At 46.6% G+C, this 120,908-nt stretch overlaps 8 protein-coding genes, 2 long non-coding RNA genes and 3 pseudogenes across 24 annotated transcripts in view; 4 read left to right on the top strand and 9 right to left on the bottom strand.

The window, feature by feature from the left end:
* Positions 1–15,962: 15,962 nt before the first annotated feature.
* LOC120702976 lies at positions 15,963–21,461 on the top strand (annotated as a pseudogene).
* Positions 21,462–25,221: 3,760 nt separating this feature from the next.
* Positions 25,222–29,663, top strand: LOC120702973 (MACPF domain-containing protein At1g14780-like). The gene is made up of 8 exons (XM_039986968.1): positions 25,222–25,652; positions 26,158–26,399; positions 27,351–27,552; positions 27,660–27,743; positions 27,917–28,100; positions 28,345–28,514; positions 28,598–28,662; positions 28,763–29,663. Exons 1-8 carry the CDS (start codon positions 25,350–25,352, stop codon positions 29,394–29,396), a joined length of 1,884 nt encoding a protein of 627 aa, XP_039842902.1. The 5' UTR covers positions 25,222–25,349; the 3' UTR covers positions 29,397–29,663.
* A 648-nt stretch (positions 29,664–30,311) lies between these two features.
* On the bottom strand, positions 30,312–36,851 carry LOC120702974 (microtubule-associated protein 70-3). 2 transcript variants are annotated; one of them, XR_005686638.1, is made up of 12 exons: positions 36,448–36,851; positions 36,241–36,326; positions 33,794–33,859; positions 33,547–33,717; positions 33,190–33,360; positions 32,924–33,079; positions 32,685–32,831; positions 32,442–32,513; positions 31,700–32,254; positions 31,426–31,607; positions 30,595–30,947; positions 30,312–30,501 (listed from the first exon to the last, which is right to left on the bottom strand). XR_005686638.1 is itself a non-coding variant. In XM_039986969.1 (11 exons), the coding sequence occupies exons 1-11, from the start codon at positions 36,608–36,610 to the stop codon at positions 30,908–30,910; spliced, it is 1,809 nt and encodes a 602-aa protein (XP_039842903.1). In that variant the 5' UTR covers positions 36,611–36,851; the 3' UTR covers positions 30,503–30,907. The 2 variants fall into 2 exon arrangements, 1 of the variants encoding a protein (XP_039842903.1); XM_039986969.1 differs by lacking the exon at positions 30,312–30,501 and having other exon boundaries at positions 30,503–30,947.
* A 23,173-nt stretch (positions 36,852–60,024) lies between these two features.
* LOC120702972 lies at positions 60,025–63,928 on the bottom strand. 13 transcript variants are annotated; one of them, XR_005686627.1, is made up of 6 exons: positions 63,229–63,778; positions 61,881–62,245; positions 61,596–61,708; positions 61,119–61,253; positions 60,818–60,925; positions 60,025–60,680 (listed from the first exon to the last, which is right to left on the bottom strand). XR_005686627.1 is itself a non-coding variant. In XM_039986966.1 (2 exons), exons 1-2 carry the CDS (start codon positions 63,718–63,720, stop codon positions 60,878–60,880), a joined length of 540 nt encoding a protein of 179 aa, XP_039842900.1. In that variant the 5' UTR covers positions 63,721–63,928; the 3' UTR covers positions 60,687–60,877. The 13 variants fall into 13 exon arrangements, 1 of the variants encoding a protein (XP_039842900.1); XR_005686628.1 differs by having other exon boundaries at positions 60,025–60,386; XR_005686634.1 differs by lacking the exon at positions 60,025–60,680 and having other exon boundaries at positions 60,687–60,925; positions 61,881–61,984; positions 62,052–62,245; positions 63,229–63,782.
* A 10,087-nt stretch (positions 63,929–74,015) lies between these two features.
* On the bottom strand, positions 74,016–75,499 carry LOC120702971. The gene is made up of 2 exons (XR_005686625.1): positions 74,861–75,499; positions 74,016–74,416 (listed from the first exon to the last, which is right to left on the bottom strand). It is a non-coding gene; the product is annotated as an uncharacterized LOC120702971 (long non-coding RNA).
* A 1,538-nt stretch (positions 75,500–77,037) lies between these two features.
* Positions 77,038–81,233, bottom strand: LOC120702970 (NF-X1-type zinc finger protein NFXL1-like). Its single transcript, XM_039986965.1, has one exon. It carries the CDS (start codon positions 81,025–81,027, stop codon positions 77,611–77,613), a length of 3,417 nt encoding a protein of 1,138 aa, XP_039842899.1. The 5' UTR covers positions 81,028–81,233; the 3' UTR covers positions 77,038–77,610.
* Positions 81,234–99,903: 18,670 nt separating this feature from the next.
* Positions 99,904–102,726, top strand: LOC120701861. The gene is made up of 7 exons (XM_039985670.1): positions 99,904–100,248; positions 100,396–100,454; positions 100,634–100,700; positions 100,806–100,894; positions 101,653–101,741; positions 101,827–102,027; positions 102,123–102,726. Coding segments are annotated over exons 1-7 (852 nt in total). The 3' UTR covers positions 102,125–102,726.
* Positions 102,727–102,875: 149 nt separating this feature from the next.
* Positions 102,876–103,745, bottom strand: LOC120705032. Its single transcript, XR_005687756.1, has 2 exons — positions 103,586–103,745; positions 102,876–103,379 (listed from the first exon to the last, which is right to left on the bottom strand). It is a non-coding gene; the product is annotated as an uncharacterized LOC120705032 (long non-coding RNA).
* Positions 103,746–104,047: 302 nt separating this feature from the next.
* Positions 104,048–105,338, top strand: LOC120702969 (annotated as a pseudogene).
* Positions 105,339–107,432: 2,094 nt separating this feature from the next.
* Positions 107,433–108,565, bottom strand: LOC120701859 (annotated as a pseudogene).
* Positions 108,566–109,199: 634 nt separating this feature from the next.
* LOC120702967 (16.0 kDa heat shock protein, peroxisomal-like) lies at positions 109,200–110,146 on the bottom strand. The gene has a single exon (XM_039986964.1). The coding sequence runs from the start codon at positions 109,859–109,861 to the stop codon at positions 109,421–109,423; it is 441 nt and encodes a 146-aa protein (XP_039842898.1). The 5' UTR covers positions 109,862–110,146; the 3' UTR covers positions 109,200–109,420.
* A 131-nt stretch (positions 110,147–110,277) lies between these two features.
* LOC120702966 lies at positions 110,278–113,979 on the bottom strand. Of its 2 annotated transcripts, XR_005686624.1 has the most exons (7): positions 113,828–113,979; positions 113,411–113,749; positions 112,651–113,302; positions 112,337–112,536; positions 111,981–112,225; positions 110,536–111,391; positions 110,351–110,498 (listed from the first exon to the last, which is right to left on the bottom strand). XR_005686624.1 is itself a non-coding variant. In XM_039986963.1 (6 exons), the coding sequence occupies exons 2-6, from the start codon at positions 113,704–113,706 to the stop codon at positions 110,595–110,597; spliced, it is 2,190 nt and encodes a 729-aa protein (XP_039842897.1). In that variant the 5' UTR covers positions 113,707–113,749; positions 113,828–113,979; the 3' UTR covers positions 110,278–110,594. The 2 variants fall into 2 exon arrangements, 1 of the variants encoding a protein (XP_039842897.1); XM_039986963.1 differs by having other exon boundaries at positions 110,278–111,391.
* A 4,171-nt stretch (positions 113,980–118,150) lies between these two features.
* The window catches only part of LOC120702965 (plasmodesmata-located protein 6-like), a 4,169-nt gene continuing 1,411 nt past the window's right edge, over positions 118,151–120,908 (bottom strand). The window contains exons 2-3 of the mRNA XM_039986962.1: positions 118,827–118,928; positions 118,151–118,689 (exon numbers count right to left, since the gene is read on the bottom strand). Of these exons, the coding sequence (XP_039842896.1) occupies positions 118,679–118,689; positions 118,827–118,928 (113 nt within the window). The 3' untranslated portion in view covers positions 118,151–118,678. The remainder of the gene's footprint in view (positions 118,690–118,826; positions 118,929–120,908) is intronic.

Below are 120,908 nucleotides of genomic sequence, written 5' to 3'. Positions count from 1 at the left end.
GAGAATATCCGGATTAGTATTTATGTTCGAGTTAAAATATGATTAAAAAAGTGCTATCTGGATGCGAATTGTTAAACGGATGAACGTGCATGTAGCACACGCTATAGTTCGTTATGTTGGCGAGATGGATGGGTCTCAACGTTGATCGATGGGCTGACGAGCCTCAGAGCCAGAGACCAATCAGGCGGCTTGCGTGCGCAGGAGCTCCGAGCGAGCTTGGCGGTGGCGGCGGGGATCGGAGCACCCGAGCTGGCCAACTTGCGGCGGGTCGCACTCCATGGACGTGCAGCGAGCTGACCTCTCACCCGGGAGCGCGCCCCGCCGTTGGTGCGACACAAGTGGGGTGCAGAAAATTCCAGGCGGTGGAGTAAGCCGACGCGAGCTGCGCCCTTTCCATTCGCTCATGCAGGCGAGTTTTTTTTAATTTTAGGCGGCCGTTTGGAACGTCGTCTGAATTCTTTTTTTGCCAGCTACTATATATATTATAAGAAATTAGAGCTCCTTTACAATGATTGTAATAAAGTATCAAAGGGTACTTTTACGTACTTTACCTTGAATTTTTTTCTAGCCATTGATCTATGAAAAGTATTTATAAAAATTAAATTAAATTAGTATTTGATCCCACTTTTTGGTACTTGGTCTCGCATTTTGGAAGTACCAAATACTTTAATAACCTAGGTACTTCCTACCTTCATCACCGTAGGATTTTATCAGATAGACGGCTTCTAATTTTTTTCAATCATTGTAAAGTTTCTCAAGAAATTAACCTAGTTGTTTCATAAGATTGATTACTTATTGCAAGGAAAATGTATGCGTTTCAAACTTTAAATCCAAACGACTTATCCCTTTTTAAAAAAGTAACCATGAGAACGGTGCAGTTGGATAGGACAGAAGTTACACTAGCTATGTCGTCATACCAAAAGAATGGTCAATTATTATCACTTACACACAAAAGGAATGTTGTGTTAATATACGTATAAGCATCAACGTACACATGCTGCTTTAGCTTTTTTTTAAAAAAATTGAGATGCTACCTTTGTGTCTGTATATGCTTTGCTTAAAAAAAATTGAGATGATAACCATGAATGAACTGCTTATGTATATGCTTTGCTTATACTAGATAGAGCCAGGTTTCAGGCTCTGTTGTCCACGTAACTAGCATCCTTATCGTCACGATAATCACGACGACGAAGGCGTGTTCAGACCAAGTAATGGAATTCTAATAGTCTCGTCCAACTAACTGCCCATCGAGTGCACAGGAATTATTTGTAGGCAAGGTTTGTGGCGGAAGCTATGAACTGGTGATTTTTCCGCGCGTTGCTACGGGATTAAAAGAGTAGTTTCTAATAAATTCTCAATCTTTTAGAATATTTTGTAAAAACCAAATGGAACACATAGAAAAATGGAACTCGATTAGATAACCTAGCAAACAAAGTAGAGAAGAATAATGCAGTTGCCGAGCCTCAAAGATGATGGGTCTTGAATCTTTGCGCTGCGCTAATCGATTCCTCTTCATCTTCTAAATATCATTTGCTGCATTTTTCCTTAATTGTTATCATGAGTGGGTGCATCAATGTCAGAAGGTAGAAAGACCATATAGATATAAAGTCTAATTCAATGGATATATGAGCTCACTGGAAACAATCAAATGGTCAAAATAATATTGATGATGTGGCTCGCTGAGGTTTGCGAGAAATAGATATTAAATGATTTGTAGTGGGGACCAATTATATAGGTTTTATAGGTTGGTCAGGCTAGTTTAGCTTATTCACCGTCTGATGTGTCCAGGAGCAGAAGCAGGCAAAAGATTTGGGGTCTGGGTATTCAAATTTGAAAAAAAAGAACAGAATAAAGTAGCATTATGAGAGGCAATATGAGACTGTGAAGACTATTTTGTGATGTTATTTTCTATTTTTGGTACATATACATATTATATACGAGGGGGACGTAATTTAACACCTAGGGTGCTTGATAATATCCAGCACCCGCTCTTAGGCTGAAACAGGAAAAATGGTCCTGAAACTGGTAAATAATTTTTGTAACCGGAAAATTACACTCAACTAGCTCGAAACAGGAAAAAGAATGATACTGAAACTGGAAAATAATTCTTGTAATCAGAAAATTACACCCAACCAGCCTAAAATAGGAAAACAACGATACTGAAACTGAAAAATAATTCTTGTAACTGAAAAATTACACCACGAATCTCCTTTCCTAATAAAGAATTTTTCGGTTAAAACAAATATTTTCCTATTGCAATAGGAAAATAAAATAAGGTGGAACCGAATGATTATTTGTCAAGGTTCCTATCGGTGATCTTCAATATGCCTCCATTGATTTCTCCAGGTTGCCGGAGGACTGGGTGATTGGCGCGGAAAAGCACACGATGGATGGAGGATGGGGAGTTGTCGATGGCTCTGGGGAAAGGGATGCATACTGCACTTGTTAATGGGATGGCGGCCACTTCGAAGAAGGGGATGCTGCAGAGTAGGGGATCCTGTGGAGGAATTGCCAATGTCGAAATTCTTCATCAACAAACGGAGCGGATGGACGCCGAGTTGCCGCCGCATCAGCCGCCCATCACATAGGAGGAAGAGGAAAAGGTGGACTTTGTGGCTGAGAATGTGGGGAGCGAGAACGGCTTCACAGACGGCCCACAAAAGCCTTCGATCTAGCGTGATTTCTAAAATTACAATATCCAAAACCGAACGTGCAAAAAAGACTAACTTAATTCCGATCTCATGTTGGAAATTTATGCCTTTACGGCAAACCAAAGACTAACATAACTCCGGTCTAACATTTTTTTGTCACAAGGTATAAATTCCAGTTTTGAGCTATTTTTTCTGTCTAATACAAATTTTTCGGTCACGTTGGCTGATTTTCGGTTAAGATCTTCATTTTTTCGATCATGAGGACAAATTTTCTGGTTGCGGATATTCGAGTGACTAGGTGGGTGGTTTCTCCGGTCAAGAGGATAAATTTTCCAGTTGCAGGGGTGTTTTTTTCCGGTCAAAAGGATAATTTTTCCGATTGCAGATGTTTAGGTGGGTGGGTTCCCGAGCCTTTGCGTTGAATACTTATTTAATACGCATAGTGTTAAATAGAAAATATATATTATATACTATATATCTATGTATATAAATTTTGTTGCCAAAATTTTTAGGTATTTAGCTGAATACCATGCATCAATACTGGATCCGCCCTGTCCAGATGGCACTCGATCGGGAGTTAATTTGTCGTTATGCCCTCATCATACTCTTCTATGGGTTTCGGTGACAAGCAAGTACACGCTAACACACAACAGGCGAGGTCGAGACTGGTGAAGGCTCGCTGCTGATTGCATCTGAATAATGATCGAGGAGCAGCTGCTGCTCCTTCTCCAGTTGTCATGCGGCGTCGGTGATCCAACAAGACGTGTTCCATCTCTGTGTTACGTGTCATGTTAGTTCCAACTAATACACTCATTGCTAGTGCAATGTGTCATGCAGCCTCAGGGCTGGGACTGATGATGTTCTGAGATACAGATACTTCGGTTCCATCCAATTCAACTAATATCAATATAACATGTAAATTTGTGAATCCTGTGTAGAGAAAAATAAACGACAATTGAAGCCAATGATTGTTCAAGTAAATATACATATTCCTACATAAAAATAAATTTAGTTCAAACGAATTTATTGTGGCCAATGTATTTTTTTGCAAGATTACTTCATCTTTTAAATATTGAGAAACTTTACAATGATTGAAAAAAATAGGAGCCATCCATCTGATAAAATCCTATATTAGTGAAGGTAGGAAGTACCCAAAAGTACCTAGGTGGTACTTCCAAAATGCGGGACCAAATACCAAAAATAGTAGGATCAAGTACTAATTTAATTTAATTTTCATAGATCAACGGCCAAGAAAAATTCAAGGGAATAAGTGCAAAGTCATTGTAAAAGAGCTCCTTAAATATTTATATGTTAACTTTAAAAATCATGACTTTTTGTTTATTGGGGGCAAACTAGCGATATGCAAGTCAAAGGTCGTTTGACATTTATAGATTCATAGTTTTTGCTATGTATTTAGATATAATGTATATATCTAGATGAATAGCAAAAAACCATATACCTAGAAAAACAAAACAGCCTATAATTTGGGATAGAGTGAGTAGTAGTGATATTGACAATATATAATGAATTTTTTATACGAGCAATATGACAAATCACTATGCCACCCTCGAATATACTAGCCAATTAAACCCATTGATACGTCAACCACGTTTTTGAGGAAACGGGAGGGGATTACCCTACAGGTTAATTTATACAGTATTAAAACAAAATGAAAAGGAGTACAACCAGTCCATGGCACGTTCACGAGACAAAGAAAAAAAAATCAGGCAAGTCACAAATGGTTGTTTATCCATTTTTTTTAGATTAATGGTTGTTTATCCATTGTTGCATCATTTTTTACACTGAATCGAGAAAATTCTCTCATTCGACTGGATCTTAGATTTCGTTTTCACAGCTACCAATTCTATTTCCCTTGGAGCTTGATCAGTGGCAACTGATGTCTCAAAGTGACATACAGCACAGCCAATCGACCAATAGGTGAGATGATGTGGTGGCTAAAATGGACAGAACAAGGTTGAGTTAGTGCACACCGGACTGCATACATGCCTTTTTGGACTATAGCCACCCCCATTTTCTTCTTTACTTTTGGATCAGGTTTATGTATATTTATTAATCCTTTAGGCATTGTATATCCATGAAAAAGGGAATCTTTTCACCATGTGCACAGCAGGTCACTAATCTTGATAGCATCAATAATTTGCCTGAAATTTAAAGATTGAAATGGAAAACTCCTTTTGCCCCCCTTTTGTTTTGCTCTAAATATTCTAGGACAAATGCTGCTGGTTGCAGTGCTGCTTCATCTGTGGCCGTAGTTTTTGTCAGGAATTGTTGCTGCTTTGCGTCAGTTTTTTGGGTAGTAGCGTACGTATATGATCGCATAAAAAGCTCGATCTCTTCTGTGCACTGTCACCCACTTTTCCGTGTTTATTATACAATATACATGATCTGCTATGGGGCAATTTCGCAGCGTCGGCCAATATTTGGCTCGTTATTTTCATTAAAAGAATTATATACTAATTTGTGAACTGCATGAATTCGTCTTGAAATTAAAGGTCATCAAATTGCGCAAGTAAAGTTGATGGGCATAGATAGATGGTGGGTCAATTTGAAGTGGAGCAAGGCCAGTTTTATGCCAACTTTGCTCAGGAACCTCAGGCTGAAATGCTTGCATGCTTTCTGAGAAGGTTCAGAAATCAGAACTAAACTAGGCCTTCCCTTTCCGCTGGCCACTTGCATTGCAAGCAATGAAGCAATTGACCACTGCAAGTAACTGATCTTTGTTCAAAGAACTTTGACTTGTATATAACTGAGTCGGCTAAAACAACACCAATTGACACAAGTGCATGCATAGCTAGCTTCACGGATGCTGAAAACAAGTGGATGACCATTCCACCTAGGATTGTGTCTTTCCATCAGAATACCTGGAAGGATCGGAGCTATCTAATTTTGTATTTTAAAAAATAGCTACCCGAATTTTAAGTGAAAAGAATTCGGACATGGGCTTGAAGGTACGGTGTGCGCCACAGCCCACATGCACCTCACACTACAAATTAAAAAAGCTTTCTTGATAGCAAATATAGGGGGAAAAAAGGGACGAAGCATGCCTTACAAATAAAATTGAAGCAGTAGTACATCCTGAGAGCTGGAATTCCATTAGCTGCCCAGTGCTGCACATCGGCATCTATCTTGTCTCTTGTCTCGTCCTGATGTTCTTACCTCCGATGCAGGATACGGCAGTAGCTTTAGCTGAGATGGCATGCGAGCGATCGTGTTATATTCATGCTTGGAGTAGGAGGCGGTGGAGTTTTTAAAGGACGGTTAAGGCACTATTCAGGCTCGTGTCCATCAGCATTGCCCAATTGTCTTGTGTGAGATGAGGCATATATTCAGAGACTGATGTTTGGTTGATCTTTTAGGTTCTGGTTTTTTGGAGATGTGTGGTCTATGACGTACCTAATAAACAAACAGATTGGTGTGGCATAGTAGGTAATTAGGCCAGCCTAACAACTTCAACTTCGAGCGGTAGTGGCGTCGCGTAGGCAAAAGTGTACTGGCTAATAGCCCCATTAACATGCATCACACTGATGGTCAGTGACACTCATGTTTGGGTTATTCATGTGACCCATCTGTACCACATGTTGATGTCGATTAATGGAAGTAGTATGCATCACGCTGGAATTTGGTGCATTAAACGTTGCAGCGTGGTTAGCACTCTAGTCCGAATCATTGAATAGCCAGTATGTTGATATTCCATCCGGTAACAAAAAAAATGGCGTTTTGAACATTGACATGCCACTTTAGTTTTATATTTAAACTAGAAGGATACCCGCGCATTTTGCGCGGCTAGATTATCCTTTTCTTTAATTGTTAAGAGTTATTTCATATTGACACAATTATCTCACTCTAGTGTTTTAGGTTTCCGACTTATATATAACTTAGGCATATATGAACTTGACACGATGTGTGCCCGCACTGATAGCGCGACTAGTTGTATTTTATTAGCTATCATAGCGTTACAGAATATTTTTTGTTTATATATTTTAATGTTTTTACAAAGTCCATGTGTAATCATATGTAATAATAATTTCATGAATAAATATAAAACATATGTAACCGTGATAGTGCGTCTAGTTGTATTTTATTATCTATCATAGCGTTCCGATTTTTTATTTTTCTAACTTATTTTATTTTTTATATTTTTTTGGTAACTAAAAATAAATTGATGGTATTGTATTACTCCATTATGTTTATTTTTATTTTTAGGCACTCCATAAATTTCTTTTTTCTGTGGAATATTTTATTTTTGGATATGAATTAAAATTTTTATAATTTGTAACCATGACAAAATATTATTATCACTCAACAATAATTTTGTATTAATTGTAACTGAGAATTTTTTTTATTGATATAGCAATATAAAATATAAATGGAATTTTAGAGGAATGGTCAAATATATCTTTGTCTATGTATCTAATTTTTCAGAATTGATATTTTTTGTAATGAGATTCATAACAAATGAGTACGATTTATATATTAAAAATGTTGGCCGTACGTTAGTTTATCTTAAGTAATCTTAATTTTTTCCCGGCCTTATCCTTACACCTTATCCATTTAGCTGTGCTGCTCCCTCCGCACTACCATGCTTCCGTGTTGCTCCTTTTCGAAGGCCCCGGCAGAGAAGAGAAAATGTTGTGTACCCCTTCAATTTTATTTTTTGAATGTACCAACTCAAGCTTATCGTTTGCCTCAAATGTTCTCTTAACTAAATAATATTATTTTCCTTCAGTCAGGTTTTGGTCATTGAGTTTGAATCAAAAGATAAGTGCCTTTCCATATAGTTGTTCTATAATTTTAGGAACTTCTTCAGATTCTCCATTGAGTGATTCAAGCAGGATTGTAATAGTTTTCTTGAGAATTCTTTTTTTGCATCATCATCAAATATACTGCATGTAGTAGTTGTCGTATGATCACTAATTCGGAGACAAATCCAATACATATATTATCATGGTTTGAATGAATAACATGGTGTTTGGAAATCAATGTTCGGGAAAGTATGAGTACCTAGGTGTTATTGCTTCTGGACATGTATTGCATTTACGGCAGTGATACTTGTTGGCTATCTTAGTGCGCATTTTGTTGCAACTATTGCATGACATCTACCACCAGAAAGTATTTTCGAAGCGATCAATTGTGGCTCTTGATGTAAAAACAAAACCCTGTAATGTATAATATCATAAAATTGTTAGGATAACAGAGGTTTGGTTATTATGAGATGAAAATACTCATAAAAATATTAAAATTACCTGATCTGTTGGGTTATCGTGTCTCATTTGAATAATCTCTTGTAAAGTTCTCCCTGTTATAGAACATTTGCTCCTCTAGTGTGCCTTGTGTACTTTTATGATATTTTTAATATGGGCTCTTTATTTAGGTATTTGGGTCCTAGTTTGTATCCGACTCAAAATTTTCTTTTTTCTTGATTTATAATTCCGAATTTACTATTTATTAACCTTATCGGGATTGAATTCCGTGGATTATTCTTGACCATTAGATCTTCATAAAATCCAACGGTCTGTATCCTTTTCTTTTTTCCGATTAACGTGGGAATTTCTTGGCCCTCTCGGCGAACGTGGTGGCTTCTTTTAACCTTTAAATATAAAGATAATAGATTATAGTAGTTTGAAAAATATTTAAATATAACAGAGTAATAATCTTTTAATGCTACGTTTCAAAGATAGTGCAGCTGTACTATTATTAAATTCTGTCAAAATACTGAAATGATTAAATATTGAATGTGTTGGATGTGAGCAATATTAAACAGTACCTTCTATGATCCGAAACATAAGTCCATGCATTTAGGTTTATCCTAAACCAAACTTGTTTTACTTATGACTACAAAAAAGGCTTTGTATAGATTAAAAACACAAGGTTGATATTAATAGATCCCTTATGAAATATATATTATAATACCGAACCCTTCCATTTAAGACAATATTTTTTCGTAGATATTGCGAATAATCAAGGCGTCACATTGGAGGCGAGGTTGATGTCTCAATGAATTTATTTCCATTCGGTGGAACTATTTATTTTCTTGGTTGTCCTTAAATGACACTGTTGATTATTTTTCTCAAACTTTGACCAAAAATATTTATTTAATGAGTTAACTAAATAAACTAAAATGAGTACCAATATGGTAGTATTCTAGATTTAATTTGTAGATTTATATATTTGCATAAATATTTGTAGAAAAGATGAATAGTCAAAGAAAATAAAAAAAGTTAATTGTGTTATATACTTAAGAACAGAGGTAATATCAGTTTTGCGGAAAATATCATACACGACAGCACACAGCATTAAAACCCATCAACTAGTAGGCAAGTAAACTAAAAAAGGCACCCCCACTTGTTCATATAGAGGTTCTTTTAGTTTTTTTTTTCCAGCTCCCTCTGTAGTAGTGTGATCTGATGCACAGAACGCCTCAGAAATCTCCAGCGAATAGCTTAAGAGAGACAATGTGATGCGACTTTTGATTTCTGCGCGTGTGCAATCGCCAGTTGCATTGTAAGTTATTTATTTTTCTTGTTTGTATGTTTATATCTAGGACAGTCCCAATGCTCCACCGCACCTAGTGTCTATGGCATTTTAAATAAATAGTGGAGCCACATAGAATTTGAGATGACACATCATTGGAGTTAATAAGGGGAGAGAAGAAAAATGAAGGAAACCATGTCTAATGCAAGACCACTTGTCCAGCATCAAAGCCAAAATATTGATATGAATGTAGTTATCTTTTTGTAACACCCAGGTATTAATCCTCGGTAATTAAGTCAATTAAAGTGATTAGTTTTAAACTCACACGGTAAAACACAAACCAAAACATTTTCTGTCAGCCTGGCCCGGACCGGTCTGACCGGTAAGGGCGACCGGTCTGACCGGTCTAACCCGTGTTGGCGGTTTTTGGGCCCCACAGCATTTAAACCACTCTCTTCTCTCTCCCCAACCACTCCCTCCCCCTCACCGAGCTCAGCTCGAGCTCAGGTTCTCCCCCTCTCATTTCTCACCCAAACCCTAAAAACCCAAATCCCTCCCTTTCCAAGTGATCCAATGTCAAGGGAAGCTCCAAATCGGCGTGGAGGATCATCTCTGCCATGTGCTCATTCCCGGGGTGAAGTGGAATCGAAGTTTCGTGGGGAAGAGACTCATTCAAGGTATTCTAGCTAGGGATGGATTGATCTTCTTTTCTAGATGGCTTTAGGTGGATTTCCCCTGGTCAAACAACCCTAGGTGAACCCATGAACTAGTTCCTAGTCAGGTTTTAGAGTTGGTGGGCGATTTTCGCCGCGCCAAGGTTTCTGGTTCCTGGCTGGGTAGGACCGGTCTGACCGGTCGGAGGGACCGGTCTGACCGGTAGCTTACTGCGAGAGTAGGACCGGTCTGACCGGTGTTAGAGACCGGTCTGACCGGTATAGTTGGGCTGAGCAGGAGTAAATAGGTGGTTGTTGATACAAATAGTTGGAAATTTAATTGGGTATCGATTACTTGTAATTTTTATAAATCATGCATGCACTCTCATGTCATATGCATATGCACACGTGTAGCAGCCGCGGCGGAGGAGGTCGTATACGAGGTGGTTGCGGAGCCACCGGAGCCGCAGGGGCAAGCCCCGCAGGAGGAGGTTCGCGGGGAGTCGGCCCAAGGCCCGGCTAACCCCAGTGTGGTGCAGCAGACGCAAGGCAAGCCCCGGTGCATGTCCTATTATTTTAAATTATGATTCACTATGCATATGTTTTATCTATTACTTGCGCATTACGTATTAGGAGTTGATTGGAACCCTAGCTGCATGATCCCTAGGTTTCCTTGAGTTTTTACTAGTATGTATAGGTCGATAGCGGTGCTAGGCTAAATAAGTCCGGTAGAAGTCGGGTGACTTCGTGTCACTCGCGAGACACAGGAAACTTTAGAAGCCGAGTAATTTCCGGTTACTCGCGAGATACATTATTATCTTTATATACTTTAGTATTTGAGGAATGGTTTGAAATGGATATGGAGATATGAGACCGGGCGGGGATGATGATATTAGGTTTGGCAGCAGGACAGGGTTCCTGGGTGCCTTAGCCCCGCCCGTGTCGATTAAGGACCGGTTGTTGTGGCAGTGCTGATCGGAGATTGAATTTGTACTAACCGCATGCCGGGAGTAGGAGGTAGTCGAAACCGGTAAGTCTAGTACTGTTTTGCTTCGAAAGTACAGGACTTCAACTCACCTCCTGGGGTAGTCGAGTAGTCGCGGAGAAATGGGAATGCATGTTTACTTTTGGTGATCTCACGTTGAGCTCGGCTGACCATATGATGGTGGGGCGGTCCTGTAGTTCGAGGCGGGGAGGGGAAGGGTTGGTGCGTGTGGTCCGACGGGGCTTATGCGTGCCGTGTTGGTTAGGTCTACCTTGCAAGGTTAAATCGAATCGATTCGCCGTGTCTCGCGGATATGAGGGCCTTGATCTCTTTGTCACACCGTAGCGAATGAGTTAGGGTATTAGAGATATCAAAATGGATATAAATTCTGAATCTTAATTGGATGCTCCACATGTGTGTAGACAGACAAACTTTAGTGAGAATCTAGCTATATAAAATATGCGGCTAAAACGTTGAAAGTAAGGATACACCTCTAGTTGCTATTTCTGCAAAAACAAACCACCAGCCAAAAGCTTTGCATGTCTAGATATGTGGGCTAAGTTATACCCACTGGTCGGGTAAGCCTTGCTGAGTATTAGAATACTCAGGGTTTGTTGCCACCTTTATTATTACAGGACACCCGGACGTCGATTTCTGCCCCTGCTGCGTTAAATTCATCCGCAGAGATGCAGAGGGGTGGGAAGTGGTGGAGAGAGACCCTTCCGGTTAGAGCGTTGTCGGGTTGTCCACTCGAGGGCTGAGTGTTCAGCCTCTCTGTTTTGCGCAGACCGGTCTGACCGGTCCGTGGGACCGGTCTGACCAGTGGAGTCGGCAGGCAGTGCCGACCGGTTGGTAGAACCGGTCTGACCGGTCTTGAAGGAGCAGAACTGATGGAAGCTAAAGTAGTGGTAGGATCTTTTATATTCGAACTTCAGGCACCTCTATTGTAAAGTTTTGTAAATTATCTATGTATTTGAACTCAGCTTGTAAAACTTAATGCTCGTGTCGTGCTTGCTCTTGTATTTTTAAGTAATGTGTTGTGCTTGTACCATATGCGCCCGCCTTCGCGTGGGACTGCCGGTGTTATTTCGATCGGGCCGTGGGTTGAGAAAGGATCGCCAAATTAAGCCGTTAAGCTAATGTGCCCGATGTGTTCAAATAACGGTCATTACGCTTAATTAGAGTTTTAATTTGGCGGTTCCGTCACACTTTTTTTTAGTACCCTTAGCTTCATTACATTCCAAACAGTAATAAATGTAGTGATGAAGCACTCAACCTTGCCTTTTTCATGTATATATGTCGTGCCACAAAGTCACCATTTTGAGGTCTTGAGGGCGTCTGCAATCTGTGATCGAACTAACCGGTGAAGGTTCTAAATGGAATGAGGGAAGCAAATATTTCTTCACAATCCACTTGCATAGTTTCATGCTTATGAAAATGCCTTGTTCGTTCTTAATTGAAGGTGAAGGGGCTGATGAAGTCCACTGAAACCAAATATTAGGTTGACCAAAAAAGTTGCCATCAGAATTTGCATCATGGTAATTCTTTTATTAACGGGATAGGACTGCCCACAACTGCAAAATAATGTGTGCCAGACAAAATTGCTTAGGTTTGTTTGGTATTTGGTCAAGGCATCAAGTAGTGGATAGTTGATTGCATCTTTGACCACTCCGTAGTCAATGGAGTATCTGGTTATGATTTTCCCAGTATCTTGGAAATAAAATGAGCATGCACTCCAAGATTCTGCATTAATTTTACAGTGGGATCCTTTATAAAGAGACAACTATGATGTTTGCTTGTCATTATTTTGGTCTGCATCAAGTTTTCAGTTTTTACTCTAGTACCCTATATATTATGTGTTGAACCTCCACAACATCAACCATTTGAAAATGTAAATGTAAGGTAATATACATTGGAAGCTTTCCTATATTTTGGACGGCCTCATCACCTACCCATGCAAAAAATCGGAAAATGGTGGGAATGTTTATTTTTATATGATTTTATCAAACCCATTGAAAGATCACGTCTATTTTTTGTCACTCCTCACATTCAAAGGATGATTCTTAGTTCAGCGCTAAATTGTTTGGATGCAGAAATCACATTATTTTTCCCTTTAAATTCCTTTAATCGAACAAACCCTAAGTGACCACATGGCGCTGTGACCGGGATGCGCGCACACCAACACACCCACACACACAAAATATCACCATACAAGTAGTAAATGAAAATTTGAAAGTGGCGCCTTCAATTCAGTTGTTACTACTATGACTATAAAATATTGGATTCAGTCGTGTCATTTAGCCCTGAACACTTTTTCTCTCTCTGCCCGTGGGCTTAGTCAAACTTTCTCTTGAAAGACTATAAAATGTTGCCATCCCAAAGAAAGAACAATCTAGGTTTCTCCATGCGTTGAGATTGACACTTACTTCACGAGATTATTGTAGTGTACTCCGTCCCTTTCTCGCCTATGTACATATAACGACATCGAGCATTACCAACTGTTTATCATGATCATACTGTTACTGTCATTAACTCTCTATTCACCCCGGCCTCAATCTTTTTTTTCTCTGAGTCGCAAATCATCATCAAGTTCAAAACCATTCACTTTTCTTGGACTCACATAACCACTGCAGAATTAAACACCGAGGCTGTCCTGTCACACACGAATTGAAGAAGTATGTGAACAATAATGGATTAATGGATCAGGACTGCATAGGCACTTTTGCCGATCAGCATGGTTCATATGCACGGCAAGGGATGGAACACCGGAAGTGGCCAGGCAAAGCAGAGGATAGAAACTGGTCACGGAAAAGCCTGAGCTACGTAGGGCAGTCCGTGATCTATAGGCGTGTGCAATTGGGCTGGGTAAGGCCCCGTTTGGGAGGGCTTCTGGAGCGGCTTCACGAGCGGCTCCAGGTGAAGCCCTCCCAAACGTTTGTTTTGTAACCGGCTTCACGTGTGAAGCCGGTCCTGAAGCCATCGGCGACTTACACAGGCAAGGTGAAGCCATGAAATCGTGGCTTCACGCGGCTTACACATCAATCTAACAAGTGAAGCTGTTTTGCCAAATATTTTCTAAAACGGCTCCAACTCCACCAGAGAAACCGCTCCATCTGAGAAGCCGGAGCTGTTTTTGGAAGAGCCGGAGCCCTGCCAAACAAGCCCTAAATAAAGCTGCTGTGTGCACACATGCATGGCTCTGCAAATGGCGCATGACGTGACAGACAACCACGGAAGCCCTGTCACGTTAAGGCGTGCTTTTGTGCGTGCATGCTGTGGCCATTAGAATGCCAATAAAGGGATCATTCTTGTTTAGTCGTCGGCCTATTAAGGCAGGGTTCACGTTGGCCAGGACTGCCGAATCTGGTTACTTTGCTAGTTTCCTTCCCCAGGCGTGTACTCTCCCCAACTGAAATATACTGCTGCATGGTGCAGCCAAACTTTTCTCTTTTCTGCACAATTCTCTGTATGGCATTCAGGGAATTTACTCATAGATATGACTCTCTCTGACCCTGTAGAATTATATATACAGAAATAAAATATCTACTTTTTTTAGATTCTTCTACTATGATTGGAGCTTAGATCATCCACATAAAAGCATAGTCAAAGTAGTGACATGCATGCAAACATTGTAATTAGTTATCTCTTTCTACAGGAAGCTTAAATTTTGTTTACTAGTTTATTTAATTACATACTGGGATCCCACTGTAAAAAGTAATTGAATATTTGAAGTGCACGCCCATTGGATACCTGGATACTGGAGAAATCACGAACACTCCATTGACTACGGAGAGGCCACTGGCCAGAGATATATACAATCATATCCATTTCGTGCGTTTACCAAATACCAAACACGCATAAGCAGTTTGTCTGCCACATTATTCTGCGCTTGTGGGCATTGTCATCCGATTAGTAAAAAAATTAGCGCGATGCAATCTTTCTGATGGCTGCTTTAGACGTCTAGGACCCCACATTTGGTTTCAGTGGATGGACTGGATCGGATCAGCCCTGATGTGTTTTGTGGTCACCGTAAATTCAGAATAATCTTTTTGGCATTTTCAAGAAGGTTGGAGGAGTTAAAAGGTTTAATTTGCAGGTGCGCCCTGGGGAAAGATTTACCCATGGCAGTCCAGTAGAACGTTAAGTTGTCCAATTCTTGTCACTTGTAGTGGATGGCGTAAGTCGCCAAAAAGGTGCCATCTTGGCTCTGTATGCACCGGGAACAAAAAGAAAAGAAAAAAACAGAGCCATGCGTGACTACTAAATGTTGTTGCCATTTCTACAGCTTCACCCATAACTAAAAGTAATCTAGTTTACATTTGTACTAATAACATGTTGCTGCTAGCTGCTACATATCTACCCCCCCCCCCCCCCCCACCACCACCACACACACACACACAACCTCGCCATTCAAAAGGATGGTTCTGTGGTTCACTGAAACCAAATATTTGTCCAGCTAAAAGGTTGACATCAGAATTTGCATTATGCTAATTATTTAACATGTGTGGGTAAATAAAGGAAAACATATGGGTGAAGTGCCCGTGATGGTGTCAATCATAGGGGTTCTGATGGAGATCCTTTGTCTTTAAATTTTTAAGAGGAGAGATGAGAGAATCATTTGTTAGATCAAGATTAAATATATTAAGTTGCATGCACCAACCAATTCAATAAAAAAAAACTTAAATTGATGGGATATCAGGATTAAGTATATTGAGTTGCATGCACCAGAATTCAACGAAAAAAACTTAAGTTGATGGAGATTCACTTATACTAAAACTCTCCCACACGTGCATGCTCACTTATGCCTAAAATGTGGAATTTAGGAGTCAGCTGCGGGTATTTTATTTAATTGCACGCGCTAGGATTTGAACTCAAAACTTCTAGTCCTGATATCATATTGAGTTGCACTTGCACTCATCAACCAATTCAGCCTAAAAACTTAAACTGGTGGAAGGAGATGAGCAGTTCACTTCTACTTCAACAAAACACCTTAAATATTTAGCCCCACACACCCATAAGTCGAGAGCGACAGGCTCAAATTGACTTACTGGAAGAGGCGGCCCAATAACTTCAGATTTAATCCAAAAGCAAGCCCACCGCTCACCCTAGGCCCGTCGTTTCTACAACAGATCGTAGTGGGCCGCGCCGACAGTCTCCCTCAAAGGCCGCCGAAGCTCACAAGTTCCTTCGAGGTAACCGGCGAAGGAATGGCTCCTCGCCGCCAGCGCCGGGGCCGCCGTCGGCGCGCTTTCTGCAGCCGCGGTCATGAATCTTCGCTCGAGGTAACCGGCCTAACTTCCCCCTTCCCGACGCCAAGCCGGACCTGAGTGACACGGAGCGTTCTGCTGACGCTCGCTTCGTTTCGACGGTTGCAGATCCAAGCGGAGAGAAGGGTACGTGCGGGAGTTGCTGGAATCGAATGGAGTCACGGCTGGTGCGGGTGCGATTACCTCCTGTTGGTAGTTTAGCAGTGGGAAAATGATAATAATTCAAGATTAGCTTGTGTATTTGTTGTTGACATTTGTTACTTGGTGGTGTTGAATGTGTTTTACCAAGTCCTGGTTCCTTAAATTGTTCTTTTTCAACCAGGCAACGCTCGGTCCAGCAGGCAGCTGGGTGCCATTGGTAGCTCCGATCTTCTCTCAGATGAAGTGGTCTCTGAGCAGCTTACAAGGTTTGCATTTGTTTTCTTCCCCTAGTAAAGTTATGGAGCGAGGCCTTAGCTACAGAGCATCTTTTGATATCTGCTTGATTGACAAAATTAATTGTATTTTGATAATTTACAACCAGTGAATTCCACATTTTGTTTCTATAGGTCTACCAATTCAGATATTCACATTGCTTTGTATGCTACTTCTTGATGCCATCGGCGTTTTATGCTTTTCGTCTTTAGAGATTGGTATTGTGCGGAAAGTGATATAGCATGTGCTCCCTCTTTCTGTGCATAGCTTACTACTGTCTTATTGACATTTCACTTGTTAAGTTCTGGATTTTCTGTTCAAACTACACAACTGCCACACATTTCAAATATCTGGAGAACTGTAACATGCTCAAGCTATTACTGTTTAATGTTTTGTGTTTGTGGTTACCAGTATATGTTAATTTTCTGTATTCTAGGAATATACAGTTTTTTGGCATGGACTCTCAGAAGAAAGTGACTGAATCCTATGTTGTAGTCATTGGTCTTGGAGGGGGTTGGCAGTCATGCAGCTTCAATGCTCCTGAGATCTGGTGTCGGAAGGTTGCTCCTTGTGGATTTTGATCAGGTATAGATTTGAGTGTTCCAGAGGTGGATGCATGACGTAGTTGTGAAATCTTGAGTGCACTTTGGTTATGTTTGATTATCTAGTTAAAAAACATATTTTATGGTTTAAAACCTAAAATCTTGTTTGATTAGGAAGGATTTAACCAGGACTGAAAAAACTTATTGACTAAGATTCATACCGTGAGCTTTATGTAAAACCAATCTTAAGTTATTTTGCCCAAAACAAGATATCATCTCCATGTTATGAACAGCTAAAGGGCTCATCTGACCATGGTCTATTCTAAACTTACCGGAACAAAATTGCAACTTCAAATTGGTTTCTTAAAACTAATAAAAGCAAATTTCTCTAAACTTGTTTGTTTCTGATTAACCCACATGGTCTGAATTACCACTTAAGTAGTTGCACACTAGCACTAAGGTTTCTTTTAGTGAATTCTCAAACATCTAGAGTTTATTTGACCACACTAGTGGAATGCATGTTCTCCATGCTGGCATGGTTTCCAAATTTTCTATCCAAATCAAATCTAGAATCGCCGAATTGTCTTTCATCTATTGGGTGCCCCTGCATTATCAATTAAAACTAGGATGCATATAACCATTGGAAACATTTGTACTGGGCAGCTTTTACGGAAGTATCAAATGGGTGGGTGCACATTACATTTTTATAAGTAACATCTTGCATTTATAATAGGTGGACATTAACAAGGCACTCATGATATGTTGAAAGGTCTAACTGTCATCACTAAATCGACATGCTGTGGCAACCAGAGATGATGTTGGGACTCCAAAAGCATTATGCCTCAAGAAGCATTTTTCGATGATATACCCAGAGTGCCAAATAGATGCAAGAGTGCAATTGTATGATCCATCATCTGAGGCAGAGATTCTTTCTGGACAGCCTGACTTTGTTCTCGATTGCATCGATAACATTGATACCAAGGTAATAAATACTAATATTGAAACTTCTCCTTTCACTCTTCCATAGGTGCTTCCATTGCATTTCACATGCTTAGATAGAATACTCAGGCCTTGTTTAGATGCGTAAACTTTTGGGTGTAAAGCACTGTAGCACTTTCGTTTGTATTTGGTAATTATTGTCCCACCATGGGTTAACTAGGCTCAAAAGATTCGTCTCGCAAATTATAGACAAACTGTGTAATTAGTTATTTTGTTTAACTACATTTAATACTTCATGCATGTGTTAAAACATTTGATGTGACGGGGAATCTTGTAAAGTTTTGGAATTTTGAAGGGAACTAAACAGGGCCTCAGGCATGGCAGTTCTTCAAATCCTTTATAGACATTCTGTTTTGTTTCAGCTGTTCTTAATACTCATGCAACACCATATGCTTTCAATTTGATGAAATAATATCTTGGCAGTACTAGACTACTAGTCCCTATGTAAACTTAAATTTCCCTTACCTCTGCGTTTTCTGATTATCAAGCAACACAAAGCTATATTACATAGATAGTTTTAACCTAATTTTTGTATTCCAAATTGCTTTTTCAAACATCACTGCAGGCTAGTCAACATTTTTCTTTGTTATTTGTAACCATAGTTCTTAAGGCGTCGCCTAGTCGTCCAGGCGAAAAAAAATGCTGGGCGTCCATGGACACCTTACCATAACAGCAGCAAAGTGAGAGAGGGAGGGAGGGAGAAGGGGGAGGAAGAGGAGAAAGAACTTCCTGCTAGCTCTGGCGTCGATCCGACGGACAGCAACCATCTGGAGAGCGTGAGGAAGGGAGGGAGAAGGGAGAGGAAGGGAAGGCTTCCCTGCTGGCTCTGGCGGCTGGCGCCGATCCAGCAGGTAGCGGCTCATCTGGAGAACTTGAGGGAGGAAGAAGGGAGAGGGAGAGGAGGGGGAAGCTTCCTGCTAGCTCCGGTGAGGGAGGGAGAAGGAGGGAGAGGGCGAGGGCGAGGAGGGAGAGGAGCGGAAGGCAGCCGCCGCCGCCGGCAGTGACTCGCGAGCGAAGGGTGGGCGCGTTTGAGAGTGTTCGGGAGAGGGGAGCTAGGTCAGGCCTGGTGGGGATGTGGGGTGGTGCTTGGGCTTTTAGTGGGCTGGACCAAGTTGTCTCCTTTCTCTTATTCTTTTTCCTTTTCTCCCTTCTCCTTCCTTCTCTTTTTTCTTTTTCTCCCTACATCCTGCTGCTATAAGGCGTCGCCTCGCCATGCCGACGGGGTCGCTCGCCGTGCCTCGCCTTAACGCCTTAAAAACATTGTTTGTAACCATTAGGTGGCACTCCTTGCGGCTTGCGTGCGCAGAGGTTTAAAGGTGCTTTCGGCAATGGGGGCTGGAGCTCGAGCTGACCCCACCAGAATTCGTGTTGCAGATTTGAGAGAATCAAGCAATGATCCCCTCTCTCGATCAGTTAGTTTGATACTTCTTCCAAATTTTTAAATAATTCTGTCCCTTTGTAAGCTGCCATTCCATCATTTACTGACATGTGAAGATGTGCTGCAATTGTTTTGTTGCAACTGCTATTTTTAGTTGAGGTACCGGCTTAAGAAGGAACACGGAATTGAAGGCGGGATACCCGTAGTTTTTTCATTGGAAAAGCCAAAGGCAAAGCTACTTCCCTTTCAAGCTTCAAAAGAAGAGGAAACTCCATCAGATTATCAGGTCAGCTCCCCTTGGGCTTGCATTCACACCCTCCTGGCTATTTGATCCATTTTTTATAAACCCTTTTCTTTGTGATTTTCTGAATAAAGAGTTTACATGACAAGGAGTCGACTAAATTCCTCTAAAGCACCTAGTTGCTTATCTACGTCTGAGGTTCATGACTACTGAATACTGACAACATGCTGTTCATTATTCCACAGATTGTGCCAGGGTTTAGGGTTCGCATTATCCCAGTGCTGAGAACCATCCCTGCAATATTTGGTCAAGTTATGGCCTCCTATGTGGCTACTCAGCTTGCTGGATTAGATTTTCAAACTGAGCCAGTCGTTAACCTGGATTTGGATCATTACCGTATACTCCATCAGCGTCTTATTGAGCATGAGGAGCTGATATATGGGACGGCCGAGCAAGTTCTGGTACTCTGTTTCTTGCTATCTGATGTCATAACCTGAAAATAAGATATTTTCTTCTAGCATTATCAAATGAGGTGTTATTTATTTATGCCAATTATGACCAAACTTGTATAAAGTAATTCGTCACCTTCAGTATTGTGGCATTTTTTTAATAAATTTGTAACATTATCTTTTAAAATTAAAGGTAGATGCTGAAGAGGTAATGTACATCGTCAAGGAATTGTGGTGTGGTCGAAGTGCTAGAGACCAAAATCAGAAGGATACTGGGCGGAAAATGTGGAGATCTGTCAATGAGCTAATGCTTGTTAGGTACGCTTCCTTGTCTATCTGATATTGTGGCTTGGGATGCCAGTTATGTTGCCTTTTGTGCCGCTGCTTAAGTTCTCTGGAGCAAAAATCAATTTCGTGTAGGGTAGCAGCTAAACCCCACTTGCTTATATCTGTGTGTGTGTGTGTTTTTTTTTTTTTGAAAAACTGCTTATATCTGTAGTGGAGGGTGACTGTTGAACCATTAGCTAAGAAGGCTATACCGAACATGTTGAATTATGAGACAATAAAACAGTTTGTCATCGTTAATGTGTTAAATTTCAGTGAATTTACACTTTTAAGAATCAGTCCTGTAATTATTGTTTGTGCTTTATTTTGTTAGATGGGACAAATCAAAGGGCGTGTTTGGGACAGCGTTTGCGGTGCTTTTCCGCAGAAAACGCAGAAAAATCCCGCCAAACGCTTCGCTTCCAACGCGCTTATTCCAGCCGCATGCGAAGGCGAAATGCGGGATTTGAACTGGGCGGCAAAAAATCGCAGAAGCGAGCTCGCGGCCGCGTTGCGCTTATTCCGCTCGCGCTTATCGCCCATGCAGTCCCAAACAGGGCCAAAGCCTGCTGGTGTGTCGAACTTAATACTCTAATCATACACCTTGTTTCCCAAGAGTACATATGTTAAGATTTCTCCTGTTCTCATGGTTCACCTTCTCGTTTCCCACAGGCTGACGCCCATGAATCCACCACACTTGATCAGATAAAAGAAAAGGAACCTGAGTTCTACTCTATGGTTTCGCGTGTGCTGAAACGAGCTGAATTGGAGTTTGCTTTATGAGTGGGCCGCTGATCTAATTGGGGTTTGCTGCTGCTGTCCGCTGATAACCTCGGATCAACCAGTAGTTCGAGCATTAATATTCAGTTTGGCGTGGCGGGTTCCGTATCTGGGAGTACCCTGATCAATATGCTAAGATGAAAATGATGTGCCAGTTTGGTTTTCTGCAGTTGCCATCACGTTGTGGTCGGCTATGTATCGATTTTCTGTGCGAATCTTATCCTGTACCCAGCCAAACCAAGATGTTTTGGTGTGATATGTTGCGCAGAGGCAGTTTTGATGCGACTGTGATGTGTTTGCCACCTACATCGCCGATAAACTCTGAACTTTCCTTGCATGATTTGCAAGGAAATTCCTGCAAAGTCCAGCAGAGACCTGAGGCAAGGGGTCTTGCAATGGAGACAAGAGACCGGATCCGCTGCCGGGTTCGCCAGGGAGACTGGAAGCGCGGCGTGCGTGCGGCTGCCGCTGCCGCGTCTTCCGGTGGGAATCTAGTGGTTCCTACCGAAATCTCATTCACTCCGCGGCGCCGTCCACGCCTTTTCCCCAAGACTAGGTCATGGCCTCATGGTGATTGGTTCGAAGCTATGTTGGGTCGTGTCTCTTCCTTACAAAGAAAAAAAATTGTTGTGTCGTGGTGCCTCACTGTGTGATTGGTTTGGTTTACGAGTGGAATGTTGGGACCATGGCAAGCTGACTGCGGACCTGGTCTGGTCCGGTTCTGGAGAATCTAGTAGTGCCGTCATGTGAAACCCAGCTTTGGTGCGGAAAAAAAAAACCGGTAGTGGCCTCAGCGTGAGCTTAGGCGTTATTGTTTACCAAATCCTTCACATTTAACGCTGCCATTTTTCACGAGTGAGACACGCGCACAGTAAAGTAGGAAACATTTGCTCTTTCCTTTATGTTTTTACTGGTCGCTATGCTTAGGGCAGTCCTAATGCAGACTCCACTCATGGAGTCTTAAGCCTCAAAAACTCCATCACAAGAAACTATACTTCCCAATGCAAAATGTGTAATAGTAGTTTCTATACATAAAATCATTTATTATTTTTCTTCCATCACAAGATCCATGGATTCCACGCGGTCCTTCACAATGGGAGTTTCCCTGGCTTCTTGGGCATCGAAGGGCGCGTAGACTTGAGGTCCTATTTAGAAATCAAGTCTTGTTTTTTCCTTCTCTCTTCAATAATTAGAGTGCCACATCAGTAAAAAATCTATAAATAGAGGACCATAAATATACTTAGACTCCATGGTAGAGTCTGGGTTGGGACTGCCCTTATCAATTAGGGGGCCAAACCTTGTGTTTGAAACTTGGTATGTCTCATTAACGTTCTTTCACGATGTGCTAGTCAACATGCATGATGACTTTCTCAATCATAGTATTTATTGGTCCAGTCTCCCTCCCATAGACATTCATAGAGTATGGTGCTCTTGCATGCGTCCTATGATGAGTGCATGTCGTGTTTCATAAAAAGAAATAGAATAATGTGCCTAAGATTCTATATTTAATTGTGAATTTGAAGCTTTTTGGGGCTCTTTTTTAAAAGTCCCTTGCAGGTGAGCCGGTGTGACCTGAAAATAAGTTACCGCCAACAATTGGTCGGTTAACTACAAGAAATCCTGGATTGTTTCTCAAATCTCAAAAGAAAAATCATATGCATAAGATGATAAAGACAACTAAAAAATTACACGAAGTGTAGGTTCTCTTTCTAACATATACTTTTGGTAAGAAGAGTGGGGAGACCGAACCATTGGAATAGGTGGGTATGAGTGGTGGGTGGGGGGGGGGGGGGTTGGTAAGAAGAGTGGGGAGACCGAACCATTGGAATAGGTGGGTATGAGTGGTGGGTGTGTTTGGGGGTGGGTGTGGGGGGGTGGGGTGGATAAATAGAGATGTGAAGGATATATGAGGAAATAAGTTAACATCTAAAGATGATGTACTGCATTAGGGTTCGTATAGTGAGAATTTAGAAAGCAATGGGATTAAAAGGCCAAAATGTCCTTGTCTAAGCTTTATTTAATTGCCAACATGTACATTATATATATATATAAAGCATCTCATTTGTGTCAGGAGCCATGTTTAAAGATCCATGCTCTGCCAGAAACACATGTACCATGAAGCTGACTTGATTACTAGAATAGTATTGGAAACATTCTAGATCGATGTAAACAAATTGAACTTATATATCAATGATGCGAACAAATTGAGGTTATTCGTCGGGCTTGACTAATCTCAAGCAAATTTTGAGAGAACTTGTCTCCACGTGCTGGTAACAGAAACAGGGGACATACGATGTATGTGGAAACTGAAACGCATATGCTAGAATTTTTCATTGAGTTTACCGAGTTTTCTCAGCGTTGATGTATACTAGTAGCTCAAAGAAAATTTCACATGAATTTCTGTCTGATCATCTTTTGTTTGTTGCAAAATTGAAATACAAGAGATATTTGAGAAATTTGATAGTATAAGTCTGCCCAAAATTAAAATTAAAATTAAGTAAGAGTAGTAGCATTACTCTGCACAGACCATTTTAGGGATGTATGGATCTTCAGCCAAGCTTTCGTGAACAGCGTCGTACGTGCATACATGCACGGTTGCGTGCCTTGACACCGAAGCTGTTTGAATTTTGGTTAGGTAATACGTAAGATGTTACTCAGGAAGCTTCAAGGACGGTGACTATGAATCATCGCTGGCGCCTGGCGGCTCGCCAGAATAATGATTCGTGGAAAAACTGTGAGTTGTGTCTCAGCGTGGTAGTAAGCTTGAGCAACAGAAAAAAAATTATTTAGGAGTGGAAGAAGATGTTGACCATTTATTGTTTGCCTGCTCCTTCGCCACAAGATGTTGGCAGAAGCTGCACATTCAGTGGGATTTATCTCTTGACATTCATTCCAGAATTATGCAAGCCAAGGATTCATCTCCACTTCTTTTCTTGATTGAAATTCTCCTGATTGCTGCTTGGGAAATTTGGAAGCTCCGAAACACAGTTATTTTTTAGGGTGTTTGACCAACCTTTCACCTTTGGACCGTGAGGTTCAGAGACCAAGTGCAGCTTCAACTTCTTCATTTTAATCATGATAGAGCAAATTTAGTTAGAGTTTGGTTATCTTCCTTCCTTTTAAGTAGACTTTGTATAGGCGCTTCTCCCTCCCCTTCCTCCTTCCTTTTGTATGTATTCTGAACTTTTGTACGAACCTCCCCTAACCCTCTTTTTTATTGAAATCTGAAGCACTGTGGAGGAGTTCCTTCAAAAAAAAAACAGAAAAAAATTGCTCTGCTTATAACCTACTAGAAAGGCTGGGCGGTGGCAGTGCAATCTATAGGATGCCAAAAGTTATCACCTCTAGTTGACATAGCCGTTAAGTCCAACTATCACTGATAATCAGAAAATTATTGGCCAACACATTTTTTTTGGATGATTTTTTATAAAAAAGTGAATTTGACCAAAATTTATTCAAGCTTATCCATTATATCGATATGGAAGTATAGTTCATACGTCATAGGTGACAGAATTAACACAATGACATGAAAGGTTCCCATAATATTGTTTTCTTTTTGTGCATCAATTTCCTTTTTGTTTTCTTTTGATCTACCCTGTTCAGATGGACGGCTTTAGCTGGGCTGATGACCGTTGCACAGAGCCAGCTTGTGACCGTTGTCACACAAGGTACTGTAGCTACAGTGCGAAACCAGCCACCAGCCCAGCCACTCCTCTCCAACGGAACAAACCGACAATAGTTGCTACTAATAATGTTGATTTTCTGATTGCATGAAGAGAACTTGAAATATGGAACATTTCATTACTACTGTACCAGTGGTCGTCTGGTAATCTCTGGTTGAAGCTCTATATACACCCATGTCCTCACGAATGAACTAGTGGTGGAAGCTCTCCATAAACAAGACATTCTGATGCCTTTGGCGGTGCCCATCAAGAAGGGGTAAAATTTGGTCCCCAAAAAACAATGAACAAAAGGGATTCCATTCAAGAATATAATGAGCCAAAGGACATAAAATATTTAGAAGTCAACCTAGGCTAACCCTTTTCCAGTTCCCATTGTCACCACCTCTCCCTTCACCTCTGCTTCCCTCTCTCTATATAAACCAAACCCCAAAAGTGCCATTTCATTCGCATTCGGCAGCTACCACAGGTTTGTCGACGCATCGGGAGAAGGCATGGCCAGGATCAGAGAGGTGGCCGCCAGGGGAGAGATGCCGGGAGGCGATGGCGCGGCGGCGGCGGCGGTGGAGAAGGCGGTGAGGTGCCTCGGCAGGGGGGTCGACATGGCGGGCGACCTGAGGCTGAAGCACTGCAAGGATGCTGGGGGCTGCCTGGTCCTGAGGAGCGGCGAGAAGAAGGCGGCGGCGGCGAAGGTCGTCGTGCCTGGCTTCGGGGTCGCCGCCGATGTGCCCGCCGACGTCAAGTGCGGCAAGGGCGATCGCATCAGGTTCAAGTCCGACGTGCTCGAGTTCAACAAGGTTTGTTGCTGCTTAGCACCTTCATTTGGTTTTTTTTTAAGAATACCTGAACCAAATCAGCATTTCCAGAACGTGGGAAATTTGGTTGCAAATGATTTCAATTTCAATTGAAGTTGAGTACGAACCAAGTTCTTTTGTAAAAAAGATACGTTTAAATGCTTGGAAAACACTTTGTCAATATTTCTTGTTCTCGCTGCAAGTTTGTTTCACAATGAAGTTTTTGTCAGCTAGAAATTAACCAACGCCTTGTACAATATCCTGAATTCCTCACAATTTCTTCCATCCTCCATGCAAGTCAAACTCAATTTCTCTTAAAAGGATGAAGAAGTCAAAACGTAATTTCTGATCAAAATAATAAAGGGGAGCATATATAATGAACAATACACTTTTTTGTCTTGACCAAGCCGATCATGCATTGAAGAAATTATTATCCTCTCTCGTCAAAGCAAGAACGAAGAAATTTCTAACAAAACTAATATTATCTGCGCAACCTTGACCTGTGCAGATGTCTGAGGTGTTCAACCACCGGAATTCGCTGACGGGGAAGATCCCGTCGGGGCTCTTCAACTCGTGCTTCGACCTGGAATATAGCTCATGGGCTGAGGACGCCTCCGCCACCAAGTGCTTGGCGTTCGACGGCTACTTCATCTCCCTCCTCGACCTCCGGCTCGACTGCCAGCCGCTCGCCCTCGCCGACCACATCGTCCGTGCCGTCCCGGCGGCATGGGACCCGTCAGCCATTGCAAGGTACGGACCGGTACGGTCACAGGCACCTCATCGGCGACTACTTGATCTTCTCTCAATTTTACGACACTGCTGGGTCTAATGGACGTTGCATTCAGACATTGACATCACATCATTCAATAGGTTTAAAATTATTTTTTTAAAAAGAGCATTAAGGTTAATAAAATTGTATTGCAGCGGTATGAAGTGAATCAATTAGCAACAAGACAAAGTTTTAAAACTGTAACTGCCTTTGACTCTTAATTTCTCGCAGACTACGATGTTTGTGGCATTAAAATTAAAAGCATAAGAATGAGAAAATTTTCAGTCTAATTATATTATTTTTGTAAAATAAATTTATATTAGTGAGGCTAATTATTGGTCAAATATTACACGATTTGATCTTGAGGTGCATGCACGCTTATAGTTTTGGATAGCGAGAGTAGTACTTGAGGGATTGGCTCAGCTCTTAACCTAATCCGGTGACCAAGCGCTTGGTTTTGTCACTTCCACGAGTGCAAAATCGTCCACACCGCACGTTAGCCATGCGGTGTGGAAAATCGTATGCATGGGTGGAAAGAACCAGAGCAGGCAAGAAACAGCAGCCTGCAAGTTGTAGAATGCCGAGAAAGCAACTTGCAGGACTTGGACTTGTTCTATCCTTCCATGTCTCATATCTGAACATAAGCATGCATTAATTCAGATGTGTCACATCAATGTGTGTGGTTCAAAGAAATGAAAAATAAAAAATAAAGTATGTTTCTATCAATGTTTTGTTAAAAGACTATTGTCATTCTTCTATACAGTGTTTGATAAACTTTCACCATTACTAGCTAGAAAGTACAAACTTAGCAGCAAGTTCTCTGAAAATGTCACAATTGAGGCACTGACTATACAAAAAAAAAAACAGAACCAGATGATTTACTCACAATCCGTCTCAACATCAATTTCACACGCTCTGAAAATGGTGTGCAGTTTCATCGAGAAGTACGGAACTCACATCGTTGTTGGACTAAGCTTGGGTGGCCAGGATGTGGTGTATGTGAAGCAGGACAACTCGTCTCCACTGTCCCCATCTGAGATCAAAGAGCACTTGGACACGCTAGGCGACCAGCTGTTCACCGGGGCATGCACTCTGCCCCATTCAAACCGCAAATCCAGGGACCACAAAATTAAGGTTAACAAATAATTTCCATTGATGTCCAAATCAAAGTTAAGTGTATTATATCAAAAAGATGAACTGAAATGTGCTCGAACTCTCTCTCATTGCTCTGATGGCAACAGGTTCCTGAGGCCTTCAATGTATTTGGTGCCCATGTGACACAGCAAAGGCTTGAAGGAATGATTGCTCCAGTGTCCTGCAAAGAGGTATTGTAAATTTTTTTTACTCAAGTTTCAAGAGGTATTGTAGTTAGGTACTTTGACAAGTTGCAAATAACAGTTAGGGAGCTGTAGAGGCCAGGACATAGGTTATTCCAGTGACTGGAGAATCTTCAGGTTTCATACAGTGCAACTTCTAATTGTTAACTGAACTGATCCAGGGTGTGACAGTCATACACTCCAAGAGGGGAGGGAACACAGCAGCGAGTGACCACTCAGAGTGGCTGCTCACTGTGGTGACAATGCCGGAAGCAATCAACTTCAAGCTTGTGCCCATCACATCCCTTCTCAAGGGAGTAACTGGTGTAGGCTTCCTGTCTCATGCCATAAACCTATATCTCAGATGTAAGATCTTCTTCTCACCCATTTAGCTAATCCATCTGCTAAGTGCATAGAAACTTAGAATGAACTTGAAGAATCGGTGCAATCGGTGAAATGAACCATAAGCTATACCTCAGCAGAAGTGAAAGCAATTCAGCAAGAATGATATTCCTTGATATAAGCTGTGCTTATTTTGTTTTGCCATCCATCCATGCATGCTATGTTGCAAATCCTGAAAGTTTACGATCATGCCACTGTTCCTTAACAGATAAACCTCGAATAGAAGAACTGAGCTACTTCCTGGACTTCCAGCACCACAGATTGTGGGCCCCAGTACTCAGTGACCTACCACTTGGTCCCTGCTCAAACCGACAAGGTGCTAGCCCGGCCCTGCACTTCAGCCTTGTCGGTTCAAAGCTGTACGTCAGCTCAAGCGAGGTAAAAATAGCATCGCCTCATTAACTCTGAACACGTCCAATAAAAATCACTCACATTAACCATTTGGCGAAACTGAAATACAGGTGATTGTTCCAAGATTACCGGTCACCGGCATGAGATTGCATCTGGAGGGCCAGAAAAACAATCGGTTAGCAAAATCCACTTCCAGTCTCTGTTCTTATATTTTCTCTGAAATGCCGGCTGAACATACTGCATAACTAACCCGAGAAACTTCACACCAACATCAGACTAGGCATCCACCTGCAGCATCTGTCGAACACCCCAACGTTCATCGACGCAAGATCAGCCAAGCAGCCGGTATGGCGCGGATCAGAGACGATCTCCGACGAGCGGTACTACGAGCCGGTCCAGTGGAGAATGTTCGCCCATGTCTGCACGGTGCCGGTGAAGTACGACCCTCGCTGGGACAGCGCCGCCGCCGGCGGCTCGCCGGCGGCGTACGTCGTCTCCGGCGCTCAGCTGCACGTCAAGGCTCACGACTCGACCAACATACTCCACCTCCGGCTCCTGTACGCCGAGCTGCCGGGGCACACGGTGGTGCGCTCCAGATGGGCGCACAACACGGTGAGGCTTTCGGGCAAGACGAGCTTCCTGTCCATGTCGTTCGCGGCGTCTTCGGGCGCCGCCGGCGAGGAGCAGCGGCAGCCGGCGAGGGTTCACATCGACTCCGGTGTGTTCGCCGGAGGGCCACCCGTGCCCGTCGGGGCCCAGAGGCTGCTCAAGTTTGTCGAGACGTCTCAGGTGACCATGGGGCCTCAGGACAGTCCTGGATACTGGCTGGTCACCGGCGCCAAGCTGGATGTTGAGAAGGGGAAGATCTCCCTCCACGTCAAGTTCTCCCTGCTTGCTCCAGTTTCTTGACGTGGTTCTAGAAGAACTTTTTTTTTTTGGAGCATCAGGTTCTGGAAGAACTGTACAGTACTCTGCTGCTAGGAGAAAAGTAGGGGATTCCTTGTCGCCATTCACCTTCTCATTTTTGTCACAGAACCATATCTGCAGAATGCCAAAAGTAGGGCATTCTTTGTGCAGTAATGGTAATAAACATGAGTGATAGAATTACCTACAAATCGTAGGAATACTATCATGGCCTAAGATATATGCAAGCATATAACCTGCTACTTACAGCAAGCCTGCCTTCTGCATTGTATTACACGGCCTGAAGAGTTCTATCAGTAGAGGAACCGAGGAAGGAAGAAACCACGAAGATATAGAAATTGGAATAGTGTATATATAGCAGAGGGCCCTTCCTCTCTGAGTAGCTATGGGAAGAAACCAGTTCGAGTTCTTGCTGAATATTTGTGGGGCCGGTGAGAGTCACTTTTTTTGGGAGGATAATTTAGCTAGCTACGGTTTGTTAGGGTAGGAAAAATGGATGGGAACATATCAAGTGCAAACTATCCTCTCCGTGCAAACTTCAATCTGAGCTACTGATCAACATCCAAGAGGTACGAAATGATTGAATAATTTTACAATTATAACTGCCTGCCCTTGGATTGGGTAATCACACTCTTGCACCCCCCCCCCCCCCCCAAAAAAAAACAAAGTTAGCACATAGAGATTAATTTGCACATGATATGTTCAAATTTAACTATTTGGTGGAGATGCAAATGGATATATACAGCTGTCTTGCTACTTCTCCCTGAATTTTCTAGTCCTCTTGGGCTAAAATTCAGGTGCCACATCTGGCAGCAGAACTTCGAAAAGAAAGGGCTTGGCAATCCCACATGCCCGTTAATACTTCTGTTTGTAATCCATGCACGCCTCTGCATGCCTCCATTTGCAGGCACTGATGTTTGATTCGACATATCATACCACGGGGGAAAGAGCATAGTTTTGAAGAGCCATCTCAATGACAACACGACCCAGAAGCATACCATGCAAGAGGATTGTTACATACACCAGCTGCCACTTGATGCGCAACATATGCAGATCGAGTGACCACGTTATCAAGTGAACTCCGACATGCCTGAAGCCATGGAAAAAAAATTCCAACCCGAACACAGGGCAATTAGAGCAGCGGCACCAAAAATGCGAGGATACAATATTGAATATTCACAACCTGGGCAACAGGGTCCCCGCAGATCCGCAAGATAAGACATGCCAAGATCGCCCAGCCTATACAAGCATCAGGTGCGCTGCCTGGACTAAACGAAACAAGCACGCGCCACAACCCGCAAGGTTAGAAACCTCAGGTCCACTCCTGCAATGGCTGCACCTGATCCGAGCCTACTCTTACCCTGATCTAGGTATTGTAGGGTCATCTCATCTGTGCTATGATTTTAGCCACAAAATTCATAGGATCGGAATGAAAGAAATACAGGGTGGAACAGAAAGGATCTATCCAAGAATGCTGCCTGGTGTTAGTGCTGCCGTCACTGGAAGTTGCGCATCGACCCACTTCGTGGTGCGTTTCTGCAGGCATCGAACAGAACAGAATGTAAGAAAAAAGAAAAATCTTGTACAATGACCTTTCCTTGGGGTAAAACAGTGTTGATGTTGAGCCAGCTTCCACCAGTTTATAAGTCAAGCATCTATGCTTTTACAAGAACACGCAAGAATTCTGCAGACTTAATATACAACTGTAACATTGTACTTCTATTTATCACAATTAATATGACATTACCTAGAGCATACATGGCATGATAAGCATGGAGAAATAGAAACTAAGAGAATATCTGAACATATAAGTGAAAGTTCGCAAGGAATAAAATAAATAACATACATGGGTAGTGGAGAAAACAATATATAGCATACTTGCTGGTCAACTTCTTCCAAGATATTAGGCTAACTATTAGCTACTTGTGATTAATCAAATATCCAAAGAATTGAGCATTTCAATAATAAGAAGATCATAGTTCCATAAAAACCATTAGCATTCCTAAAAATGTACCTTCCAGGAAGCAGCTGTGAACTTCCAGGGCTTTTTGTACCAAGCCGCTTGGCTCTAATTTCTTGTTCTTTATTGGCACGCATAGCTGCAACTTCTTTCTCCATGGCTGCAACCTCTCGTCTCACCTTTTTAGCCTCCACTTCCATTGCTTTGTTTAAGGTGTCTACTTTCCTTGATAAAAACTACAGGGCAACAATAGATAAGAAAACTTCATAATTAGTATATAGCTTACTATTCATTAAGTGCAAAAATAAGAGAAGAAATAGCTGCATACCTCAATAGCATCATCCTTATCTTTTAGACTCTGATCCTTTTCATGGCATGATTTTCTCAAAGAAATCACCTCTTTTTGCAGCATATCATACAGGAAACCAGAGACTGTCTCACTTGAGTTGTTATTTGTGGTTTCATTACTTTTCTCATCTGCATTGCTGTCTGTGCTCTCATCTGCATTCCCCTTCCAACTGTCGTCACTCTCCTTATCTCTAACAGCATCTGTAGATCTGTTGAGTAAATGAGCTCCATTTCCATGGACCTTTCCCCTATCTAGTGACCTAGATCCTCCATCAAATGACTTCGAAGTGCCTTTAGCATGTTTTAGGACAAGGCTGCTGCTTGATGAAAGAGATGACCTTGAATGAAAAGATGGCAACCTCCTAGACAACATGCCATTTGGTGACAATTTAGACATATTATCAGCTCCACCAAGTGATAACCGGCGGGAAGGGCCATTGCTAAAGCTCTTCCCTTCGGTAGGTGGACGAGTAGAGCCACTTGGAAGCCCCCTTAGTCCATCTTCTAATACTTTCAGACGTAACTGATATTTTTCCTGAGTTAATAAAGATGCAGAAGCTTAGTCATCCGAACTGATTCACTTACAAAGATTAGAGTACATTATAATACAAATGCTGTAACAGATTCGATTTATAAGTCAAGCTAGAAAGCTAGAAAGCTAGTAAGCAAGCAACAAGCAGGACACAACCAGTCTTCTCAACTGTAAAAAAAAAATTATGCACCTTTAGTTGAGCTTCAGATCGTGCTGTACGTTCTGCAACAGCAAGCTTATCACGAAGTTGTTGCATTTCCCCCTGTAGAAACAAGAAATTATCGAAGGATGGTACATATCACATGATACTCAAGAAAAGAACCTTGTCCAAGAGGTGGTACATTTAGTTTCACCAATGAACAAGCATTGAGTTGCATAGTTGCATGCCAACAAAGTACATTTGTAAAGAAAAGCCATAGTTTAACTATCACACCTGCAAGAACCTACGCTCTTCAAGCCACTGTTTGACTGGCATCACTTTGTCATTAGAATCTTTCCACTCATTGGCAACAACAGTGGCAACCCTATTTGCTGTAACTTTAGCACGTGCCAGTTCACGGTCAAGTGTTCTCTTTTCTTCCTAACAAAATCATAAACATAAATAAGCATGAATCAAGTATTCATAAGGATTTTATGGCAAAAGATGCAACCAGACTAAGGATAGATTATTACACTCATTTCTTGAAATCTGCGCTCGTAATCTCGAACGACATTAGCTTTTACACCACCTTGAAGTACAGCCTCTTCCAAATCTCTCACAGTCTGGCTAAGTTTTTCAACTTCTGCAATCTTTTGACGATGCAACTTGTCCAAGATTTTATTTTCTTCCTGCCATGCAAGGAAAATTAATCGATTAAGCAAAAAAGAAAAACAATTCGACTGGAATGACCGAGTTATTCTCTTTTCATGACAGGAATAAACCGCATGCACCAACTTACATGGCATATCTCGATTTGCTTGATCAACTCTTGGTTCTTATTTTGCAAATCATCAACCATAGCAGCTTTTGCCATAGCAATTTGCACAGTCCTCTCTGCTTCTAGCAGTGCTGCCTCCTTTTGTTTTGTTAGACGATCCAATGCTCTGTTGTCATCCTGGAGCTTTGAAATCTGAAAAACAAGGTAACTTGTCATGTACTTTGCCCACATCAAATACATGACAAATTGACAAGGGAAGTTCGATGGCCCAGGGTGACTGGACCAAAGTAGTAAAATAGTTGCCAATTATAATGGAAACCTAGAAAGACATCTGCACAACACAAATAAAACAAGTGGGTATAAAAGACTTGGTACTACCTCCTGCCGAGAAAGCTTTAGTTCAGCTTCAAGAGGTGCAAGAATGGCTTCAATTGGTGGCATGTCGTCATCCTTTTGGGCTGCATGTACTCTTCGCAAAGTTGCTTCTGCTGCAAACTGAGCAGCCAATGCTGCCTTTTTCTCATCATTTATCCTTTTAACTTCAAGATTCTGTAAGTGTTTTTTACTTCATTAAGCACAATCAAGAGAGGGAGCAAGCAAAAAGCACAGGCCGTTAAATAGATACTTTGCTTTCTAGGAGAGATTCTGTCAGCTTGAGTTTCTCGTCCATCTTCTGCAATTCATCTGTTAGCTGCCACCAAAATAGAATCATATTAGAAACAAAAGGGAATTATTTCCACCCAAGCTTTTGTGTGTTACCAACAAAAGAATACATATAACCAGTAATTCAGCAATGTATTTCTTTCATGAAACAGTGAAACAAAAGGGAGTTATTTCCACCAGGTTTTTGTTTGTTACCAACAACAGAATACATATAACCAGTAATTCAGCAATGTATTTCATTCATCAAACAGTGAAGGAATTTAGAGCGCACATTAGCTGGAACACTTCATCCACTATTCTTTGTCGAGTGTGCTATTCTTTATGCAACACTAAGTGCAGAGGCATGAAATCAGAACATTTCATGATGATAAGGAAGTGGACTTGACTATTGTTCTTGGCAATCAATGTATACTCTTAGCAACCAAAGTGTACTTGAGAGTCAAAATATCATAACATTAAACAAAATACAACCATAGCTCAGTGACTCCCACAAAAGCAACCTTGTGCGCTAAGATCACTAAACCAAACTATTAATAATTATGTACAGCACACCTGAAAAGCATACAATTAACTTTGTTTGGCATGAAAGCAGCAAATTGCATGCCAAGGAGAAATTACTTCTGATTGGAGTTACCAGCATTTTGAATATAAAGAGGCAACCAAATTCTGGTGTTAAAGATAACTTTAGTGATCCAGCTGAAGCTCAAGGACCAATTTATGAGAGCCATTTGGTTAATTAATTAGTAAGAGGGGGGCAACAGAATAAATTGCAAATACAGCCTACAAGCATCTGTGTTTTAAACCTTGTATTGGTATTACTGTGAAGGGTTACCTGAACAAATGCTAAATTATGTTGATTAGACACACTGGAATGGAATCATAAACCAAGTGAAACCAAGGTCCATGAAATATATTTGGGGATCTACGAATATCTTAGAAATATGATGATGCAGTAGAATATATACAAGCCCAGGTGTTCTCTTGACTCTTGATGGCAGGATGGTAAAAAAAATGTATGAGCTCAGAACAGGACTGGAAATCTGAAGCTAACCATAGCAGAATCTTAAAAAAAAATCTTAGAAGAAAGTGGTTATGAGTTGTAAGTTATTGTAACAATACAATCATACAAGCATTGGGTCTTTGTACCATAGGCCAACGAGAACAGGTTCTCCTGGATTCTCTGCCAGTGTTTTTTCTTAACAGAATTTGATAGTGTTAGCGCGCCCCACCTAGCCAACCCGACCATAAAACCCAGGTGTTATAGTGGGAGGGGTAGGGGCTTTTATCCATAGTCCATCATTCTCTCTACGGCGTGCGAGCCTGGCGTAGCCCGCAGCAGGTCTAGTGCCCGGCGTAGCCCGCAGCAGGTCTCAGCACACGAGAGGCGCAGGGGAAATCGCACAGCGGAAATGCGTGGCCAGGCGGGTTCGAACCCGGGACCTTTGGCTCTGATACCATGTTAGCGCGCCCCACCTAACCAACCCGACCATAAAACCCAGGTGTTATAGTGGGAGGGGTGGGGGCTTTTATCCATAGTCCATCAGATAGTTTTGGCCAGATTTGGCAAGCATTTGGTTTAACATCAAATTTCTGAAACATTCCCTTGCCAGGTGAAACTTTAATTATTTTCGTGGTAACAATTGGACAACCCATGGGTTTATTGGTGACAAACTACGGTACAGCTTGTTGGGCCAAATTTTGCTTCAAACCAAACAGCCTATGAGTTCCAAAAAGGTCACCAAGGCCACATGAATAGAAGACAATGCTGCACACAACAAATAAGTTCCAGACTGTGGGAAAAAGAAGAAAAAATATTTGACCTTGACACAACATTGTCTGGGAACAAATTCAATCCATGAATTTTTGTAGCAAGTTCACTTTTGGGCAGCCTTTAGATCTTGACGCAACAAGTTTTCAGAAGCTAATAGCAAAAGAAAAGAAAAAAAAAAGATGGAGGATCGATATAAACACATCAATGCCTTCAGAAGTTCAGATTGGACAGACACTTCTCTCCCGCAGTTAGTCACATAAGCTAGCTCAAGAGCCCAAGTTATCGAACTGAGCCAAACAATTCACTGTGCTAAATTCCTAGAGACGTCCAGTTCTTTGGACTAAAACTATAGTTGGCCACACCTAGCTTTGTTCTTATATCTGTTTTTGTTTTCTTATCCTGAGGACTGGTCAAACCTAGCTCATACGTCCACCAAAGTTGGCTATTTCCCGCAATCAACATCACTTGGCGATCCAATCCGGAGGCAATGGGCATCCCAAAAATAGAAACAGATGATTCCTCCTCTTATTTCTCACACCGAACTCCTTTTCTGTGGGCTTTTTTCTCTCACTCAAGGGATTGAAGACTATATAATCGGCATGGTAGCACGGTAGAATGTGGAAACAATTGGGGCTTACCTCCTCGACGGCCTTCTCCCGCGCCCTCTCCGACAGCCGCAGGGCGCGTATCTCCACCTGCGCCTCCCCGAGCTCCCTCTCCTTATCTGACAGCAGAAAACCGTACAAAAAAAAATCAAGGCTCCCTTCCAAAACAAAACCCGTAAAAGCCGCTGCAATAAGGGAAACAGCAAATCACGCAATGAGGAGATAGATCATCAAACCGACCCCTCAGCTCGTTCTCGAGGCGGGTGAGCTCCACCCTGACGGGATCCGAGCCGTGTATCAGCGCGATGAACTCGTCGGCGTCGAGGCTGGCCCGCACGGGGCCCCGCCGCCGGGACGGGGCCCTGTGCAGCGCCGCATTCCCGTCCTCGCCGCCGTCGGCCATCCCAGATCTGAGTCCCTCCCCCTCCTCCGCGCGCCGCGCCCCAGATCCCCTGACCCGCCTCGCGCCCGCCGGCCCCTCCCGGGGACACCGAGGCGCCCGCCTCCCGCGCCGCGGCCGAGCACGGGGGATTCCGCCCCCTGCTCCCCGGCCCCGCCGATTGGAGGGGAAACCCTAGCTCCAGCGCCGCTCCTCCGCGCCCTCGTCAGTCGTCACTGCGCGTGTTGCTCTACCAGTGGCAGCTGCTGCGGTTGCGGGTGTCTTGCTGGCTGTTAAGAGCCGGGTTTTTTTTAAAAAAAAAAAACACCCGGGGGAGGGACGGGACGGGAGGAGTTTTTTGGATTTATCTTAAGCACAGGGGTTGATTAGATCATTAGATCAGGGTTAATCGCGACGGGGCGGGGCTAGGCTAGTAGGCACATTTGACCACCCACTGTTTGGTGCTGGTCCGGTTTAAACTTGTCATTTACGGGCACGTAAAGATGGGTTCGAATCAAAAGCACGCTTTGATAGTTGCTTGCCATTGCTTTTTCAAATAAATTTGAATAAGATAGGGGATTGTATAGCTAAACACAATCGATCTTGTCCAGAGGAACATTAAGTTCAAATGCATTTCAATAAAGCTCAAAATTTCCAGATTGCTAAAGATGCTCTTTGTCATGGTTTAGAGTCCGTGGGAAGTTAGTTGTAGTAGAAAATACTAATTGAGCATTTTTTTTTCCCTATACTTGAGATTGGAAGCTCTACTTGTGGGCAGAAATGGTGAAGTATTTATGCAAATCATAATTGAACAACTAAACTCCAAGGCAAAAGAAAATGGAGGAGTGTGACATCTCAGCTTTGTTAAGTGGGACAGTAGGCCAAATTAAATAGTATTGGGCCGTAGTACTGTAGCAGGCGGGGAGTACTGTAGCTGCGAGTGCAGGGACGCCGAATTGGGCCGGGCCTAATGCCGGGTAGTGTAGCACAGGGTACTGTAGCTGCGCGGGACACTGTTCACCCGAGGCTTAGTCCCATATCGGTTACCGATGCTGAGGCAAACCAGCTTAAATAGCTGAGCCTGGTAAGGCTATTAACTCCAGTTGTAATTTTTTGCGCGAAGCGAGGACGAAAGCGTAAGAGAGTTAATTAGCAGGTGTGGTTCACTCAACGTGTAGAGTGGATCTTAGCCGTTATCCCGGGCCGGGATGTTACTCTGGTATCAGAGCCGACTCTCGCAGTTTCACGGGTAGGTGTGGGTCACGGACCCAGCATGTACACGGGCGTGTGCGAGTCAGTACGCGGGCATCGGGGATGCGCCGTTAGCACTGGACGCTCATACGTGTACATGTGTTGATTGGCACCACGACATACAGTCGTGAGCCAAGAGAGGAGATCCTAGTCCTTTGCCCCGTATGGGTAAGCTGGTTCGATGCCTCGACGAGGACGTCGAGTCTTAAGGGGGGTGTGTGTGACATCTCAGTCTTGTTAAGTGGGCCAGTAGGCCAAATTGAATAGTGTCGGGCCGCGGTACTGTAGCAGAGGGGGTTACTGTAGCTGCGAGTGCAGGGGCGCCGAATTGGGCCGATGTCGGTACTGTAGCTCGGGTATTGTAGCACATCGGGTTACTGTGGCTCCGCGGGACACTGTTCATCCGAGACTTAGTCCCATATCGGTTACCGATACTGAGGCAGACCAGCTTAAATAGCTGAGTCTGGGAAGGCTATTAACTATGGTTGTAACTTTTTGCGCGAAGCGAGGACGAAAGCGCAAGAGAGTTAATTAGCAGGTGTGGTTCACTCAATGTGTAGAGTGAATCTTAGCCGTTATCCCGGGCCGGGACGTTACAAGGAGCATGGTCAATTCCTAAAATGATGCTTCTTGGTAACGAGTTGATGTATTTATGTCTGGCTGCCTCTTCCTTTGCACATGGCCTAGCGCACGTATATATGATGGGAGATTATCACAGCAATTTATAATTATTGCAAGTGTGCGAGAACATCTTAGTCAAATCATATGCAAAACGGTTTGAAAGATAGTTGCAGTAAACTTTAGGTATTACTCCCTCTGTTCCAAAGTATAATTCGTTTGACTTTTTAACCTCAATTTTGACCCGTCGTTTTATTCAAAAAAAATTATGCAAACATAGTCCAATTTAAGTTATTCTTGAAAAAAATTCATAAAGCAAGTCACAACAAAAGAAGTGATATTTTGTATAATTTTTTTGAGTAAGACGAGTGATCAAACTTAAAGTTAAAAAAGTCAAACAAATTATAATTTGGAAAGAAGGTGGTAGGATCTAAACTTGATTCCTTTACTTTGAAGTATGTGCTTGAAAAATGTGTTTTGCCGTTGTTTGTTTACGCTTGATAATATTATGTAAAATTGATGTGTGTGTATATATATATATATATTAAGAGTAAATTGCATTCGGAATACAACAACTAGGCACGTGCGTGCAAATTGGTCCATGAACTTGTAATCTGCTTAATCTGATACAAGAACTTGACACTTCGGTGCGTCTACGGTCCAAATCCCATAACGCCACGTATTTGTCTACGGTGGGCTGTGAGGTGGCTCGGTCGATACATTGCAAGCTGGCTCAACAAAAGCATTTGGCTCGGCTCGGCTCAGCTTGAGATAGCAAGGGGAATGGCTCAACTCGCCATGCAAGGGTTGCCTCAGCTCATCGTAGATGTTATGTCTGGCTCACAGCTGAGTTCACATCAATCTAAAAATTAAAATTCACACACGCTCAGCTTGCACCTTGAACTACGAAGGATTTGTAAATCGGGAATGATATGAATGTACTTCTAATAAATGACTTTTGTGATGTGAAGCGTCCCCTCATAAGAGAGAACTTAAATGTGTTACAAACATCAGTCCCAGGAGGCTGATGACACATTTATTACATCAGATGGTTCATTACCGTACAAATCTACGCGGTAGTGAGCAGAGAAGCGCCACTATCGCGAAGATTACGATCCACACACACGCAACGATATTAAATATAAAAAGAAAATCATCAGAGTCTTGCGCCATGCGGTAACTCCCGTGGGTGACCCAACTCCACAGGCAAGGCTGGGTGCAGGACGGTACCCCTACTCAACGTCGTCGGGTACAAAGTCTGGATCTTCTTCTGTAAAAATAAAGAATGGGGGTGAGTACAAACGTACTCAGCAAGTCCAACCATACCCACGGAGAGGGTTATATCAGGATAACATGCTCAGGTAAAACAAGGATAAGGTTACGGTTTAATTTGCAGAAAGCTAAATTTTATGTAGGGGTTCATTTAGCCAAAAATATTTCAGAAACCAGTTTTTATAATGAGTAACACGGAGTTCATGTTTTACTGCTACCGGACTCCCCGTCCGTCGTAGCACACGGCATAACTGCCGGACACAATTCCAAAACAACTCACGCTAACCCATCCCCAAAGAAACACTAGTTATGTGACCACACCGTAACTCGCCCAATACCGTGGGCACGGCTATTCGAATAGTTTTTAACTCTGCAGAGGTGTGCAATTTTACCCACAAGCGGGTTACCACAACACGAGCACCGTAGTGTCGGCGTGGAATCCGACATAGCCATTACCCACCTTAGCTAGACCTGATTCGCCATCACGGAATTTACCAAGGGGTCATCGACCTAACTCTGAGGTATAACCGGGGTATAAGTCACACTGAGCATATCCCTTCTCCTTGGTCATCTATTGCTCACAGCCCTCCTGATGGCTATCACATCAACTAGTGGGGTTTATGCTAAGCCGTTGCCCATTCAACGGTCGAGTGGTTTGCACGATAGTGGAGTTAGGTGAGATGACACACCAACTCGGTCCTTAGTTGTGACAAGATGGATATCTCCCTTCCTTGCCCTGCCACCCAGGCACGAGCACACCAAATGGCAAATCTCGCAGAAATGCCATCCATCCCGTCTAAACTCACTTTTCAAAACAAACACCTCTTTTATCCATTTCCACATACTCACGCATTTTTTTCATAAAACAAATAGCATTATGTGTAGAGTCCTAAGCGTTCTAGTAGCGATTAACGTCCAAGCAAAATCAGACATTAATCTAGGCGGTCAAGGAATGGTTATAACAAATCAAGGGGTGGCTATCCAACCGTGTTTTCATGCAGGCAAAACATATGCAATTTTATAAAGCAGGCCAATAGGTTATGTTTATAAAAACTAGGACTGAAACATGCATCAAAGGGCGGGATTGAACTTGCTGTCTTTGTAGCCTTCGGGGAGGTCCTGTCCTTCGGGCTCGGGGTCGCGGAACTGGTCTTCGTTCACGGGCTCACAGTACTGCTCGTCAACGGGCTCTCCTTCGTTCACACCGTGGTCTACGATACGAAACAAACACACAATCAGGAAAAAGAAATAAAAGTTTTATCGTTGAGCTCGAATCGAGAATAATTAAGATATGGAGCTTGGGGTAATATTTTTGGGCGGTTCCCTAAAGGCATGGACAAAATTATGTCATGAGAAGCGTGGTAAAGTTTTAGGTAGATCCGAAATCGTTTGCCGCATGAAATGATAGGTTATATAAAGGGTTAGGGGTTATATAAAGGGTTAGTGGTTAAATCAGGGTCCAGGGGCCTATTTGTAATTAAATTTAAGAAGGCAGGGGCTTGGTTTGTATTTTAGAAATTATTTGGGTTATTCTAAAAAAAGGGTCAGGGGTTTATTCATAACTATGTTTATATGGGAGGAGGGTTTATTTCGAAAAATATTAAAGGGAAGGGTTTTATTTGCAAAAATGTTAAAAGGTGGAAGGGTTCTTGAGTAATTAGAGGAAGGGCCAGGGGGTTATGGGCAAAATGCCCTGTCTTCTCCCTCCCCTCGCGCTGGGAAACAGGGGAGGGGGCGGCGCGTCGCCGGCGACGGCCCTGGGCCGGCGGTCTGGCCCGGGAGCGGCTCTGGGTGAGGGAAAATGGGAGAGAGAGACCCGAGGGGGCCGATTCCCCCCTTGATTTGGGGACAGGGGGCCCGCAGGGCGGGGATTCACGGCGGCGGCGGTCGGTAGGCGGCGGCGGTCATGGTGGCGCCGTGGTGGGGGTCGACGGCGGCCAAGGATGGGGGCAAGAGGGAGAGGGGATCGTGGGGGTTCGATTCCCCCTACCTCGGGCTGAGGTGGAGCAGGGAGGTCGGGACGCGGAGGTGAGCGGCGGCCGGCGCTAGCGGCTATGGCGGCGGTGCTGCGGGGCTGGAGAGGGGTTGGTGGGCGGCGGTGGAGCTTGTGGGGGTGGAGAGCTGCGCGGGGACCCCTTTTATAGAGAAAGCGAGGCGGTGGAGGGTGGGGTGCGCCGGTGGCGGCCGGCGAACGGTGCGGAGCGCCTTAATGGCGTCGCGACACGGCGGCGCGGGCGGCGATGCGGCACAGCGGCGATGTGACCGCTCAGGCAGGCGGTGAGCGGGGCCGGTGGTGCTGTGCGGCACTGGCGGGGCGTCAACGGCGGCGGTGGTGCGGCGAGGCGGGATGGGACGCGTCGAGCAGGCGGCGCTGTGCGGGCGTCAACGGCGGTGGAGGTGGGAGCAGGGCGACGGTGCGTGCGCGCGGGCGGCTTGGCACAGCTGCGGGCGCGGGCGGGCGGCGTCGCGGCTCGGTGTTCCGCGGCGCGGCGGGCACGTGCTCGCGTGTGCACGGCCCGGGTCGGCTCGGCGCGGCGCGGCGCTCGGCCGGGGAAGGGAGCCGCGGCGGTGTGTGCGTGCACGGGGCAACAGCCGGGTGGGGCGCGCGCGCCGGAGCGGGGTCCAGGGGGCGTGCGTGCGTACGGGCCGAGGGGAGGCGTGCTCGGGTGGGGAGCGTGGCCGGGTGGAGCAGGGGGCAAGGGGGGCCAGGCCAGGCGCGCGGCAGAGGAGAAAGGAAGGCGTGCGGGCCGGGCCGCGCTGCAGAGGAGGGAGAGAAAGGAGGAAGGAGAGAGGAAAAGGAGAGAGGAAAAGAAAAGAAGAAAAGGGAAAAAAGGAAATGGGAGAAAGAAAAAGAAAAGGAGGGGGGAGAGAGAGAGGGAGTGCTCGCCGGCGGGATTCGCGGCGGCCGCTCTGACCCGGTCGGCCATGCGCAACGTTGCGTGCGCGCGCGGATGAGGCCACAGGAAAAGTTCGGGGTCGGGAATCGGAGGTTAGGAACGGAGAGAGGAATTTCGGGAAAAGGGGCTCGGGTTTTAAGAGTATTTTGAGCTCAACGATAAGAAGTTTTGCAAATAATTATTTTAGCATGTGATTTGTTTTTGATGGATTTTAGGGATGTCACACGATGTGATCCAATTTACTGTAAAAGGTTTGTACAAGCATCAATATGCATTAGAATCTGAAACACATCTGGAAGGTGAACTCTGTTTTAGAATAAATTATGTCGTGGTGCTGCAAACCACAGCCAGGTGGCGGAAGGCACCCGCCCTAGCCCAGAGGGTGTATATTCGGGGGTTAGCTAGTACTAGTTCGATCTCTCTCAAGAACACGATGAACACAGCGGGATTAGAGTGGTTCGGGCTGCCGGAGCGTAATACCCTACGTCCACTGTGTGTTGTATTGCCTTCCCTCGAGAGAGAGTTCGCGAGAGCTTGTGTGTGTGGAGAGCTTCGAGTCTGTCTGAGAGATCCCTCCCTAGAAGGAGGGCGTGCTCTCCCTTTTATATGTCCAAGGGGAGCACGTACACTGAAAGGGCCCCGACATGTGGACTCGGCGATGTATTATAAACTACACTTTGGCCTTCAATGCCTCAGATCCGGAGATCTTGTCGTCGGCTTTTGTGTGTAGCTTCTGACCAGGGATGGTCTTGAGCTGTCCTGTCAGAGTAGAGTCTAGCCTCTGCAGCCGCGCGTCGAGGTCATGATGAAGCGCTGAACTACTGACTCAGTCCACTGTAGCAGCGTGCACTGTTGCTCCAGTCAGTAGCTGGTCATCATGACTCGTCGCCCATGCGCACGGCGCTGACTCTTTAATGCTTGTCTTGGTAACTGTCGAGCCGCCTCGGTAACTGGTGATCCACAGTGTGGACTGACAAAAGCTGCCCCGTGCCCAGAGGCAGCAGAGCCTGCCTCGACCACTCGCACTTAATGCGGGTGGGTGAGGGAGCTTCCAGCGGAAGGCTTGCGCCCGCGCCCGCGTCTACGTGACACGTGGCGGCTCCGGACCCCTCCCGATCAGCTAGCTGAGCCAAGAGCTCACGGGGGTCCGGATAGGCACGTGGAGGTCCCGGACCCATCTGCGGGAGTCCGGATGGCACGTGGAGGTCCCGGACCCACCTGCGGGGGTCCGGGTCCGCGGCCATAGGTACTGAGCATTTCCACCTCTAGGACACGTGGTGACACCGGACCCGTCCCGGAGCGGGAAGCGGGTCCGGGACCGTTGGTCCGGTGAGATAGAGTCGGACCCCAGGGGTCCGGCTGCTCAGCTCCTTAGGGCGTAGTTACGGATAACTATGCGAGTCTTGGCACAGTAGGAGTGGGTACCCCGGTTGCAGGGTACCGACAAATTAGAATGGAAGAATCTGAAATTTGCATTACAAAATGTGATAAAATATCCAAAATGATGAATAAACTCAAAGATGAACATTTTATTCATTTGAGACCTCTTGAGTCGTCACAATCTCAGTATTCTCCTGGAGCTGACTGAGTACTATTCAATTCTTAATGTGCAACATGAGACTGCTCTCCACTTCCTCGCCCGCGTCTCCCTCTTCTTCCTCTTGTTTTGCCAGCACGTCCTCCTCTCCTTCCATTTCCCTTTGCTACACATTCTACAGCATCTGTTGCTATCTTTGCCTTTTTTCTTGACCTTGTACCTGTAGTTCGAGATCTACCTATGTTCATTGTTGTATTAACCCTTAGTGGAGGCAGGTTATCCCTTTGCACAGCTACAAACATATTTTCTTCCGGCAACGGACCACGTGGTTGCATTATTGAATGTGCTTTGTTTCCTACACAGTAAATGCACAAAGGTGATTATAACTTTAATTGAAGTAATGTCATAAAAAAGAGAGTTGTAGTGCCATACCTGATGCAACAGATTAAAGATCATAGTATCAGATGTTTCACTTGGATCTATTGCACTATTGAGTCTAGCTGGCATAATGTCTTGGAAAATAAAAATATAAAGCCATCAGTATGGTGTTTTTCATACAAAATGAACTTATTGTTGAAATGTAAACAGATTAAACATCACGTACCTTAAGTATGTTTGGATCATCATATTCTTCTAATTCTCCTTCTGGATTAGTCATATTCTTATCTGAATATTTATGGCAGGTTCTCTTATTATGTGTAGATGATCCACAAGCACTACAGTGCATCATCACTCCATGTTTGCTAAGTTTGGTACCACCTTCTAATTCAGTTGTATTTTTCTTTCTATTCCTTGCAGGCCTCCCTACCTTTTTATCATAGATAGGTGCCTGGACATCAACCCCATTCATTTTTTCCCAATGTATTTTGTCTCTCACAGGCCATATGTTATATCCATATGACTGCATGTATATTTCAATTGAATAGCACTCATGCACCATTGTTTCTAGCCTGATATCATCATGTCTGAAACAAGCAATGGCATGACAACATGGTATACCTGTTAGCTACAGTCACATGATCTCACATTTATGTCCACAATGTTGGTTCCATATTTGTCAGTGACTGAAAAAATCCCTCCTCCGGCAGGATAAACCATACAAGATGCTGCGATCTTAATATGTCTATCAAGCTTCTTCTTCACCTTGGGGCATATAGTGCCAGTCCACTTATGTTTAGCTTCATGTTGCTTTGTATAAATCTTGTTCATGACTTGGCACCTAATTTTCTCAAGCATTGAGAGTATGGGCATCTCCCTGGCATCCAATATATACCTAATGGAATATGAAAGGGATGTTAGGGCAAGCTGTGAGTTAATGGTGTGCAATAGGTTATGACTTAGCATTATGCGGTAACTTACTTATTGAAGACCTCGCAGTTGTTGTTTAGTAGCAGGTCACATTTAGGGAAATCACTAAAGAAGGCCCTGACCCATGTACTAGGTGGCACTTCTTCAACTCAAGCATAGGCTTCTAGGCTATCCTTCTTCATTTGCTCCATGTTCTTCTCCCACAGAGGGATATTGCTAGATCTTGCTATTGCCCAGAGATCATTCTTTAGTGTTTCCCCCTTGTGACTCGAGTGGAAATTTTGATACAAATGCCTCATACAAAACCTATGTTCAGCATCTGGGAATATTTCGGTTACAGCATTGATCAAACCCTATTGATACACAAAAAACATGTAAAGAGACAAACGTGAAACTAAATACAGAGTAGTCATGAGGAAAACTTGTGCTATACCTTCTGTTTGTCGCTCATAATGGTATAAGGACATGTATTGATGATATTTAAGTCATTCTTTAAAGTAGCCAAAAACCACTTCCACGTGCTTGTTGATTCTACCTCAACTACACCCATTGCAATAGGATATATGCATTCGTTTGGGTCAATCCCCACCGCCGTTAATAGTTGCCCACCATGCTTGGTTTTAATATGGCAACCATCAATGGATATAATGGGCCTGCATCCTTTCAGAAAACCTCTCTTACATGCATCTAGTGAGTAATATAGTGTATTGAAATGCTCCATCACCATTCCAGTTCTAGGATGTTGTAGTGCCTTCAATGTGAGGAAGAATGTACTTCCAGGATTGGATTTTCTTAGCTCTTGGCCATAGTCCCAAAGCTGATTATATTGTCTTTCTTCATCTCCATGAATTATACGCAAAGCTTCCTTTCTTGCCCTCCCTAACTTGTGTCTAGAAGGGGTCATGTTGTACTCCCTTTGCACCTTAGCTGCAAAAGTCTTTAAGCTCATTTTCTCATCGTCCCTGAACATGTCAATGTACTTCCTTGATAGAAAAGAAGCGGTTAAAGCCTTAATTTTCCAAATTTTGTTGCAAGTATGGGTGTCAACATACTCTTTGATTTCCATGGATTTAGGCTACTCGATTCAGAGATATAGTAATATATTTGCACGATCTGAAACAACTCATACTGAGTCTTGCATGAGGTAGGAGCGGAGATAGAGGAGGACTGCATATGCAGCAGCACACGCTACAGATGGAGGCCTGCACAGCGCTGCTTGCCGCCGGCACCAGCACCGCACAGAGTACAGGCTAACTAGGCAAAGCTTTTCTGCAAGCATACACGATAACACAGACAATGTTTTGCTTCCGTCATTGAGCAAATTAAGCACAAAATCAGAGTATTAGGGCCAAGATTGATAACTAACTGTATTCAGGAGGATTAGCATGGGCTAGCCGACGTTGAGGCTCCATTACCACCGCTGGCGCGGCGGCGGCGGCGATTCCCGATGTCAAGCGGCCGCACCTAGTTTTTTATTGCCCTAGATCATGCGTTCCGCAAACCTTCATGTCATCTGATTTTGTTATTTTATTAGCACATCGTCATCAAGCCGAGCCGAGCCGAGCCAAGTGCTTCTGTTGAGTCAGCTTGCGTATCGACGAGCCACCTTACAACCCACCGTAGACAAATACGCGACGTAGTGGGATTTGGACCGTAGATGCACCGACGTGTCTAGTTCGCGTATCCAATTAAGCAAATTACAAGTTCATAGACTAATTTGCACGCACGTGCTTAGTTGTTGTATTCTAGATGCAATTTACTCATATATTAATGTGCCTCAAAATGATGACATTAAGATCATGAAGATTGTAGTTACCGGTGATATTAAATCGCCATATTTTTTTCATGCTTATCTTATCATTTTGAAACATTTTCCGTCAGAGTCCCTTGCCACCTACTCCGTCGGGGTTCTTATGTTCCGACGCAAGCCCCATGCTGCTGTTCGGACGTCAAGCTAAACGGTGCCAAGTAAAGAAAGCAGGGAACTGAGAAGGAAACCAATTGAGGGTACAGGTGGGAACAGGCAGCACAGGAATAGGGGGCCAACCATGCTTTCTTCGTCCCGTTATTTTTCGAAGGGTAAAATCGTCATGTAGTTCACCTAATTCAGCAAATTCTAGAATCCGAGAAGATGATGCCCAAATAGGCTGAAGTGGACATCTCATCAGGGTGTGAATTGAGGACTCAGATTTCCTTGTGCATGCTAGAGACTATGACCATACTACGCTCAGGTTAGATAGAGGCTAGAGTCCATCCAACCTTCTTTCGCGTCACTTTTGTTGACACTACAAGTCTGGCACTTTAATGTGCTACACCTAGGTGTTACCTTGAAATGAAGCAATCCAGATATCTAGGATTTCCATTTCCATCCGTCGTGTGCAATGCCTTTCCCTGATTATATGGGACCAGTAATGCAATAATCCTTTTTTTACCTTTCATTTTTTAATTCAGAATTATACATTTTCATATAACTATTCTTAATCTTTTCAAACATATTAATGGTCAAACTTTATAGCTGTTGGACTGTGTTATGTTGCACTTATTTTTTTTAAAACTAATATGCAAACTTAGTTAGCACTGTTGTATAAACTATATATATTGAACATCAATATATCTTGAGCATCCTCCAATATTATATTTTTTCTTAGATTTCTACATCTTTTTTGAATGTTCATAAATCCATCTTAACATAACTTACAACGGTCAAGTTGCATTTTGGCGACCATTGTATGTTTTTTTTACATAGGTTATGCAATATGTTTGGTACTTTATTTTGACTTGGTTGGTTAAACCTGAGTTATGATGGGGATTTAAGCATGAATAGGCAAGTAGTAGCTTAGATTCAAATATTCTTGCATAGCTTCATTAATTAACTTCCTTAATTAATTGAGCACATCACAGTGCTGCCGCACACAACTAATTAAATGAATGCATGGTACTGCTCCAATGGTGGGCATATGTGTTTGCTTCTCTTTTGGCCTTGACTAAGACTGGAGATTAGACTGGTTAGCAGCCAGCAGTAATGCAATCAGGCTAAACACATGGCACCATCAGATAGACCTGTAGGGGTTATTGACTTAATAATGTGGCATCAGTAGTCAATCAGTCGTCATAACTTCAAAGTGACAACTCTGATCACATAAATGTCCCGGAAATCAAAATATGTCACTAGCTCTTTTGGAATGGAGGATTTCTAAAACACAGATTCGAATGCATATGAACTGAAATCCTACAGGAATCCAAAACACAAGAAACTTATATAAAAAAATGTAGGATCCCTAAGACACAAAGAGAAAAAGGAAAACATGAGGCTTGACCTCGCACTTATTTTCCTTCAAAATTTACATGGAAGAGTCCATTCCATAAGAATTCGAAGGAATTCGTAGGACTAAATCCTTTGTTCCAAAGACTCTCATAGGAAAATTTGATGTAGCATTTACTTTTCATCCATTCCAAAGGAGCCGTACTATATTATGGGATCATGTCGGAAACTGAGTGCCAATTTCTACAGCACCAAAATACGGGTGGCCAAACAACGCACAGAAGCATGCGGTGAGGGCGAAAGAAAGCCTCCATGGTCTGGTTCAACACCTACCTGCAACACAAAATTAAATCATGGGAGATGTTCTTTCTTTTTCTCTTTCCCAAGCGTGTTCTTGGCGATCCGACCGAAGCGAACAGCCATGGTACCAAGAGATCAGAACTTGCCGAAAATGATCCGAGAACCTGCTAAAAGCTCAACCTATTGCCTGCTGTCGGTCCTGCTGCTGCTTTCCTAGGAGTCCGATTGTGGTTGCGAGAGGCTGTAGCTTCAGGCCACCACATCACTGTTGCGTCGATCCTTCCCAGAATTTTGGTTTGGAGTTATCTTTTCTTCTCTTCCTTTTTGGGTTTAGAGTGGTACAGGGAGAGCATTTTTGTGAAACATTCTTTGGTTAACAAAAGATGAAGAATAATAACCTCCAACATGCTACAACATGTGAAATTATTTTTGTGCCATTTTCTTTCCGGAATCTCTATATGTTTCCTAGGTTCCACTCAAAATAGCAAGGAAGACTTCTTGTAGCATCTCCAAATGCCGAGCTAAATCACACTTTACATAATTTCATTTAGCTATCCATTTAGTTAGGATGGCCTTCTCCATATTTCAGTACACTCCAACATACTGTCATTCTCTTCATTCCCTCCATTTCACTCTTCCTTCCTGCCTTGCTTGGTCTGCTCGGCACCGCACGCCACCGCACGCTGTCAAGATAGCTGGCCGGCGACGGCGGCGAGCTCAGGCCTAACCGGGGGATCAAGGTGCGACGGAGGGGACCTTCGCGGAGGGGCTAGCGGCAGGGAGCTTCGCGCTCGAGAAGCAAGCGGCGGGGACCTCCGTGGTGGGGCGCACAGCGGCAAGCGCGCTCGGCGGAGGGGCACGCAACGGGGACCTCCGCGGAGGGGTGGGGCCCACAGGAAATGGATGGATACCAAGCTGAGGGCGTGGTATCTTTAAGCTTGTTTAGATGCCACTCCATAAACCCCGTAAACGCAAAAAAAATCGTCACATCGAATATTTCGACACATGCATGGAGTACTAAATGAAGTCTATTTACAAAACTTTTTGCATAGATGGGCTGTAAATCGCGAGACGAATCTAATTATGCTAATTAATCCATGATTAATCAATAATTAGCGGACGGTTTCTGTAGCATCATTATTGCAAATCATAGATTAAGTAGGCTCATTAGATTCGTCTCGCGATTTACAGCCTATCTGTGCAAAAAAATTTATAAATAGATTTTATTTAGTAATTCAAATTAGTAAGATTCCAACGCAAAAAATTTTTTGCGCTGGAACTGTGCCTTAATGAGCGAAGGAGCGGGGATGGCTAGCGGGATAGTGATGGGGCGTCTTACAGAGTCTGTTGGATCCAGTTTTTAAAAATATTTTTTTAGCTAGCCAAGCCAAAATAGCTAGGCTCTTGAACATACTCTAACAAGTGCCCTATAATAAGGTCAACGGCGTGACCGAACATTTAGTCCAAGCAGCCTCAACGTGCGTTTTCTTGAGGATGCTAGGATGAGAGAGTGAATAACGGATGGGGTGCAACACGCTGGAGCGGAACTTTTCACTGGTGCTATAGAGCTTACTTACTTGAGCACTCAGGCTAAGGAATTAAAAAGTGAACATGTGTAGTGCACATAGCACTAACCTCAGATCTGGAGAGTATAGTTGGCCAAATGGGCTAGGCCCGACGGGCCAGCACTGATATGGCCTGAAAAAGCACGGCTCGAGAATGACACGGCCCGTGACTGTTCGGGCTAGTGCCGGGCCTGTGCTAGGCCCAGTGTTGTGCTTGGGCCGCAATGGCGGCACGCGGCACTAGCACGGCCACAGTCCGCTTAAGGCGCCAGGAGATTTGCTACCGTTGGATATCTTTGGATGAATAACAGTCAGTTGGATCAAAGCCCTACCTATAAAAACTCATCTCTCAGACAGCAGCTCCCTCCCTCCGAGAGTCCGACTCCTCATCCGACTCCTCATCCGCCGCAACATGCTCCGACTCCTCACTGTTGCTCCCGTTCCTCCTTTCTTCTCAGCTCTCGCGGCCTCAGCAGCTCCTGCAGCGACCGGCGATGGCATGGTATAGGAGCAGCCTCGCCTGGGCGGCGGGCGGGTGGGCGCGGCCTCGCTTGGGTGGCAGGCAGGCGGCCGTTCCTCCTTTCTTCTCGGCTCTCGCGGCCTCAGCTGCTCCTGCAGCGACCGGCGATGGCATGGTATAGGAGCAGCCTCGCCTGGGCGGCGGGCGGGCGGGCGCGGCCTCGCTTGGGTGGCGGGCAGGCGGCGGTGCTCGCACTGCCTTGCCCATGGCGACCGGCGGCCCTCGCACGGCCTCGCTCGCGGCAGTGCGCATCTATCAGCTTCCTTGACCTCAAGCTCTTCTCTCTGTTTCTCTCGAGCGCGGCCGGCATCGAGCTGGCATGAGCACGGTGGGTCACCGCGGCACGACACGGCACGGCAAAGCCCCCATAGTGCCGTGCTTGGGCCGCGACCTCGGCACAACGACACTACATGGCTCGGCACGAGAGTGTCATCGTGCCCCGCGTGCCGTGCTCCGCCGTGCCCGTACCCGTGCCGTGCGGCCCGTTTGGACAACTATACTAGATACACTGGAGAGATTAGGCCTGGGCATTTTTTCACCGAAAAACCCGAACCGAACCGAACCGGACCGAACCGAACCGAACCGTCGGTTTTTCGGTTTTTTCGGTTCGGCTTCGGTTTGGATTTTTAGGAAGTTCGGTCATCGGGTTCGGGTTCGGTTTTTATATCGCACCGAACCGAACAGCCGAACAACCGAATTAAACCCAGCCGTCCCAAAGGGCAAAGGCCAAGACAGCCAGTGCAGCTGTGCAGCCCACGGCCCATTAAACCTGTCCAATATATACCAGCCTCCAAACCTAAACCCTAACCTTATCCTTTCATTCCTCCTCCTCCCCACCCCACGCACACCAGGCGGCAGGCGGCGGCGGGCGGCCTCAGCGGCGCAAGCCCAGGCAGGACGGGTGCGCGCGCAGCCGCGCAGGGCCGGGCGGTGCGAGGCAGTGCGGCCCCCCCGGCGCAGCGCAGCGCAGGCAGCAGGAGCGCAGCGCAGCGCAGGCAGCACCGCAGGCCGCAGCAGGAGCGGGCCGAGCAGAGCAGCGCAGCGCAGGCAGCAGGAGCGGGCAGCGGGAGCGGGCCGAGCAGCGCAGCGCAGGCAGCAGGTGTTGGCGCGCGGGAGCAAGCAGTGGTGCGAGGCACATCTTCGACAACAACGGCCGCAACAAGGGCCATGGCCAAGCGGCGTCGGCAGCAGGAGCAGTCAACGGGCGGGGCGGCGGGCGGCAAGCGTCCAGTAGGGCGAGAAGCCAGTAGCCAGCAGGAGCCGCGGGAGCAAGCCGCGGCGCGGCTCACATCTCCGGCCATCACGACGGAATAAACGAGGAATCCTCCAATGTCTGTCCTCTTCCACTATTATGATCTCGATGCTTGCTAATCCTTGATTTCCATCCCGACTATTGGTTGATTCTGTCATGCTGAATGCCCCCTTTCATTTGTACATGGGGACACTGAGTCACGAAAGAAATTGTGCGAAATCAACAAACTGACTGAACTATTGCTTGACATTTATTTGTCATAAGTGAGATTCGGTTTTGTTCGGTGCAACCGAACAACCGAACCGAAAAAAACGACATTTTCGGTGTCGGTTTTTGGTTTTCCAGAGCACCGATCGGGTTTGAGTTTCTGCAAACCGAATTTTTCTCCAAACCGAAAAACCGACCCGAACTAAACCGAAAAACCGAATGCCCAGTCCTAGGAGAGATGCTCTGCGGGAGAGTTTTTTTTCAAGATATTTTAACAAGTCGTGGGATCTACCTTAGATCAAAATATGGTGCAATACACAGGAGAGGATTTCAAAATTTAGCACCTCCATGATGTAGCAGTTTGTAGCACCCCTATAGATTTATAGGCTAACTAGGTTCGTGCCCGTGCGTTGCTACGGGATAGCTATAGCTAAACTTTTGAAAACACAAGGATCGCAAGATAAAATAATATTAATGTGCAATTAAATACCGATGCAAGTGACATTCAATACAGAAAAGCTTGTCAAATTAATAGTCAAAGAAGAGTGTGGTGACAAAAGACTCACCAACTCTACTTTATAGACTTTTGCATGATGCGGCTAAGATAATATTTTATATCAACAAAAAAATGTGCGATATGCATCTCTTTCTTGCATTATCTTCCCTTCTTTGGCAGTTTTATATTTCCCTAATGGTGCACACGGTATCAAGTTGTCAAGGGCGTCGAGCCCCCGACCCGCGACGTTCTGTGATTGCGCGAGGGCGTTGCCTCGGCTTGAGATCGGTAGGGGAGAGAAAGAAGAGATTTTGGTAAGATAATTGTTAGAAATTTAGGCAATTTCGGGCACAATTTAATTCCAAAATTAAATGTATAAACTAGCAATATTTCTATGATTTTAAGGAGTAAAAAAAACATGTGAACATGTTTATACTTATCACACAGATAAGCATAAATAATATAAATAACCAAAGTTTCAGGGAGTACCCTGAAGCGGGGCCGTTGCCGGAGGCATTGGCTGCGCTGTTACCAACTGGAGTAGACATCTACTCGGTTGGCCTCAGTCGAAGTAGTCGAACTAAATCGGTGCAGGAAGAAGTTCGCAGTGCAGTCCCGCGAACGGTCACCAAGATGTAGTCGACGTAGTCGTTCGGCCACCAGAATATAGTCGACGTAGTCGTTCGGCTCGTCCACCAGGAGGTAGTCGTTCAATCGGGCAAAGCCTTTGTATTTTTGAGCAGTCACGCTAAAGCGTTACCCAAAAACCTGATTGCCCGCCTATCCCGTGCAGGATCTCAAGGCGAGCAAGGTTTCGGAGGCCTGCTCACGCTAATTCTGTGCGCGCAGAAATTAGCGTTGGGGAACTCAGTTGTTGCAACTGGAGAGGGAGAAGAGAGGAGCCGAGTTGCCTCAGTGCTCTGGTGCAGAATGGATGAGGGGAATGGCACTTCTTATATAGTGACTCAGGTGCTCAGGATCGTTGAACCTGGACACCATCAGAGTCATTTAGGTGATGCGGTTATGGCCATTAATTACAGATTTAATTGCACGTTTAATCGCACGATTAATTGCTGTCAACGGCAAAATAGCCATCGCACCGCACCGCACCGGCACCTGCACGTCCCGTCCGGCCGCGCAAGCGCACCCGCACCGCACCGCGGCGGGGCGGGGCGGGCGCGCGCGCGTGGTTCACCGTCCTCCTCTTACCGACTTCACAAGTGGTGTACACGAAGTCCACCTTTTAAGTCGGTTGAGATCCTCCTCAATTCCCGGTACGGAATTAAGCATTGATTCTCTAGCATTAATAGTGGGCTTTAAATTCTTTTAATGCTTTAGAAGTAATGGGCCAAGCCCATTACTCCAACAATCCCCACCAAGAAATTCAAGCCACACTAGAAATACTCTCATTCCCTCATTGATATACCAGTATTCGACAGAGACTGTTAAGTTGAACTTCCATCTAGGACAAAGGCTACACTTATTCACAACTGTGCAATGGACTATGCCTTAAATTGCCAGTTTTGTGCAAACAAGTTTGACCAGAGCCCTACACTGGTACTAGGCTGCAAAAGCATCCCCGCGGTTTGGAGCTTATAAGTCATATTCCAGGCCCTTCATGAGTTTCTAGAGAATACCCAATTCTCATAGACCATGACCAGTGGTCAAACTCATATAGGTGTGTTCCTTTCAGATGTTCTGTAGGACAACATCTTTGTTTCAAGAAAACAACTCATTTGTTTAAAAGAAACCACCTGGCTCACATTAAGGTATAGACCAACCTGCCATACAGATTAGAAGAGAAATGCACCTTATACACGGAATGAGCCCTTTTCACAAAGGTTCTCTTCTCACAGTCAGACTTTAGTTTGTTTCACCATCATAATTCACGAGATCTCCGATCACATAGGACAGGTTTCCACTATAGAATGACTCACGTGGGTCTCAAGCCCAATTCCATAGATGCATTGTCTATCACATTTCGTGAAAGACCCTTTGTAAACTGATCTGTCAGATTTTTAGCCGTCTGAACATAGTCCAGGGCTATAACTCCGGAGTTTCTCAATTTTCTAACAGATTTCAACCGCCTTTTCACATGTCTAGATGACTTCATGTTATCCTTTGAACTATTCACCTTGACAATTACTGTTTGATTATCACAGTTCATTAGGATTGCCGGTAACGGTTTTTCAACTATCGGCAAGTCCATAAGGAGCTCACGAAACCACTCAGCCTCAACAGTGGCGGTATCTAATGCTGTGAGTTCTGCTTCCATAGTTGACCTCGTTAAGATGGTCTGCTTGCAAGACTTCCAGGAAACAGCTCCACCACCAAGTGTAAACACATATCCACTTGTGGCCTTTATCTCATCAGCATCAGAAATCCAATTTGAATCACTATACCCTTCTAGTACCCTTGGGTACCCGGTGTAGTGAATTCCATAGTTCATTGTCCCCTTCAGATAGCGCATTACTCTTTCAAGAGCCTTCCAATGATCATCTCCCGGGTTTGAAACAAACCGGCTCAGTTTGCTTACAGCAAACGAGATGTCAGGTCTTGTAGCGCTCGCTAAATACATTAATGAACCAATGATCTGAGAATATCTCAGCTGATCTCGCATTATCCTTTTGTTCTTTCTAAGAATTAAACTGGCATCATATGGTGTTGAGACATGTTTATAGTCGCTATAACCAAAGCGACTTAACACCTTCTCCACAGTGAGACTGTGTAAGAATCACCCCACCATTAATCTCTTTTACCAGTTTTATATTAAGGATAACATCAGCTTCTCCCAGATCCTTCATCTCAAAATTTTGAGATAAAAACTCTTTGACTTCCTTAATCACATTAAGGCTAGTGCCAAAGATCAGTATGTCATCCACATACAAGCACAAAATCACTCCTTCAGCCCCACCATAGCGATAGTACACACATCTGTCAGCTTCATTCACAACAAAGCCGGCAGAGGTCAAAGTTCTATCAAACTTTTCATGCCACTGCTTAGGCGCTTGCTTGAGACCATATAAAGATTTTAACAACTTACAAACCATTCCTTCTTGACCCTTTGATCCAAACCCATCCGGCTGATCCATATAGATCTCCTCTTCTAACTCTCCATTGAGGAAAGCCGTCTTAACGTCCATCTGATGAACGAGAAGACCATAAGAGGCTGCCAGGGAAAGTAACACTCGAATTGTGGTCAATCGGGCAACTGGTGAATAAGTGTCAAAGAAATCTTCTCCTTCTTTTTGGGTATAACCCTTGGCCACAAGCCTAGTCTTGTACTTTTCAATAGTACCATCTGGCCTAAGCTTTTTCTTGAACACCCACTTGCATCCAACCGGTTTACATCCATAAGGACGTTCAACGACCTCCCAGGTTCCATTAGACATAATAGAATCCATCTCACTCCTTACTGCTTCCTCCCAATAGTCAGCATCAGGAGATGAATATGCCTCTTCAATGGTTCTGGGTGTATCATCTATGAGGTATACAATGAAATCATCACCAAAAGACTTTACAGTCCTTTGTCTCTTGCTCTTTCTCGGAGCATCATTGTTATCCTTCTTAGGATTTTCTACAAGTGTATGTTCATTGTGTTCTATCGGCTCAGCAGAGCCATCATCCTCGATGAACTCTTGCCTAGATGAACTTGTTTCATCTCTCATGGGAAAAATGTTTTCAAAAAATATAGCATCTCTGGACTCCATTATAGTACCAACATGCATGTCAGGTACTCCAGATTTCACTATTAAAAATCTATATTCAACGCTGTGAATAACATAACCTAGAAAGATACAATCCACAGTTTTAGGTCCAAGCTTACGTTTCTTGGTTATTGGCACACTCTCTTTTGCCAAACAACCCCATGTACGTAAGTATGACAGTGTTGGCCTTTTCTTCTCCCATTCCTCGAATGGAATTATCTCTTTATTCTTTGTAGGAACACGGTTTAGGACATGACATGCAGTCAATATAGCCTCACCCCACCATTTCTTGGAAAGTCCCGCTGTATCTAACATGGCATTAACCAAATCCGTTAGAGTGCGGTTCTTTCTTTCGGCAACCCCATTTGACTGAGGTGAATAGGGAGGCGTCCTTTCATGAATAATACCATGTTCCTCGCAGAATAAAGTAAATAAATTTGAGAAATACTCGCCACCACGATCTGACCTAACTCTTTTCATCTTTCTCTCAAGTTGGTTTTCTACTTCAGCTTTATAGATTTTAAAGTAGTGTAAAGCTTCATCTTTTGACTTCAACAAATAGATGTAACAAAATCTAGTACTATCATCAATCAAAGTCATGAACTATTTTTTACCACCTTTTGTCAACACTCCATTCATTTCGCACAAATCGGAATGAATTAATTCTAAGGGTGCCAAGCTCCTTGCCTCCGCGGTCTTATGAGGCTTACGAGTTTGTTTTGATTCAACACATACATGACTCTTAGAATTTTTGACAAAAGTGAACTTTGGAATTAAGCTCAAATTAGCTAAGCGCATCATACAACCAAAATTAACGTGACAAAGCCTCGAATGCCAAACATTTATTTCATCAACGTTAATAACATTGTATTCAATTTTATTACAAACATCTGACAAAGAAAGACGGAACAAGCCTCCGCTTTCATAACATTTTCCAACAAAAGTACCAAACTTAGACAAGATACATTTATTGGACGCAAAGACTAATTTGAAACCATCTCTACACAGTAGAGAGCCGCTGACTAAATTCTTCTTGATGGTGGGGACATGCTGCACGTTCTTCAGCTGCACAGTCTTCCCCGAAGTAAACTTCAGATTTACCGTACCAACACTAAGAACACGCGCATGTGATCCATTCCCCATCAGCAAGGAGGAAGTCCCGCCGGTCTGGTAAGAAAAGAACAAAGAAGCATCAGCACAAACATGAATATTAGCACCAGTGTCAACCCACCACTCGGGTGAACCAAAGACTGAAAGAACAGTAGGTAATAAATTACCGTACCCCGAAGTTCCTCCAGGCTCGCTAATAACCATGTTGGCGGAGTCGTCTTTGCGGTTCGGACACTTTGCAGCAAAGTGATCCGTACTAGCGCACACATAGCAAGCTCCCGTCTTCTTTTTCTTAAAAGTTGTTGTCTTCTTAGTCTTTGGTTGGTTCTGCGGTGGCTTTTTCTTGTTCTTGTGGGAGTTGTTCTTCTGAACAAGATTGGCACTTGAAACACTAACAACTCATTTCCCACGTATGTCCTTTGCTCTCGCCTTCTCCTCAACATCAAGAGTCCCTATGAGTCCATCTATTGTGAACTCCTGTCTCTTGTGTTTTAGAGAAGTATCAAAGTCCCTCCAAGAAGGTGGCAGCTTAGAGATTATACCTCCGGCCACAAACTTATTGGGTAACACACATGGGGACTCTTTGCTGCAATTTTTAAGATCTTTTGCCAGAATATGTATTTCATGAGCCTGTTTCACTACAGAACGGTCTTCGACCATCCTGTACTCAAGGAACTGCTCCATGATATACAACTCACTCCCGGCGTCAGATACTCCATATTGAGCCTCAAGAGCATCCCACAATGCTTTGCCAGTTGGCAGCCGGATATAAGAATCCACCAGGTTATCACCGAGAACACTAATGATCAAGCCTCGAAAGAGGATATCAGCCTCATCGAACGCACTCCCTTCCTCTAGAGAGAATTGTTCAGGCTTACCCACTTTCACATGGATCACTCTCAATAGTGTTAACCACAGTATAAGCCGCTCTTGCCAACGTTTGTAATTTGAACCATCAAAAGGTGATGGTTTGATTGATGCAGCAAAGCTAGATACCGAAAGCCTATTAACACAATCAGGTTTTTGGATTGTTAGATATCTAGGCAATTTTCGGTATATTTTAATTCCAAAATTAAATGTATAAACTAGCAATATTTCTATGACTTTAAGGAGTAAAAAAACATGTGAACATGTTTATACTTATCACACAGATAAGCATAAACAATATAAATAACCAAAGTTTCAGGGAGTACCCTGAAGCGGGGCCGTTGCCGGAGGCATTGGCTGCGCTGTTACCAACTGGAGTAGACATCTACTCGGTTGGCCTCAGTCGAAGTAGTCGAACTAAATCGGTGCAGGAAGAAGTTCGCAGTGCAGTCCTGCGAACGGTCACCAAGATGTAGTCGACGTAGTCGTTCGGCCACCAGAATATAGTCGACGTAGTCGTTCGGCTCGTCCACCAGGAAGTAGTCGTTCAATCGGGCAAAGCCTTTGTATTTTTGAGCAGTCACGCTAAAGCGTTACCCAAAAACCTGATTGCCCGCCTATCCCATGCAGGATCTCAAGGCGAGCAAGGTTTCGGAGGCCTGCTCACGCTAATTCTGTGCGCGCAGAAATTAGCGTTGGGGAACTCAGTTGTTGCAACTGGAGAGGGAGAAGAGAGGAGCCGAGTTGCCTCAGTGCTCTGGTGCAGAATGGATGAGGGGAATGACACTTCTTATATAGTGACTCAGGTGCTCAGGCCTCAGTGCTCTGGTGCAGAATGGATGAGGGGAATGACACTTCTTATATAGTGACTCAGGTGCTCAGGATCGTTGAACCTGGACACCATCAGAATCATTTAGGTGATGCGGTTATGGCCATTAATTACATATTTAATTGCACGTTTAATCGCACGATTAATTGCTGTCAACGGCAAAATAGCCATCGCACCGCACCGCACCGCACCGGCACCTGCACGTCCCGTCCGGCCGCGCAAGCGCAAGCGCACCCGCACCGCCCCGCCCGTCCGGCCGGCCACGCCGCGCCTCGGCTCGGCCACGGCCCCGGCCCGGCCCGGCGAGCGTGGTTCACCGTCCTCTTACCGGCTTCACAAGTGGTGTACACGAAGTCCACCTTTTAAGTCGGTTGAGATCCTCCTCAATTCCCGGTACGGAATTAAGCATTGATTCCCTAGCATTAATAGTGGGCTTTAAATTCTTTTAATGCTTTAGAAGTAATGGGCCAAGCCCATTACTCCAACAATAATATATTGCTTAATCCTTCCTGGAATCTGTTTACAAGTATAAATAGGCCCGTGGCCAACTATCCAGAGCAACTTGCTCCTAAACTTAAAGACACTATACTTCTAAACATAAGGACTTTATTAGATAACTTTCCTATTAGCCACTTTGGCCTGCCTGATCAGCGTGCATTCCACGCGGAGGGACTTTATTAGATAACTTTCCTATTAGCCACTTTGGCCTGCCTGAATCCTGATCAGCGTGCGCTCCACGCGAAGGAGCCGCGCCCTCTGCTGCCCTGCGCAAGTCACGAACCCTGCGCCGACTTGAGTAGGTCTGGCCCCACATGACATGTTAGAGCCACAGTAGTTGCAACTGAACAACGATGTACATATGGTGATTTATCTAGGTAATGCAGCTGAAAATTAAACCTCATGTCTAAGTTTTCCAGGTTGACCATAAGCTCGTAATCCATGGTCAATGCAGTGTGTTTAAAAGTGTTTCACGGGTTGCCAGAGGGGTATTCTAGCTTCAATGGTCGCACGATGTGTTAAGCACCCATGGGTACTGAGTGCTATAACTACTGCCTCCCCTCATTGTTGCACACAGTAGCAGCTCACAGTCTTGCTCCTAGGAAACCCAGAATTACTTTCAGAACGACCTTTTTAAGTATAGAGCTCTTGCCGCCATGAGAGCATGTTGTTTGTATAAGTACAGTTCAGATTCAACAAAAAGACATGCTAATAAAACCAAGCACTCCTCTTTACCTGTCAGATTGAAATTATCATGATGATTCAGTGCTCTTGCTGGACAGGAAACAATACCACCTACAATTCAGGTTCTGTTGATGATAGTGAACATTGCCTTACAAAAACCTGAACACAAACAGCAAAAGAAATCCCATCAAAATTTTATCTTTCAATTCTGAATCGGAGAAATAGAATACGGAATAAAATTTAAAGGCCATAAATTATGACCAGAAATCACGCTTTAACACATTAGTAGTATTCTTGTAGCTAAACACTTATCTATTAGATTTGTGATTTAGTTAGGAAGGGAGAACCTTACCAGTCGCAGAAACTCTTCCCATGAGTAGATATTAGATGCTATGGGCGTTCACACGATATTGAATAATGGTCTTAGCTTCAAGCACTTCATCTAGAGTCATAAACACAAGTATCGGTGTATTTAAGATCTGTGATTCTGCACATTCCCATTCAGAATCCCATCAGCACATGGAGCACACTGATGCTAAGTAGTGGAGGCACAATGAAGGTATAGTGGATTTCGTTCAGAGTAAGCTAAGGTGTTGTATAAATTCAGAGTAAGATAAGGTGTTGTATAAATGTAAATATATACAAATGGGAAATTTTAATGACTATCGGTGTATTTAAGTTTTTAATGACCACGAATGTTGTAGCTCCATACGGTCAGTTTAGAATGGCCATGAATGTTGCAGCCTCAAAGAAAGTACTCAGGAAGGCAACCTTCTGGAGAATCATATACCTATTCTGGGGTGGGGTGTGTGTGTGGGAGGTGACTCACCAGGTGGCTGTCAAGGATGACATTGGCGTCCTTCTCGAGAAGGAACTTGACTCAGATTAATGTGTGGGGCAACCAGACAATGGCGAAACCAGAGTACCAGTCTGTAGATGAAACTGGACAAAAACAAAGAAGCAATGAACAAACTAAAGAATGTAGATGTTTTTTTGCCTGTTCTTCCATTAACTTGAGTAAGAGGAGGCCAAGATTTTAAATGTAAGAGCGTCAAAGCAGCAGTTACATAGTAGCTAGTGATGAGATATCAGTTTTTTTATTCGATTATTGTACCTTGGAATGAACATACTTAGGCTTCCAAAAATAGGTTCATGGGCGTTGGACAACTGAAGCCCCATCTCTCCATAAGGCACAGTGCCTTGCTACAACTGAATTTGCTGAACTCTAACAAACAAGCATTTAGTCTGAGAATTGAAAGAAAAGGGCAGTGGTGGCTAAACTTACGGTGTTGAGCAATTGAAGCCCCATCTCTCTATAAGGCACAGTGCCTTGCTACAACTGAATTTGCTGAACTCTAACAAACAAAGACTAATTCCGTCGCCTGAGTTGTCTCCACTCAGGCCCTCTTGTCTAGCAGGATCACACAAGAATACACAAGGAGCTGTATGCAACAACGCACGGCTAAGTACAGTCTCTCGCTGAGTCACAAGAAGACAGCAAAAAAGAAAGATCATATTATTAGGTGGCTCTGGAGGGGAAAACATTCATTTTCTAAACTGATTACCACACATGACAAGGTTGCCTAATAGATTTGCTAAGTACTTTTGATGCAAAACTGGCCAATGTGAATCTAGATTAAACATGATATTTTTTATATTAACATGCTTCAGTTCTAAAGTCTTTCCCCAACTACAAAGTCTAACAACAGATATATAATGAACAAATACCATACAAGAACAAATGAAGGTTATTAAACTTTTGACAACTGTTCATGTCCCCTTCCTAACCACACTAAGATTGATGCCCCTGTGAGTAACCAAAAAACTACAGTAGCATATCTATCAAGATTTCTTTGATCTTCCTGACCCAAGCAAAATAAGTGTAGTTTTTGCAAGGATATTCTTGGATGCCACTAAAAATAGGCTGAGTTCTAAGATTGATCTAGGAACTGATTTTGCCGTTGCAAATCCATGTAACTACAACAATCTTGTACGTATCTGTATAACTACAACATTCTTGCAACCCGTATGCTCAGTATAACCCAATCTTGGACTCGTATTTTCACAGTCACAGGTTGCAGATTCACCAGGCAACCATACATAAATAAATAAGCAAAACGCAAACCAAAGCAAGTCCCATGTAACAGTAATAATCTTGAATTAAAACCGTGGACACTGAAAATTGAAATTCGAAACTGAGCCCGGCCTGACAGAATTTGACAATAAAGTTGAGCAATATTCAGAAAGCCAGAACTTTTGCTATATTCAACGAAAAATTATGTTTAAATACTCGTTGGAAAGGTCTTCAAAAGCACTACAGCTTCCGTTCATATGTGATTCTCTAATTTGGCCAGTAAATATCTCAAAAAACAAAGCGAAGCTACTGCTGTAGAGGGCGACAAAGTTCTAGAGCACACGGGTCGGAACCAGCCATGGCGCAGGAGGTGCATGACACTACGTACCTGGTGCCGGGGACGCGGCCCTTCAACAACGTCGGCAGCCCTGCCCAGCTTAACTTCGCGTGATCTTGAACGGATCGAACCTTCTCCCGCCCCTAGTGACGCCCTGCCCAGTGCCCAGCTTCGATTATCTTGCTGGGACACGACGTCCGACCGCCACCAGCAGCCCCAGGGCCCCGCGGCGTTCTCGCCTCTCCCAGTCGCGGCCTCTCGCGCGATGTAGGCGTGGAGGGCGGCGGCTGCACGCACCGCGCGTGGGGGATCCGCGCCGGCAGGGCAGCCGCGTGGTGGGGTCGTCGAGCGTGGCGGAGATGGCGGCTGCCGCGGCGGGACATCGCACGCAGGCGCGGAGAAGCGGAGACCGGAGAGGGGTAAGAGAGGCGCGCACGGCAATGAGCGGGCGGGGAGAGATGGCGTCGGGGCTTCGGGGACGGCGGTCGCGCGCACCGCGCGTGGGGGATCGATGCCGGGAAGTCGCGGATCCGCAGCGCGCATCGGCGCGGGAGCGGGGGAGGCGAGGGCGAGAGCGGAAGGGGGGGGGGCGGCGGAGGCGGCGAGCGAGAGTGGGAGGCGAGGGCGGCGCGAGGGGACACCAGAGCGGCGGCGGCGGCGAGAGAGATGGGAGGCGAGAGCGCCGCGAGAGGGAGGCAGAAGTGGCGCGCGAGCAAGAACCGCTCGGGGAAGGTCGGAGGTGGGGGCAGGGGCGGCGCTAGGGGTATGCCGCCGAGGTATACCCAAGATTTAGAGAAAAATATAAATAAGTTTTTATAGATGTATATTATTTTATATAACATATGGGTTCAATTCACCAGTCCAGAGACCAACAAAGTAAGAAGCCCAATCCATCACTCTTATCTCTCGCTTCTATCTCGCCCCGAGCGCTAGGCGCCGAGCCCCGTTCGTTCCCACCCCCCCCCCCCCACCTCCCGGCGCCGCCGTCCGCGCACCGGCTCCTCCCGGCCCGGCCCCAGTGCGCCTCCGCCTCCGCCCTCCGGCCTCCGCCTGTCCGGCGGCAGGGGCAGCCGGGCAGGCCCCTCGCCGCGACGCCGCCCCAGCAAGCAGCAGCAGCGGGAAGGAGGGGGCACCAGCCGGCCGGTGGGCCGGCGGCCAGCGGCGCTGACGAGTACTGCTCCTGTGCTCCTCCCTCCCTGCACCCTCGGCCCTTCAATTCAACCAAGCCAGCAACTCAGCAAGGTAAAGGTAAGAGGAACACCCTAGATCCACATCCATCCACTTATCAGTGTAGTATTCAAGATTTCCTCCGTCCCGTCTGATCCCGTCGCTGCTGCCTGCCTGTTGATTCAACTCATCCCCTGCCGCCCGCCCCTGTTAATCGACGCTCACCGCCAGGCTCACGTCCTGCTCCTGCGACTGTGAGTCGCATCGCGTCCTCCCCAGCCCCCGCCCGACGTCTGGCGTCCGGCGAGGCAGCGACCTGCCCAATGCAAGCCCAACTCCGGCCGACCACCAGCCCCCTGCGGCTCCCAGCACGATGGAGCCAGCCACCGGCGGCCTGCGGCCAGGTCCAGCCGGCGCCACCGCAGCGGCCGACAGGACGGGCAGCGCCCCTTTTGTAGCACAGCAGCAGCCAGTGGCGGAGCTAGGAATTTGGCATACCCAGCCGCAAATTCCTAGCTCCGCCACATGGGGGATGGGGGGAGGGGAGCGGGAGGCGGCGGCGAGCGCGAGGCTGGAAACTGCTCTGGGAGCGGTGGGCGACGCGCGCGGACGGGAGCGGTGGGCGACGCGAATCTGGGAGGAATATTCGGATGACGAACCCAAAAAAAAGTCACCCTTTCTTTTTAGCAGTAGAGAAGTTGCCTTCGAGACCGACCGCGACCGATCTTCTTCTGAGGTGGCGGGCCGCTATGGCCTCCGGCTGCTGCTGCCCCCGCCGCCGTAGGAGCTGAACGCCTGCGCCCCTGCGATTGGTTCGGCGGCCAATACGATGGGGCCGAATGCGTCGTCGCCGCGCTCGCTCGTCCCCGCAGCACGCCCTGGTGGCAGGAGCGTCGTCATCGCGCCGCGCCAAGCTAGAAAGTTGGGTGCCTCGTTCCTGAGGTCTTGCCTGGCGCGCCGATTCCAGTCACGACCAAGCAGCTTCTGCTCGCCCTCCGATCCAGGCGGCGCATCCAATGCGCGCGCCGCGCAGCACTTGGACGAAACCCTCCCGGAGAGCCAAGCGGCTGCAGCGCTTCCACGAAGACGTCCGATTCGGTCGCGGTCGCGCCATGGCCGGCTGCCGTCGCCACCGAAGCGAGCAAGTCCTCAGCCAGCAGAGCACCACAGCCTTCGGCCCCCGCGCGCTTGCAACGACGAAGACACTCCCGCTCGCGATACGCCGATCTGAACCGCAGAAACCCAATCGGACGGCTAGTAGGCGCCCACCAGTCGGTATCTGTCTATCTGAAATACCGTCCGCCATGAGCCACGGCACGCCGCCGAACTCATGCTGCCGTCCCTAGCTTCCAGAGCTCCATTCTCTTCGCCACGAGCACCTCGATCGGAGCCTCGCCATCTTGCATCTAGCGACCGCCGCGCTCGTGCGCCTGGTGGGTGTCGGAACTGTGATGGCCGGAGGCGGCGGGCCGGCCGTCGTGGCAGCCTGGCAGGCATGGCGCGCCCACGAATGAAGTCCTGCCGAGAGTGACCTCGGCTCCTCTGCGTCGCTTGGCTCAATCCGGTGGCCCGCCGGAGAGAGAGTCGCGTCCGTCGTCTGAGTATATGGCCACCGCTGGCCGCCTCCGTCCCTGCTCACCCGCCCCTCGCGCCGCAGGAGCCACACGCCCCCTGTTCCTGTTCAAGATGCGTGTGCAGGTTGCAGAAACGGACGACGTCGCGGTGAGGACGACGGTGGGCGTCACAACGGCATAACCTACAAACCAATTGAGAATGCGCTTTGTGTGACCAGCTACCAGAGACAACCGTCCGACGTCGCTTGAGAAGGGTCCAATTGGCATGCTGACTCTTCTTCTGGTCTTAGTCGAGCTTGGTTGGCGTTCTTAGCATCGGTAGTTCATGGACTGCACTTGTACGTATGACTCTACCTGTCTACCAGTTGATAAAACGAATGACTCTGCCACAGCACATCAGGAAGTTATGCTGCTTGAATCTGCACTAGCCATCTCTGGTTGTTGCCTTTTTCTTGCAGAAAATGCGGTGGATGAATGAGTTGATTTCCTTGCACTAGGCTCAAACTCTGGCTGCTTGGTTGATTGCAACTCCGCTGATCATTTTTGAATCACCAGAACCCTCAAAACTGTGTTCTGTTCTTAATGAGATGCAGTTTTTTAGTTTTGCCTCCCCTCTTGAACTTTAATGTTTCCTAATTCAGATATAAAGAGGATTTTATGAAACACAAGGATAGCAAGTCTGAATTTTTTGGGACCTTTGTTTTCGGATTGACATAGACAGAGATAAAAAGTATACATATTTTGTAGTATTATTAATCTGTAGCATTGCGTTTCTTCTTGCTTAAGAATTAGCACGTAAGATCTGGCAGCGGGGACTAATATTATGGAATTTAAAAAATAAACAAAAACTCCTAGAAAAATACAATAACATGTGGGATTGCAGATTCGCCAGCCTCGCCAGTGAGAAAACCTTGAATTTCAAAAGTAAACAAAAATTCCTGGAAAGATACAATAAGATGTTCACCCTGGAAATGCGGATTCAGCAGCCTCAGATTCAGCAGACTCGCCACTGAGTTGATCATCTCATCATCTATAATATGTATGCTAGAATTCTAAGGGCGGTTTGTTCTGTCCTGGTTGGCAATAAGCCTTGCACTAGGTTACCTCACCATCACTTGGTTCACTCCAAGTTCTCAATGTTAGTTTAGTTGTCACCTGATCAACAGCTGGATCTGATGATACAGTACATGATACAAAATATAGTGACGCCGCCTCGCTCACAAATGCAGTCATTTTCATGTGCTATCTAACCACTACTACAGTATGCATAGTTCTTTGCTGTGATCGGTGGCGGCAGGGCACTCACACATTAAGATCTAGCAACCCTCGTTCTTTATATAGATCAGTCCAGCTCCTTATTTGCTGGATCTGCAAATCAAGGTGAAATTAGAAATGCAGGATGCATTTTCCGCTTCATGCGACTAGTGAGGTTGGTTCATGCATGTGATCGCTTCTGAAACCGGAAACGTATGCGTTCCCATTTTAATCTTTTCGGGAAATTATTTTCATGCCGTGCCATACTGGATCTGCCGGCCGTTTGGCTGGGCTGAGGCTGGGCTGATTAGCCCAGTAGAACAGGCTATGAATCTGTACTAGGCATCTCTGGTTGTTGCCTTTTTCTTACACATAATAATGCGGTGGATGAAGGAGTTGATTTCCTTGCACTAGGCTCCATCTCTGGTTGCTTGGTTGATTGCAACTCCGCTGGTAACTATAATGAGGAATGCTTTTGTTTATCAGCTAGGTTGATCATTTTTGAATCACCAGAAGTCCAGAACCCTCAAATAAAACTGTGCTCTGTTCTTTGTTAATGAGATGCAGTTTTTTAGTTTTGCCCCCCTCTTGAACTTCAATGTTTCCTAATTCAGATATAAAGAGGACTTTATGAAACACAAGGATAGCAAGTCTGAATTTTTTGGGACCTTTGTTTTCGGACTGACACAGACAGAGATAAAAGGTATACATATTGTGTATTAATATGTAGCATTGCGTTTCTTCTTGCTTAAGAATTAGCACGCAAGATTTGGCAACTCGTGCTGGGGCACTAATATTATGGAATTTAAAAAATAAACAAAAATTTCTACAAAAATATAGTAACATGTGGGATTGCATATTCGCCAGCGAGAGAACCTTGGAATTTCAAAAGTAAGCAAAAAATCCTGGAAAGATACAATAAGATGTTCACCCTGGGAATGTGGATTCACCAGCCTCGCCACTGAGTTGACCATCTCATCATCTATAATATGTATGCTAGAATTCTAAGGACGGTTTGTTCGGTCCTGCTTGGCAATAAGCCTTGCACTAGGTTACCTCAACACCACTTGGTTCACTCCAAGTTCTCATTGTTAGTTGTCACCTGATCACAGCTGGATCTGATGGTATAATACATGATACCAAAAAATATATATAGTGGCAGTGCCTCGCATATGCAGTCATTTTCAAGTGCATACTCTATCTAACACTACTAGTATGCATGGCTCTTTGCTGTGGATCGATGGCGGCAGGGCAATCACACATTAAGATCTAGCAACCCTTGTTCTTTATATATAACCCGCACAGCTCCTTATTTGCTGGATCTGCAAATCAAGGTGAAATTACGCGTGCGAAATGCAGGATGCATTTTCCGCTTCATGCGACTAGTGAGGTTGGTTCATGCGATCGCTTCTGAAATTGGAAACGTATGCGTTCCCATTTTAATCTTTTCGGGAAATTATTTTCATGCCATACGCGTTCACATCGGGGTCTCTCGATTTGACCACCTTCGTTCTGCGACTTGCCCTGACGACGGTCTGTCTGATGATATATTGATGTGCCACCTTCTTCGAGCACGTTACATGATGCAGCCAACCCTGCAGATGCCCTGCCAAGTGCCGGCGGCCTGTCCACCCAACGGTTTTCCTTCCCATTCCCAGCCGCGAAAACAAGGGGCTCGCGCGACGCCGCTCCTTTCTATGGGCGTCCGCGGCGTCTGCTGCCTTCGCTCTCTTCTTCTCGGTGTCGTGCCGCCGTGACGCTCCCCTATGCCGCTCTGCGCGTTGTTCTCGCCGTAACTAATGCCACTAGCTCCGGGCAAATTATTATTAGATTATTAAAAAGGTCTTCTTACTAATCGTATTTAGAGTACAATTTGTATACGGTCGTAATTAAGACGACCTTCTCCAACGCAGAGGAAAAGGAAATGAGAGCTATCTCCTTCTTTATTACTAGCTTGCTTCCAACGTCATTGCCATTATTTTCAGATTATTAGTTCGGGTCTCGTATTAATTACTTATTAATCAATTAATTAATCTGTGGACACCCTAGCTACTTAGCTAGCTATTCGATGAATTTTTCCCGGAAGCTTGGAACGGAGCTCTGCAATGCTGGCACGATATCCAAACCATTGTACATCCACGCGCCCCCTGGTTAAATTCCGCATGGTTTTGACTAGCCAACATTCTATATCCACTAAAATACTGCAGCTAGCACAGCTGAACTCCAACGACACGATATGTTCGACGCGTGCTCTGCTTACTAACATTCCTAATCGGTTTACCTTGCAAATAAAACAGATTTTTTTTTCGATAGAAAGCAAATAAAATAAGCAGCTAATCAACGGCCACGCAGAGGCCACGCCTGGCGTGATCAACGGCCGATATGATCCGATCCGCGCGGTAGTTGGTTGGTTCGTTAGCCTGCGGCGCAGTTTCCGTCGCCGGACTCGTCGATCTGGCCTGCCGGATTTACGAACAACTCCGTACCCCAACTACCGCAGCACAAGCCAACGCAAAGATACGCGGGCCCACCATGTCAGGTGCTCCCTCGCTCCTCCTTTTATACGCGGAGAGGGCCGGAGGCACAGGCACTACGCACCGGCAAGCCAGAGTCCACTCTCTCTCCGGTTCCCACCTCGCCCTCCCCTTCCCCGTCATGGATCGCCCGGCCAAGATCAACAGGACGCAGCCGCCCGCCGCGGCCGCGGCCGTACCGCAACCCCGGCCGCCGGCCTCGGCGGAGTCCGCGGCGAAGAAGAAGCCGACGACGCTCCTCGACGCGTACGAGGTGGAGTGCATCCGGCGGGAGCTGGAGCGCCTCGTCTTCAAGCACAACCACCTGAGCGCCGCCGGGGGCGGCGCCGGGGCCGCGGCGCCGCCGCCGAACACGCGCGGTCGCCGCCACCGCTGCCACGACGACGACCACCACCTGCACCGCCAACGCGTGAGCAGCAGCGTGAAGAGGGCGGCGAGCGCCACGCGGGTCAGCCCGTCGCCGTCGCCGTCGTCGCTGCCGCCGCCGACGTCGCCTCCACCTGCGGCAGGACCCAAGAGGAAGGGCCGCCGCGGGGTGCGGCCGCTGCTGGGGCGGCACGCCGTCGCGATCTGCAGCGGCACCGTGCCCGTGGCCGCCGCGGCAACCAGCGGCAGAGGGCTGCGCGCCGTCGCGATCTGCAGCGGCACCGTGCCCGTGGCCGGCGCGGCAACCAGCGGCAGACGGCTGCGCGCAGTCGCGATCTGCAGCGGCGGCAGCGCGGCGGCGGCGGCCTGCGCCGCTGCCGGCGTGGGCAGCGGCGGGAGGCGGCCGCCGGGCGCGGGCGGGGGCTACCGGGAGGTGGAGAAGGTGTAGCGAGCCGGGGTCCGGCTTGACAGTCACCTAATCTACTAGGATTACTTTTCCATTTTCGTCGTGCTCGCTTGTGGTTAGTGGAATCTTTTCGAGAGAAAAAGATTCGGCGTGTAAATCTAGGGAACTTTTGTCTCTGATCTTGTTTCCGAATTGTCCAGTTGCATAATTGTGCCTCCGTGACAGCGGACACTGGAGCAGTGCAAATAATTAAACTCTTCAGATGAAAAACTTTCACTACGTATTTGGTCTTAAATCATCGACCTGTCTAGTAGTTTGTTTGAATTGAATTGAACTCTGATTGATCCGGTTTTCTCGTGGTACGCGCACAGCGGCGCGGCTACGTGGCTACAGGATTATCCTGGGTTTGCCGGCCGTGAACGCGGCCGATCGAGCTGTTTTCTCGACCAACGCGAGCCCATCCTCTCTTCCGTTTAGTACGAGTGTGTTCTTGACTTCTTGTAATAGTCACGTCAACAGCGAGGAGCCTGTGCATGCAAGAGTTGGAAACTGGATGCCCGCTGTCCCGTACGGTGTTTGGGGGAAAGATCGTGAGGTCGCTCCGGGGCGCACGTCCCGCGAGTTTGGAACTGGTTCGCCCGCGGATGTGTCGCGCCCAGCGCCCACGAGTGGCGGCAGCGGTAGAAAGAAGAGGGCGGCTTCAAACGAGCGACTGTTTTTTTATTAATTCCACAGTATAACTCAGACACTCACAACATACACATACTCACACTTTATAAAAACATACGCAGATCCTACTCATACGAGTATTTTCGAAGACTAAATCGGCAAATCCTCAAGATTGACGAAGTCACCACAGGCGCCTCGCTGTCGATGAAAACATCGCCTACCACTTAAAATGCACAACACCGTTAAATTCCAAAATATTCGCTCATATAGAGAATCAAACTCATGACTTTAAGTGTTACCGAGGCTCTTTAAGTGTTACTGAGCCTCTTGTAACCACCGGACCACGTGCCCTCTCGCAAAACGAGCGGGTGGTACACCTGAGGGGCCGGTCTCGATGGGCTGAGCTTTCCCCGGCCCAGATGCTCCAAAGCCAGCAAGGACTCCATGGGCGGCCTGTGCCGTTCCAAGTAGCACGGTTTTTGACGTAGCTGCTGTGCAGTTCGATGTATCATCAACAAGCAGTTCTAGACGGGGCTCCTATCTATCTATCTTGTCGAAAATACATAAGTCCTATATCCCACTTCAAAACACTCAAGTCATTACACGTTTGGTTTCCCAGTGTAAGCCGCTGCCGCCGCCAAGCCCTTCAGCAGCCGCCGCCACCCTCCCACCGCTACCCCCTCGGTCCCCCTCCTCTGCCCCTCCGGTGGCCTCGCTGCCGGTAGGTAGAGGAGTGGGGACCATCCTTTTTTCATATCTGTTTAGTTTAGGGTTTTGTTCTCCAGCGACATCGACGAGGTGGTGGCGACGATGACGCTTTAGAATAAGGTCTCTCCGGTTTTTCCCTACCTCGACGACGTCCGTTCTGACGCGACGATGGCCAAGTGAGAGTTAGTTCTGCCAGATCTGAAGGTACTCTCCAGATCTTTGCAGTTGGTGTGTTGGTCAGGAGATGCAGTTGACTGTCCTTTATTGTGGCGATTTCGACCCCTTCTTTTGATCTGGTCGGCGACAAGATCCGGTTTCTTCAACCCTCTGTTTTAGTGGTGAAAGATTGCAAGCCTGTGTTGCTTGGGGTGTTCCCCCAGCCGATATTCTTTCAGCGGTTGCTAGATCTCGTTACAAGCAGCGAGTGGTTTTTGCGGTCTTCAAAGCCTTGTGTGGCGATGGCATTTGCAGGTGTCCCTTTCCCTTACTGACTTTTCAGTGTGTTTTCAAGCTTCGGTGGACGACGAACAATCGGACGAAGAAGACGACCAGAGAACTCTTCGATGTATTTTTATTTTTTTATGTCATTTTGTGTCAAGTTGTCTTTCTATTGTACTACCAATTGTTTTTCTTGATATGAATCAGATATGAGACACCTTTATGTTGTCTTATTCAAAAAAAATCCACTTCAATCCAATTAGCTAAGGATAAAGATAAATTTAATGTCCAACATTTTTAAATATGTTTAATTAGTTGAGGATAAAGATAAATTTTATGTTCAACATTTTTAAACATGTTTAATATTTTTTAAAATATGTTCAACATTTGATGTTGAAATGCCAAAATTAGAAAGATGAAATGTTGAAACAGTAAACACCAAATGTTGAAAAGGCTATATTCAAAATATTGAATAAATCCGCTTGGTCTGGATGGATTGGTTTTCTTCTCCAATGGCCTGGGCCTTCATCTCCGAGGGCAGCCGCAGCGACACGCTGCGGGACCGAGGACAGCGCGCCGGCCTGAGGCGGTGCGCGGTGGGACCAAGGTGGGCATCGATCGGCGGTGGCACGCGGCGAGGCTGGGGAGGCGCGTCAGGCCAGTAGCGGGAGCAGCGGCAGGGCTAGGGAGGCACGTCGGGCTAGCAGAAGGAGCAGCGGTAGGGCTTGGAGGCGGCGGCGGCACTCAAGGTGAGGAAGGAGGTAGGAAGTAGAATGAAGAAGAAGATTAGGGTTGAGTAGATTTTTTTTTACGAATCTTAAATATTGGAAGTTTAATTGAAAATAAAATTTGCGGAAGATAGATAGATTTTCTGGTTCTTGACGGGCCGACCAATTTGTGGGGATCACGGCGTGCACGTATACAGGACGGGCCTGTTTTGGATGGGCTAAAATTCTCCGGCCCAAATGCTTCGAGAATTCACAAACACCAAGGGCCCAAATGATTAGAGAATCGAGACCACGCTGCAGAGAGCGTTCGGAGCATCACAAACACCAAGGGTCCCAGAACATCATCGCCGAGACGCGCGAGTAGTAAAAATGACAGCCCCATCCTCGGGGGATCAACCAACCTGGATCAATAACGAGTACTTTGCGCACGCCTCTGTGCGCCCAGCACCAGTGAAATAAATTTTAATTCAAGCAGGATAGAGTAAATTTTTTTTTTTACTTTTTAGGTATTGGTAAAAAAAAGGTCGAACATGTATAACTATAATAGACCAGGGAATGTATAGAGATAATATTTATTCTTTCAACAGTAATATAGATGTGTAGATACATTTATTTACAATGCCATAAAAGCATATGCCTACATTTTTATCAGGACTCTAAATGTGGAACTACTTATAATTACAAAGATGTTACACTAAAACATCTTATTGGTAGCTGAGAATTTGGGTCATGGAGTGGTTAAAGTCTACAGTTACTTTCATAAACCATTTCTTGCACATAGTCTCCTGCAAGTCATTTAATTCTGAGAATTTAAGATACGGATTCAATTATACCTCTGACATAACTGATAGAGTAAGTGTGATATGCACTTTTAGTAAACACACAATAAATAGTTTGATATAGAAGGCAAATAGCTAGCATGTATTTTGAGCATGTTTTCCGTGTATGCTTAAGATAAAGTAAAGGGAAAAGATTACAGTTTTACAATATATTGTAACACATACAAATATATTACTTATATTTATTAGAGAACTTTAGATATAGAAGTACATTCTTTCATACTGCAGGTGCATGAAAAAAAACAGATGATGGAGCATTTCTCATGCTATCAAAAGAAAAATGCTTCACATGCAACGTTTTTCCAGTATTTGCCATACTCATCAGTCAAGAAATTTTTTTGATTCATGTAATTAGGCAACATGTTAAGCATGACACAATTGCTATTTATTTTTCTCCTGCGCATGAACATCTGCAAATATGGGAAATAGCAACTCGCAGAGGAAATGCTACTCAAGGGCACAGATATGTAGTCTTTGACAGCTTCGTCTTAAGTGTTTGAATCAAAGACTCATACATGCGCTCCACTTCATGTCTCCATTTGAAAAAATTCTCGACCTAATCAAGTTGCATGTAAGAAGCAAAGCTCAGCATTTCTGAAATGTATACTGAGCAAAAACTGTACACCAATGAGATGGAACCAGTAATCAACCGGCAAGAAAAAAAATATATACTAAGCAAAAAACACAAGCACTTTTACATGTTTAACTAATTTGCAGTTCAATCCAACCAAGTTACAATTATATCCAACCAAATTACATAATGGAAAATATGTAAGACACAGAAGAATGTGAAAAAGCTAAAGTTGGTAGAAGAGAAAAGTATCCTTATTCAGTGTGGATTATGGATCTAACATAGAAAATGGGTGCAGATACATTCATTATTTCTGTTCCATCTTTGCACAGCATAAATGATGAAAAAGTCTTCATTGTATTTAAAAGGGAGCAACTTACTATGTAAAAAGATATCATCTGAATACTTCAACCATGAAAAATAATTTACCTTAAGGCATCCTTAATCTTTTAGCCACTGAGGATCTATGTAGCTTCAATCAGACATGTGCTGCACACCAATTTCGAACCATTAGAAATCTGTTATAAAGATTTCAGTGATTTAAAAATATTTGACATGTAATTTTTAAAATATTAAAAGGGGATTTAGCCATTTTAGAATTTTAAACAGTCCCTTACTTACAACTTGGTAAATCCAACACTGTCAGTATCAAGCTTGCTGTTTTTTGAAGGCTCGGAACCAATGTTCCTGGAAGGATCATTATCTATTGCCTAGGCATTTTTTTTGCTGTGATCGATGCATTGCAAAGCAAATGGATTTAATGATGTTGCAAGGCATAGCACATTTATGGTACAAATGGTGGAAATAACTTGATTCTAGAGTCTTTGTCATTTTGATCTACTAAGCAATAAAGATGGAGAACCCAGGCAGTGCACAAAATAAAGTAGAAAGAGAAATTGAAGTTCTTTGGAACGTTGAAGGACCGTATAAGATAAAGAACAAAAAAAATTCCTTTTATTTCCCCTTTGTTGCAAATATAAGGATATACGGTGAGCAGCTAAAATACATAAATCTCATGACATATTGAGTTGTCTAAATGCAGTAACAAAACGTTGTGTAAGCATGTGTCAGAAATCAGAATATTATGCAAACCTGGTTGTTGTTGTTCGGTTGTGAGGAATGCTTCCGTGCCTACACTGCAGGATGCAAGCATTGAGCTACTGGCTTGCTAGGCTGCCAGTCCTGTTCCCATCGAATTGCTCCTCGCCCAAATCAGACCACTCCACACTGGATCAATCTTCTGTCCACCCAAAGGGAAAAGGAAACTAAAGCACAGAGGTCAATAGGAGGTGAAGTAGAAAAGAATTTTGTGCCCTAGATGAATGAACCTGTGGCAATACAAATTAGTTCTCATTTATTAACTTCAGTCCAGTGGAAGTAGTGGAGCATAAGCAATAAAGTATTAAAGTTGTAAATCGTATAGATCAAACCAACCAGTCAACGTAGAGGGAAAATTCTAACCAGGCAGGTAGGCCTGTTGCTGATGTGGTTAGAGCACTACGGGCAGATGAAACAACTACTATCTTCATGTTGACCTCCTCATGAGCATTCTGTCGAACACTGTGCAAGCTGCTACCAAGGTGTATGCACTTGAATCACAAGGAGTGCCGGAAGCACAGGAGGACAACGTATCTGTAGAATCACAACCGCCATTCACTACTCACTGAAGAAGACGGAAGTGAGAGGCGTCAGCAGCGAGAATGGGAGAGGGGGGATTGGGGAGGTGGTGCTCAAGTGTGGTACCGGGAAAAAGCGAGAGCTTACATTGCGTTGGAATTCAGCCATGGCCGTCACTGGCCACTCGCAGGCTGGTGCGTGCCCTCAATCCTCACCAATCTGTTCCAACAGCTTTGCTGAAAAGAAAAATGGAAGGCATAGACAAGAGTTAAGTGTCATGATGCAAGTATATAGTTGGGAAAAAATTACAGATCAAAGTAAAGGGCCCAAGCAGTGGTATTAACAGAAATTGCACGCTATACATCTATCAGTGTATATTCACAGCGAACAATTTAGCTACCTGATGAAAATAAAGAGCCCAAGTGTCATATAGCTTGACCGACAACCAGACCACGCAAAATCAGCACGTATCAAAAAATGAAAACATTGCGCTTGCAAAATTACCACCTACGTAACTACCTTGAAATTACTTGTAGGTTCTATTTTCAATTCATATCAAATAGTTCGCAAGAGTGTAATATAGCAGTGTGCATCAGACAAAAATGATCTATTCATGCTGCGAGAATTAGACTAACACAGGTCATCGAACTTCATACTAAATCTGCACCTGATGGATTGAGCAGGGTGAAGTGTTGGAATTTGTACAACAAGCAAGAAAAAAATGAGACCCAGGAGAAAGGGTTTCCCTGCACATTTGAGGAAGAAAAATGAGAGACAACCCTGGATATCATGAGATTTGCATCAATTGGCAAGAAAATAGTAAGAAGGACAGAAGATTTCCATCCGGAGCATGTACAGCATTCCTCCTAGCAGCACTAGTGCCCAACTAAACAAACCAAATTTAAATGACCCCAACACATAGTGAGAGCTGTAGATTGCCAAGATATTTCCTTGGCCAACAAAAAACCATCGGGCCTAGTACGAATTGCAGCCCCATCCTTTGGGGATCAATCAATATAACATTATAACTGATGATAATATGACTAGTGTCTCAGGCAACATTCAGCTGACCACAGCATGATCGAACACACTGAACAGAGCAGGAGGCAGGAGCACACACAGCATTCGTTTGATTCTCACACAACGCCGGAGCACAACACCCTACCCCCACAACAGTGAATAGACATGCCACAAATAATTTATAAGCGAGTAAACACAAGGTACCATTAAGGCCTAAAAACTGAGCAGTGATAGAAACTTTATGGCACAGGATTTCTTCTCAATTCGACATCAGGACTGCAAAATAAGCAGCAGCCTTACAGAGATACACCTGTGTAACAATATGCGCTTTCATCTGAAACTGTCACCAGGCAGTCGGCAACTACTTAAAAATTGACAGAACATAAAAAGGCTCATTACCATCATAGTACCAGTACTATTCCTAGCCAACAAGATTTAACAGAAACCAGATCCCAGAAGAACAAAAACCATCTGGACCGAACTTGTAAATTCCTCCTCATTCACACCAATCCTTCCATTTGCAAGCTTCTTCCCAATGTCCTTCATTCGCAAGCTTCTTCCCAGTCGTCCACCTCAATGTCCGGCTGCAGCTTGCTCACCGATGGTCCAGTGTTCCCAGAATTAGGTGCCGCACTGTATCCGGCATCCGTGCGAGCAGTCTTCCGATCCTCACTTGGGCCTGAGCTTGTGGCAGCATCAGATTCCAGAACATTCCATCGGTTCTGTGTCCCCATAACTTGAGTCGCGGTGTTGGCGCCTCTCCAACCTGATGCTGGAGCATGGCCAGCCACACCAGTCCAGTCTCCGGTGGGCAGGTCAGGCTCAGCCTTCTTCCATGGATTGCTCCTAGCAGCAAGCCCTCCATCCTTCTGTCCTCCAACCCACACATTACCTGAAGAAGATGCCTGAGCACTGCTTGGCATAAACATTGCAGCACCCTGGTAAGCAGACCCATAATCCAGCCGCCTCAGAGCTGTTGCTGCTCTAGCTGGATCATTGAAGACAGCTATGGCATTCTTGTCATTCAGCCAGACTAATTCACATTCCCCGCCAAACCTTAGGACTAGAGCATTGACATCAGCATCCCGTGGCAGGTCCAGCATTGCAACGACCAGCCTCGGATCCATGTCAACCAGAGGATCAAAGTAGGGATGGGTAGCTGTGACAGGGGCACCTGCCTTGGAGCCAAGGATGCGAGCAGGCGGTTTCGACTTGGGTGTGACATGGATGGTAATAAAACGCTTGGGCTCCCAACCAGCTGACTGAACAGAAAGCTTCCACCGGTCTGCAATGAGTCTGATAGCATCCCTCTTGTCCTTCAACATGGGACAAAAGACATGCAGTTTAAGATTGTTCGAAGAACTGCCCCTCACCTTGCCAAGTACAAGGAACTTGCACCTCTCTTCTATGGCCACCACCCACTTTGGATCGCGACGGAACAAGTCAGAAACCAAATCTGATGCACTTGAGTTCTCACCAAAATGCAATGCATCCAAATTGGGAGGGGTGATGTCAAATGCTTCAGCAAGAACCCTCTTCTTCTCCATCTTTGCACACTCATCATCACAAGAAAGCTTCCTCTGCCCAAGGGGCACCCTCCTCCCATTTGATTCCACAGGCTGGAGTGGCATTGGCAACTTCTGTATGATGGAGACTTCAAACATATTATCACTGCTGGAGGATCCCCCAGCACCACAAGGAACAGTTGCAGTGATACGGCCGCAAGAACAGGTAATAGACACAGGGAATTCACATCTCAAATCTGGGCATTGTGATGATGGGTGGCATGGGGCAGTGCATGTATGCTTACATTCTCTCCTAGCAGCACCACATACCTGTCCACAAGAAGCTTTGCCACCAGAGCTTGAGTTAGCATCCCCATTTGCAAGTGGCTGATCACAAGGGGCAGGATGGCAAGTCCTGTTGCAAGCATGGATTCCACATTGGCGATTCTTGCCACATGGTTGGTTGCACCTGATATCCTTTGATCCACAGGGGATGTTCCTCAGCATTACATGTCCCCCAATGCATTCTCTCATTACTGGCACGACACAAGGTGGACAGTCTCCAAAATGACATGAATGTGAGGCTGGATGGCCACAAGGCTGGGGGACTGAACACTGATGTGAGCATGATGGAGTTGGTGTGCCACAAGGCAGAGGTGGCGGGATAGAAGTTCTGCCACAGGCACAAGTGAGATCAGTGAATATAGTCTCCAAACAGGGCGGGCAATGACCGCTGTGGCAGAGTAGCTGGCATGCATGCTGCCCACAGCGGAGCTTCTTCCCACATGATATCTGGCAGAGATGGGGATCCCAGTCACCACCTTCAAGCTGAGCGAACTTCCTTGACAGTGGACAACAGCACTCACTGCACCGATGCCTCCCACAGTTCTTCTTGCGGCCACAAGGCTTGTTGCAGTGGAACTCTTCCTTCTTAACCTGGTAACACTCCACCATCCGGCCTGATGAGCCACAGCGGCACTTCTGCTCAACACGGACCAAGCAAGGCGGGCACTCTCCCTCATGGCAATTGACCTTGCAATTATGCACCCCACATGGCAATTTCTTATCGCAGATCTTGTCACAGGTTGGGATCGGGTCCAAGCAACTTGCCCTACTCTCCTGCAGCCTTGTCTTGCCACAATGGCATGTAGTGACTTTCCCTGGCATGAACTCGCACTCACCACAAGGTCCTGGGTGGCACATATCCTTGCAGACATGATTCCCACAAGCAAGTGTGTGACCACAGGGTTCACTGCAAGAAAACACCCCGTCCTCCTCAGACAGCTTCCCCTTCACCACCATGTCTCCACATGGCAGGGCCTCATTCTTCTTCCCGCAGAAGCACCGCGCAGAGATAACAACAGAACAATCTCCACAAGGCCCTGTGTGGCAAACCTTCTCGCAACGATGCCTTTTGCAGGGCAGCATCCGCTCGCACGGGCGGCCACAGGTCACAGGCGTGCTGCGGTCCGCACACCGCCGCACGATGATCTGCTTCCCACAGGGGCAGGGCCTGTCCGGTGCAAATGCCTTGCAGGGCGGGCACGGCCCCGGGTGGCACTGCAGGACGCAGACATGTGGGCACCTGGTGGCGTCTGCATCCTCCCCCTTGGCGCCTGGGGGTTCTGCCCTCTCCAGTGGCTTGGAGCAGGGCTCGCCACAGGAGTGGGGCGTGAGGAAGTGGTCGTTGGGGGGATCCCGCTGGCGCCCGCAGAAGCAGTTGTAGGCGAGGTCACGGGCGGGAGTGGTATACACGGACTGGCACCCCGGGCAGCGCCAGGACGGGGAGGCAGGGTCTGCCGCCGGGGAGGCATCGGCGGCGGAGGCCGGGGAGCGCACCCACTTGCGGATGCAGGGGAGGTGGAAGATGGAGAAGCAGCTGTCGCAGGACCAGATGGGCGCCGACCGCCGCACCATGTCGTAGCAGATCATGCACTCCACCGCTCCCCGCGCCAGCTTGTCCTGGATCTCCTGGACCAGCTGCGGCACCGACCCATCGCGCCCAATCGCCGCCGCCGCCGGAGGAGGCGGAGCAGGGGTGCGCACACGGGCGGAGGCGGGGGCAGGCGCAGCGGGAGCCGGCCTCTCGGGCGGCGGGCCACGGCGATGGTGGCCGGCGTTGCCGTTCTGCTCCTGATGCGGGGCGGGGCGGCGATGGTGGTCCGCGTTGCCGTTCTGCTCCTGAGGCGGGGCCGGGCGGCGCTGGTGGCCCGCGCTGTCGCTCTGCTCCTGAGGCGGGGCGGGGCGGCGATTGTGGTTGTTCCCGTGATTGGGACGGCGCGAGCGGCGGTGGGGCGGGCGGACCTCCGCGGCCGGGGTAGGGAGGGGCAGGATCGGGGCGGCGGCGGCGGCGTCGGGGCCCGCGGCCGGGGCGGAGGAGCGCGGGCGCCACACGGGGCGGGAGGCGGTGGCCACGGGTCCACCCCCGCGGCGGCGATCGGTGGAGGGCTGCATGCGGCGGGGCGGAAGGGATAAACCTAGGGTTTGGGCGCCCTCCGTCGGTATGGGGAGGCGGTGGCGGTGGGGGGCGAGTGGGAGCGGGGGGTGGGGTACGGTAGGGTAGGGTGGGGTGGGGGACGCGGCGGCGGCGGCGGCGGTGGAGGTGAGTGGTGGTGGGAAGAGAGGACGGTGAGGAGGAGAGGGGTATTTGATGGGGAAGAGCCTTGGAGACGACGGCGAACCGGCGATTGGGAAAGAGGAAGGAAGGCAGGGCGGTCGCGACCTTGCGGGCTCGGTCGGTTCGGGGATGGTTCGAGATGAGGTCCGGTGCGGTCGGCTCGGGTCGCGGCGAGTCAGTTTTCGGCTGTGACGTCACCACGTGTGTGTACGGGCAGCTTCTACTGTTCTAGGCTTCTAGCCCCAGCCCCACGCAGGATTTCCGATACGTGTAAGCCGTCTGGAAACCTGGAAAAAGAATCCCACAAGAAGAAAGTTAATTACTCCCACCATATAGGATTTAGATGACGTTTTGAATAAGATTTGAGTCAAACATTGGAAATATAAATCATGAATAACTTTTAAGTTATTGAGTTTGAAAAAATAAAAATTATATGAATAGATTTGTTTTAAGAAACACTTTCATAAATATATATATATCACTTTTTAATAAATATTTATATAAAAATAAGCGGTCAAAGTTATACTTTGAAGACCTTGTCGCTGTCCTAAATATCATCTATTTCCTATAAAAATAAACGGTCAACGTTATGCTTTGAAGACCGAGTATAGTTCCTATTTTTTCAAACACACTGCAGATACGGACGTTCAAAATACGTACGTGCACTCAGATTTTTAAAATTGATAAAGTTATCGAGGTGCACATTGGCTACTGCTCAAAGAATGGGGAACTCAAACCCGGGTGGACATGTTCCAATACCAAAAAAAAAACTTTACTAGTTAAGCTCCGTTCAATTCATCTATTTTTCTCTAGTTTAATCGTCTTGTTTAAATATGAAAATTGGTTCTCCACAATATATTAGAGGATGCATATAAGAAACAGGCTACGCGATGCAAAATTATACAAACTCTTTCAAAATTTGTACTCCTCCGTTTCAAATTGTAGGTTGTTTTGATAAATTTAGATACACAAATTTTATCATGCATTTAGACATAATTTTTATCTAGATGCATAGCAAAATCTATGTATCTAGATTTGCCAAAATAATCTGCAATTTTGAATGGAGGGAGTAATCTTAACTTGGCACACCATCACATTCGTACCGTACTCTTTTCCCGCGAGATGCAAAATCGATTTGAAGGGGAATAGCAAAAGAGTTATACAAAGAGGTACCATTTTGAACTTTGTCATGAGAAATATTTTGAGTTTCTTCGTTCAGATACATGTAAACTGTTTTATAATTCTTTTTTAAGGATTTAATGTAGTGTATGGAGTTGAGTTGTTCAACTTCAAAGGAGTTGTGTAGTATTTTATTAGTGATTTGAGAAAAAGTTGAATTATTTCTTAAGAAGAACATGTGTTGCCTTTGTTACTCTTTTTTTTTGATTCATTGCTTTTGTTACTCTCATGTGATGTGGACAGTGCACGCTCTAGGGGATGGTCAAAGCATGGGGAGGCTTATGAAAAGATCAAGGGGGAGGAAACTTGGGCGCCACGGACCGGGAGGAATCAAGCCGACCACACCAGCTACAGATTTTATTCTGGGCGCAACTGAAGAAGCAACACGTGGTGGGCAAGCTGGATACACGACGTCAATGTGAGAATTGTGGCGACGGCAATACCAGGCCACTCTTTATTATGCAATGGAAATCCTGCTTGTGATTTTTTTTCTGGAGATAAATATGAGGAAAATAAAAGCATCAGAAATATAAATACTGAAGTTAGAAAATAAAAGGGGAACTAAGTATAGTACCCAAGTTTGAATAATCCACGCAAAAAACTGTTAAATATACTCTTTATATTCATGGCACCAATACCTAAAAGCTCCAGGCTACTGTTCATTTCCAAAAACGAAAACAAAATGAAAGATTAATTCTGGATCAAAAAACTTGGGCTATACTTCCTCACTATCAAGTAAGCATTCAGCCCATAGGCCCAAGACGTCCAAGCCTAGAGATTATGTGTGGATCAGCCTTCGACACATCAGCCACGCCTAAAGATGGCAATGAGTCGGGTTCGGGTTTTAAGTTCGGGTTTCGATTTTGAGTGTCCAAACAATCCACCCGAACTGAACCTGACCCGAACTACGATTTGGGTACAAATTCATGCCCAAAATCGAAACCCACGGATACCCGAAATCAAATGGATAATCCAAAACCTGATTTTTTTTTTACAAACCATCTTGATTCAAGGACCGGCGAGGCCGGCAGCCGTCGAGAGCGCAGCCACGCAGGCTCGGCCGGTCTCTGGCCCTGCGGGTGTGCACGGATTGGAGGCCAGCAAGGCCCTGCGGCTGCTGGAGCACCGACGCGCCGTGCGGGACGGGGCGCGGTGTGGCAGCCTCCGCCAGTCCGCGGTGCGCCGGCGCCGCCCGTGCCGTGGCCGTGCGGGAGCCCGGAGGGGCGGACATGCCACAAGCGGAGTGTGGGACCGGGGCGCGGGCGCGGCTGCGCGGCTGTGTGGGTCGGCGGCTCGGCGGCACGGATGGGAAGGGGGCGACTCGGAATCGTGGATGGGGACGGCCGGACGGGAATCGCCGATTCGGGAATTGTGCGGCGTGGTGCTCGGGGGTGGGGGCGTCTGGGGTGACCAGGCAGGTGAGGAGCTCATGGTTCAGCCTTATATACCTAGATTTCTAAGATGGGCTGCTACTGGGCTCAAAGTTTTGGAGGTCCGATGGAGCTCCGCGGGTATGTTTAAGGATCTGCCCCAAGCTCGAAATTTTTTGGGTACCCGAACCCGCAAATCCGCGGGTGAAAATCAGAAACCGAACCCGAAACCCGCAAACTCGAAACCCGCAGATATCCGTCCTGAACCCGATCCGCTGCATAGCCAGGCCTTGCTTTCTCGTTCCACAGTTTCTTCAAAGAGCAATCGACAACATGCATTTATTCAAACAGCATTTCACCTATTTCCCTCCAAATAGGTAAATCTATTTCAGACTTTCAGTATCCTCTGAGTTAAACCAACTTAAAATCAAGCTTTTTCACCAAAACTTTTATCCGCTCCATTCAAACAAGCGGCCTTTCTTTAGGTTGATGGAATAGCAAGTCCTAGGGAATTTCTTAGACTGATAAACAAAAAACATACGTTGAATTAGTCAAGAAAACTAGCAAAAAAACATGCAAGCTGCTCATTACAGCTCGCCTTGAAAAGATGAGAAGCATAGCTCCGGCTGTCCACCGGTTGCTCTGTAGATGAAAAACACCTCTTTTCTTGGAAGAATTGGTTCAGTTTCACAGATTGCTGCATGTTGATGCTGAATTGGTTCCTGCTCTGTGTCAGCATCATCTGCTAGAGTGCTATTTGTGGTAACCGATGGCTTGTGTTGCAGAGCTAACTAGTAGCATTCTTTCTAACCACGGGCAAGATGGCTTGTGTTGCAACCAATGATTTTGACCAACTAGAGCAAACACAACAGAAGAAGCCATCGCCCAAGAGTCTATGTGTTTAACTGCTTACTGAAAGTTGCCTCAAACATGGAGATCTCCAGAACCGATAGGTTGAAACTTGATTCATATTGAAACCAAATAAAAGTGGAAAAAATCACAAGCGTAGATATCAAACTATGCAAAGCACTAAACCAACTCACTACCTAAAACTCAGAAAGTTGACCATGTATCAAAGTTTACTTTGATCATGTGATCATTTTGCAAAAAGTAGTTCAAAAATAAGAAATTTGAAGAGACTGGAATATGACAATAGATAAGTTCTATGTAGACTGGCATTCATGGCATCAAAAACAAAAACTCTTAATTCAGAACCAACAAAAATGATTGAAACGTATGCGACAATTGATCCATAAATCAACCAAATTGTAGTGAAATGCAGAAGGTGTTGTGCAAAAAGTAATCAGCGACACTTTTTATCTTGTACTGAAAAAAGGCAAACAAACTTGAAAGCTTAACAACAACAACAAAAAAATACTTATCAGTTCTCCTTGATCAGCTTCAGCTAACTCAGAATTTTTCAGGACAGGAAGAATCCATGGCGTCGCGCCGGCGCGCCCTGATCAGCTAACTCAGAATTTCCGAAGTATTGAGCAGCCATTAAGCAACTGGATGGGACGGATTCTAATCAGTCGTTGTTGATTGCCATGGCAAACTGTCATGTTCATTAGAACTCATGGACGCGCAACTGCAAATGACAGAACCCATATTACGCGCAAAATGGAAGAGTGCCAACATGATGATCATATTACTAGGCTAAATAGCTGATACCAACGGGAAAACTGATCACATCACTGAGCATGATGCTAGACATTTGACTACATGGGGTGTTTGGGCCTTCGGGAATATGGCCATGTATCGATGGCTTGAGTTGAGGCGGTAGAGAGAGAAATTGTGAAAATCCCTCCTCTTGCTCACGACACGGGTAGCTAAGTGTTGATTGAAACGGCATAGAAATCAAGGAGTACAAGAATTGGCTTAGGTTTTTGCGGTTTGGTGCTTGGATCCTCGACAAATGTTATTGTTTTGCGCATCGGAAGGGATTTGTCACAGCAAGGGCGATACACATTTTTTTAGATAAAGGAATTTTTATGGTTTAGTGTACACAACCTTCAATTATTACATTTTTCAGCTTCAATCCCTGAATTATCATGGGAGTAAAAAAACAAAATTAAGCCTGACAAAATCTATTATTATGCTTCCATCCATGATTCGCAAACAGTTCTAAGACTACCATCTCCAAAGAAGTGCTGGACTTCATGAACAGATCCTTTGTCCTCTCTTCATGCTGCAACATTGACCAAAATCGTAGCCAGTAGGCCCCCCTAAAATAGCCTGCATAAAAGATTAATGTTTAACGTTATCAAAGATAATCTTATTTCGACAACGCCATATTGCCCAACACAGAGTCACTGCCCCTGTTAGAATAGTAAATGCCTCTTGTGCATTAAATTTTTGAAGCCAATTCCCAAGCATGTGGGTTACCGATCTAGACGGGGTTAAACCATTAGCAACTTAGACAGTCCTCCACATCACCTTTGCATGTTATTCATGTACCACATTTCTTAACTAGATGCATTTGTACATTCATGCAGATGAAACTGCATGACCATTGGTCCACTTCTCAAGCTGTTGCCGTATTGGTTGTATAAGTTGCATTTGCATGAGAAATAGATGAGGAAGAGAACCTTGATTGGGTTCCTAAGGCCAGTGGTAGATGATGAAAACTGAAAAGCAGGCAAATCTAGACAAGATATACGATTGCACCGTTTGTTGAAACAATTGTCATGTCAAGGATGATTGTGAAAACCATCTGCTTGAAATAGGATATTCCCTCATTGCAAAATAACAGAAGGGTACAGGAGATCCCCAAGATGCCCTTCGCCGTCGGTCTTATTCCTGGACGGAAATGAATGTCCGAGAAATAATTGAGGGTGTTTTGTAAAAAAACGCCATATTTCTAGAGTCTGGATTGCCAGATCGCATTGCGCCATTGCCGGTTGCCACGGCGCTGTCCTATTTCTAACGGTTTTCTCTCTCGCCTTCCTCTGCATTCCCCGAAGCCAAAGAGCAGAGCCCGCAGCCTCGCACAACCGCCGCGACGCCATTGCCATCGCGATCGCCAGCCCGGCGGACGCGGGATGCCCTGCGAGGGCGTGATGGACCTCGACGGCGAGGAGCGCTCCTCCGCCCCCGCTGGCGGCGGCGGCGGGTGCGGGGAGGAGCACGACTACCTCAGCTCGCTCCCCGACCACCTGCTCCTGCACATCCTCCTCCGCCTCCCTGTCGCCGCCGCGGCCCGGACCAGCACCCTCTCCCGCAGCTGGAGGGCGCTCTTCGCCGACGTCCACGGCGTCTTCCTCGCCCTCCCCGCCGCCCGCGCCCGCGCCCGTGTCTGGGGTCGCCCGCGCCGCCGCCGCGGCCCCCGACCGTGCATCTTCCCCAACCCTCCGCGTCGACCCCGCGGCCCCGAGCGACGCGGCTACCTCATCCTCGTCCGCTGACCGCGCGCGACGCCTCTCCGCCGGGCCCTCCCCCCGAATCCGGCGATCGATCGACGCGCGACGTCCCCATGGCTGACGCACGCGTGAGCCAGTACGTACGCCTGCCCAAAAACCCTGATCCATCGCCGCGACATGTGTGTCTGCTTCGATTTTTGTTCAGAATCCTGAAACCCCTTGTGTTCCGTGGATGTAATGCTCCTGTTTTTTTTTCTGGGTAAAATCCGATGAAACTGACAAACCGTGGTCGAGAACGAGAACTTGTTTGAGTTTGAAATGCAGTTCTGTTCTTGGACTTGCATAGTTGCATACCATTACGAATTGCATAGAAATGCAAGTCAATGTTTAGCGAGGGCTTCATTTCAGGAAATGGGGGCGCATTCATTTGTTCCCAATACAAAATTGCGTTCTGCTTTTGTGCGGAATTGTTTACAGAAGTGGTAAAGGAAACATTGTTCGATGCATGCCCTCTGCGTTTACTGAATAACTGGTGATTTTTTTAGGGCACTTGATATAATTGATCTTTGAAGGCAGTATTTGTGTGCATGCTACATGGCCTGTTAACTTTATGTACACTAGTTCGCATGCTGTGCTTTGCTTCTCATACCTACTACTATCTCTGTTGCACAAACTGAGCTCTGCTATCCAACGGTCGAGATACTTTTGGGTAAAAGATCCTACAATAATTGGTAACTTCAAATGCTTAATTCAGCAGTCTTATTCAAAGTTGGGGAATGTGGAAGCACATATATCTGTGGCACCTTATATGAGATCCTAGCATATGGTCAAAACCAGTAAATGATACTGCGAGAAACAAACATGATACAGTACTCTGTGTCAGGACGAAACACTGATCAAGCAGTGAACTGTGCATATTCCCTGTTGTTCTAACGGTAGTGAAAATCATGTGATTTAGTTAGAACATTATCTTTGGGACGTTCTTGAATATAAAAATATCTTTCATTTTAAAAAGCCTTGATAAGTTTGGACAGTACTGCGAGAAAGCACCAATGTCAGCTCCCATGCCACCATGCCGACCTCATCTAGTCATCCATCTCCACCGTTTCTACTTCACATCATCAACATAACTTGGCTTCACCACCGGCGCCACTCACAAACAGGTTCAAATCCTCTCCGAGTGTTATTCTCTTGCTCCCACTATTTTTAATTTTGGACATTTCCTCCCACAAGGCCACAACCCACAATTTGGTGCCCGGCCCAACTTGGGATTTCTTAGCAGTCTTTCTAACTCGACTAGGTTGGGCTGCAGTTCCTAATTCGTATGCATTCATCGACGGGCAAGTAGCAAGATATGGTTTGTGCTTCGAAAAAAAAACTGCCCAAATAAAAAAATGAAAGCAAGATAATGGTTTGTGCTGCTCCCCATGGTCCTAATCCAAATGCACATATTTTTATAAAAAGCTAAAACTTAATACAAAAACGCAATATGAAGTTTTGAAAAATGAAGAAAAAACTTGGCACATCCATATTCATGGTATGGCATTTTTTTAGGAAACCAGCTATTGAAGTTATAGTTCCATTTAGTTATCATATTAAAGAGGCCTACTTTTGGTGCATAAATATGACACTAGATGACAAAAAAGTTTGTTGAAGACGCTTGGTGAAGCGTCCCCTCATAAGAGAAAACTTAAATGTGTTACAAACATTAGTCCCAGGAGGCTGATGACACATTTATTACATCAGATGGTTCATTACCGTACAACTCTACGCGGTAGTGAGCAGAGAAGCGCCACTATCGCGAGGATTACAATCCACACACACGCAACGATATTAAATATAAAAAGAAAGTCATCAGAGTCTTGCGCCATGCGGTATCTCCTGCGGGTGACCCTAATCCACAGGCAAGGCTGGGTGCAGGACGGTACCCCTACTCAACGTCGTCAGGTACAAAGTCTGGACCTTCTTCTGTAAAAATAAAGAATGGGGTGAGTACAAAACGTACTCAGCAAGTCCAACCATACCCACGGAGGGGATAAACAGAATATAATGCACAAGGTAAATCAAGGGTAGGGCTAGGGTTTGATTTGCGGAAAGCAATATTTTATGCAGGGGTTCGTTTAAAAGAAAGCATTTTCCAAAACAAATTTTCTTGTACACGAGGGGTTGATCCACACAGGATCCAAGTTTTAAGCTGCTACCGGACTCCTCATCCGCCGTAGCACACGGCACAACTGCCGGACACATTTCCAAAACAACTCACGCTAACCCATCCCACAATAAACACTAGTTATGTGACCACACCATAACTCACCCAGTACCGTGGGCACGGCTATTCGAATAGATTCTTAACTCTGCAGAGGTGTGCAACTTTACCCACAAGCGGGGTACCGCAACTCGATCACCTTAGTGTCGGTGCAGATCCCAACAAATCCATTACCCACCTTAGCTAGACCTGACTAGCCATCACGGGATGCACCAAGGGGTTATCGACCTATCACAGAGGTTCTAACCGGGACATAAGTCACACAGAGCTAATCCCTTCTCCTTGATCACCCGTTGCTCTTAGCTATCCTGATGGCTATCAGACTAACTAGTGGGGTTTATGCTAAGCCGTTGCTCATACAACGGTCGAGTGGTTTGCACGATAGTGGAGTTAGGTGAGATGACATACCAACTCGGTCCTTAGGTGTGATAAGATGGATATCTCCCTTCCTTGCTCTGCCACACAGGCACAAGCACACCAATCGGCAAATCACATAGAAATGCCATCCATCCCGTCTAGACTCATCTTTCGAAAATTCCACTTTTATCCCTTCCCACGGACGCACACCTTTTCTTTATAAAACAAGTTGTATAGTGTAAAAGATCCTAAGCGTTCTAGCAGTGATTAACGTCCAAACAAAATCAGACATTAATTTAGGTGGTCAAGAAATGGTTATATCAAATCAAAGGGTGGCTATCCAACCGTATTTTCAGCAGGCAAAACATATGTAATTTTGTTCAACAGGCCAATAGGTTGTGTTTATAAAAACTAGGACAAAACATGCATCAAAGGGCGGGATTGAACTTGCCGTCTTCGAATCCTTCGGGGAGGTCCTGGTCGAAGCACTGTCCTTCGGGTTCGGGGTCGCGGAACTGGTCCTCATTCGCTGGCTTGCAGTACTGCTCGTCAACGGGCTCTCCTTCGTTCACACCGTGGTCTACGACGCAAACAAACAAACACACAATCAAGAAAAAGAAATAAAAGTTTTATCGTTGAGCTCGAATCGGAAATAATTAAGATATAGAGTTTGGAGTAATATTGTTGAGTGATTTCCTAATGTCATGGCCAAAACTATGACATGAGAGGCGTGGAAAAGTTTCAGATCGACCTGAGATTATTTGGCGCATGAGATGATAAATTAATGGGTGTTTAGGGCCTAAACGAAGGGCCAGGGACTTGTTTGTAAATGATTTTGGAATAAAAAAGGACTTGGTTGTAAATTCTAGAAATATTTGGCGCATACTAGAAAAGTGTAGGGGTCTATTTAATATTAAGTTTATATGTTGGAGGCTAGTTCCATGAATAAATAAGAGTGGAGGGGCCTTTATACAAAAGGAACATATAGGGGGGGTTCTTTTAGAAAATAGAGGGAAGGTCAAGGGGTTTTGTGGCAAATGCCACCTTCTTCCTCCTCCCCCCATGGGAAACAGAGGAAGGGGAGGGCGGCTTTGCGCCAGCCGATTCTGGCGGCCCAGGGCTCGATGGCGGCCCGAAATAGGGGGAAAAGGGTCAGTGAGGCCTGCGGGGCCGATCCCCGGCCGCAGCTCGGGCGGGGTAGTCCCAGGGCGGTCTGGCCGCGATGACGGGCGGCGGCGAGCAGCGGTAGCTTCGGGCCGGCGCCCCGGAGGCGCGGCAGTGAGCAAGGGGAGGGGGAAAAGCATCACGGGGCTCCGGGAACACGATTCACCCGCTTACCTTGGGTGGTGGCGTCCTGTGGTTGGCTCTCCACGGCGGCGGGCGGCACTCGGGAGGAGGCTGTGCGGTGGTGGAGGCTGTGGAGCTCGGGGGGGGGGGGGGGGGCTCTTTATAGGCGAGCAAGGCGGTGGCGGCTTGGCGGGAAGCGGGTAAAGACCGGCGAGCGGTGCGGGGTGGCTAAATGGCGCTTCGGCCGCTCGCTCGTGTCGTGACGCGGCGGCGCGGGCGGCGAGGTGGGATGGGACGCATCGGGCTAGTGTCACTGTGGTTGACGGCGCATGCGGCGAGGGCGGGGCACGGCGAGCGGCGCGGGACGGCTTGGCGGGCAGCGCGGGCACGCGAAGGTGGCGGCACTGTGTCCATGCACATCGACGGCCAACGCGGCACGCGTGCACGCGGGGCCTGTCGCGGTGCGGCACCGCTCGATGAGGGGTGAGCTTGCGGTGCAGCAGCTCGGCGGCGGCCCGGCGCGTGGCGCGGGCAGGAGCGCGCGCGTGGGCAGGCCGGCGGCGAGCGGCGCGAATGCGTGCATGTGGGCGGCGCTGAGCGAAACGACGCATTCGCTCGCGTGGCAGCGGCTTGCGCGGCGTGAGTGGAGGGGACAGCGGCGGTGCAAGTGCGCATGCACGTGGGCGCGTGGGTGTGAGCGTGCGCGTGTCGGCGCAAGGGGCGGGGCCGGCGTGGCACGCGTGTCTCTGCGTGAGCGCTGTGAGCGCGGGCGCGCGCAACGGCGGTTCACGCGGCTCGAGCAGAGGGGGCAGCGGCGAGCGGCATGGCGGTGCACGTGGGGCGCAGGGCGAGCGGGACTGGGCGGCGCGGCTTGAGCGCGAGCAGAGGGAGGCCGTGACGTCGCGGCGTGCGTGTGCGCGCGAGTGGGGAGCGGGGCAGGGCAGGCCGGGGAGCGGTTGAAAGCATCTAGGCCCCTAATTCGAGTTTTGGTAATTAATGACAACGGTTTGTGGATTAACGATTTCATTTGAGATAATGAGTATAGCTTGATCCACGAATGAAAGAGATTTGGTTGTGAACGTATGGAGTTTTGGAGATGATGAGCAAAGCTCGGGCTTAAGGCAAAGGTATAAAATAGGGCTTTTGCATTTTACCGGTCACAAGGAGTTTAGTGGATGAAAAGTGACCGGATTTGTTGGATAGATCGCCGTACTATCAAGAGGGGTTGTGTACTCATGCTTGACGGGTCTTTAGTGCCATTTTGCTCAAAATGTCTAGTTGCATGCATGAGGGCTAACAGCGTTTTGAAAAGATTTGAAAAAGACTAAGTTTGAGAGCTGACTGAGTAACGGCGGACAGTCCGCACCAGAGGGGCGGACAGTCCGCGCCCGTTCCAGAGAGCTTGCAGAGGCTCTGGTGGGCTGGCGGACAGTCCGGCCCAGGTGGGCGGACGGTCCGCCACTGTGTTTCAAATTTGTACCAGAAAGGGTGTTTCTCTGGTTTGGGCTTCAAAGTTGAACGGCGGACAGTCCGGCCATGGGGCGCGGACGGTCCGCCGGCTAATCTCAGATTTGTACCAGAGAGGTTGTTTCTCTGGTTTGGGCTGAAAAGTTAACTGCGGACGGTCCGCCCCTGGGGCGCGGACGGTCCGCAAGGGCTTAACGGCTAGTTCTGACATGCATTAAATGCACTCTGACTCACTGGTTTATAACGGCGGACAGTTCGGTTTTTGAAACGCGGACGGTCCGTGACTTCGCAAAAAAGAGTGTAACGGCTAGTTTTTGAAGGGGTGTCTATATATACTCATTGCCCGGCCTTTGGAGGCCTTTCTTGGCCATTTGGATGGCATTCTTGACACATTAGAGCTAAGACATCTCTCTCTCACACACACTTGCTTAGAGATTGCATTCTTGAGAGTGTGAGAGCTTCCTAGTGCATTGCATCAAGGTTTTGAGCTTTGTGGCATTAGGGAAACTTTAAGCAAGCGTCATCAACTTGTTACTCTTGGGAGTTGCCGCTCCCTAGACGGCTTGTAGAAGTGGATTTCGTGGAGCACCTCCAAGGAGATTGTTGAGGAGCCCCGATTTCGGTTGTGAGAGGTTTTGTGCTCACCTCACCGGAGTGGTGAAGAGCAACTCTAGTGGAATCGAGGTGTGGAGCGATTCCTTGATTCAAGCCGGCTCAAGATCAAGAGGTTCTTGATAGAGGAGCGGTTGATTCTCGGAATCCACCTCAACGTGGATTAGGGGTGACCAGCAAGTCATCGACATCACGGGATATATTCTTGTGTCAAGCTTGGTTACTTCTCTTGTTCACTTTTATTCTTGTCTTTACTTTGAGCAATTTACTTTACTAGAGCTTGATTTGTGTCTTGTCACCCTAGGTTGCAAACCCATCTAGAGATAGTAATAGCATGACATAGGGCTTTCCTTTGTTACTAATTAAATTTCTCTAGTGTTATTGGTTTTAGATTTTAAACCGCCTATTCACCCCCCTCTAGTCGGTGTTCTTGATCCTACAGCGGTGCTCGGGCATGCGGCACGGGAGAGGAGGAGGAAGTGCGGGCCGGGCGTGCGCGACAGGGAAGGAGGGGCGGCACGCCGAGCGGGGGTGGCGGGGCGGCCACGTGCGGCAGGACGCGAGGGGTCCGGGCCGAGCGTGCTCGTGGAGGAGAGAGGAAAGAAAGGAAGGAGAGGGAGAGAAAAGAGAAAGAGAGAAAAGAGAAAAAAGAAATGGAAGAAAGAAAAAGGAAAAAGGGGAAAAGAAATGGAGGAAAAAAAGAGAAGAGGAAATGGGGAAAAGGGAAAGAAAAAGGAGGGGGCGAGTGCGCGCCGGCGGCGACCGCGGCCGCGGTCGGCCACGCGCAGCGTCGGTCACGCGTGCGCGGGCCAGGGGAGGTGGGGCACGTGCGGCGCTTGCGGCCAAGCGGCGCTCGGGTGCACGCGGCAGGGAGGAGAGGGAGGAAGGAGATAGAGAAAAAAGAGAAGAGAGATTCGTGGCGATGATCGCGACGGGCGGTGAGGAAAAGAGAGGAGGGTTCGGTCGGCGTTTGAAATTGGATGACAGGACAGCGGAAAAACTGGGAGGGGATTAGGGTTTAGGGATAACTGAACTCAACGATGAAAAAGAGTTTTGAAAAAAATATTTTTAGCGTGTGATTTATTTGGTGCATTTTTCGGGTCGTTACAACCCTACCCCACTTAAAATGAATCTCGTCCTCGAGATTCGGCTGTCTCCTGAACAGATGGGGAGATTCCCTCTTCAGGGCATCCTCACGCTCCCATGTAGCTTCTTTAATTCTGCCAATTCAGAGGCTGCCATCTTATAGGTTTCCTTGGCTATAGGGGAGGTTCCAGGGGCGAGGTCAATGACAAACTCTATATCCCTATCTGGTGGCGTTCCAGGGAGTTTTTCAGGGAAAACATTTGGATATTCATTTACTACCGGGACTTCTTTTAAGGACTTGGCTTCCATGCTAAACACCATTGGGTTAGATCCACTTTCCCGGGTATGGCAGGTTACTCGCACTCCTTCCGGGTTCGTTAGGTGTACCACTTTGTCGGTACAACCTATGACACTATTGTGTCGGCCTAACCAGTCCATTCCAAGGATCACATCTATTCCCTTAGACTCCAGTACCACTAGGTCTGCTAGAAATTCTACCCCACTTAAATTGATCCTTACCCATAAACAGCCTAGTTGACACCCGAAGTCATTTCCAGGCGTCCGGGTTAGTAGGGGTGCTTTTAGTAGTACTATAGGTATATTGTGTTTTTCCACAAAACTCGAGGATATGAACGAGTGTGATGCTCCAGAATCAAACAGTACTGTCGCGAGGGTTGAGCTGACTAGGTACTCACCGAACACTACGCCCTGAACTCCTTGAGCCTCCTGTGCGTCGATGTGGTTGACGCGGGCTCGTCCAAATGACTGTTGAGACTGCCTCATCTGTTGACTGTTGTTGTTGGTGTTGTTGTTGCCGCGGATGGGTACTCGGTTGGCACCGGTCAGGACTGGCTTTGGTCCGCTCACCGTGTTGGAGAAGGCTGACGTAGCTGGCTTGTTCTTGGCATAGGGGTAGTCGGCGATGAAATGTCCCGTCTCACGGCAGTTGAAGCAGGCCCTCACATTGCTGTTGTTGGTGGTGACCTGGCTTGCATTAATCTGCGGGGCCCCCATGGTGTTCTGGCTTCTAGGCCCGTGGTCCTGTCACTACTGCATTGGGGCTTGGGACTTTGGTGCGTTGTAGCTGAAGCTTCTGGGCTTCTGGAAACGATCCTGCTGGCAAGACTTGCTCTCCAGAAACTTGCGTTTGTTATCCTTTCTTTCATCAATCTTGGCCTTCTCTATGAGGATTGTCTTATTCATCAAAGTGTTGAAATCAGGATAGATCTGAGGGGTGAGTAGGGTCCTGAGTTCTGGGTTTAGTCCCTTCTTGAACATATCCTGCTTCTTCTCGTCGTCGTTCACTTTTTCTGGTGCATAGTGAGCCAGCTCCATAAACTGGTGAGTATACTCTTCCACCGACATACTCCCTTGCTGAAGTGCGTGGAATTCATCTGCCTTGCGCTTCATGGTGGCCGAGGGAATATGATATCGTCGGAACTCCTTCACGAACTCCTTCCACATGATGGTGGAGGCATCCTCGACGGCGGCACAGTAGTTCTCCCACCAGGCTAAGACAGTCCCGGTGAGTTGATGTGCTTCCAGCAGAACTTTATCTCGATCCTGGCACTCGAACGGCTCAAGCTCCCTCTGGATCACACGAAGCCAATCATCTGCATCCAAGGGGTTGCTGGATCCGGCAAAAGTGGGTGGCTTGGTTCTCAGAAAAGCCGTCAGCTTGTCGTTCATGGTTTGCTCTCGTGGCCGCTTGTTCACGAGGGCATTGGCCAATGTTTCCAGTATGAGAGTCTGGTTGTGAATTATCTGTGCTAGGTCTGTGAAGGGTGGTGGTGGTGGTGGCAGTGGCGCATCATTATTTTCTCCTCTGCCCTGGCTCACTTCTTGTTCTTCCAGCGGAGGGTTTTGCCCAAGAGGCAGTGCTCCTGCATCAACTGCTGGAGGGATCCGGTTGCGGGAGGCCCTCGTAACACTCCGGGAAGCCATCTGTAGATCGAGTGGATTGGGACTAAGATTAGGTGATATTTAAGTGGTTTAATTTGTATATTTAAAAGGGCAGAATCAACCTTTCGCCGACAAGCATACACACAACAAGCACACAATCATAGCAGACAAGCACCAGCAACTTTATTGAAGCAAGGCAAGGTACAACATGGGGACACGACTAAAACACGTACTACACGACCGAGTACAGGTTCACGCTTCAGGGTACAACTTAAGCCAGGGAAGCTGGGAGGGTACAACAATAGGATGGCATCAGGCATTCTACTCGCGGGGCGAGACTTCTTCTGGGGCGGAGTGCGCGAGTAGTCCTTGTTCGCCGTCCTCTAGGTTTCTATTTGCCAAGGGTTGCGTACCAGTTTCTCCTTCATCGGCGGTAGTAGACCTTCCAGGGTTCTCTGGTGGGGCTTGTGGGGTTATCACGAGTGGTCCCCATCCTATGATGGGTGTCCCAAGTAGAACTTGGTCTTCCCCAATTGCCGGGACTGGGGTTCCACTTCTGGTCCATTCTTGCATACGCCGGTCTCGGGCTTGCCTGAGGCTCTCCTGAGCAACTGCTTCACTACTGACCATGGTTGCGGCTCTTGCCTCGGCTTGGGCTGCTCGTACCTGTTGCAGTCTCACCGCGAGCTCTGCTTGCTCAGCTCGATGGGTCTGCTCCCTCAGAATGTGGGCTTGCTCGTCAAAGAGCTGATCCAAGGCAGCTAGGTAGGTAGCCACTTGGTACAGAGGGTCCTCTTCATGGCGGCGCCGTTCCAGACTTCTCATGCGTGCTTCCCAAACTGGGGTTCTGATGGCCGACGGGAAGAACCTCATTGGCGTGGGGGCTAGGTGTTCTTCGAAAATCCGGCACAGGTAGCGGAGTGCCTTTCTGATGGCCAAGGGATATGTGTCTTGGTGCCTAAATCCCATAGCGGTCACTCGCCACGGCTGGATGTCGGGGTAGCGATCACTCCTGGCGATGACCAGGATCACCCTGCAGCGGAGGATACCATGGTGCTCGTACTCTCTGCTATAATACCTTGGGCGTTCCGTAATGCCAAGACTCTCCAGGGCATTGATCAAGAGGCTGGGGAAACCAGGTGCAGCTTGGTAATTGCCCTGGGTCCATCCTTCCTCAGCTATCTGAAAAACAAAGATTAGGTGAACAAGTTTTGCATAAAAATGGTCTGAGAGGTTAAACAGGGTTGGACCTAATGGGAAAGGCTTGGAAAAGGGGTCTCGCTTCTAGCGGTCACGTCCTACGGCCAACCTACGGCTCTGATACCACCTGAAGCATCCTCTCATAAGAGAAGAATGGAGTGAGTAGAGGGAGGCGCGGCGCGGCTTGAGCGTGAGCAGAGGGAGGCCGTGACGTCGCGGCGTGCGTGTGCGCGCAGGTGGGGAGCGGGGCAGGGCAGGCCGGGGAGCGGCGCTCGGGCATGCGGCACGGGAGAGGAGGAGGAAGTGCGGGCCGGGCGTGCGCGACAGGGAAGGAGGGGCGGCACGCCGAGCAGGGGTGGCGGGGCGGCCACGTGCGGCAGGACGCGAGGGGGCCGGGCCGAGCGTGCTCGGGGAGGAGAGAGGAAAGAAAGGAAGGAGAGGGAGAGAAAAGAGAAAAAAGAAATGGGATAAAGAAAAAGAAAAAAGGGGAAAAGAAATGGAGGAAAGAAAAGAGAAGAGGAAATGGGGAAAAGGAAAAGAAAAAGGAGGGGGCGAGTGCGCGCCGGCGGTGACCGCGGCCGCGGTCGGCCACGCGCGGCGTCGGTCACGCTTGCGCGGGCCAGGGGAGGTGGGGCACGCGCAGCGCTTGCGGCCAAGCGGCGCTCGGGTGCACGTGGCAGGGAGGAGAGGGAGGAAGGAGAGAGAGAAAAAAGAGAAGAGAGATTCGCGGCGATGATCGCGACGGGCGGTGAGGAAAAGAGAGGAGGGTTCGGTCGGCGTTTGAAATTGGATGACAGGACAGCGGAAAAATTGGGAGGGGATTAGGGTTTAGGGATAACTGAGCTCAACAATGAAAAATAGTTTTGAAAAAAATATTTTTAGCGTGTGATTTATTTGGTGCATTTTTCGGGTCGTTACACTTGGAAAATGTGGATCCTATAAAAAAACTTTATTCGTAATGCTTGTCCTAAAATCATATCGACGATCTTAGTTAAAATTTGATAATTCACAGGAATATACAAAAATGAACGGAGAAACTATATGAGGAACCAAACAAAGCGGAGGGTGTATGCGCGAATATTTAACGCTTTCAATACCAGCAACTTCGCGTCTAAGATATGACAACAACGTAACATCACATAGATCATAGGTGTTACCTTTTTCTCTTTCCTACTTCAGCATCATTAGAAGAAATAATAGCATAGGAATTAAATGAGGGAGACTAGGTTAAGATGAATAAGTGTATATCCCAACCACTTCTGCACTTATGCTAATCCAATCACCTACATAGGAGTATGTTGTGGCAGAGACTCGGTGCAGATGCACCCATGAAAAAAATACTTTTTTTTAGTAGAACTCATGACAAAATACTTGTTGCCAACCCCCCCCCCCCCCCCCCCCCCAAAAGCTGACCATAAGCAAAGTTCCTCTCGTTTGTTATTTGTGCTTGGTCATATTCTTAGTGCTTCCTTATTGGTTCAACTTTCAGTTCTTCATTAGTGCTTCATCATTGGATCAACTCTTCAATTCTTTCAAAGTTTTAATTCGATTAGAAAATATATTAGGTACACATGAAGGGTTTAATATGCATACGTTATAAGAGAGCCAAACAATAGCTTGAGTGATTATTAGATGATCAGAGGTGGTTCTACTACCCTTCCCATGGGGACCAGCGGATCTAGTGCTCGAATAGGCTCCTCCCGTTCAAGGATGTCGATCGATAACGACGGCGAAAGGCAAGTGGTGGGGTGTCGTGGACTTGTACTGGTGCAGCGCCATGCAGAGAGGGTGGGATGCAGTAAAAGCAACTCCAACAGATTGATCTTCTCTTTTTTTCTTTTCATTTTTTCTCAATATAGGGTATTGATGTTGAAAAAACCTACTCCAGCAGATTGATTTTCCATCTATCTTTTTCTTTTATTTTTTTCTCAATCCCCAATAATTTCTCTCCGATCCCCAATAGAAAGGAGAGATATCACATCTCCATTTCCATATAGAAAGGGGGGAAATCAATCTGCTGGAGCACTTCTTCCATATATGTTGAAATTAAAAAAGGGGATTTCCCTATATAGTGAGAAAGGAGAAAGTGGAAGATTAATCTAGAGCAACTCCAACAAATTGATCTTCCCTTTTTCCCTTTCCACTTTTTCTCAATATAGGGGATTGATGTTGAAAAAAACTACTCCAGCAGATTGATTTTCCATCTCTCTTTGCCCTTTATTTTTTCTTAATCCCCAATAATAATTTCTCTCCAATCCCCAATAGAAAGGGGAGACATCACATCTCCCTTTTTATATAGAAAGAGGGGAAAATTAATTTGCTGGAGCACTTCTTCCATATATGTTGAAATTAAGAAAGGGGATTTTCCTATATAGTGAGGAAGGGGAAAGAGGAAGACCAATCTGTTGGAGTTGCTAAGCCAATACTTATATAGTTATATTGTTCGTGTGATCCAATCCAATGAAGATGTGTCAGTGCGGAACGGGGGGCAAGGCTAACTCTCTAAAATATACCCCAGATTATTGGAGTAGTATCGCTCCGCGGATGTGGAGATTATTGGAGGTGGCCATACTCTAACCCCTATACACCGTGGAGAGGGAGCTCCCTCAGCGCTCCTCTACCCCGGAGATGCCACGTGGCGCAAGTGGAGCGGACGCACGACGCGGGCCGTGTTTTCCCTCGCACCGCGAGCCCCCGCACCCGCGGTGCAGCCCACCGTGCTCCACCGCCTATCGCTGCGCGTCGGGCCCGCCGTGCTCCACCGTCTCTCCCTCGTGGGGCCGCAGTTCAGGACCCGTGCCCCGCCTCCACGGGACGCCGCGGCTTCTTGCTGCCCCCCCTTCCTCCTCTTCATTTGGTGGCGGCGGTCTAGGGTTTCGGAGGGGGAGCGATGCCGGCGTGGGCGTAGCCCTGCTTCGGTCGAGGATCCCGCCGGCGGCGAGCGCACACCCGGCTGGCGCGTCCATCCTCCAGGTGCGCTCCCCCCACCTCGGTGGTCTGCAGATTTGTGCGATTCTATGAACCCTAGGCCCGTCGGATTGCATGGTGGTTTTGCCATTTGCTGCTGATGCTTGCGTTCTTGCTTCATGTACCCGGTCGGTCGGCGCCTCCGTCCTCCAGGCGCCCTCCCACAGCCCACGCGACCCCCAGCATTTTCCTCTGCTCTCGCCACAGCTGCAGTAAGCTTCCCTCTCTCCAAAGCTGTTGTAGTCTGTAGATTTGTGCGATTCTACGAACTCTGAATCAGTCGGGTCCTGTGTTTGGTCTTCCATTTGCTGCTGATGTTTGCATTCTTGGTTCATGTACCCGGTCGGTCGTGTGCTCTGTCCGTGGGTGTGTTTCGCGGTGGTTCCTGAAGTTGGTGCGTCTTCCTGGTGCCGCTGATTCAACCGTCTTCCGTTCGCCGCCTGCCCTGCCTACATTGGGTTCGTACTTTGCCTATTGAGTTGTTCGTTTACAGCTGTGCATCTTACAGCCCTGCCGGCTAAACTGCTAACTGTTCTTTTACTTTTTGTTGCTGGTATGGCAAGTTTGCTAGGTGCCAGGCTGTTGGACGCATTGCCGTTGCTCATCCCCTCCTGCAACGTGCTGCCGCTGGCCTCCTTCTGCAGGTTGTCAGGTGTGCGCTCGGCTTCTTAGTGTGCACCTTAGCCATGCTTCATACCACTTGCTGTATAGGTTCATAGAATCGCAATATGAATGGTTAATTTGAGTTTATATGTTAACAGTGGCAGGAGTAGATAATTTGGAACAATATACAGCAAACTTTATGGTTACTTTTTTATAATACAGACGCTGGTAATTTAGGTGTATATTTGAAGGGAGATTTTAGTTTTATCTTTATAGTGGTCAAGGTGTGTAATATGGATGCAAATCAAGGGGTTATTTAGATCATCTATTATGATGACAACAGTGAATAATAGTATATGTATATTTGCTATCGTGTTGTGGTTCTGTTCTGGTGATCCATGATTCTGTGCCTTTTATGTGAACTACCCTTTTGCTGTCATTCTTTAGATGGATGTTCCTATTCCATCTCGGTGCTGTTGCAGGGACAGTGTCCCTGCCAGTGCAAGAAACGTGAGGCCTAGGTGTCCTATACCGGATTTAGTTGCCTCGCGGCGCCGGCGCCGCGAGGAAGCTGCCGCAGCCACTTTGGCTGCTCGTGCCAGCGCTGCTTCGGGTCGAAATGTTCGCCCGTGGTTGCCTGTGCCCTGTTTCCCTTCTCCTTTCACAGTGCCTTTTGTTTTGCCATTGCCCTATGTCCCTGCAGCCAGCGACGCTGCATAGTTCCCAGTGAGTACGACTGACCGGCCTGGGATTTTGCTGCCTACATTCTTGTTCTGCGGATGTGATCCAAGTTTTCCTTATATTTAGGAGATCATTTCTGCCCCCTTGTGTCGCCGCTCGAGAAAATAGGTACAGGAGAATGTCCAGGATTAAAAACAAATGCCTGATGAAAAAAGGTTGGCTTCGTTTGCCTCCGATTATTGTTGCCTCTCTGAATTTCCTGGTTGTTTTGATTATCATGTTGGCTGGTCAAATATGCAGCCTCTCTTCCTTATCAAAGTTCAACTGAACCTATAGTTGCTTTTCCAAAAGAACATACCCTCTCTGCAGACAACCACACTGGTTTCAGCTTCACCGGCGACCACACTGATCCATCTCGCATTGATGAGCTTGCTATGTCTCTCCTAAAGATCCTTAGTGATGGGATCATCTATGAGATCAAGCATGACACCACTCCGCTATGTACGTTCATGACCTCATGCAAAACAATTCGTTTATATGCTTATGTAACCTGTACGCATTTACCTAATCTATTAGCAAATTACCTGACCTTGCAGGAGGAGCCAGAGGTTCCAGCCACTGTACATACCCACCTTTTGGTGCTACCTGCTTCTGTGAACTTTTGAATGCTTAGCCATGTATCACGGTTAGGCATGGTGTTTCAATTCTTTTGGCAGTTGACTTTGCCTGGTAACAGGGACAAATAGGCAAACAGTATTCTTTTGGGTGTTCCATCACGAGACACCGCTTACAGCACAGATCCAAACTAAGATTCAGAGAGCAGTTTGTCTCCACTACGAAGACAAGATTCAAGAAACCAGCTTTGAGATCATGAGAAGGTACTGCATCACAGCAACTCAAACACCTCCTCATTTGAACATGCCACTGAATAGGAACATGCTCAGTTATCCTTCCTGGTTTCAAACTTGTCTGTATTTAGTTGGCAGAAAACGTTGTTGCAACATCGCATTGGGTGCCATCAGAAATTCCTGGGTGAATCTATAGCGCATTGACTGTAATCTATGCCTGTTCGATGCACCTAGGACTTCTAGCTGAATTTGTATTGCAGTGAATATGCTTTATGCTGCTGTTATCTTTTGGGTTCGACATCGAATGTCTGAATACTTTATCTATGGTTGCTAAAATGTTTGCTTTTCCCAACTGCCTACTATCTACCGTGTGCTCAATTATTTCTGAGACAGTATACATGAAACTTTTGATTGATATAGGATGCTTGGAAAAAACAATTATATTAAACAAACACATGGTCAACCATACATATACTCTTAAACAGAGGTACAAGATAGATATAATGCGGAGCCTGATAAACTCAGGTAGCTGTTTTTTTGGGTACACAAAACATTGCCGAATGCACAAACTACAGACACTTGAGACTAAACACCGTGGAGCTCAATTCTCATCCATGGACCTGCAGCCGACCTCTTGCCGCGCAGCAGTCGCACCCCAAACATTCTCCTCAGCCCAGACAGCAGCATCATGAGCAAACTGACCAACTGAAATCTTTGGACAACCGGCAAGAGCGTCGATTGTGATTGATTCCAACGTCTTCTGCAGCATCTCCAAATGATCCACCGACTGAGCTCAACCAGAACTAAGCAGCAGGTTGTTCCGGCGAAGAGTTTCATTCTCCTTCCGGAGAGCTTTTACCTCACTGAAATTCAAGTCAATGACCACGACACCGAATTCACGCTTTGCTGCACAGATAAGCGCTTCCGCAGTGGCCTCCTCTGCCCCATCCTTTGTTGCCGATGCATGGCCGGTTGCCTCAAGAAGAGTAAAGTCATCTATCTCATCTGGTAAGTGAACGACCACAAAATCAGTAGCCGCATAGAGGCCATCAACATTGCTAAAAGAATAGAAAGGCATGTAACCATCTAATGCCTTAACTACATCGTTCAAAACCGTATGTGCTGAAACAAAAACAGGAACGCCTGATCCTACACGGAAGCAAGAAGGCGTCAGCTGTTACCAAATTGAATCGCAGTACAGTACCATTTACCTTCATATTCCCGGCCAAAGCGCACGGTATATGCACAAGCGGAGCCGGCCATCTCCTAAGCAATGCCCACCTAGCTCAGAGCTAAAGCTCTTCCCAAGCACAGCTCACGCTCCACCCACGCAAACGAGAACGCACGCTTTGCTGTGCTGGTTCGCTTTCGCCGACGCAGCAGCTCACTCCATTAAATGGCAGGACCTTCCTTGGCTGCGACGAAAGGAATGTCACGCCGACCTACCCTGAACCGCCGGCGCCAGCAAACCGACGTGCTTAAGACCATCACTAAATACTACAGACAAAACATTTGAACCAGCAGCGAGGCAGCCCACATAAGATGCAACAGCCCATCCCAGCAAACCTTATGGCCCATGTACACCGCTTTTGCAACCGCGGCGCAGCGCGCAATTTACCTAGTTGCTTTTATCTGCCATTGAGTTTTCCAGCCGTGGCCACTCCATCTTGCATTGGTTTTCCAGCCCAGCTGATCTCCCATGGCGACCGAAGCCGGATCAAGTGCGCGAGTGGGCCCCGTCCCGTTCAAGGACGTCGAGGACGACAGCGACACGGTCACCGCCGTGCCGGAGAGACCCTCGGAAGAGCACGTCGGCCTGGTCTCCGCCCTGCCATGCTGTACGGTTCCGGGATGTCCAACATGAAGCTCCGCTGCTACCAGGGGTTCTGGCTGCGGGAGGGCTTGGTCCCGGCGGCCGCCGCCCTCCAGCGCCGCTTCGAGCCCCGCCCCAGCGACGTCATCGTGGCCAGCCTGCCCAAGTGCGGCACCACGTGGCTCGTCGCCCTGGCGTTCGCCACGCTGGCGCGCCACGCGCATCCGCCCGCCGCCGCCGACCACCCGCTCCGCCGCCTCAACCCGCACCAGTGCCTCCCGTTCCTGGAGGGGCTGTTCGCCGGCGGCCGGGAGGGCAAGCTCGACGCACTCCCGTCCCCGCGCCTCATGAACACGCACATGCCGCTCGCCATGATCCCGGGAGCCGTGCCGGCCGGCGGCGGCTGCAAGGTCGTGTACATCTGCAGGGAGCCCAAGGACATGGTCGTCTCCCTGTGGCACTACCTCCGGCGAGTGCACCCGGACCTGGAGTTCAGCGAAGTCTTCGACATGGCCTGCGACGGCACCACGCCATGGGGGCCGTTCTGGGACCACTTCCTCGGCTACTGGCGCGCCAGCGCCGCGAGGCCGGAGAGCGTGCTCTTCCTACGGTACGAGGAGCTCCTGCGCGACCCCGCCGGGAACCTCCGGAGGCTGGCGCGGTTCGTCGGGCTGCCGTTCTCCGCGGCGGAGGAGGAGGGCGGCGTCGTCGGCGGCATCGTCGAGCTGTGCAGCCTCGACAGCCTGAGGGGCATGGAGGCGAACAAGGCCGGCTACGTGGACCCGCGCGTCAAGTTCCCACGCGAGGTGCTCTTCAGGAAGGGCGTGGCCGGCGGCTGGAAGAGAGCCACATGACGCCGGAGATGGCGCGCCGGATGGACGGCGTCGCCGCCGACAAGCTTCGCGCCACGGGCCTCGCGTTCCCGTGAATTGAACTCGAGTGCTGCGGTAGCATCGCGTGCGTCAGTCAACGCATGATCTATCGATCATGCCATTACACGCCACTCTGATCGAGCCGTAAGTCCGTCTGTGCATTGCAGTGTATGACAAACCTTGGCATGTTACATCGGTTTTAATTTCTGAAATAATGCCTGTATCTTTTATATATGCGGACATGCGTAATAAAGCCAAGTTGAGAAAATTCTTGATTGACCGTGACTGTTCGATCATACAGCTTCTGAATTTAGCTAGCTCTGGTTCGACTCTGCTATTTCTGTGTGTTATCCTTCCCAGCCTCATCCTTACAGAGGGTAGACTTGAGAGCTTCCTGCTAGAAGACTTCTGAAGAAGGGGACTGGCAAGCCATGCAGACTGGCAGATACAGATCGGGCATCGGTCGTGCCACACTATTATGGCACAAGCTGATTGGTTGCCTGGTTTTGGGTCAACCAGGCTCCCGGAATGCGATCTGCGCGTGATTGGTTAGCTAAAGCAGTGCAAAATGCCTGTGCGTGCCTGGCTCCATGGATGCGGCCTGGCTCTAGCTTTGCAAGGCGCGCGCACAACACAAAAGGAAAAAAAATTCTGGATGCATGCACGAAACAGCCAACCAATCAATAGCTCGTACTAAGTTGGTTGAATAAAGTCAGGCAACCAAACATCTTGATTTTGCATCCACTGAGCTAGGCCAGGCTCGGTTCATACCCGAACCAATCACGCCCTTATTAAGGAGCCGATTGGTTTCCCCGCATCAATCCCCAGCCAGGGCCCCGTTCGGTTCGCTGGTAAGCCAGCGCAGTATCGGTATATTATTATATGTTCGCATGGGTAATCGGGCTTCTAAAGAAAGAATCTGCTACAGCAACCAGATGCTACAGTATATAGTCTCTCAAAAACCAGCTGCTACAGTGAATCTGCCGTGACTTAGGCCGTGTTTGGTTGAAGTGGAGGAAAAAAAAATGAAAACTTTCCCATGTGTTTGGTACAGCCAAACACATCAAAACTGAGAGAATTGCTACGTGCACACAGCTTGAAGGGGCAGCTGCGGCGCGTCAGGGAGCAGGCTGCTGCTCTTTGCGGGAGTGGCAGGGAGGGCGCATGAGCATCTTGCGCTGGGGTATGTGACCGGGGACGCCTAACGTCCGTGCCACCTATGGCCCCATCGGCTGGGCCCAATTTTTACACTATTACAACCAAACATGTGATGTTTGGATGACGCAATTTTTTCCCTCCGTAAACCAAACACGGCCTTAAGCCAACCGAACAGGCTGCAGACCCGCGGGTTGCAGTTTCAACCGGGCAAAAAGCGTCTACGAGTCTGGGTCTGAAGAAACGTAAAAATCTCTCCCATCTGACGGGCCTGGCTGCCTGATACTGGTTCTGCGGTCGACCGGGCGGAGTGCTCCGCGCGGTCGACGCGCTCCCCCTACACATGGGTCAGTGGGCCACGCACGGCAGTTATATCCCGCGTCGTTTCCTTTGCAGCTCCACTCTCATCTCTTTTTTCCCCTAACTTTTATATGTTCTAATTTTATCTTCAACCTTTTTTTATCTTAAAATTTTGTGCCAAAACATTTATTTCAAATTCTCTATTTCAAAATCTTTTGCTTCAACTTTTTTATTCCTAAACCTTTTCTGGTATAAAAATTTTGCACGATGATTTTTCTTTCCAACATTTATCGATCACAAAATATTTATCTCTATTTTTTTCTCTTTCTCCTTTTCTTTTCCTTGCCTTAGTTACAGCCGATGACTAAGTTTGTTCCTTAAATTTGTATCCCAAACTAGGTAATAAAGTTATGCTTCTAAAATATTTTGCTTCTATTTTTTTTCTCCAAAAGTTATTTTAAAAATTTTTAACCCCAAGTTTAATCTTAAGTTTTTGCTTCTGAATTTTTGTTTCCCAACTTTTTCTCCCAAAATTTGTTTTTCAATTTTTTTATTTTTAAATTTTTGTCCACATAATTTTTTGAGGTTTCCACCATTCCCCTTCGCCGACACCTGCAAAATAAATTAGTTCACTACAGTTCCCAACGTGAAGCTGGCATCTAATCACCGAGCACATAGACAACAGTTACTCGGAGGGCTTCCAAATCGACCGTACGGAGGATTCCATCTGGTCACCCGTTAACTGAACTCAACTGAGTCCAACAGCGCGAGGCAATCGCTTTTTTGCCTCGCGCTGGACACTGTGCCTGATCCATTCCGCCTCCAATAGATCACGCATCGCGCGAGGCATTCTGCCTTTGGAGGAGAGAGGGGATGCAAAAATACATCCTCTCTCTCCTCGAATGCATCCGGCCAGCGTCAGATGCAGGGCGGGGCGGAGCTGGGCGGCAGCCGGTGCGGCGAGGCGACAGGGGAGGCGCTGCAGAGGCGCCAGGGGATGGCGGCGCCGCCATGGTCGCGAACTCGCGCGGAGGCTCTCGTGCAGCGGCCGTGCTGGAGGCCCGAGCGGCCGCAGGGGCGGAGGCGGCGGCGAATCGGGCCAGGCGGAGGTCGGACGCGGCTCCCCGCGGGCGGCGGCGCCTCGGGCTGGCGGGCGGTGCGGCGCCTCGGGCCAGGCTGCGCGAGGTGGAAGCAGGACTCGAGGTTGGTGGCCATGATGCGCGCGTAGTCCTCCGCCGTGGTCTCCGTGACGGGCCGGAACATGGTCTGCCCGGCGTTGTTGACGAGGATGTCCAGCTCCCGGCCGGCCGCCCAGCTCCTCCCGCGCCGCGGCCACGAGCCGCTCCCGGTCGGCACCCACCGCGACGTCGCAGGCGGTCCCCGTGACGCGCGCGAGGCGGCCGTCGGCGCCCCAGCGGCGCAGGCACTCCTGCAGGTCGGCGTCGCCGCGGGCGCAGGTGTGGACGCGCACCCCGAACCCCGCGAGCTCCTCCACGATGGCGCGCCTGCAGGGCGGCCGAACCATCAGGACCGGAGAAGCACGGACGCACGTCGTGTCGTATGTGTACTCACCCGATCCCTTTGCTTCCTCCGGTGACGAGCGCCGTCTTGCCGGCCAGGCTTCACCACTCCTCCCTGCTCCGTCCGCTGGCCGCCATAGCTAGCCTGTCTTGGGTCTGAGACTCTGAGGCAGAGCGAAAGATGAATGGATGGATCGTTGTCCATGGCAGTCGCGGTCCCGGACGGGTATATATCGCATTCGTGAGCATGATGGTGGTGGTGGGTGGTGGCAATCACTATCGATCCCACTGCGAGGAGACGGCGGCGAGGCTGGGCGGGCCGGCGGACGGGAGGGAGACGGGAGAGGTTGATCCGCGCCACCGCGAAGAGCTCGAGCGCGCGCCGCTGCTCCGTGCCGCCCACAGCTCCGCGCTCGCCGCCGGGAGATAGGATTTCTTTTGCTTTTTGCCTCCGTGTTGTTGGAGATAGGATTTTTGCCCACGAGCTGCATCCACTGTTCACAAGAGGCAAACTCGATTTGCCTCTATAAAATGCACATCGACTGTTGAAGTCAGTCACCAGTGCGAGGTGGGAGGGAGGTGGGAAGATGACGTGGACGTTTTTTTCACTGTTTCGCACTGTAGCATGTACTGTTTGCAGTGTGGAGTTTGAAATAAGAGATGGGATGGAAGGTGGGATGGGTAGGCTGGTGAATTCAGAATTAGATTAGCCTGGCTGGCTGGGGCGATGCAGAGGCACGCGTAGGGACCAGTGCGCAGACAAATAAAAGAAGGTGGCCATGCTACTCCCTCCGTTTCAAAAAAAAAAATATAAATCTCGTTCTGCCTGGCTGGGGCGATGCAGAGGCACGCGTAGGGACCAGTGCGCAGACAAATAAAAGAAGGTGGCCATGCTACTCCCTCCGTTTCAAAAAAAAATATAAATCTCATTTCTTGAAGAGTCAAATAATTTTAAATTTAATCAAATTTATATAAAATAGTATTAATATTTGTATTACAACATAAATATTTTAATCTTTAAATTAATTATGTAATATACTTCTATACTACATCTATTCAGAGACACAAATGTTAGTATCTTTTTGAATAAATTTAGTTAAAATTAAAATAGTTTGACTTCTCAAAAACAAAATTTATATTTTTTTTTGAGACGGAGGGAGTGGTATAAATCTACAATAGCAAATTCAGAGTCACACGTTACTGTATTATTCAACCCAGGCAGGCATAGTGCTCGTTGGCTCGTGGCCTTTTTCTATTTACAAACTCCATCAAATTGCATCGCAGAGACACGCAGGAGTAGTCTTGATTTTTACTGCTGCATAGTACTGGAAGTCCGGAACACTGTGAACGCAGTTGGCAGCAGCAGCGTCAGCCGCTCTGATCAGCTCAGAGCTTGCTGTGGACAGGGACGGGCCTGGGCTTGGGCCGGGCCGGGGCGGGCTCCTTGGGCACCACGACGGTGAGCACCCCGTTCTCCACGCCGGCCCTGATCCCGTCCACCCGGACGTTCTCCGGCAGCGCCACCGCGCGCGCGAACTCCGGCTTCCCGCGCTCCGCCACGTGCCACACCGCCCCGTCCTCGCCGTCCTTCTCCCCCTTCCCCGCCGGCGGCGGGGCGCCCCGGACGGTGAGCACGTTCCCTTCCTCGACCTGCACCTTGACGTCGTCCTTGCCCAGCCCCGGCACGTTGATGCGGAGCACGTGCGACGCCGGGGTCTCCACCCAGTCCATGGCCGCCGCCGCCGCGGAGGAGGACCACTCGGCGGCCGGGAAGGGCCGCAAGTGGAAGAGACGGCGGAACGGGCTCCCAAACAAGAAGTCAGCCATTGTTGTTGATTTGATGGAACTCGCGCGCGGCTTGGAGCAAGAAAGCTCGAGATCGGAGCGGGGCTGGAATGGATGGGATGGGAATCGTACAAAGAAATCCGTTGGGAGGAGGGTGGACGAGGGCTTAAATTATGAACGCGTCCACGTCAGAAGATGGTTCCAGAACAGGGGCGGGACAGAGGAGTGGCGAACTATGTAGATCGAGGGACAATGGGGAAGCTTCTGGATCATCATGGCTATTATGTTCTGAATAATGTCAGTAGTGGATTATCCCATTCTAACCAAACTTCAATAATTAATAACAGGAACTTCAACTAAAATTTGAACACAGGACACATTGCGCTAACCAAACTTCGGAACTAGCAAATTACAAACTCTGTGCATCAGAACCAGATGAATGCGCAGATCAAGAATTCTATATAGCAAAACTTGCATCAGGAAACTTGAGGCGAAGCGAATAGCACCGAATCGCAAAATCATGCGGGAACAAGAGAAACTGCTCCAGGGGCTTCCTTTTACTGCCTGAATAATACTGGAGTATGTTATTACTAATACTAGGAAGGACCAGAACATGGAAGCTGATATCATCCAAGACCTAGGTTTACAACTCACAAGTAGGAGCATAAGTTCACTCAGAACAGAAGTAACACAAGTAAAAAATAGAGAAAAGAAGACAGTTAGTCGTCTAATTACGAAGAGGGGCCACAATATGACTCTGGGAGGCAGCACATTGTTATCCCGAGAAGGTAGACAACCTCTTCCTCTTCCTGTTCTTTGTTGGTTTCGAATCTCTTTGCAAACTGCTGTTAGAGTGAGGAAGAATGATTGGGCTGGTGCGCTTGGCGGCTGTCCTTCTCCCCCTTCTTCTTGTCCATTGGATTGGCAATTTCTCTGCAACTTGGGCGATGCCATTGGAGGTGGCAAGCTCGGCTACATGTTGGATCCTCTCCTGCATTTGTGTGACCAATGCTACTGACAGGTCGAGTGAGTATGAATCGTCCATTGGTTTTTGCCACAGACCAAGCAGGACACGCTGAAACGACTGCAATGACAGCGAGGGCTGGAAGTCCTTGCGCGCCCCGCACATCATGTTAACCTTTAGAGCATGCTTGCACAGGTTACCCTGCATTGACCATGAACAATCACAGAGAGAGAATTCAGAACCAGGATTCCATACTGTCCACATCTGACTGGGATCCTTCTGGCTGGCCACTTTGGCTGAATGAGGTTCGTTGTTGTCAAAGTGTACAGCTTCATCAGGTATCTGCAATGCCCTTTGCCATGAAGTGGATGCGATATACTCTGCTTTCACCCCAGGAAATGAACCGCTCTCATCTGCAAATAGATTGATCCAGTAGCTCGAATGCAGCTCTGTTGTGAGCTTGTGCACTAACCAGTCTACTCGTTGGAGACCATCCAGCAGCACATCATCATATGCTTTAGCCTTCAGCTTTAAATGGTAAGCTTCAATGGCACCACATGATTCCTGATTTGCTAATGGAAGATTTCTGATGGAGTCGATCCACATCTCTACCATAGGAGGAATTTTATTATCATTTACGTGATAATTTGCATGACAAGGTATATTATTACAAACTAGGCGTATAGCCCGCGCATTTGCGCGGCTAGTATTGAAAATTCAAAAAATTGCATGTCGTTGTATCCTTACTTAAAAGTTATACTATTTTTTTACCATACATCATCCTATTCATTATCGTAAATTATGTCTTATTGTTGATTAAAACAATTCAACTATGATCTACCTATAATAACAATTTGATTTGTTGAGCTTTAATAATATTATGCAGATAATTATTCTTATTTTCATTTTATTTTGATTGATTTTTGTTAGCTTTAGTTTTTATTAATAGTATATATTTGTAACTGATACATAGCTAAATGATATTTTATATTTAATTTTTCATAATGGCATTGGTGGGTGATTTTTAATTAGGCACAGGGGTATTTTAGGCTAATTTTTATCGTAATGGCAGTGGTGGGTAATTTTTATTTTTCTATTTTTCTCCGATTAACGTGAGAATTTCTAGGCCTTGAGAGCGAACGTGGAGGCTCCGTTTGTTGGCCAAATAATAAGATAATAGATGGCTGAAATACTTACCCAATTTGGGAACCCAAAATGACTTGAAATATTTCATGAAGGCGGTTTGATCAACAAAGTCTTGAAACAACAGCTCTAGGGCATTCATGGGATTTTTCTCATTCCAGATACCGTACACAATTTTGCCTAGTTGAATAAAAATTTCCCGCTGTACCTCAATGTTGCTGCATTTCTTCATTATATTTTTAAGCCAGGTTCTCCTGATGTGCCACAAAGAGAACAAAACTGGGCAGGCAAACACATCCCTGGAACAAGGGAAATAAAACATTTACATCAACAAGAATGCAGAACTAGCTACAGCTCAATTAAGAAGTAATTGGTTTCATTCATCAATGAAGATAAGATCGATGTCATACCTGATTGGGTCCAGCTCTGAAGCTGGATCGTCAATGATGAACCCACTGATTCTCCAGGTGGAATCTATAGAGTGTATCCGATCAGTAAGTGCCCTCATCCATTTCAGGGTATCCTTCTTAGTAACTGAGCGGGTTATAATCCATGCAACAGGAAGAGCATGCTGCATTGAGTCAAATACAAGTAGTGTGTGCAATGGATACTGCAGCAAAGAGTAGAATGTCAAACGAAACAGCCTTATACCTAACCAACGTATGAAGAAATCAATCACATCATATGAAAGATTGTGTAATAACAATTTGCCTTGCTGTAATACCTTTAGCTTGCTTACACCAAATGAGGAATGAGAAGCCAAAAGGCTCTGATGACCAAAGCGCATCATTTGCTGGCATTGCCATTCTGTCTGAATTCCCAGAATGAATGCATCCGTGTCGGTCGAGTCCTGGTAGAAGAATACCGATTTCTTATTTCTGTCGACCCACATTCTGATGCTAGCTTGATCATCAAGATCCAACTCATGTGTAGACCTCTTGATGATCAGCCCAAGCTTCTGGACATACTGTGAAGCATGGCTATCAACCCTGGCATCTGAGCTACAGTAACGCTGTATCCCTTCTATATGTGCCTGCAGAATGCTCTCTTCTGGAACACCAAGATAGATCAATGACATGGTCTGCTGCTGGATTTCACTCCCAACGTACGGCAACCTCCTAGCACCAGGCCCGATGGCATCCTTATCGAGGGGCCCATGGCATATGAAGCCAGACTTGTTGACATGGCGCCTCTCGTGGTAGATGACGAGCAGCAGGGCAGGGCGGGCGTACAGCTGCTTTATAGAGAAATGGCAAGTGCAGCCTCGCATCGACTGTGGGCGTGCAGCACGGTTCCTCGTGTTGAGCCTGAACTTTCTGCTAGGCAAGATTGTCCCTCCCTCCCCATAGTTCTCAGGGCCAAATGAGCACCAATATCTGAAATGAATTTCAACAAAAAATTACATATTATCAACGTTAGAAACTACTGCTAAGAATCATCAAGGAATAAACTGAATGAGTTTGAGCCGAGCCGAGCAGACATACATCCTGTGGAAGAGGTAGTCATCGCTCCGGTACTCCCTGAGGCTGCCCTCCTCGCGCTTGCGGCTGCGCTCGATGTGGAAGCGGGTGGGGCATTCGGGGTTGCTGCTCTCGCCGCTGAGGAAGGCCTCCAACCGGTCGTAACGGATGATCGCGACGTCGTCCCAGCGGTGCTCGGAGCTCGCGTACTTGAGCCAGGTGAGGTCGGCGGCCGAGAACTTCTCCCCGGGGGGGTTCTGCACCGGGAGGTCTTTCAGCGACCGCACCACGTTGTCCTCTTCCTCCATCCTCTGCCCCATTCCTTCTACTGGATCAATCGGCTCAGCTCGCAAGAGAATCCATCTATGCAGCAGAAATAGTTGTGTTAGGGTTTGGGGTGCTCCGCCTCGCGCAGCGGAAAAAGAAAAGGGGCCGTCGTACCTGGCGGATCCTCGTCGCCGGCAAAGGGCTGGGCTAAGACGTGACGAATGGCGCCGCCGCTCGCCCCACTCGTCGGCGCCGCCAGGGAAGGAAGACCAAGGGAGAGAAGGGGAAAGAAGCAGAGATTAGCCTGAGGCCCAGAGGGATCTCAAAAAAAAAAAAAAGAGGCCCAGAGGGCTAAGGCCCGCGGCCCACCTGAGGTGGAGGGCCGTCAATGAGCCGGGCTCGAGCGAGCCTACTACCACGCGGCTTTTTTATTTTTATATTTTTTAAAAACGTTTTTTATAGTAATATATTTTCGGTTTCACATTTTACAGTTTTGTATCCCTACCGCCCGGCAGGGGGCCCGCCTCCCGGCAGCGAGGCGGCAGGGACCTACATGTAAACAAATATAAATTAGTTTTGCATGGAGGCCCCTAGTGGGAGCCTGCCGCCTCCCTGCCGGGCGGCAGGCACCTGCCGCCTGGTGGAGGGGCTGCAGGCTCCCCCCAAATATAAAAACTGAGTCTCTTCTCTCGCACCCTCATTTCCTGCCCACAAGATCCAGATAGGGGAGAGGGAGAGAGGAGGGGTGAGGGAGGTAATTCCACCAGCGAAGCCCTGCCGGATTTTAGATCCAAACCGCAGGTAACCAATATTTCTCAACTTTCTCATTGAAATTTTTTTGTATATTTAATTCTATGATTAGTATTTTTTATTATTGCAAGCACTTAGGGTTCGGATTAGTGGTTATAATTGAAGCCATACCATGTTTCTAGGTATTGGATTACTTAAAATAAAGTCTTTGGATGGCCAGATATGTCGAGCAAGGTGGCGTTTCAAGTTCATTACGGTGACTTCTATAGAATTACTTATGATTCCTATGGAGTGAATCTATCAGCATTGGAAAGAAGACAGTGCAGTCTAGATAAACCCCTAGAGAGGAGTTTTGAGTCCATACGGAAATATCTTCACAGGAAGTTCAATGTGAATCTAAAGACCCATTTGCTTACGGTTTATACCTTGACTTCTTAGGAAACTAATGGGGATTTCTGGGAGTTGACGCCTATAAGTAGTATGGAAGAATGACAACATTACATGAACGCAGCTCTTGAAAGTGTGTGGCCTCTCGCAATGGTAATTCAGATTCATCAGAAGGACGGTGATTTAGGTGAAGGGTCAACACATACGACATCTGACTGGAATGAAGAGATGGAAGAGGATAAAGAAGAAGAGAATGTGCAAGCTTCAGAACCAGAACCAGAACCACAAGGTTTAGCAGATGAAGGCGAGCGGATACTTGGAATTGTGGAGGACATGGAGAAAGAAGATCAGGATGCGCGAATAATAGAGCAATGTGGGGACTCATCGAACAATGAGCGCTTCCCAGTGCTAGATGAATGCGTGAAGAGGGTTTTGGGAATCCAGTGGTATAAGATATTAGGAGTTTGGAGTTTGAATACAGAGTGAATGAGGTTGTACAAGGGGCAAAGTATCATACCATTGAGTATGTGAAGGATGCTGAGAAGCTCTGTGCTGCATCTCTGAGTAAGAAATTCAGAGTACTGAAATCTAGCAGCAAAGAATACGATGTGAGGTGTGTAGATAGAGACTGTACATGGCGAGTGCATGCCTACAAGGGAAAGTTCTAGACACACTGGGAATGTTCAATTGTTACACCACATACTTGTAGATTGACAGGTGTTGTGGGACATCATCGTAATATCACATCAACTTTTGTGGCTAAGAAGATGTATGGGGTGATTCTTGACAAAATGGATTACGAGCCTTCATTGATAATTAGGGACATTGAACAGAATTTTCAGTACGTGATCACCTATGCAATATCTTATGTATGTAGTATGCCTAAATGTCTTGTTTAATTAGTTGGCAGTGCGTATTTCTATAGAATTTGGTTGTAATGAATGAAACCTTCAATGTAATATCTTATGTGGTATCTTGTTTAACGTTCAATTTAAATTTTATTCATTGTATCAAATTGGTCAGCCCCAAATGCTTGGACACATGGTTTGTGGCCACCTTTAGCACAAGCACCAATTAAACAAATCAAACAATTCTGAACGCCAGCTCTACTTGACCGAGTCATAGATCCACACAAGGTTCAAGGTTCAAAAAATATAATCATTGCAATCAAACATAACAAACATATAAGTTTTGCAATTAAAAGTAGAGGAGGCCTGCAGGGAGCCTACCGCCCCTCAACCGAGCGGCAGGGGGGCGGCAGCCTCTCACCAGGGGCCTCCGCGCAAAAATAATTTATATTTGTTTACATGTAGGTCCCTGTAAAAATTGTAAAATGTGAAATTGAAAATATATTTCTGTAAAAAACATTTTTAAAAAATATAAAAATAAAAAAGCCGCCTACTACCACCTCAATCTGGAGTTCGATAGCATCCCGAGCCGAGGTCGAAGTTCGATAGCACCCCGAGACGAGCCGAGGTCGATTTGAGCCTGAGATCCCGCCGAGCCTGCAGCCAAGCTCGAACTCGGCTCGCGGTAAGCTCTCGCCAAGGATCGAGCTGATACGAAGAGGCTCGTCTACTGCTAGTACTAGTATTTCAGAAGAGAAAGAAGAGCGTTCTTACCCTTTTCGAAAATCACAACAGAGCGGCTCAACAGCAGACATACATCGTATGAGGTATTGATGATGGGACGAGAAGATACAGATGCAAGAGTCAAATATAATTTGACAAACGGAAATAAAAAAACTAAAAAAAGAAGCACATTTGAACATTTTTTCCATATTATCGTTGACATTGACACAACGGCTCGCTAGCTAGTGAATGTTGATGGTTCTAGCCTTCAGCTATGTTGTTTCAACTTTGGGTGGTTGGAAGTTTAACTGAGATAGCAAGAATGCAGGCACACACCATGTATTGGAGCTTCATCCAATAGCAGGGGTAGCCGGCTCCATTTAGGGGGCCGAGCGGTGGACAACGCGGTTCTGGCGGCGGCAGGGGTTGCAGGGGCACAGACTTAAGGGTGGTAAAGGGTCTTAGAATTTGGTTTAAAAAATCTAAGGGTCGGACTTTAAAAGGACCAAGCTTTAATCTTATATAATTTTGAGTTATGGTCAACTTAGATTGTGAAGAAACCACTAGGATCATGACCCATTACTGGATAGCGGCGGCACAGCAGCAGGGCTGCCGGAGCATGAGCATGAGTCGGCCCAAGGAGAGTGATGGGGTAGGCAAGGAAAATGCCCTTCGATTCTCAGATATGTGGGCTCAAATCTATTCCTCTCGCATGCGTGCTATCACAAAAGCGAGGTTCCCTTGCTTCAGGTAGGTCCATGCATTGTTCTTCAACCTCGAGCTCCAGATGATAGTTGGCACCGAGGTTAGGTGAGGAAGGTCGCTGGGGGTTGTAGTGTCCACCGGACTTAGAAGAAGGGGGAGGGTAGCAGGGAAGACCAACATCGGTGGCGGGTTGCGGGGCGGTGTTCGGCGGCGGGACGCCGCCGATCCGCGGTGGCGGCTGTCGGCTTGACAGCCGGCGAGGGAGTGGGGTTCTATCGAAAGGGGGCGGCACCGTGCGGTGGGTCCGGCCACAGGAGGTGCCGGAGATAGGGAATATGGCGGGGGCGGGGCGAGCAGTGCGAGCCATCTTCAGTGATGTCTCAGCTCCCACTCGCGCGAGCGAGGAATAGGCGGCCCCGGCTCAGATCCGCGTCGGAGGAAATCGGTCAACACATTGTTTCGTCGATTCCCAGGTGAGCAGCTTCCCACGTAAGCAAAAAATAAATAAGGCATTTCGGTGGAATTCTAGCTTATTTTCATCGGTAAGCGGACTATAAGTGTATCCAAACGGGACCTAGGTGGCTTCTACGCATGACAAAAGGAGATCTGTTTTCCTGAGTAGAAAACGTAAACTTCAAATACGCTAGGTCATTGAGAATACTTAAAAATTCCAAATGTCTTCCCTCCCGTCACGAAGTAATTTCTTCTCCTGTCCTACCTATAGGATAAGTACATTGCTCTGCCTTAAGCGTCTTATACGGCATCGCCTACTCATCATGTATCACTTTTCGATTAAGAGGACAAAAAAAAAAGATAAGGTACCCTCGGAAAACAACCACATACGAATGAGTGTGATGCTGTGCTCGTAAGCACGTACTCCTTTTAGCAAATACTAATTCTAGTCTCTAGCATCCAGCCGCTAATGAACTTTCATGCCCTACGTACCCACACTCTTGAGCAATGATGTAACACAGCACTAAGCAGAGCACTTAGACAAGCTATCCATTTTCGTACAAACTCCTCATGATGGTAACCATTGTCGCTCTCACAAAAGTTGAAAAATGATTCAGCTCCTCAACCTCCATACCAATCAATGTATTATATGAAATATATGCCATGCCATTCTCAAGGACACAAAGTTCCAGCAGCCAATTACCTCAAAGATACTAACAATAGTATACATATATAATAATAAATCCACATCATCACCAACTGTAAGAGATCGATGACATCAATGCAATTATATATATATATATATATATATATATATATATATATATATATATATATATATATATATATATATATATATATATATATAATGAGCAGAAGCCACATAACTTTTTTTTTTTGGTGAATATGTTTCTCTTAGTGGCTGGTACGAGTTGGTAGCGGCTGGAATCTCCCCCTTTCACGTTTCTGCCCAGCGGACGCCTTTCAGCTTGCGTCGTTTCAGCATGGCTTCCCTTTGCTTCGGCCGATAATGACAGGAGGACAAAAGAGACCCTAAAAGATACAAAGATGCAGATGGACTAAAGCGGTTTTCAAGCAAAAAGCCACCGACCGATCCGATCTGGAGCCGAGTCGTGACCATCCTGCTGCATGCTTGCTCTTAGCTTTTGCCTGTATAGGTTTCAGGTAAAAGAATGCAGTAAGTTCAGGTAAGAGAGATGCCATGAATGTCAGTCGTGGACACGATCGAGCAACAGATGCGTCAATCAAAGAATTGACAGTTTGGGGCTGCTGTAAATAAATCTTACCGCCGACACCGCCGGCCCTCCGGACGAAGGAGAGGAGGACGATGACAATGGCGACCGCCGCCACGAGGCCGATGATGATGGCAAGGGTTTTCCCGGATTCATCTGATGAACATTGCCACAGACATAAAAGAGGAGCAAACTGTTACTAGATAAAACTCAGACTAATCCACTAGATAAAACTCCTATCTTAGATTCTTAGCTGTAGCTTTGTGCAAAGTGGGTAGAAAGGAGGTTAAAGCTACACCCCAAAAGCAGAAAAGGGCTGGGATGCAGTACACTGCTACTGGGACACAGTGGGGTACCAGAGATATCCTCTGCTGTGCTTCAGATTCCAATGATGCAAAGCTGGATCATTTTGAATGCGCTTTGTGATACACTGCTGGGGCTCAGAGCAAGGTTAAGAACACAAGGAAAGCGAATCCACTTCAGTGCCTAGCTAAAAGTGCAGACGAAAGTGAAAGACGAAAAAAAATTAAAGCCCTTTTGGCCTCCTTTGGTTGTTAGATACCTTTGCACAGTTTGGACATACACTGATTGTAACTAGATACATCTACTATTGCATATACCGTAGTGACACGACAGAACATGCGGACCACAAGTTAGTGTTCAACTTTTTTGCATAAGAAAAAGGTTAATACTGAACTTTTCTGTCCTGTAACATTGCTAATAAGAACATGTTCTCTGTTAAATCGAAATGCCGAATTCTCAAGTGTTTGTTTATATGATGTGATCGAGGTGATACAAAAATTGTGGAGGGACAAGTAGATCGGAACTATCGGGGTGATTGCTGGTACCCTCATAATTGACACCCTGGTAGTAGAGATTATAGAGAAATGTGGGGCTAGGGCTACAATAATCTACATTGCTGCAGCCATGCACGCCAAATTTCTACTGCACATGCTACATTGAAACCCCTAATCGCAGCAAATTTTGCTGGGAGAGAGGGTGGCAGTAAGCCAATATTAGTCAAGTTTTTGGACCTTTCAGCTGTATCGTCACTTCCTAACCATGTAGCCAACTGCCCAAATTTGATCTTCTAGCTACGGAAAAAGGGATCTATGTCCATAGTTGATTTCAGGTCAGTTGCTTGTGAACAGTCTTGTTATGCATGCTCTTAGACCCTATGTTCAATTCCTTGTAATGCAAAATCTGCACATGGTTTTGTGTTGTGCTATAATCGAAAATATAATAGCTATAGCATTCATTTCACAAAAGGAAAAAAAAGAAAATAGCTAGCATTCACAAGAAATCTTTCTCTATAATTTGATTAAACCTGAAGAGAAGAAGTACCAAACTTTGGCACTGTACTAAACAATGCTCCAACTACAAGTCTAGAAGTCCTAAAAGAAACAGTATTCATTCGTGCACCCATCATGACACGATGACGTAAAAGGACTATTTCCAGTAAATGCCTAGTGTAAACAAAGTGATCACCGTACGCGTATTGCGGTGCTAGTGGGCAGCACTTGATGGTCCAGTTGTGGTGTGCAAGATCCAACAAATATTCAGGACCAGCTGCGGCGCACGGGCCAACGTGGTTTATTTCTTCAGAAATATAATCTACGTGCGGAACGATGTAATGGTGCACGGATCGAGATAACGGTGAAACCGGAAGGATGCACGCTGCTCATCAATCATCAAAGGCCAGAAAAGACTGGATCGGCTGACTGGCCAAAGCAACCTTGCATTTGCTAGGCACTGATCACGATCACAGAATTGACGGTTCAGAACATGAGTTCGGAGTTCAGATTTCCGAGCTGATGAACGACCGAACGAAGTCATCATGAGATCAGAATATACTGGATCAAAAGTACGGTTACACTGAGCTATGTATAGCAAGTTTACGTGTACTTTGAAACGACATATAATTCAACATGATGAATTCATAGCAAACAGTTCAAAAGGCTGGATCGGCTGACGGGCCAAAGCAACCTTGCATTTGCTAGGCACTGATCACGATCACAAAAGTAATGGTTTAGAACATGAGACCTCGTTTAGATGCACGGTGTAAAATATTTGAAAGGAAATCTTTTCACATTTGAAGTATTAAACATAGACTAATCACAAAACTATGAGACGAAT

Source organism: Panicum virgatum, chromosome 4K (genome assembly GCF_016808335.1).
Source record: "Panicum virgatum strain AP13 chromosome 4K, P.virgatum_v5, whole genome shotgun sequence".
Lineage (NCBI taxonomy): Eukaryota > Viridiplantae > Streptophyta > Magnoliopsida > Poales > Poaceae > Panicum > Panicum virgatum.
The sequence above is the reverse complement of the archived record's forward strand: the minus strand, read 5'-3'. Positions and strand labels throughout refer to the sequence as shown.

Bases quoted from the DNA above. Each gene is read 5' to 3' on its own strand.
- LOC120702973 (XM_039986968.1), top strand. From the start codon at position 25,350: ATGGCCAGGATCAGAGAGGTGGCCGCCAGGGGAGAGATGCCGGGAGGC. The intron at 26,400-27,350 runs GTACGGACCGGT...AATGGTGTGCAG, and splicing joins GACCCGTCAGCCATTGCAAG to TTTCATCGAGAAGTACGGAA. The intron at 28,515-28,597 runs GTAAAAATAGCA...ACTGAAATACAG, and splicing joins TGTACGTCAGCTCAAGCGAG to GTGATTGTTCCAAGATTACC.
- LOC120702974 (XM_039986969.1), bottom strand. From the start codon at position 36,610: ATGGCCGACGGCGGCGAGGACGGGAATGCGGCGCTGCACAGGGCCCCG. The intron at 33,361-33,546 runs GTAGTACCAAGT...CTTGTTTTTCAG, and splicing joins TAAAGCTTTCTCGGCAGGAG to ATTTCAAAGCTCCAGGATGA. The intron at 33,080-33,189 runs GTAAGTTGGTGC...CTTGCATGGCAG, and splicing joins AGCAAATCGAGATATGCCAT to GAAGAAAATAAAATCTTGGA.
- LOC120702972 (XM_039986966.1), bottom strand. From the start codon at position 63,720: ATGCGCGCTGCGGATCCGCGACTTCCCGGCATCGATCCCCCACGCGCG. The intron at 60,926-63,228 runs GTACGTAGTGTC...GTTTGTGTTCAG, and splicing joins GGCCGCGTCCCCGGCACCAG to GTTTTTGTAAGGCAATGTTC.
- LOC120702970 (XM_039986965.1), bottom strand. From the start codon at position 81,027: ATGCAGCCCTCCACCGATCGCCGCCGCGGGGGTGGACCCGTGGCCACC.
- LOC120701861 (XM_039985670.1), top strand. From the start codon at position 99,904: ATGCCACGTGGCGCAAGTGGAGCGGACGCACGACGCGGGCCGTGTTTT. The intron at 100,455-100,633 runs GTAAGCTTCCCT...TGGTTCCTGAAG, and splicing joins CTGCTCTCGCCACAGCTGCA to TTGGTGCGTCTTCCTGGTGC. The intron at 101,742-101,826 runs GTTGGCTTCGTT...TCAAATATGCAG, and splicing joins CAAATGCCTGATGAAAAAAG to CCTCTCTTCCTTATCAAAGT.
- LOC120702967 (XM_039986964.1), bottom strand. From the start codon at position 109,861: ATGGCTGACTTCTTGTTTGGGAGCCCGTTCCGCCGTCTCTTCCACTTG.
- LOC120702966 (XM_039986963.1), bottom strand. From the start codon at position 113,706: ATGGGGCAGAGGATGGAGGAAGAGGACAACGTGGTGCGGTCGCTGAAA. The intron at 113,303-113,410 runs GTATGTCTGCTC...AATTCATTTCAG, and splicing joins GACTACCTCTTCCACAGGAT to ATATTGGTGCTCATTTGGCC. The intron at 112,226-112,336 runs GTATGACATCGA...CCCTTGTTCCAG, and splicing joins TCAGAGCTGGACCCAATCAG to GGATGTGTTTGCCTGCCCAG.